Raw genomic sequence first — 144,179 nt, 5'->3', positions numbered from 1 at the left:
CTCCGCTGGTGGGGTACAGTGTTATTTACTTTAAAAAGTTTTGTGCCAGGCGTCTTTGTTGGTCGACTTTATTATCGTAATCGTTATCGTTGTTGTTCGTGCCGGCAGTGTAAGGCTAGTGTAAGGCCCTAATGCCTAATGCATGAAGGTGGCGGATGAGTAATATTTTGACAGAGTTATACCGATCATGTGGGGGTGAATTTAAATGTCAATGACAATGATGCACGGGCTTTCCGCATGGAAAGCAACCAATCGAAGGAAGCGTTGATAGAGTCCACCGTTGAATTGGAGGTAAGGAGTTTACACGGAGGAGTTTAAAGGAGTTTACATAATGCTAAAGACAAATCATAGGGTTCTTAAAATGGCAATTACAAGAGATGTAAACATTACGGAGTTATATTTGAATTTGACAGTTGTGCTGACAGTTGAAACGGAGCTTCTATTCGCTTAAAACGGTTGCAGCTGATCAGAACGGGCAAAATAACTTGTCTGAAACAGTTTCTGTAGTAGTTTGTAGTGTGAACGTCATAGTGGACATACTATCCGCTGATAAGGCCTAGACTTCCCCCGGTTGGCGGAAGGGAGCTTTGAACCCGCCGCGCGCTGCCAGCTCAACGAATGAGCTGGAGTCCCGGGATCGAGTTTTCGTGACGCCAGTCTTCGGCCTGTAACCGCATAATGCTAATTTATTGTCCAATCGATTTGAAACAGCAACTAAAAAGCTCACCGCCTCTGTCTCTGTATCTGGCTCTACCTCTACCCACGGCAAGCGTTGAAAGTGAGTCATAAAAGGCAGCACGAAAATACCAAATGTTTTACGCCCAATGAAATGTGTTGCGGTGTCAGTGCGATGTTTGACTTTAGCCTTTTTTTACTCATCATCATGCATTGGGAGGGAGTCTCGCTGCTGACGCTGCTTTTGCCTCCGTTTCTGATTTTCCGCTGTCATAGAGTTCATTCCCAGCCACGGACCGCTTTACGGATGAGCAATTTGCCATTTACCAATTGCAGCGCCAGATTAATAGCTCACCAATATTGATTTTGTCTGGCTGCCGGACTGCCCGCCAGTCAAGCGACTGTTGTGGGGCTGTAATGCCTGATAATTTGGAGGGGAACGCGCCGGACAGCGCGGAAAGGAGTGACTGAAAGGTGGACTTCGCGGCGGTTTTTATGTTTGCCGACCGAACGAAGTTTAAAAGTTTCACACATAACAAAGTGCGAAGGATGCAGCGGATCAGAGCCCCGAAAGAGCCAAACTTAATTAGCGCCCATTGCAAAAATATTTACGGCCAAACAAAATAACACCCATTAAGAGGAGACAGAGGAGAGCGCAAACGCGTGATGATCACTGGGTAACGCCCCTCGACAAAAAAGCCCCGAAAACGGAGAAGATGAATGCATGTGGAGCAAGCATCAAAGGAACAGCCACAAAAGGAAGCTGGAGTTGCAGCTGTAGTTTGAGTTGCCATGGGAGGTGCAAACGCCTCAACTTCAGCTCGATTCGATTCGATCCTCGGCCCTCCCAGCACAACACAGCCCATCCTATACCAGGCTATACCATCGCCATGCTCACGTTCTTGGCCATGGCCCGTCATTATAAGCCGTCACCTTGTTGTGTAGACATTGGCCATGGCCACCGCAAACACAGAGACGCAGACTCAGACAACCATTGGAGTGGAGGATGGATAGGGGTATACGATGCACACAACAAACTGCTAATCCGGTTCGCGTTTGAGGCCCGGCCTGGCAATCGCTGGAGTGAAATCAACTCGTTAACTCGTTACCAAAACTGATCCCATTTAGCGGCGCATCGTGATCCGGCGCCAGTCGCACAGCCCCAAGGAATGCTCTACACCGGCCGAGCAGGGGAGACTTTTCGAGTATTTTAATAAGTATTTATTCCCAATTCCCTCTCCCTTGGTATCTTTTGTACATACTTTGGCAGTAGCGGATTCGGTAGGCGCCTCAACCGGAATGGAGATTCAACAGGGGGTTTTGAGTAGAGGAGCAGGGTCTGAAGCTGGACCCGGGGAGGAGCAACAGCAGAGTTCGGCTTTGGTTCATTCGCGTCATCAGCATCATCATCGCCAACACCTTCATCATTATCGGCGGTGTCGGCGTCTGTGGCGTCCACAGACCCATCCTCAGCCCAGCATCGCCCCGAGGCGGCGGCGGCGGCAGTAGAAGACCGCCACCGCCTAACCCATTGGAAAGGCTCTAAAGGTGGGGATGGAACTGCATTTGAAGAAGCGGGAACTGAACCTCGAGCTGGAGCTGCAGATGGAAGGTGGTGATGATGATATACTTTGGCTGTTTGGTTTTGCTGCTGAAAAGGGGCTTCCGCTGAAGAAACCTTTTCGAACTTTAGAATTGTGGAGCTGTGAAGCAATATTGTTGCATTGTTATACCGAAGGGGCCGCGCCAGCACCAGCAGAAGCTTAAGGATATCAGACTCTACCTCTTTCGGCGTCATCCATGTTATTAACTTATTTTCAACCAATAAAACGGCAATGAAGCGCGAACAAGTCGCTGCCCATGCCGATACCGAAGTCGATGATGAGGAGGAACCACCGCCATCAACTTGCCAGTTCCCACAGTTATTACTTTTCATAGGCTCAGGGGGAAGGAGGTCCCAAGAGCTCAGTGTTAGCTTCAGAACCAGCACCAGAGCTCAACTATTTGGTGTGGAAGTAATGCGATGCCGGAGCTGATGTCGGGAGTCGGAGTTGAATACGGAGACAGAGGCGATGGCGCCTACATTTGATTGGACTTGACCGCAGAAAGTGTCGAATGACATCCATTTCTGAGGTGTTCAGCAAAAGTATTGGGCGGGGGCAAGGGCACAGGATGATGACGGGTAGGGCCACTCTGAATGGAACAAAAGGAAGCACTCTAAGTGTTGATGGCCCCCGTGCCGCTTCTTATTAATGTGTAACCATTAATTGTGCCCAGCAATGGCGTTGCCACTGCTTCTGCCACTTGCAGCTGCACTTTGGGGCAGAGAAAGTGACCGAGCTACGAGCCACAGTGAGGCAGAACGAGAAAGAGACCACACAATGTGAGACGACATTAACTGCAGCAGAAAGAACAAAACAGAAAAAACATGGACAGCAAACCCCAAGCCAGATGATAATTATGTAGAATGATAGTTCCTTTCTCGCCCGATCTTCCCAGATACGATGTGTTTTCGTTGTGAAGTGTACAATTTCACAACATTTAATTCAGAATTTGACGGGTGGCCAAACGGCGGCGCAGAGGGATCGGATCGGGCGAAGGGGAAGGCGATGGCGAACAGGTTCCTCCAAGGCTCGACAATTGAGCGACAGGTACACACACTCGTACTACTTTTGTGCATCTGTGTGCAAACATATACAAGTTTCTTACAAGACCTCCCGCGCATGTAAAACATGCCGATTCATAATTCTGCATTTTGCTACTTAAAGAGTGAAGAGGCGGAGTAGAGAGGATCTGCTGGACAGAGAGAGAGGATGCCTCACACAGAGGTTGAATGACAAACCGGGCCCGGGCCCGGGACCGGCACCGGCACCGGCACCGGCAGAAACATCAATGTAGGACGGGGACAAAAAAGAGGCTCAGAAACCAGAGACTTGACCAAGGCTATCGATAAATGCGGACCACCCGACTGATCATAGGTCTGTAGCCCCTTGTCATGTAGTGACGGACTGCACCCGAAATGCGAAAAAAATTAGAAAAGTATTTTGACTGAGTGATCCTTATGAGCTTATATGGGAACTTTTGCTGTGATTCTAAAGATTTTAGCCATGCTCTGTACCGCTCTATACACACACACTCAGAGATAGGTACGCACAAATACAGATGCATCTACATTTACAGATACAGCTACACACACGCTCTGAGATCCGAAGACACATGAAGCAGCAGTCAAAGCAGAAATACGATAATTGAGTGCTCATTTGTCTTACACGCAGGGAACAGAAAAACCGGGGGAGTGGAGAAGTACATGAGTGCAGGCGGAAGACTGGCAGGTATTGTATCTGAAGCTATGTCCATGCATCTGTATCTGTATCATGCTCCGCTGCTCACTGTACTCGTTTTAATACCCACATTGAAGTCTTTATGACAGCGCCTTCGACTGTCTTGGGGACTGGGATCGGAATTGGGATAGGGAACTGTTTAAGAAGCTTCCCTCAAGACTTCCCATGGCTATCCTGCATAACTATATCGAATATCCTGACAATTGGTTTGAGCATTGATTCACCCCCCCTTACCTTATTTATGGAACGAAAGAACGGCACTCGCAGATGCATTCCAACAAAACACGAGTATGTATCTGTATATGCGTTTCCTTCGGCGCTGTCTGATTTCTCGTAATTATACTCATGTCAGTTGTGTGGGCCATGTATCTCTCCACCTCCATCTGCATCTACAGTAGTATCTATTTCTGCATCTGTATCTGAATCTCTGCGGCTGCCTCTGCGTCCGAGTTTGATTGGATTTGATTTTCCTCAATCGCAATTGTTTTGTAATGGAACGGCAACTGAAGCTGGAGCTGGGGCTGGGGCTGTGGCTGTGGCTGGGGCAGCCGGCTGCCTGCCATGTCTCATGTCGAACGAGCTGGAAATTGATAACCAAGACTGATACTAACAGCAGCAATGCAACGTCAACTGCAGCTCCTGCCTCTGGCACTGGCACTCCGGCGGCAGCACCTCACTTGCAGCTCATTCGATGGCAAATTAATATAATTATCATTGCACGAACCGGAATTACACCGACCAGGCCGGGGCCGCACCATCACAATTGTATGACTACAACTGCAACAACGACTCCGACACTCAATACAAGTCCATGTCGAAGCCTGCAAACAAATAAACAATCAAAGAAACGGCTCAACCCATAATTAACGCCACAAACGCAAATATTAAGCCAGCATCGATAGCAGCAATCTGCTACAGCTGTCGGAATCTGTTTCTGCATCTGCATCTCTATAACCACAGCATACCCTGGACGGGGGTATTACGACTTTCTCCAAGAACGTGTCCCACACAGAGGCAATCACTTTCTGTCTTTAACAGTTGCATTAGTTTGTTTAGTGCATATTTAGTGCAGATCCAACCAAACTAATCTTTATTCACGGTATTTATCCTTTGAAATAAATAAGTATATAAAGAGTTATAGAACGCTTTATTTATTGCTTTGGAAATTTCCGTACGAGTAACTCCGCAAACTTTCCTTAAGATATCCACTGATACCCTGCAGTGTATTCGAGTCTTCGTCCTCCCTCTTTTGTTCAAGAACGCATTGAACAAGAAATACACACTAGGAACTGAGACTGGGGTGGGCCTGGATTGGCCTGGCCCGGCGCTAGCCCCCAACTCAAACGGATTGCTTGTCAGGGGGCGTGGCAGGGGATCTCAGATAGGGAGTGGATGGGTCGATGTCCATGGCCACGTCGAATCCATCAAGGTTGACTCCGATCGGAGCTGTTTAGATAATGGCCAGAGGCCAATGGCATGTCACTCTCAATTTCAGTCGCAGTTTCCGATTCAGATTCAGCCAGCATCTGCATTTCAATCACTTTTTGATGGACATGGACACTATGGATCGAATGCGCTGCTGCAATTGTGATAGCGCCTTGATTGAGTTGCCAAACTGTGGCGAAGTTTTCCGTTTGTTAGCAAAGGCAATTAAGTGTAATTAGCCGGCGAGAAAGAACAGTTCAATTAAAGCGGTGGCCTAGAGTGTGGTGGCACGGTAGAGGGGCGAACACCTGATACCCTCAGCGTTCTGCTTGTTAAGCCCCGTTCCGGGTCGGAGGCGACGGCGGCTTTACCTAGTTGTACTTAAGAATTGGCACTCTGCAGGATAATAGGCAGGAGGTACATATGTGCATCTGGGTACAAATGCCAAATTGCAACTGGGATTGGGAGTGGGAACTGGACCTGGACTCAGAAAAGTGCAACTGAAGCTTCTTGGCGGTAAAGTCGTGACTTACCCTCGCCGCAATCCGATAAACCACGCTGTGAAGAGGAAAGAAGGCGCAAAGCGCAGCAGAGAAAAATTTACCCACCAGCAGGATATATTTAAGACCACAAAAGACCTCAAATGTGTTGGGGCGAATGCAGACGACGACGACGGCGGCGGCGATGATGATGATGATGCACAAAAAAACCTTTGGGCAGGCTGATGTTCAGGCCGAAGATGAGGCTGAAGCCTGGGTTAAATCTCAGACTGAGACTGAGGTAGCCTTGCAGTTGATTAAGCGGAGGCAACAAATTTGCATATTTCATTGAGCAGTTCAATCAAATGGAGGACAGCAGAGGCTGAAACAAAACGTGGCCAGAGACACCGACGGAGTCCAACTTGGAGACGGAGTCAGAGTCAGAGTCAGAGGCAAAGCTGGAGTCACAGCCAGAGACCTGGCCAAAACGAAGAAGACGGCATTTTTGTCGTTGGCCAAGATGCAAACGGTGCGATTAAGTCCGAAATAACTCATTCATACGCAGAGGTCCAAAAGAAGTTGGCAGCCAGGATATATCCCTGCCCCTCTCTCGAGCAAGCTCTCTCTCTTTCTCTCTCTCTGACTGCCTAATCTGTGGAATGCCATCGGATGAGCCAGAGAGCAGAAACACAGAACAATGGCATCATGGCCATTCTCAAATGCTGCCAGACTACTGCTAGAGGAGGTGGTGATGGTGGAGGAGCGTCCAAGATGGCGCGAGATCAACCATCAGCCTGCCAAGATGGCGATGTCTCGGTCTTGGTCTCGGTTTTGGCCGCAGTCGGAGTCTTCTTAGGGGCATATTTGCATAACAGCCCACACTATCTCCATCTCCTTCCCACACTCCCTAGTTCGCAGTGTCTCTTGCTCCCCTCTCTCTCTTACTCTTACTCTTACTCTTTCTCTGTCTCTCTCTCTCTCTCTCTGTCTCTATATCTCTGTCGCTGCTTCCGTCTCTGTCTTTGGCTGTGGGTCGATGAAGCGTGCTTAATGCGGGCGGACACTAAGCCACGTGTGAAATTCAATCGGCAACTCAGGTTGAGAGTCCATTTCGCGGGGGAACAGCAGGCGCAGGAGCAGGAGCAGAAGAAGGAGTATCACCTTGTCTCACTCTCACTCATCACCTCTCCGCAGCGACAGAGAAAGTGTCTCGAATATCGTCATCGTCATCGACATCATTCCCTGGACACCTCGTTAGGTGAACAAAAGGGAGAGGACAGAGACAGGAGCCTCGGATCGGTGTGAGGTCCACCGATTCCGATTCAGGCTCGCTTCGGTTGTGGTTTCAGTTTCGGTGTCGGTTTCGGTTTTCATATTTTGAGGTTCGCCGAAGTGTTAACAGGCGGTGGCTGTCTCTTATTAGACGGCCCTTGGTCGAACTGACCACTAACCACTAACCGGCAACCACTTACCGACCAATGACCAATGTCAAGGCCCCACCATTCCACCCCTCAGGCACTGACGTGCTGAAGACTGAAGCTTGAAACTGAAGACTGAATAGCAAGTGTCACATCAAGCGTATAAATAGAACACACACAACGGAAGGAGCCAGGAACCTAACAGCACACTGAACGAGGGATGCCCTGACAGAAAGTTATCTGCCAGAGTTCCACCACTCGAACTCTCTCATGAGGCACGGCACCCGTCGGAGTCCCCTATCTGACCCTTTCCTGGGCCCCAAAACAAGAACATGAGCAGTCGATCGAAACGAGCACAAGACAAGATAAGCAGATAATCTTCTAGGCAGATCGGACCGAGCTCGACCGCCGCCACCAGCCACCAATAATATTGGGAATAGGGGGCAGCGGTCAGGGGACTGGGTCAAAAACTGACGCTACGGCTACTCCAAATTGGACCTTAGAGGCTGGCTCCTTCTCTGGGGCCCCCGTCTGACCCAGTGCCGGGTACTTTACCCTTAACAGCGACATGATGTTTTACTAACCAGCAAACGGCAACCGGGGACCGAACACCGACGACTGAGGACCAACTGCTAATAATTTTTATACGCGATGACGCCGATCCAGGGAAGGAAAGACTCCAGCCCCAGTCCCAGTCCTCGCCTGAGCCCCTTCTCGTTGACCGCTGACAATGGATCTGAGAATAAGGCCAGAATAAGGAAACCGGAGAGAAGAGAGAACGGAGACTGGAGAGTTCGAGCCATTGTCGTCCTTCGTTTCGTGCTAAACGTGTTGTTGCCAAATTGTGAACAAGATTCATTCATGTTTCAACACATTGAGCAACACGATGCCTCAGTCTCTGTCTTGGGATCGGACTCAGCTAAGGATGTTCTGCTCTCCATGCCAGGGCCACGACTATCAAACCGTTGTCAGCCTTCGCCTTCGTGTGAACAGACGCCGCCTGATCGTTCTGGGGCTCCTTCCTCTTGGCAGCCGTCCATTCCATGCCACATCCCCTCGCTCGACCCTTTTATTCAAATCTGTTGTCTGTACGGGGAAATATTTAGACAACTCTTCGCATGCGAAAACGAAGGGGACGGCGTCGGCATCGATCTATGTGGCATATGATGAATGAAATGAATCCGGGTAGACATTAATTAGGGAATTCGAAACGATGACGATTATTCAAATGATTATGATGATCATGGCGATAATGATAATGAAGAGGGACTATGCAAATGGTTAGACACAGATCCTCATCTGCGGGAGGGAGAACTGAGAGAACTGCTCTCCTCGGTTGATGATTTGTTTAGAATATATGTAATCCAACTGAGGCCCAGACCGAGCAACCTACCGCGCTGTTAAAGGAGCCAGCACACCTCTAACCGGAAACAGCCGACATTCCAACGAAATTCCATGGCAGTTAACTATAAAAAAAGACTAATAAAAAAAATAAATAAGAAATAAAATACCAAAAAAATATATAAGAAGTGCGCGCCATTGCCCATGGATGCTTTCATTTATTATGTGCCTGAAGATGTTTCTTATTATGAAATTAGACTGGACGGACGAACAGGGGTTGGACAGGAGACAGGGCAGACACAACGACGATCGGCGACACTTGGCCAAGCGCTCAATGAATGAAACCGAAATGAGAAATGAATGATATCATGGGCATTGTTAGCTCACACACAGGCACACGGCTGAGCTCGACACCGAAAACCCATCTTCTCGGTCTCGGTCTCTATCCCATTCTCTTTCCCTAACCCTAACATAATCCTGTGCCCAGAGCCTGCGGGTCGCTGTCGATCCCATGTACCGGCAAACGAGATCAAATGCGATAGCGCCACAAAACGAGCCACCAGCAGCCACAGAGCAGCAGAAACGACATCAGAAGAGGCAACCTCAGAAGACTGCCGTGCAACGTGTTGCTCATTTAGCAGGCAGGCCGAACGCGGCCATTATTCAAGGCTTTTGATAACTGCGTTAGGTTAGGCACCATCCCGACTCTGATCCGCTCCACTCCACTCCACGCTACACTGTTCGCCACCGATCTGATCATTCCAGATCCGTACGACTGCGGCCCAGGATCGGCGCGCGTCAGCACTTGGGCGACTGGGTACGAGGGACCCTGGCAACTCAGTCACAGTGGCTAAAAATATAGTTGCCAGAGAATTAATATGGATAAGCAATAGTATTCAATGGCTTGTAGTGAAAGAGTTTTTCTAAAATTCCCCGAATCCGATATATTTGTTGTAGATGCAATGCACTGTATTTTCTGTGTTTTCTTTTTCATTTCCGTAAAGTTGTTCTAAAATTGAATTGAGTTGGCAATGCACTGTCTTGTTTGCTTTTTAATTTCCGTAATGTTGTTCTAATATTAAATAGAGTTTCTATGGCAGTATTCTTATTGGTCTTGCCACACTGTATCTGGGTCTGTGCCTCGGCTCCCTTCATCGTTTGCTTTTGTCGTACAATTTGATTTTGGTGTTTGCCTGGCGATTTGTTGTGTTTGATTTGCTACCTCGTTGTCTTCCTCGTCCTCCGGCGTCCTCTACCTGCTGCCTATCTTTGGAACTCCAGCCGCAACTCCACCCGCACCTGCCCTCGTTGTCTCTCTCTCCCTATCTTTCGCATTCCAGCCATCCCCCATGCCCCAGGGCCACGCAGCTTATATTGTTCGCCTTGTTTTGGGCTCATTCAAATCCTTTCGGTTAAATTCTTTTGTTTGGTGTCAAGTTTAACAAATATTTGAACGGTCGCATCCCAGCGGCAGTGTCCGCGGCCTCTTGTCTTGTTTGCCCCATGTTTCTCGCGTGTTGCTGCCGCATGTCATTGTTGTATTACCGCTGTCCCTGCCACACAACCTGTCCCTTTTCTCCTTTCTAGAATGTTGGTGATGCCGCAGTGGCTGCTGCCTCATTGCATGACGACAATAGGGTGTATGACTAATCAGCTCCGCCTGCAATTAGTTTACCTTAGACAAGAAGAGCAAAGTGGAGGACGAGGGCATTCTTAGCCAAGAGCGATATGGCTCATATGATTGCCCCCAAAAGTAGCACTCGCTCTGCCTGTTGCAGCTAGACTCCACCATTGTTAAAACTTCTTATCATTGTGGTGCTTTTGTCGTGGGACATTTTTGACTCCCCGCTGGGTGCATCACGCAAAATGCCATAAAAATTGCTGCTGCTGCTGCAGCAACAACAGTCTGCGTACCCTGGCTGTGAAGGTGGAGGATGGAGGACTCGGATGGCTGACCAAGATGGGGACTTTCCACTGCAGCAGCATTCACAGCCTCGGCTCTCAGTGCAAGTCCGAGTATATGTCCGACACTGCATCGGTAATTGTTTGTTTATTGTGGATTTCTGGTCGGGAGTTGCTGTCTCTGTCTCGGTTTCGGTCCCTCTGACTGTGTCGGTTATCGCATGCTTATCGATTGTTATTGTTGTTGTTTTTATTGTTAAATGTTAAAAAACTATACAATATTTATATTGGCATTGTTTGCACAGCCACTGTCGCCACCAGAAACAGGGACTCCAACTGTAAGTCAAGATCGTACTTTGAATACCCTTTAATCGGAAGGAAGTTCGAAAAAGGGAATGTCCCATGAAGATGACTGCTTCTGAAGCTGATATCGCTGCAGTTGTCCATGAAGTATGAAGCACCGTCTGACATTATTTATGTAGGAACACCGTCAGAGATAGAATTTATGGATTCAAGCTATCATCCATTTTCGATTTCTTAAACGAATATAATAAATGGCGAAGTGAAGTCGCTATGGGGTAGAGTACGCCCAGACCGATAGCCATCAGAAACACCCTCAGGCCTGCGCTGACTGGGAGCGCAGCAATGTGTGGCACAGCTGACACTTCAATGGAGATTCTGCGAGGGGATCGTTGGAATGGTGCAGCCGCATGCTGTGGCGCTATGCCGCGATTATGGTCACGGATTAACTTCCTATTTTAACCAGTTCCATCGTGGCTCCTGTGGATGCCATGGTAGCTTCTTGTGGAAAGTTTGTGCGATTGGACGTAGACACGACACTTGGGCTTCATTACGAATGCGAGAGCGGCAAACCCTTGCCGCCTCTTAGGCGCGGTCGGCACCGCCTTCCGCTTATCGGGTGCGGGATTACTGATAAGGAAGCTCCGGCATCGGATATGTGATGCGGATCCACGGCATGCCTAGAACTATGCTACGCGGATCGGCGCTTCGCTCTGGCACTAGCGGCAACCAAAACGGATGTTGCTACCCACGAACAGATTTAACACACCACTTTATAACACCCGATAAATCAAAGCTTAAAATTTTTTTATGATTTTAATATCGCAAGGCAAAGAGACCTTTCGGCTTATAGCTTTTGGCTCTTGGTTTTTGGCTAATCTCTCCTTTGGTTGCCGATCCAACGACAAGGTTAGCCGTTCCAGAAACTGAATCTTGGGCTATTCCGCTGGCTCAGACTCAGAAACAGACCCAGCTCCAGTCCTTATCCCAATACCAAATCCTAACCCTCATGACATTGAGATATGTGGCAAGAGCGGGGGGTTTGACAGGAAATGCTTTCTGATCGCTTACTTGGCCGCCATTCAGCTGCACATCCTCTCATTCTCTCCATGCGATCGAGCCATGCCGACACTCGTGAGCGAAAGACACTTTTTTACTCTACTATTGGCGTCGGCGTTGACAGTCGAGCGAACTTCTTCCAGTGGCGGCAAGTATAAACAGATCTGAGAGAAGCCTAACCATGCCCCGGGTCCGTGTTAATAGAAACATTTCGAGATTCGACAGAATAGAACAAAACAGAACAGAACAGAACAGAAGAGAACGTAAGAGAATATGGTAGATGAGAACTCCAAGCTAAGGTTGAGCGATAATTCTATGGAACTCCATAAAAATAGCTAAACGTGCAGGGGCCGCCCAGAACCAAGACCAACACTCAGAGCGCCTCTCCCTAACTTCTCCGACTCTGCTGCTCATTTCATTTCAATTGACCGACTGCTGCTGCATTCTTTATGGCCAGTTGGGAGAAAAGTCACTTTCATCTTTTTGAATAGGGAGCCGAACCTCATAGCAACGATCGAGGGCTGGATTGGTAAACGGCGAACACCCAGGACCAGGACTGATCAGCTGTGTGTCCTTTAATGTCTAAATTCCTGATGTGTCATACCGCCCAAGCCTGCCTGTGTGTTCGCTCAGAGTGATCCCTTTAGCCCATTGTCTGCTTACCTTCTAACTGTTTTGACCTTTCGCTCCTCACCTGATCCTTTCATTCTTTGGTAACTCCGTCTGTCTCTGCTTTGTGTGCGTCGTGTAAATATTTTCCCAGCATCTTGCAAACGTTTTGACAGTTTTTATTAGATCAAAAACCGACTACAAGTGGCGTGTGATAAATTGCGGCCAAAACGGAGCTAAGCAGACATGGGCATACAGAGATAGAGATACTCGCACACACACGCACACAAATAAAGAGGGTCGGATAGAAATAGGAGAAAGATCAAGTGTCTTTCTCACTTAGCCTCCCATCCATTGTCTGGTAAGTCTCACACACACACACACACACACAAACACAATTTTCAGGGAGTGCTGGCAATTAGATGATCTATGATTCGATTCAATTCGACCCCGTTCTGAATTTGGATTTGCTCTCAAGCTAAATTAATAAGCTTACCAAAATTTTGAGTCGAGAAGCATCTGCTGGGAAGAATTTGAGCCCCGAAAAGCAGTATGTACATATGTATGTTTTATTATGGTTATTGGGTATTGTGCGATTATTTGGGAAGAAGAAGCGATAAGCAATAGGGACTTATCGGGATGAAAATACGATTAAAACGCGATTTAATCGCCCTCGCGTTTCAACCGATGGACTAATCCCATCAAAACTTATATCTGAGAGCCTCGCTTGTCCAATTGATTGATTAACTTGCAACTCCCCACACCACCGGCACACTCACGGCTCAAATATGCAGCATCCCCAATCACCAATCGACGATCTCTATCCCGTCCCGATTCAAATCCCCAAATTCCCAATCGCTCACAGCAGGTCGGTGGAGTGTAGTCAAACGAGAAGAGAATTATACATATACAACAGAACATACTGTTTTTGGCCCCCAAACAATTCGGTTCTATACGAGCGCAAACACAACAAATTTCAAGTGGAAAAGTTGCGCCTTTTTCAGGAGGACTATATGCTAAATTCAAGTGAAATGAAGAGGACGAAGGAGCACGTTAAGCGATGCCGGGAGTACCAGCGCAGCTTGCGCGAACAAATCGATGAGCTGGACCACTTAATGGACGACGACTTCTTTAAGAATCCCAGGCGCTGTTGGGCCCTGCTTCAGAAGGAGCATCAGGAGCAATACTCGCAAAACGGTGTGCCGGCGGTCCACTCTAGGAAACTGCTTCTACATGAAGGTGGCCTAGAAACGAGCCATGGGGTGGGTTCACTGTTGTATGAGCTTCATTGATCAATGATTTCCTTTCCACTCTGCAGAGGAGCCAGAAACTTACTGGGACCATTTGGCGACTGCTTCATCCCGATCGCCCTAGCAGAGAAAATGGAGTGAGTGACCTTTCCCAAATAGGGTGTCCTTCTAACTTCACTTCTTTTTTTCCCTAGAGTCGAGCCGCATCTCCGGTAGTTAAGCTTCGCCGTGAACTGCCTTCTAAAGGGTCAGACCCCCTTTCGGCTCTTACACCGCGTCCATCGCCAGTGAGTATGTTCTTTTAGCTCAGTCCCAGCTTAACTATGGCATTGCAGTTTCATCCAAAATGCGACTCTGACTGCGCCATCGCCATTGAGAGCGAAGATTGTGGATCGGTGTTAGAGGTGTATCCGCACCCTAAAAGGTCTTCTAGAAGGAAGAGGATCGCAATTTAGCGTAGAATCAGAGTCCAGTTCTCATTCTGCTCTCCTTATTATGTTATGTATAAGTTAATAATATGGCGGAAGGCTCTTTTGTCGTGGCCCAAACAAAGCACGGCCCAGGCCCAGGCTGACGCTTATTAAATGATTGAAGCCTTTGTGCCGCGGATAAAAGCGGGAGAAGGACGGTCAGGGTCTGGGGCTGGGTCCAAGCTCAAGCTGGGACACCCATAAAAAAGGTGGAAACCTTGTTCTTGCTTTGTGGTTTTTTTTTCTTTGCGCAGTGAGCCACCAGAGCAGGCCCATTGAGCGACGACCACCATCAATAACAGACCACAACGATCTTCAGCTCCGACTATATTTATGATTTGTTAAGCAACGCCGAACGTGCGAAAGGATAATCACAAGCGCCTGTTGGCACGCCCCCCAATCCCCTAGCTCCAAGCCACTGTCTTCGTCGTGTGTGAGACATTTCCAAAATTGAGTCAATGACTTTTATTTTTACGACTCTCCATGAAGCAGAGGTCCGCAGACTTCGATGAAATGGGATGTGATGAGAGTCGGTTCGGTATCCAAGTCATCGCGATGCAGTGGGAGCTGGGCATGGAGATGGTCTTGGAGCGGCTCTGAATTTTACGGCAATGCGAATTGAGCTATTAGAGGGGGAGCAGGTATCGCTGATTGGCGAGGCAATAAGTTATGGACATCAAATCGGGGATTATCCAAGGGAAGACCTGTTCTACAATGATCAACATGGATTTTACCGAGACACGGACACTCGACCCCGCTCTCCCTTGCTCACCAATGGCGTGCCACGCCCCATCCAGTGCCACCCAGATGGATTGACATCGCTGAGAGGTGATCGCCGATCCTCATCGTGTCCACTCATCGCGATCACTGCGCTGCATAATCGACATCAATTATGTACTACAAAATTGTACAAATCATTATCCCATCCTTCTTTGAGTGGTTGCTCCGTCTTTCGTTTCCCCCTTCCCCGGCAGCTGTAGAAGTCGGAGGGGTGGAAGGGTCAGAGGCAATGGCGGATGGGTTGAGTACCTTCGAGAATCGCACATTGTCCAGCTCCTGTCGAGGGGTCGAGGGCTCGAGAGCAGTTTGACGCGCTCGAAGGATAAGCAACTTAAGTCGAATATCCATTGGTGGGGGGGGAGAGCTCCTTATAGTAAAGATCTGCCAACATTCCTGGCCTGAAGCTTGAAGCCCTGCTCGGCTTCTATAATGAGCGCCGGCTTATCAATGCCTGAATGGGCCATGGAGCTGGAATGATTGTGACTAAATCCACATCCGCAGTTCCAGTCCCAGGCTCATGTCCAGTCTGATTGTTAACCTTTGAATCGGGGCATTAAAAAACGTTAACAAGCTGCGTAGCGCCGTCGGCGGCGTTAATGTCGAAATTGGCGCTGGATGTGGAATGACTGGTGGGGCAGTGAGCCGCGAGCCGCGAGTAGGAGGGTACTGCGACCGGGACGAACGTGTTTCTTAATGAAACAAAGCTTGAATTTTAAATGAGCATCATAAAGAACAATGAAAATGCAGAGAACAGCAACAACAAAGCAAAACTTGGCTGAAAGCCGGCGATCATTGGAGGACGGGTTGGACAGTGGTACAGTAGGACAGGGGATTGAGAATGCTAAAACAGACAGCGCGAAATAAAAGCGCAGAAATGTTAAATAAACAATAAAAAAACAGTCCGTACTCCCGCCCCAAGACCCTTACCCCATCTCCATCCCCCCTTCCGATTCCAATCCCTGTGACTGGAGTCTGTCAAATGCGCACGAAAGAAACTCTTGGAGCGGATTAACACTCTGCTCGCGAGACGCTCGTTGGATATGGATGGGACCCGATCTGATCCACAAGAATGCCCGAGCAGTTACCGACTTGACACGTCGACTAGGGTAATACCCTGCGAAAATCAACGCGGAATCTTGTGAAGAGATTAGGCCCCCATGCAGTGGACCCCAACCAAAGGCAGCACCAGAGGTGTAGGACTTTTGGCCGCCGCTGCTGCTTAAAGGATTCACAAATGATTTTTCGGTCAGAGATGAAATGAAACGGGATCCAAGCCTGAAGCCTGCGGGCTGGAGGGTATCAGTGTAGGTGGGCGATAGTTGATTCCCTGGTGCTGGCCATAATTGGTGCTCATCTTAATGGCATTAAAATTGCATTATCGCCGTATTTATTGAAACGGTTTGTTTTAACAAGATTAACTCGATGATACCGTCGACCGTTCACCGACAGCCGGCACGGCAACAACGAAGACAGACCACAAAATGATTAACAGCAAAAGCCGCCGCAAACGGAATACGAAAAGAAAGACAACAAAAAATCAAGGGGAACGTTGTGAGTCCCTGCTACGGCCGCGAATCTACATTTATACCCGATACTCAGTCAGTATTGCTCAATCTGCCAGATGGCGCACACATTGTACTAAGAAGAGTTTGTGAGAGAGAGAGAATGAGTAAACGAGAGGCTGGGCTTGCGTAGCAAATGCGAATTGATTTGTTCCTTCTTGCTTTAATAATAATCTGATCTGATTCAGATGCTGCAGTCTAAAAGATTTTGTGGTTCATAATTGCGGATGCCACAGAAAGGGGCGTGACAAAATTTTGAAACAAACTTGATTCATTGTGATACTACAGCAGTCTAAATGCAAAATTTCGTTTCTCTAGCTCTTATAGTCTCTGTGAACTAGACAGACGAACGGACAGACAGATAGCCGGACGGATAGGCATGGCTCTATCGATTCGGCTATTGATGCTAATCAAGAATATATATATTTAATGGCTGGGCGTTGCACACATCTATTTTCTCCAAAAGTCTAATATACCCCTATACTCTTTTTTAGTATCCGGTATAAAAATTAAAAACGAAAAAAATGTAAGGAGGAACACGATTCGAAAACAGCGCTGAGAGACGAGATATTTATTCCGCTGTTGTCGCTTGATTGGCCCTTTTCATTATTGTATCTCCTGTTGTTATTGTTGGTGCTGCAGGGGTCATCAAATATTTATAATATAATTTCAAATCATTCTTATATGTATGATTAGAATTAATATTTTTGCTTCCATGCACACAAGCAAGCACAGAAATAGGAACAGCCACAGCAGAAAGATACATTTGTGTTTTTAGGCTTTTCTGTGTATCTATTTGTCCGCACATTTATCACACCGCTTGTTGGCGGTAGCCGCTGCCATTGTTGGTTGGCCTTTTGTGCGGACAGAGATTTGAATGGTAATTTGACTGATTTTGGCTTGGACCTCCGATTGGAGAGACTCGATGGAAGGACACTTTAGGGTTGAGTCAGGGCTTCACGGGGGCATTCTGAGAACCTAGTCTGCTCCAATCAAAGACAATCGATCGATGATCCAATGCCTGCCACCCTTCCAAGCTTCCGAGAACACCACATAATTATTATTTATGCATACAAATTAAAAGCAGTGTGAAATATTGCGCAAATCCACTCAAAGCGTTTATTTGTGGCACCTTTTGAGTTCCCAAAAAGAGCCAGAGCCAAATTTCAGACCACTCTCTGCTTTCGGTATTTCATCAGGCTCCGCAATGCGGAATACGTCGGCGGCTCACAAATCGAGGGAAGCGACTATATTATGGAAAAGCGTTAATATTTGGGGGCTGGACCCAATCACTTTCCACTTCAGAGCTTCCAACTGCTGTTAGAACACTTAAATGTTTTTGGGGGATAATTCTTGAGCATTATCTTGCAAGTTGCAGAATTTTAACAGGCAGCTCATAGCTGAAGTTGCATCAGTGAAAGTGAAAAGTGTTACTTTTCCCACAATTTTTTCCATTAAGTGTGCGACAAGTAACATACGAGTAAGAAGTTGTTTAGCATTGCTGAATATATGTACTATCAGCCAGGCTCCTCAATATACCTATATTTGAGAGGAATTATCTGAAAGAATACTCATAGATATGGTAATATAGCCAAAGAGAACTTGTTTCATCATTCGGCTGTCTAATCGTAATCCAATTTGCTGGGTAAAAAAATATATATGACGAGGGGGAACGTTGCGAGTTGCTGCTGCGACCGCAACTCTACATTGATGCCCGATACTTAGTCAGTATGGCTCTCCTCCTGCAGACGGCGCTAGCATTGAACGAAAAAAGGTGGGCGCTGCATAGCGACCGAAAATTAATATGTTACTTTTGTCTATAATTATAATCGGATCTGATCATTTTGAAATACACTTGTAACAGTGATATATCACAGAAGTCTGTATACACAATATCGGTGCTCTAGTTCTTATAGTCTCTTAGCATTAGGCACTCATAGGGATGGACGGACAGACAGACAGACTTGGCTCTATCGACTCGGCTATTGATGCTGATAAAGAATATATACACTTATACACTCTAGAAGGAATTCTAGACGTTACACACATCCATTTTTATCAAAAATCGAATATACCCCTGTACTCATTTTGATTATCGGTCATACAAATTTAAAAACTTTTTAACAATTCAATTTACTAGATATAATATTAACCCAGGATTCTTGTATAGCCTATAGTAGGGGTATCTTAGATACCCAGAATATCATTGGGATCTAATGATGGCTGTTAGATTATCCCCTGACATCTCAACTGTCTTATCTGCTCCAGACCGACCTGCGTAATGTGTTGCCACCTGATCGTGCGTCAGAGTTGACAATTAAATAAATTGCATTCTAATGCGGGGCTCGAATTCTATGGGGGAATTGCGATTTATGACCGCCGGATGACCAGGAACTTGGCATTGCAATTGGTTGTCGTGTTATTGGTTGTGCCTTGCTCAATTAAAGTTATTGCCTCCCGAATAAATGTCATGACAAATAACTTAATTAAGCAAAGGCCCAGGCCTAACTGACGAGCCCTCTAGTCACCCATGTGGGCGCTAAGCGGATTCGATAAGCGGATCGGCAGTCGTTCGACCTTGTTGCATCAGCCACTACGAGTACGAGTCCAGGTATTTCTGTTAATCAGCAAAGGATTTACTGCACTTGGTAGCTGTTTTACTCGCCCTACTCTGCCCTGCCCTGCCCGCCTACAAATATAGCTGCTGGAACAGCGCTGACTCATCAGGTGGTTGTCCCGCATACCGACACAGTTTGATTGGCAATCTGATTTGTGGTTTCGGGTTCGGATCGGTTTCCCACCTGGAGCCCTGCGCCTGACAAATGCGAGTCGCGTGCCTTGACGTCATTCCCGCAAAGGTCGCCGTTCCGATGGAGGCGGGCGGCCTAGGGTTGCACTGTTTATATACACAGCCGTACGTATCACATGAGAGTTGGTGCGATTATTTTCTGCCCGCTACGTCAGCTTTAGTCTGATGGGTTTCAGGAAAACCTAGGGGATCTTGGGGGTTTTCATAGATAGTAGAGGCATGTGGTGAAATTCAATGGGTTTCGCGGGTGGAGGGCTAGTCTGAACAAACCTCGTTGTGAATTGAATTGCAATCTGTATTTGTCATGCCCCGACATGCCACTCGTGGTACTTTTTACCGGATTACCTTAGGTTAGGATTTTCCACCGAGAAACAGAACAGAACAGCACACACATACACACACAACCGTCTCCCACCCAACGGAGCCCACAAGCTTGGCACACTTTTTAGATTTGTGCAAGGTTATATTGTGAAATTATTGTCGATCGATCAGGTTGAGTTTGTCGGGTATAAATAGCTTAAAAGAGACTGAGAGAGATCGAGAGAGAATTGCTGATGGGTTGGATCTTTTCAGTGGAATCCCTGTGGCCTGGATAGCCGGTGCTTATCGGTCGTAAATTTGTACACTGTAGCATTTTTGCCGATCCTTTTTATTTCCCAAAACACTTGTACCTGTTCGAGATCTGTTGCCAGCCAATCGTTGCTCTTTAGCTAATTTCGGTCCATCAAGCCAATTATAGGCATTTGGGGGGGGCTTGTTGGTCATGACGAGGATGAAGGAGAAGACCTTGCGTTGGTGACGATATGAAAGATGTGGCGCGTGTTTGGAGCCGAAATTAGTCTGGATATTCAACTACCATCTCTTTTCCGACGCTCCGCTGTAGCGTAATCTACGTATGACGCATGCTTAAGACGGTGCACGGCGGTAGGGGCCAAGTACATTGCGTAGGTCGTGTGTGTGTGCCGGACTCTAATTGGGTTATTAGGAAACGGTTCGCACGCGGACTCCAAGTCGGATTTTAGTTTGCCACTGCCACTTCCATTTTTATTTTTAGCCCTTTGCCTTTGGCGTTCTTATAATTGGCTCTGCACTGCTACGCTTTCGAGATGTGGGAGTGTATCAGGCTGTCCGCTGTCCACTCTCGCGCACGGAAGCTGGATTTACAAGATAACTTAGTCCCGGGCATGGCTATGGTTTGCGTCTAGCTGTAGGCGCTATGGGTAGGGGTTTCGTGTTCTAATTAGCCCGAATATCTTCCCCATGCATAGCTGGCTATCTGCTGGTGATTAGCACGGCTGATTGCCCGTTTATTGATTTAAGAAAGTAAAGCGCCACCTACTTGGATACGGATACCGAAGCGATGCCGGTGACAGTGACAGTGGTGGAGGCGAAGACATCTGCCAGCGGCCTTCGCGGGCGTGGGCCTGTTTATTGCCGGCTGATTCATCCATAGGCCTCTTTACGATAAGATGCGGTACTCGTTGACTAATTGATTGATTGATAAGTTCCCATAGTTCTCATCACCTGTGCCAGGACCGTGGGCTGTTAGCCGTGAACCGTATTCTGCTACTCAGTTCCAACCCTATTCCACTTGTGGTGGGGTGGGGGGGGGGGGGGGGGGGGGGTCTACAATTATGCGCGGACACTCGCAGTCGCATTGGCCTGTCTCTGTTTCCTTTTCTATAGATGTATCTGGCCCTGGTGTCCGGGGCGGCAGCAGTTCAAAAACCTCGAAATAAAATGCTACAACAATAATACTCGCCGCAAAGCTTGAGTCCAGGTCTGAGTCCAAGTCGAGTTCTCAGTCGAAGTCTCAGCTCGTCTGTCTTTGTCCCATACCCATACCCATACTCCATGTCCCGTCCTACACTTTGCTGTATCAAATTTTGTTTAATTGTCGGCGTTTTCCTCGCTATGAGATCTCGACTCCCAATGTCCCCGTGTCCAGTATGTCCACTATGCAGTCGTCTTCCCAGACATGGATTCTTCAACATTGTAAGCGCTTTTGCTGCGTTGGCATCTTGTCCCCGGCTCTCTTTCAGAGGCAGCTTCTGTGGCAGTGGCAGTGGCAGTGCCAGTTGCATTCGCTTGTTAATGTCGCTGTTCCCGTTTCTGGTGCTTCTTCTTCGTGTGTGCTCCATTTCTTGGGCAAGTTGTTTGCGCTGTAAATCGATACATTTGCACTTGGCTACTTACGAATGTCCGTCTGTCTGGTTTTCGCCCAGTGGACGGACGAATGAACAACATCGACAACTAGCAGTAACAACAATGGCATCAACGACGACGTGATTTCTGTGCGGCTTTGATGGTGGTCATTGCATGCCACTAAAGCCGGCCTGGGGCCAGCCCCAAAGACCACAACAAGTTGATCAGTCCGATCGAAGAAGCAGGAGGATAAGAAGGAGGAGTAGTTGCAGAAGAAGAATGAGGAGATGCTGCAGGTGGAGGTGGAGAACAGTTTCTGCCACATCTAGGCCCGGGCTTAATGCAGCCCTGATCGGATCGCATTAAGGAACAGGACCAGGGCTGCCCTCTCGCCACCGATCCACCTTATTAGACTTATTACATTTGCCACATCAAATTAACAACGAGAATCAGCTCTTCATGTGGCAGTTGCAGCTTCAGCTGTGACAAGGAATCGGAGAATAACCAGGAATCAACTAGAAACAAGAAAGGAAGGCTAATTTAGATACAACAAGTAGATACCCTTTCAAAACGAGTATGTCATATGTCACTCATGTATATATAAGTATGCGATAATGATGCAATATATAAAGCAATAACGCAAACAATTTCAGTTCGTTGGTTTTTTGTTGCAATACGATTATATTGTGAAAGAAGTTTGATCAAAATCACAGCATCCTTTTGTGAGGGTATACAAAAAACTGTTGCAGCCAGACAAGGAGAGATAAAGTGCTCAACCGAACAGTTTCCCATAGAAAAGCATTTTCTCTGCTTTGTAATTTTGTATGAACGGTATCCGCCCTCTATCCACTCTACTGTCCCCAGTTTTCACTTCCTCTCCCAGATATCTCCTTATGGGACTCGTTTTAATTTGTGGGTCATATTTAGACTAACTTTGAGGGCCAATTGGCAGACTGCCCGAGTGACATTTGAAGCTGCCGCCAGTGCCAATAAAAAAAACGGGGAAAAAAAGGCTAACATGATTGGTGAAGAACGGAGAAAGGGTAAATGCGATAAAAGCCAACGAAAGGAAGGGCTCGACATGGTCAGGTTATTTTAACAGTCCCGCCCCAAGAGACGCCGCAGCACTTTTTATGAGTCCCGCAGTTGTGGCCTTAGCTCGTATGTAAATCAAGTGGTTGCGTTTCGGCTGACCCATGGGGCGAGGGCGAACGTGTACGTGTAGAATCTTGAATTGCAATTTCAATAACGAGACACGAAATACTTTCAAGTGAACAGCTATGCAAGCCGATGCCGCACTTGAAGTTGCTGTCGGGGCAACACCCAAAAGAAAGAGAGAGCAGGGGAGAATGGAGCCAGAAGAATATATATATGTACTGCCAATTATATCCACACATCCTTGAGCTATATATTTTTCCATATTAATTGATTATTAATTAATATATAATATTAATAATATTCTTATATCAGTCAAAATAAGTCCTTAATCAAATCGAAATGAGCAATACAAATATATTTAAAAAAAAAAAAAAGGAAGGAGCAGCATGAACCGAAAACCGATCTGCAGGAAAGCACAGCGAGAACGATTGGAATGCCGTTCCGGTTTGCCCACTCTCCAAAACGAAGCATTCGAAAATATGAAACAAAAAGCGAGAACAGAAACAAAAACATTAATTGCTCATCAATTGCTGGGAAACGCAGTCCCAGCTCCCATCACAACCGAAATGAAACGAAACGAACCATTCTAAACTGACCCACAGACCCACTGGTTGCCGGGTCTTGCTCTGGCCGGCACTTTTGCTGTGGAAATGGGGGTCTGGGGCTTGGTAATACGGCGTGAAGACTGGGACAAGGCCAAGGGGATGGCCGTTGCCAGCGCCTATGCAAATTTTGAGTTTATTTTCGGCAGCAATGATGCGGCATCGCCAATGTGTTTTTTTTTTTTTTTTTTGTCTGGTGAGACGCGAACTTGGAACGGAAGTGTTTTCGCGATGTGTAAGAGATCCATAGCTGGCTCCGAGGCTGAAATTGAAGCTGGAGCTGGAGCTGAAGCTGTGGCTGGAGTTTGCCAAGTGGCAAGAGGCAGTGAAATTCACACGCGATGAGTGTGCCCAGGAGGAAATTACGAGTCCGAGTACCGCTGATGCCCCTTGCCACCTGACTGGATCCCTTGACAAACGCATTGTCTCACGAGTGTTGAATCATCGTGTCTTAGATTTAAGATTAGTGCATGCCCCTGGCAATGTCTGGCCAGTGACTAAGTGCACCCTCCCCCTGCTACTCTGCTATTACTGCTGCTTGTGGTCTTGTCAATTTGCTAACCAGCAATGTGTCAATAATCTGTTGGAAGGGGAGTCGGGAGCTGGGAATATACCCAAGCGTTAAGAGTCGGACGTCGAGCGCCGCAAGCCGCACGCCGCACGCGACTCTTGTTGACACATTCGACGCGACGCGGACGGCGCTGAGACCGAGCAGTTGCCGCTGGCTCTGGCACGCGATAAAGCTGCGACTGCGAAGGGGTCTATTAATTAGTCATACCTGTAGCGGTACCCGGTAATGGGTCACGGGGCTACGGGTTGGCGTTGTCTCCCGCGCACCAAATACTAATTACCCCAAAACGACACTGCCATCGGAGACATTTCCAGCCATAAGTGATAAGCGCCCATTTCAATTATGTAGCGACGAATTATATTAATAATGGCGATAATGCTGGGCATTAGACGTGCGATTTGCTGGCATCAAAGTATCACCGGGCGACTTATCGATTGTTTGATTTGACTGATAATAACCGGCAATTACAGCGAAATTCGCAATTGGCGGGGGACCGGTGTGGACGTCACAGAACATGACACCTACGTCAGCCGGTGACCGTCGTTCAAATGTCAATTGCTAAATTTAGCGCCAGGTGGATCTAGGCCGAACCCAGCCTGGTCAAATATATGTGTAATTGGCTGTCTTGGATGGCATACATATGTATATACATATTTACTATGTATAGACCAGGACGATTCGCACTTCTCGCTCTACCATGGCCCCCCAATGGACGCGTCGTCCAGTGAGTCATCTGGCCTTCGAAGAGGAGCTACCCGCTAACCAAGTGCTTCAGTTGGGGCTTGAAGACTTGGAGTGTGCTCATATCCATCATATATCTAGGGGGGTGAATGGGGTGTGCTTATTCATTCTTGTCGAACCATTAGTCAACATCCACGAAGACAATTGGCTTGAATGCGAATGTGAATACCCCTGGCCGACGCTGCTTCAAAGTTCAATCCCAGCCACGACGAGGTCTCTGACGAAGACGACGCGTGGCGATAAGAGTTCAGTGGAAAAGTGGCCCGAATTATGGCTAACTGCTGCTGAATCAAAACTTTTATTGGACCCACACCACGCAGCATGTCAGCATGTAATTAGAGGGGCCAAAGAGCGAAAACCCCGTTAGCGCACAGTGGAAACAGTTCCGACCCTCCCATTCCCGACTCTTCTAGATTGATGGGGTCCCTGGCTCCACTGTGCGGAGATCTTCTTTGGCATACAAGTTTTCCAATCTACCTTATCGGTGCTTTCATTGCCGCCATCCGACAACAGCGCGTCATCTCTGCCACACGAGAGCCCGGGACGAAGCTTACCAACCCTTCTGTTGCAGGTGTCATCGACGCTCACACTTTGTAAGATACTCGTACCCCCGAGGCATGCCACAGGCCGTGCCATCACACGTTCGTTCTAATGTGATGAGTCTTGGGTGTTGAGGCAATGTTCCCTTGGCCCCAGGGGGCAAAGATCGACGATCGCTTCAAGCGGTGATCGCATTACCCCAACGCGGGAGTTGATAACGAAAACCAATTTTGCCTCAATTTCGGGATCATGATATCACGAGTAGACCAGAACCTTGGCTTGGGAGTGTACCCACACGGTGGGGCCGAAATGAAGGTGCAACCTTATCTAGCTGCAGCCCACTGTACAATTATTGCCACAAGGTATGATCGTAAATCAAAGTACCGATTAAGTCAAGATAAAAATTAGCGGCAGAACTATACAACTATAAAACTAACGATGCGATCGCACTCTACAGGCCATTCCCCCATCGATTCTTAACATTAACGAACAGAATTTTCGAATGTGAGTGTGCGTCAACTAGGTCTAGTTCGAGCACATGATACAATTTCAGAAGGAAATGAAATGAAATAATTTATAATACTTTTTATCAATTTGAGTGTGAATTGAATAGAATTTCCAAGCACAAATCCGAAAATGTCCGATAATGTCAAAAAATTTCCGGAAAAGCATGAACATGTCCGAATATGGCTCCATCCAATCCTAAAGAAGCCCATGTCCCAACCCAGACTTGGTTGGAGAACTTAGATGGCCAGATCGATTGCCAGTTGTCTCTATTGTTTCACCCCGATTTCCCATGGCCCATTGTCCATTGCCCATAGCCTCTGGGCCAAGCCGAAAAAATCCCCCCCTAATGCAATTAATTTCGCATTGAAGCTCAAAGCTCGCCATACCACGCCCACCTTGCCGCTGCCCTCCCCGTTGAGGCTGCAGGCGAAGATTTGGAATGGGGCATCATCAAGTGACGCAAACAAAAGCCTCAATGGTAGACAGCAAAATGAAGGTGTACATAATGAGACACATGTACACGTACATGTACATGTACTCGTTCGCTAAAGAAAAACCCCCCGTCGTAATATGAATGGAGAAGGGTGAAGCAGGGTACGGGTACGGGAGGGTTCTGGAGGGTATGGGACCTAACGGACCTTAGCCAACGGCAGAGCAGAGCAAAACAGAGCAGAGCAGAGCATAGCACGGTTTCCCTCCACTCCATAAGTAATTGATGAAAAATAAATATCATGGGTAAATATATTGTATAAATAAATGCGATGGGGAGGGCGTGAGTGTGTTTGAGGCTGCTGCTGGGGCATGGGGATGGGTCTGGGTGTGGGGCAATCATCGAATCAAATCCAATAATAATTATAAGCGTGGCGCGCACTTCTGACTCCGATTGCGATTCTTTCGCACGACGGCACTTCGCATTGACGTCGGCGACAACTGCTGACTGCGGACTGCGGACAGCGCACTCGAGGAGATAGCAGAGGCTCCAAATGTCAGAGACATACAGCGGCAACTATCGAACAGCGGCTGCGACTTCGACAGCGGCAGCGACTGCGACTGCGACTGCGGCGTCTCGGCCTGGGACTGCCTCACACGCAGTCGGACCGATTTTCGTATAAATATAAAATTATGCGACGGTCCGAGGCTATGAATCAGTTTCGCTTAGACACACGCCAATGCTAATTGTCTCGGCCTGTGGCTCCGTACTAGAGAAAGTGCCAAAGAACTCCATAAATCGAATTCGAATCGAACTCAAAACTTTTTTGATCCAAGGGATCATCGGTGCAGTGCGTGCATAGCCGACGTGCAGTATTAACCACAGTATTCGCCAGAACCAAAATACAGTATTTTAGCATACATACATATATGCATCGTAGCCAAATGGAGTGTGCCAAAATAGAAAGTGATCTGGCCACCAACATGTGCCATCAAAGTAAGTACGCAGCAGTAGAAGTGCGAGTCCAACGGTTTTCGGGATATTCCTATCTTTGTGCCCGTAATTAGATCACTGTCTTTCCGATAGATACCTTCCATCGCATTTCGCAATTGTTTAAAAAAAGATGATTGCTCGTGAAAAGTTTCCCCATGATTAATACAGCGAGCGCCTCCCTCCTCATCCGGCAGCTCTCTCTCTCTCTCTCTCTGCCTCTATCTCTACCTCTCTCTCTGCCTCTGTTTTTGCTTTGCTGGTGTGAATCCCCTCCTGGTCCGAAGCGCAATGCGCGAGGGCTCGATTGGACAGTTAACAATAGCAGAGTTTGATTTGCAAACAGTTTCCCAGGCAGATTCAAATCCAAATCCATTTTTTATGCACATCGTTCCGTATGCAACTCTGATTCGAGGAGTTATTAGGATCTATTTAGCCCCTCCTCCCTCACATGACTCGTGAAATATTTTTCGCGTGCTCTCCAGGCTTTAATATAATCTCTGATCTGCCAGCCATCACATGGTGTCGATTAGGGAGACCGCGCCGTGGGCCAATCAATATGCCGGAATGGAGATCGGATCCTCTTTCGTTTGATCGCACAGGCCATAAAACGGTTTACTACCGGCTGTATAAGGTGGAACTGTTCGATTAATCATCATCCAGGCATTCAGGGCACTCATCCAACCAGAACTTTCCTTCGCCCTCGATTACCGACCAATTATGGCTTTGGCCCGACTCCGCCCGGCCAGGTGATCTCAAGATTTGAAGCCCAGCCTACAGCGGCATGGGGTGGGCAGCAGCACGTGCCTTATCGCAGTCGACGTCGCTGGTAGCGTCAAGCAGCCGCTGGCGTTGACGCTGGCGTTATCAAGTCGCTGACCTACGGCAACAGCCGGCGCGGAGTGCCTAGGGGCCAGAGCGAGGCGACGAGACAGCAAAAAAGCGAAAAAGCGGTAGAGGGCGAGAGCGGGCGAGTGTGAAATACGAATTATTTAAAATCGAGCGGCGTGTTCTCCGTCCATCGATGACGATTTGCCGCGGAGGCGGGAAATGGATATGTTGAGCTCCGACTACGTCATCGTTGGACTGCGGCTGTTGCTCGCGAGTCTGGGCCACGTCTGGCATCGCATAAAAAACCCAAAATACTATGAGTAATCCGAATCTCTTGTGAAATTCTGCCGAATCGGGAGAGCAGTGGGAGTGAGAGAGAGGCAAGTTAAGAGCGCATGACAACGCTCAACAAACTGTTTCGAAAAATTACTCAATCTTAGCAAGTATTGCTCGCTTTCTGGCCTAAACCAACGCGCTGTGACTCTCTCTCTCTCTCTCTCTCTCTCTCTTCGGCCTGCAGATCGCACTGAGGTAGAAGCTGTAATTGCACTCACTCTCTCAGTGAGTGTGAGTGGGATCGAGTAGTGAGTGCCTGGCTGAGTGCGTGAGTCTGCTGCGACTCGATGTCTGATGAGCTGTGAGTGGTTGGCGGCGGCTTCAAATCTTCCAGTGCCGTTGCATCGTCCGTCATTTAGTCATCAACCGCCGAGTTGAAGAGAGTTCGCACCGATCTCGCGCTCGCCCGTGATTTTGTAGTGATTTGTGATATTCGTTAGTGTTAATCGTGCAGACCATGTTGCCCCTGCTAGCCTTTGCCTTAAACGGTACGAACCTGATTCCATCCGCCATTCCACAACCCGCTCTAATCAATCTCCTCTTTGGCCTTGCAGCGAAAATTTTCCCACAGAGTCACAGCGGCAGCAGGTCATATAACTGGAGCTGGAACTGCAGCAGCAGTAGGCGCCTTCTGCTCTTAATAATGACCCTGGCTGCCCTAATGCCGCTGCCACAGGCCCGCCACCTGCACGACCAGGTGGCTCTGGATTACGCCTATGACGAAGATGCCTCCGGCTTAGCCCGATCAGCGGCCGCCTCCATCACTTCCTCCTCCTCCTCGTCATCTTCAGCGGCAGAGAGTCTGCCGGCGTGGAATGTCAACCCCTTCCACGGACTGGAGGCCAGCTTCGGTGAGGGCAGCTACGATAATGATGTGAGCCTGAGCGAGAGCAGCTACGAGGAGATCGCCCAAGTGGCCATGAGGGCCGCCCGGCGGGAACTGCGCCGACAACGCACCCGCCACGCGCGCAGCCACAGCCTGCGTCTCTTCTCCAGCACCCCACAGGCGCCCGAATGGGAGAACCCTTGCGGGGGCATCTATCAGCCGGACGAGAGCCTGCCCGCCGAGGCGGACAGCTCCAGCCAGGGACGAGTGATAAAGAGAAAGGTAAGGAAAACTCCTTGGAATAGGTTCACCATTCACCACCACGACCTCTTCATTATTATGCATTGCAATTTCTTTTACTGATGGCCGCCGGCTCTTTCCCCTTGCAGCACCTGGTCGCCTTGCGGAACATCACCATGAGCGAGTACCAATTCATTCGCAGCAGCGCCAAACTGGAGTACGGCAACTACCAGCACTGGCAGCGCGAGTACAAGTTCCTGCCAAACATGACGCGGCCCACAAATGCGGTAAGTGGATTGAGCCCCGATCGAGTGTCGAGTGACGTGCGATGAACGATGAGCGATGGGCAATCGCGGATCGGTGTTCGGTGATGAGTGTGGACCGGCTCCGCCCTGGGCGGCTAAGACCAGTTTTCCTGCCGCTCATCGCATTGCTCTCAGTGCCTGGACTGCAAGTCTGATTTGCATGCCCTTCTTGCTTTGGCTCGACTAAAACTAACGCTCGCCCATTCCCTCCCTTCCAATTTGACCCACAGGTGAAGCTGAAGACCTGGTACCGCAACATGCAGACCTTCGTGGGCAGCTTTTCGTACCTGGGGCGGGCTCAGTACAAGTACCGCAAGGAGCATCAGCAGAACCTCAACGCCGTCACACACGAGCTGCATGATCTGCTGGTCAGCGCGCGCAGCATGCTCTGCGAGATCGAAACGACCATCAACGCCTCCTACCCGAACAGCAACGGGGCGAAACTGAGCCGCGTCAGCCGGGCGGCGATGCTGGAGCGATTGCGATTCCATACGCCCCCCGACGGGAGCCAGGAGGCGGACGAGAGAGACCTCAAGGTCAGCAAGGAGCTCTACATCCAGTACCTGGACAACGTATGGAAGACACTTCGCCGGGCCCTGCGAAAGCAGCACCGCAACAGCCAGGAGCGGCGCCAACAAGTGGGAGCTGGAGCGACGTCGGGTGTCGGAGCCGGACTTGGAGCAGGTTCTCTGCGGCATTCCAGTTCTGAAAGCATCGAGCTTGGTTCCTCCAATGCGGCCATGGTCAACGGATCTGACTGCGCCGGCAGTGGGTCGGTGGAATGCTGAGCCTGAACCCTAGTCACGCTTAATCCTGCTTCAGCCCCAACCCCAGCCCAAGTCCCAGTCCCGCCCTGTGCGCCTCCTCCAGTATTAGAGCCAAGCGAATGCTGTGCACAGTCTGTAGTTCGTAGTACCTCCTTTTGTTGTTCCAGCTGCAGCATTCCAAGCCGCTTCCAAGCCAAAAACACACAAAGAGAGACACCCAAACCGAAAGAGAAAGATAGTGAGAAAGAGATAGAGATATAAGTCGCTACGTATAGAAAAAGAATGACACAGGGAGAGAGAAGAATTTTGTCGAATGCCATTTTAGAATTTTACTTAGCATTTATTATAACTTATTTATTGAGCAAAATCCATGCCACGAGCTTTCCAAACTCGTATTCCTAGTATTATCATCTCCATTCCGCCTTTGCCTTCCCATCGAAAACCATTCGTCACTATTTATTTCCCATTGGAAGTACTCCTTAGTATTCTTGTATTCGTATTTTTTGTTCTATTTTTAATAATTTATTTATTTATTTATTATATTTATTATATTTATATTTATTAATGAGCCGCGAGTGCCCCTCGCCACTCCCCGTAACAAAGAAAACCAACAACAAACAAAAAAATGCTTAAATCTACTGTGATTTATTTTAAGTAATTTTTTTGAATAGTTCTTAGTGAATGATGAATATATCTTGTAAATGAAAATAAGAATCCTGCGACAGAGGTGATGTGCCGTTGTCCCTGGCTGGTTATTGAATCGCCATGAAATCTCTGTGAAATAAAAACTGAGCAAAGACATACAGGACTCTTATTAATTTTTGGTTTTTGCTGGGTTTAGCTCCACTATTCGGCCATTTCGTCGGGTACCAACTGACCCAGCTTATCACCGATACCACTGATAATTTCCGACAGTTATTGCAGTCGTCCAGGTTTTTGCAGTCGGCCTACCGCTTTTAACAGTTAATAGCGTCGTTCGCAGCGGACTATCGGCCGTACTTGAGGGGGTTCTAATACAGGAAGTAGGTCGAATTGGTTTCCGTTTCCACTCCACCGAGGTAGCAGAACATCCGCTAGTCGTATTCTTTATCCGTATCGCACATCTTATCAGCGCCCAGTGGTGCTCTCCGCTTGGTGAACTATTCGATGAATGCAGCGACCGACTTGCGACTAGTGCGCAAACTAAAATACATAGTTTTATAGCAGCTTAGTTTACATAGTTTTTAATTTTTGTTGTTGAACACTAGCTGTAGAATTGCCCGATATAAGGGCGAGCACAATTAAAGTAACATCGAATCGCTTTCAGGCCGTTTCGTTCTAGGAAAAGACAACAATATTTGATTTTATGTTATTGATCAGCATCAGCAGCAAAGTCAGTCCATTCGTCTGTCTGTTCAGATTTTAAGATATCTGGCTATTCTATACAGTCCATTATTTGTCAGGATGTTCACGAATCGGAAACATCTTTCCTAGTTTCTTAGCTTTTTAATATATACCCCATATACAATTTTTCTTTTTGTATGTGTCTACCATTTATTAAAAGTGAAATACGATTCGATTCCGCTGTTACTGCCAAAAATTACTCATACGACTCGCCTAACTCTTGCAGATAGGGGCGTGACTCTATAATTATACACATGCTGAAATGTATGAAAAAGGTCTAGTTCCTGACGCGACGTGTAGGGGCGCCATATAAGCGGTTGCAAAATCAGCTAAAAGCTTATGTAGCAAAAATGTAAGATGTATAATTCTGCCTTAAATTTGTCGAATGTTTTCGAATACAGCTTTTTGAATGTTGCACCGAATTTAGCAACTGCTGCGTAGCGCCACTGTGCAATTCGTTCGAACTAATGTTTCAGCTTGTTTCAACTTGTTTCAACTTGTTTCAACTTGTTTCAACTTGTTTCAACTTGTTTCAAACTGTCAGGAACGCATCTGCCCCATTTGCGCAGCTCTAATCGCCTTTGTTTTACACATATTCGCAAATATATCTGTCACTATATATGTATGTATATCTCTCGTATCTTATATAAATATCTCATTTATATCTCTCCCTTTACGTGGGTCTGAAATTACATTTGTTTCTAAGGCGCCTTGCTTTTTATTGCGCGATTTCTTTTGCTCACACTTTTGTTTTGCATTTAGTATTGTACTTTCTCCGTCCCTTAGTTTCCCATACTGTACACCGTATACCGTGCAGCGTATAGCTCCGATAACTGGCTACTTTCACTTGATAAGAATTTTAGAAGCAGTGGCGACACTTTCTTGCTTTTATTCTGCTGCTTTCTTTTTGCTTTCCTTTCGGCTCGAACGCAGTTTTTATAACAAGTATGTACATATACATATAGTTTCTGCGCCCAATTTTTAGTCTCCAATGGAAGACTCTTCATGTTTCTCGCCAAATATTTGCTGCCTTTTGATGTCAACAACAGCAACAACTTTGCGCGACGCTTTAACATATCGGATTTTTTGCTAGAGCTACAGAGATCCATCATTAGCAAAATCGATTCAATAGTATCGAAAGAAAATTATTATTAAATAATATATGCATACTAGGTGAACCGGCAAACGTTGTTTTGCTATGCGAAGAAATAAATTTGACGTAAATGCTCGATTAAATTGTTAGCGTTGTTGGTCAATTCCTCCACGTCTTTCGACTATGTATCTGCGCGATACTCTCCGTTCTAGTTGCCTTTGTGGATTTCGTTCATCTCGGGTCTCTTGCGATTGTGATTCCCGTAACTGCGCCATGCTCACACGCTTATCTGCATTGTTTTCTTGGATTTGGTCACCTGAAAATCATGTTCTTATATCTCGCATGGTTCTAGTCTTGATCGTTTGACGACTCAAATTTGCTCTCTGGGTGTTGCTCAAGTATATTAAAATCTCGGGTAACAATATTTGTTATTGAACTTTTTCGAAATGACTCGACCAATTTTCTTGAAATTTTATATTCTTTTGATTTTAAGTTTTTTTTTAGATGGGCTAGGGATGACTTCCAAGATGAAACGAATAATGATTTCATACACAATATTCAAGCCCCAGGACCGAATTTTTGTTTCGGGCTACTGGGATTTCATATGTGTGTGAAAAAGTTTTATTCAATTTAATATTTTTCATACCATTTTCTTTGAATTTTATGACGCCACATTTAGATTAAATGCTATTGGCTCCGATTGGCGAGATTACCCTGGTAATCGTAGTAACATTTTTCTGGGTTTTACAGGGATGCAGCTGCTGATGGCGATGGTCATAAGGTCGATCATACCACTCCTTCGGGTACCTCCCAAAAAAAAAAGAAAATAGGTGCTTGGGAGGTACCCGAAGGAGTGGTCTGATCGGGATGAAAAATAGATGTTGGCCGATGCGCAGATCTAACCGATAAGCACACAAAATTTCACGAAAATCGATTGAGCCATTTCGGAGGAGTTCAGCTACAAAATTTGTGACACGAGAATTTTATATATTAGATATGAATCGAACGATTGAACGCCTGCAGTAGCTGAAAATCATCTGCGCACATCCACACATTAGTTGATGCCATATATTTGTGTACATTTGCATTTAAGTTTTTGTAGTCGGCCAGTCAATGCCCCAGCGCACATACTCTCGTGTATGTATGTCTCATATGTATATGAGAACGTTCTTTGCCTCATCTTTATTTTTGACAATATTGTGTAGATATGGCTAGTGGCAATACGATGCACTTGAATACGTTCTATTCTCTTCTAGAATGTTGCACCCTTTCATACCTTAAGGAAAATTTCGAGAAAGCTGGACTCCATTCGGACTATTGAAGATTTAATTAAGTTAGAAGGAGGAAAAAAGGTGCGCGTTATAATCGTTATTGTCTTGTCATTTCATGTGGTGCGGTGAAATCACATTTTTATACCCGATACTCAAAATGAGTATTGGGGTATATTAGATTTGTGGTAAAAGTGGATGTGTGTAACGTCCAGAAAGAATCGTTTTAGACCCCATAAAGTATATATATTTCTTGATCAGCATCAATAGCCGAGTCGATTGAGCCCTGTCTGTCTGTCCGTCTGTCCGTCCGTCTGTCCGTCCCCTTCAGCGCCTAGTGCTCAAAGTCTATAAGAGCTAGAGCAACGATGTTTTGGATCCAGACTTCTGTGATATGTCACTGCTACAAAAATATTTCAAAACTTCGCCCCGCCCACTTCCGCCCCCACATAGGACGAAAATGGCATCCACATTTTTAAAGATACGATAAAACCAAAAACGCAGAATCTCAACCAGATCGTATAATTATTATAGCCAGAATCAAGAAAACAATTTCATTCTTTCTCGCTCTGTCTCTCTCTAACACACAGGCTTCATGGTCGGTTTTTCCTATTGCAAAATATGAGTTCAAGGATCTCAGAACCTATAAGAGCCAGAGCAACCAAATTTGGTAACCACACTCCTGTGATATCGGATATTGACCGTTTCGTGATCAAATTTCGCCACACACCCTTCCGCCCCCGCAAAGGACGAAAATCTAGGGCATCCACAAATCTCAGAGAATATTAAGGCTATAGAACCAAATTTGGTATCCGCATAAAACGTACATATATCTCAGAATTTCGCCCCACCCCCTTCCGCCCCCGCAAATGACAAAAATCTGTTGCATCCACAATATTGCAGATTCGAGAAAACTAAAAACGCACAATCATAGAGAATGACCATATCTATCGGGTTGCTAAATCTCGATCAGATCGGATAATTTGTAAAGCCAAAAGCAACAAATCGATTTGCAGTGGCTACGCAGCGCGTGACGTCACGCTCAGACTGATTTTCTGTCTCTCTCGCACGCACTCTTTATCGTGTCGTTCAATATTAGCGGCGGCTGCCGGAGGAGAGCCATACTGACTAAGTATCGGGTATAAATGTAGAGTTGCGGTGTCCGCAGCAACTCACAACGTTCCCCCTCGTTTATTGTATAATTATTATTATAATTATTATTCTTGATTTTTATTGTATAACTATTATTATAATTATTATTCTAGATTTTTATTGAATAATTCTTTTTTTTATTTGTATTGTTTTTGCTTAAAATTAGACTAAAAAAATTTAAAAAAAAGGGGGGAACGAAATTTTGAAATATACATACGATTAATAGTGGGATCTAACAGGAGTGTGGATACAAAATTTGGTTACTCTAGCCTTAACAGTCTCTGAGATTTGTAGATGCCCCAGATATTCGTCCTTTACGGGGGCGGAAGGGGTTGTGTTTTGAAACTAACTTCTCAAGATCCGATACCACAGGAGTGTGGATACCAAATTTGGTTGCTCTAGCTCTTATAGTTTCTGAGCCGGCAAAGCCGACCATGAAACTTGTGTATTAAAGAGAGACACAGCGAGAGAGAATGAAGTTGTTTTCTTGATTGTGGCTATAATAATTATACGATCTGGTTCAGATTTCGCGCTTCTGGACGTTACACACATCCATTTTAACCACAGAGACATGTTAAGTTAGCAGAGAGATAACAGCGAATGAAAGCGGAGTGAAAGAGGCCCTGACATTAACTCTGTGATCTACACAGCTCATGTTTATGCTCTTGTTAGGCCACACACTTTTGGTCTGGTTCTTATCAGTGAGGTAGGAAGAGATAAGATGATAGAAATGAAGGCCGATTCATAGGCGGAGCTTTGACTAGTAATATTCAACGCTACTCTATTGGATTATGGTAACAGGCGAGTCTTTCTGTACATACATATACATATGTACATATGTATTAATTTCCTCTTACATTTTTCTTAGTATTTTAATGTATTCCTTTCTATTTTCATGTATATTGTTCTTTGCCTCCTATTTCATTTAAATTGGGCTTTTGTTTTTGATTAGATATCGACGCTGCTATTGATGCTGAGCAAGAATATATATAATAAAACGGTCTGGAACGCTTCCTTCTGGGTGTTCAACACATCCATTTCAATTACTAATATAATATGTATACCCCTATTCCCATTGAGTATCGGGTATAAAAAACTCAAAAAAGAAAGAAAAGAAAAAAAACTGGAGAAATTGGAGGGAGACCCACACACACAAATAAACACATACTTACATACATAAACATCAAAAATTACACCTACACACGTAGACACAGAAAGAGAACGCATTAAATTCAATTAACAAGACATTGTAAATATTGTCACACCTTTCACAAAAGTCAACATTACACTCGAAAGTTGTCGTTGGTATACATATACTATACCGGTGCAGAGGGTCAAGCGATTTTGGCCATCTGTTTGCAACTGAGAGAAGCAATAATCATATCCCAACAAAATATTTCAAAGAATAGTTACATATGTACATATGTATATACATTTATTTTCGATCCGGCTCAACACCCGACTCGTCAAATTCGGCATGTCTGCATGTCTTATCGACCGCTTGACGATCTATATGTTTCAATGCCAAAATCCAGGGTATCAAAGGACTCGGCCCCTCTTTATTATTTCAGAATGCTGTGCTGTGCTAGTTGCTGTTGTAAATGTTATTAATGTTTGCATGTGGATAGAAAAAGCTAGAGACAGGGAAAAGGGATAAAGGGAGAGGGCAGATTTTGCTGGGTGGGAGAGTGGGGACTCGAGCAGGATATAGCCAGTCAACTAGGCAAGTAATGGATAAATTCAAGCCTGGGGAGCCCTTTCGATTCCACGCAAAGTAGCGCGCGCAAAATGAGTCTGTGAGGCCATCACAGGCTCTTCTTTTCTTGGTTGATCTATCTTTTACTGTCTTCAAGATCCAGACAAACCGAAAAATGCAGTAGCACGGATACATTATTATACATTGATATTGCAACAGTCCCAAAAGCAAATTCAGAAACAGGGTTCCCGGTGTTGACAGATTTCCCCCAGTGCACGACCATTTGCTTGCGAAAATTCGACGAAGCTAGAGCCAGAATTTTCTGGCATTCAGATCAGCGATAGATGCGCTGTGAGCCACTCGATTTCGGCGATTGTCCCGGCGAAGTAGGGCTGTTGTGCCATCCCTCAAACCAGTCTGCCAACTCATCCACACCCTATCAACGCTCCAACGGACAGCAGTCTCCAAGCATCTCCGTCTGTCTGAAGGTCTCTGTCTCTTAACTTTTCTCGTCGCTGTCTCTCTTTGCTTAAGTATAAGTGGGATATATGCTTGATGAAAATGGATAACAGCCCAGTTAGAGTGGAGCAGGCAGTGACTGTGGGACTGTGGAGCTCTGGGAGTGGCAGTATAAGTGTGAGCCATACAAAGCACACAGCTGCAGGAGCAGCAACCAAAGACTTAACCCTTACAAGAACTCGAGACGGAGCAGAGACGCATGCAGAGACGCATGCAGAGACGCAGAGTTAAAGCCAAACCCAGAGCCAGATCTATATTCAGGAGCATGGATGCTTGACCTACATAGCGGGGTACCATGCAACGTTTTCCATTTCGGCTGCAGTCTCCATAACCGTCTCCGGGCCAGCCCTTTGCTCACTATAATTACAGCGATGGGCAAACGATGGAAGCCGACTTGGGGGATGTTGGGGTGGTTTTGTCGGAGCATGCAGCACTGTACAGACCAGTGATGGGGAGCTGGAGCAGGGCACCACTGGCGCCATTAACCCTAACGAGGCGGTGTCATACTAATGAATATCGAGTTAATGAATATTTCATAGAAACATAATGCAATGTCCTAGGTTAGCTTTTTCATTGTCCTGGTATTGGCCTTGGCAGTATACCTGACCCGTATCCATCTCCATATGCTTGTCCCAGCTGAAGGAAGCTAACGGTCATTGAAAGTACGTCTTTATTTTCATTCTTTTCCTTGGATTTTTTTTCTGCAGCTTCCCTTAAAAAAATCCCACCCAAATCCCATCTCATCCCATCCTCCATCCATAAAAATTGCATCGCATCGCATCGCAAAACGGTCACGTACTTTAATTTTGCTTACTCCGTGAATGAGTGCAATGGAAATGAATAAAAATGTGCACACAGCTCCCACAAAATGGGAGGGGTAGCCTCAGCCACTTTCCCATCACATTTACCGAGCTGCCTTAGACTTCCCCTTTCTTTCACTCTCATCGAAAAGCCTTTGACCCTGCTACGTGGGAGCGACCAAAGCGACTCGATGAATGCCAATGTCTTCGGTAAATATTTCCAGAGTGACACACACCAAAAGTAGAGGGAAAAAGGAAATTGAAGTAGTGTCGCCCCCAATTTTGAGTGAAAGGAGTGCGCAGTATCCATTGACCTGCGTCTCTGAGCAGGCAATGTGCACGGAACCTTTCTAGAGACTGCTTTTTATACCCGATACTCAAAATGAGTATTGCGGTATATTAAATTTGTGGTAAAAGTGGATGTGTGTAACGTCCAGAGGGAATCGTTTCCGACCCCATAAAGTATATATATTTCTTGATCAGCATCAATAGCCGAGTCGATTGAGCCCTGTCTGTCTGTCCGTCTGTCCGTCCGTCTGTCCGTCCCCTTCAGCGCCTAGTGCTCAAAGTCTATAAGAGCTAGAGCAACGATGTTTTGGATCCAGACTTCTGTGATATGTCACTGCTACAAAAATATTTCAAAACTTCGCCCCGCCCACTTCCGCCCCCACATAGGACGAAAATGGCATCCACATTTTTAAAGATACGATAAAACCAAAAACGCAGAATCTCAACCAGATCGTATAATTATTATAGCCAGAATCAAGAAAACAATTTCATTCTTTCTCGCTCTGTCTCTCTCTAACACACAGGCTTCATGGTCGGTTTTTCCTATTGCAAAATATGAGTTCAAGGATCTCAGAACCTATAAGAGCCAGAGCAACCAAATTTGGTAACCACACTCCTGTGATATCGGATATTGACCGTTTCGTGATCAAATTTCGCCACACACCCTTCCGCCCCCGCAAAGGACGAAAATCTGGGGTATCCACGAATCTCAGAGACTATTAAGGCTAGAGTAACCAAATTTGGTATCCGCACTTCTGTTAGATCTCACTATAAAACGTATATCTCAGAATTTCGCCCCACCCCCTTCCGCCCACACAAATGACAAAAATCTGTTGCATCCACAATATTGCAGATTCGAGAAAACTAAAAACGCACAATCATAGAGAATGACCATATCTATCGGGTTGCTAAATCTGGATCAGATCGGATAATTTGTATAGCCAAAAGCAACAAATCGATTTGCAGTGGCTACGCAGCGCGTGACGTCACGCTCAGACTGATTTTCTGTCTCTCTCGCACGCACTCTTTGTCGTGTCGTTCAATATTAGCGGCATCTGCCGGAGGAGAGCCATACTGACTAAGTATCGGGTATAAATTTTTCATTTTTTTTCATATACAATTTTCATTGTGTTTTGGCCATTTTGGAGCCACACTGCTGGCCAATTAGCCGCGATACTTGTCCCCCTCACATCTGCTATTAGAGCTCTGCCTACTATTCGATAATAAATGAAGCCCCCACCACAGATTCAATTGGTTTTAAATTTAAAATTGCTTCCAGTCATTGTATCCAAAGGGGGTAAATGGAATGGAAGGCAATAACACCAATGGGCCTACCCTGGGGAGTGGGTATGGGTGGGATTGGGGGACTAATCCAATCGAGGGGCAATAATAATTTGAGCAATAATAATAATTCAGGTGCATCGAGAGAGCGCCTAGCATCATTCCCTTCGTTAAAAAAAATATTCAGAAAGAACTCACGGCTGGTGGCAGATTCATAGTGCCAAGTGGCAAGTAAAACGTTGTCGTGAATTTGCATTGGCGTTTAATGAATTCTTTACGCGGTGGGTTGGCCATGGATGGGGCGGATAGTCCTGAAAGGCGCTACTCGAAGTCAGTTCCTGGCCCCATCTTTGTGTATAACATAAGCCCCACTGTCAACCACTTGGCCTTCTATTGTCTGAGGCATATAAGAGTGCGTGCCCTCACTCAGAATACGCAGAATACACAAAAAGAAGAAATAAGGAAGAAGAAGAAGCACAAGGAAGTTTATAAGTTAGTCAAAGTCTTCTCACGCAGGTGAGCCATGAGCCGTGAGACAGAAGGCCAGACATTGCTGCTGACCGCCAGCAGACAGGTTCGTGCCACCTGGCACGCCTGTTCTGTAGCTAGATCCAGGGGAAGAGATTTCAAGGGAAGGGCATAAGGATTTTCTCCGCCATACGTTGGCCGAAACTGATTTATCTGGCAGCGAAGCCAGGGCGAGGTGCAATGCATTTTGATAAGGGAAACAAGGTTATTTAGATGCGATGCGATGCGAATTGGACTGGCCAGCTAAGAATAGTGACTGCCATTTATCCGAAGGTTAAACTGAAAGCAAATGCACACCTGACCATATAGTTCTAGACCATCCCCACAGTCTTGATGGACTCTTCTATTGCCATTGCTGAATTTCGGTTTCAATTCAAAAAAATTGCTGTCAACGACAAAAGAAGGCCATACACATAACGCAAATAAACAATTTCACATAAATACAAAACAGGAATAGCAGGAGAAGCGGGGGGTAGTAGAACAAACAGAGAAGAAGAGAAGGCAGGGGAAGAAATATGGAGACTTTACTCAGTCGATTCGCTTTGATGCTTGATCAATTGCAAATCAGAGACATGGACAATTAGCTTGTAAGCAAATTAGCCGAAACGCCAAAAGTTGGCTGCAGCAGGAGCTTGAAAGTATGGCGCTGGTACTTACCCCACCTTAAATTAAGTGACAATGGAAACCAAATACTTAATGAATTATTCCATAAGCAGCGAAACTAGGTCAACATTTCTTGTGTATTTGCAGGGTTGGTTACTAGAGCTCCGCGGATATACTAGGCTTCTACCTCCCACCTCATCTATGGCAATTGTGTGGAATATTTATCGTCCTTCAGAAACAACGGTAAGTACACTGAGAAATACAGCAGGGAAATAAAGTGCGCAGGCTAGGAGGGAACAAAAAGAATGTGAATGGGCTCAATAATGAACCATTGTCCAGCCTTATGGCTTTATGGCCCTTTGCTCGCAGCACTTGCCATTTTCCGCGGATTGGGATTCAGTTTCAGTTACTGTTTTAGTTCTGGTTTCGGCTTGCACTGCTTGCACCAGAAGGGAGCTGTCACGAGCCGAACGGAATAGCTGTTCACGACCTGGCCCTCAAGGCGTATGAGTGATAGGCCGCATGCAGAGCACGATCTTAGATAAATCATCATAATAATAGTTTATTGATTGGCCAGTTTCCCCAGATTAACCAAATGCAATTCCACTCCATTTTCCAGCATTCCGGATAGAGGTTGTTCCGAAATGAGCTTATAACTTGGATGGTTCGCTCCATTAGCGGTGTAACCATTCAAACCATAGCTTTGGCACGAACAACAAAATCAACAGGATTTCGCAAAGACCCGACCCGACAAACAACTCGTATGCAAGCCTGTTGGTGTCAGCTGTGTGCTTCTACATAGCTGCATTTTGAATCTCACACTAAAAGTGAAAACACAACAATGCATTGAAAAAAGGTTTGTTGTTTTTCAAAATATTAAAAATCTTTATGGTACGATTATCGATGCTGTTTTCTCCAATAACCTTATTATTCCTCTTCAGCGTTATATCCATGAAGCTGAATATTCATTTTGAAATATATAAATTTATGCTATATCTCACGAAAAAAATTCATCGACAAAAGTTAAACTAAGCTAATATATAATAGTTGTTGCATTGAAAACCCACATCAAAAATGATAGAAGACCATAACGCGGAACTAATTTTCATTAGATAATTTCATTATATTCCTGACATAAATTATTCGTTTTAACAAGCGATGAAACGATGTAAAACGCGACCGGACATAAACAAATTATAAGCATGATTTGTCAACAAAATTTTATTTGTTTTTTTAAATAAGAGCAGTACAAGAGAAATTTTGTTTGTCCTGTTTTTACATCTAACAATAAACAAGCCCCGATTTAGTTATCGGAACATCGGAAAAAATCACTGTTACACCTATATATGTAACAGAACTCAATTGTGCGCTGGGCAAAGCTAGTTTTAAGGGCTCAAGCAGCTCATACATACCCGTTTTATATATATGTAACAAACCTTGCCCGAATGTTTATTTGATGCGCGGCAAAAAGCCTGCTGAAACGAATGGGTTGCTCGAGCCAGGTCTATCAAGGTACTATTGCTCTTCTGCTGAATGTTCTTAGTAGGGGGCCACGCGGTTCCCGCGGTTAAAACATCTGACTATCCATCAATCTATCTGGAGCTCTGATATACGCGTAAAGGAGGTGTCCGATTGCTAGACAATTTCCGCTTAATTTCCGATGGGTGGCTTCCTTTAGAGAAAGCATCAACTCGTGTCAATGAACTTTGTAAACAATGTTTAATCACAGGCACAGGCACCCAATGCAGACCCCAAATAAATCGCAGAGTGCGCGTACACATTCAGAGAGTGGGGCAGACTCGTGTTGCGTTGGCGGCAAGGAACTTCCAACTGGCTGTGGCAGGAGTCGATCGCAAGTCCCACACACACAGGGGTTGCTGGCGTGGTGGGGGCTTCGTCCCATTGTGCTTGACTCGCAGCGTCGCAGCTTCCCTTCTGCCTGCGTGAAATATGTCAAAGGGAGGCGGACTAGTGGTGTAAGAGATTGGGGGGAACGAGGTCTTGCGACAGCACGCAATTGTTGACGGATTTCCAAAAGATTTGCTTTCCAGCTGTCGCTCCCCGTTCGAGAGCAGGAAGCAAGGAGCGAAACCCATACAAAGCAGAAGAGAGAAGCTGAAAGTCACCTGCGTGTCAGGCAAGTCTTCATTTGGGCATACTTCTTGAAAGGTCCAGCGGGTTCAATGAACGGGAAATGGGCGCTATCGCCACCGACAGCAACAAACCCAGCCCCGGTCCAGGACTCATCTTACCTCCAGTTATGTTGCTAGGTGTTGGATTTAATTGGGGAAACAAACGAAATTAAAACATTTAGCAACCTGATTGAATAATGAATCACCACCGCCAAAATCAGTATCACGGCCACAACTAGAACCGACACGTATCACAAGCGTTGGCAATCATATATGCACAACAATACAGTACAGGACGCCATTTTCCATAGTTGAGATTTGGCAATTAGTGGCCGGGGTAAGTTCTTCACTAGTTCCACGCCCACTCCCAGGCCCACGCTCACTCCGAGTAAAGGGTAAAGGATATAGTAAGTGGAATTGGGCGCCTAGGGGAAGAAATAAGGGAACGGCAGGCCACAACTGTCACAGGCACGTCTTTTTAGTTTCTGTTGAACTGCTTGAAAAATCAAATCAAGTTGGATGAAGCAGCAGTAAATATGTAAATGGACCTATGGTCCACAGTCAGCCATCTCTCTCTATCTCTCTACTCTTTTTATACCCGATACTCAAAATGAGTATTGGGGTATATTAGATTTGTGGTGAAAATGGATGTGTGTAACGTCCAGAAGGAATCGTTTCCGACCCCATAAAGTATATATTCTTGATCAGCATCAATAGCCGAGTCGATTGAGCCCTGTCTGTCTGTCCGTCTGTCCGTCCCTATTAGCGCCTAGTGCTCAAAGACTATAAGAGCTAGAGCAACGATGTTTTGGACCCAGACTTCTGTGATATGTCACTGCTACAAAAATATTTTAAAACGAAGTGGCTACGCAGCGCCCGACGCCACGCTCAGACTGATTTTCTGTTTGATTTGCGTGAACGTGGACATGGACGCATCTATGTCATTTGGTGCGGGGCGATGCCTAAAGCTGAAAAGTAGCATCGCAAATGGGGCATAAAGAGCGATAAAAGCAAAACTAGAAAAGCGGGAGTAGGCGGCATTAATTGGCGTAAGGTGGCACAGTCAAGGAGACGGACAGACAAACAGACACACTTGAGGCGGCTCTTTTAGCAGGCAGCGACAAGGATTGTGGCAGAGAGATGACAATCGACAAAAGGATATATAGAACAACAAAAAAAACCTCAGGAGGCTGCGACGCCAGCAGCAACACCGGCGTCAACTGCAACTACGAGTACAACCAACAACAAAATCAAAATGAGAATCGAAAAATGTAAAACGCCCCAAATTGCTAGTAGGCAACACAGACGACAGCGAACATGTTGGCGACGGGTGAGAAAATGGAAATAGAAGAAAATTGGCGAAAAAGAAAGTAGGACGAATACGAACTGGCAATGCCCTGCCCGGAAAAAGAAGCGTAGAAAAAGGTCCGAAAGATGTGTATACAACTACAAAAAGAGAAGATAAAACGCTTATTGAGAAATTGTTTTATTTGAAACTTGGTTTACAAAGAGCCTGGAGAGTGTACAAAAAATATCCAAGAAATATATAAAATCTAAAATGATTAGAACGAATACACACGCGTTATTAGCTAGAACGAGGGGGAACGTTGTGAGTTGCTGCGGACACCGCAACTCTACATTTATACCCGATACTAAGTCAGTATGGCTCTCCTCCGGCAGATGCCGCTAATATTGAACGACACGATAAAGAGTGCGTGCGAGAGAGACAGAAAATCAGTCTGAGCGTGACGTCGGGCGCTGCGTAGCCACTGCAAATTGATTTGTTCCTTTTGGCAATAAAAATTATCTGATCTGATCCAGATTCAGCAACCGCATAGATATGGTCATTATCTATGATTCTGCGTTTTTAGTTTTTTCGTATCTTCAATATTGTGGATGCAACAAATTTTCGTCCTTTGCGGGGGCGGAAGGGGGTGAGGCGAAATTTTGAGATATACGTTTTATAGTAAGATCTAACAGGAGTGTGGATACCAAATTTGGTTACTCTAGCCTTAATAGTATCTGAGATTTGTGAATATCCCCAGATTTTCGTCCTTTGCGCGGGCGGAAGGGGGTGTGACGAAATTTGAAAACAAACTCGTCTCGGTCCGATATCTTAGGAGTCTGGATACCAAATTTGGTTGCTCTAGCTTTGCTACGGATATGCTACGTGTGTTTTAGAGAGAGACAGGGCGAGAAAAAATGAAATTGTTTTTTTGAAGTGGGCGGGGCCCACTTCAGCCCCCCCAAAGAGCGAAAATCTGTGGCATTCACGATTTCGACGATACGAGAAAACTAAAAACGCAGAATCGTAGAAAATTACCATATCTTTTAGACTGCAGAATCTGAATTGGATTGTATTATTATTGCTGCCTGAATTAAGAAAACATTTTCAATTTCTCCAGCTAGTCTCTTTCTAACACATACTTTTCATGGTCGGCTTTGCCTATTTCTAAAAAAGCACACCTAGATCTCAGAGACTATAAGAGATAGAGAAACCAAATTTGGGGAGTGGATACCCTGTTAGATCTCACTGTTACAAGTTCATTTCAAAACTTCGCCCCGGGCGGAAGACGCCCCACAAATTAAAAACGCACATTCTTAGAAAATCACCATATCTACTTGATTGTTGAATCTAGATCAGATCGGATCATTATTATAGCCAAAAGGAAGAAATTAATTTTCAGTGGCTAAGCAGCGCCGTACACGTTCTGACTGATTTTCTGTCTCTCACACAATCTTTGTCGTTCAATGTTAGCGCCGCCGTTATGGCGGAGGGGTGCCATATTGACTAAGTATCGGGTATAAATATAGAGTTGCGGCCGTAGCAGCAACTCACAACGTTTCCCCTCATAATATTTTGGTTTAATATTGTTAAATGATTAAATAAATCATTTTCAATTTTAAGTGCCGAAAAGACAAAGAAAAGGATTCAGAAGGGCATCAGGAGAGGAGAGGGGTAGGGAGACCCTCAGGGTAGCAGAAATGCATACGATATTCGGTTTTCCTGTGGGCCGAGAGGATTTGAGAGTGCTTTTGGGAAAAAGCAGATTGTATAATAAATCCAAATAAATTATTATCAAAAGTTGTGTAAAGAAAGTATTCAGCCAGGCTTCGTCTTTCACATTTACCAAAATTTTTCGATTTACTTTTGAATACAGATAAATTGGGGCTCCTGTTTTCACATTCCGCAATATTTATTCGTTTTCAAAACGAAAACATTTTCGTTGACGAAATGAAAAGTAAACGGCTTTTGTACAACGAAACAAGGCTTAATTGCAAAAGGAAAATAATAGTTATATCAGGGTAATTTCACTTTTGATTTCTTTATAAATAATTTTATTTTTACCCAACCTCAAATTTGGCTCGAAAAAATTGGCCAGGGCAACAACAATTTTCGTTTTGGTGCAAACAGAAAAAATATGTGTAAACTGGAAAATCTTAAAACGAAAACGAAACGTTTTGGCTGAAAACGTAATCCGCAAAAATAAATGAAAAACTGAGCCTGCCTGATTATTTCAATTTAAACTGCCAGCAGTATTAAAATATTCAGATGGCATTCACGACTCAGGAAATGCAAAAGCAACATGTCATTTGTGCGTGTGTTTCAGGTGACGTTTCCATTCTAATTGACAAATGATTAATAAACGAGGAATTTCCCTTTTTTAGTTTTAGTTGCCGTAGAAATGGCCACAGAAAAACCCAGAATTGAACACATATAGAAGGTTGTTTGTAGCAGGTAAGGATTTCATAGGGCACCTGTAGATATGGCACACAAAAATGGCAGCAGGTGCTGATTTTATTTATTTATTTATTTGATTGAAAATATGAATAAAGAGGGGGAATTCCTAATCAGTGACAATTACCCAATTCGAGCAACAGCACCTGGATATCCGCAGAAACAAAATTTTACTGATCACTAAGGGCGTAAACGTAAGGGTGCTGGTGCCTGTCCCCCAAAGCCCTGCCGTTGTCAATCCCATCTGAAAATTGTAAATAAATTGAATCACAACGGTCGGGTTAAACAAGTAAAAGGAAATACTTATTCTAACATTCTTTCTGCGGGTAGGGCCCGTCAAAAATATTTAACCATATGGGTTCGATTTTTCAAGACATCTGATCTACCTTTAAATCAATGAAATGGGTGATATACCCCAAGTAAGGGATGCCAGTTGGAGGAAGGAAAAGTGCAAAGGAAAACTGCATCGCCGTGGCGCGAAATAATACACACACATACAAACTTGCACGCACCCATACACCCATTCACCCATACTCCCTTACACAGTGACAGTCGAGAAAAACAGGGTGAAGGACAATGCGTGCATAACGTTTATTAAAATAGTTCTCAAGTGAGTTCGACGCTGGCGTCGTTGACGACCTCATCCGCTTGCCAAATGGGCCTTCGAATGGGATGCGTCGGAAGAAGGGCCTGGAGAAGATGGGGTAGAGCGTGCAAATCTCAACAGCGTAGGCAGGCAGCATTCAGGCGGAGGCCATTCCCTGCTTTGGCAGCCATCACCAGATCTTAGGGAAGACCTCCATAGAGATAGAGAGGGGCATTTGTGCACGGGCTCTCGGATGCTTCGTCACTCGGCAGTCGATGAGCAATCCGTAATCCTGCAAGTGCTTAAGAAACCAGAAGAATAAGCCCCCATGAAGCTTGTGCACCAGATGGCACCGCACTGTGGAGCAGTGCAGTGGCAGATTCCCGAATCATGCCGATCGACCTGCACCAGAGCGAGACAGGGAAATTCCAGACAAAATGTTCCTACTTATTCGCTGGTTGAATGCGACATTCAACCCCGATTGAAAGCATCGTTCAACTGCTATAAAAGGGGCTGCGCCAGCCATTTCGGCTCAGTTACCCATCAGGACCCTAAGCACAAAGTCGTGCGCAATCAGCAAAACCAGCTAACGCAATAGCATAAGCAACAGGACCAGTAGCCAAGGCCAGAAATACTAAGCAAGACCCATCCACAGAATAAGTTCGACAAGCAGCAAACATCAAGTCTTAAGCCCTCACCCTGAAAAAAACGGCCTTTCTGGAATAACCAGCACAGTCACAGATTTCAGACACTAACCATCTAAGAACTTTTTTTTTTGTGAATTTAGCTGAAACATTTCCGTCAGTGCAAAGTGCAAAAGGCATACAGTTTTAAAAGTGTAGTTTCGTAACTTCTTCAAAAGTTTCTGCGTGTGGCGGAGCTCCCTCTGAACCATCAAAGTGCTTCCATTACTACCGTTTCTAAATTTTGGCGCCAGAAGTTAAAGACAGGATGATTTTGGTAATCATGGTCGTAAGCGCCAGCATTCTTATCTTCCTGGGAACTTGCATCTGCATGACGTGTACCGTATGCTGACTAGACGGATCACCCCCGGAGCGGCTTCGACCGAAAGCACGGCCAGAGTCTCCGCCAATACCAATACCACCACCACGGCCACGAAGCCCAATATCCATACCAGTAACACCACCATTACCATCGCCGATCCACGTTTAAGTGCAGATTTATGTTTTATTTATATCCTATCTTTTTTATGCCACTGATGCTGTCACTGAGTTCGCGGAACTCAGACGAAACAACCATCGAACCAATCGAAGAGTCACTGCCAAAAAGCGACGACGAAGAGCCAGCAGCCATTGACACTGCCCCAACATCAAAAGCCCCAGCAACAGCAACTGCCAAAGTAACAACTGATATACCGAACCGTTCAAAGAAAAACGGGGAAAAACTATAATAATTGGTTAAAATAAGTTATACTTTCTTCTTTCCAAGCACCAAAGAGCACACCACACCAGCACTTTCAACAATCAACAATCAAAAACTTCAACTATACATAACTAAAACTACAACGTGTTGCAAAATCCACAACACCAGTGAAGAAAAGCGCCAGAGCAGCGCAGCAGCCAACGTGAGCGTCATCATTGCCCTTCGCACGTCTCTGGGGGTAAGTTGACATTTGATTTTCATTTTGAGTGCATTCCGCTTTTTTGTTCCAACCCAACCCGTACTTCTCCCTGCTGAACCTCGTTCTACCCGCGGCAACAGTCTCGCCATTTTGTGCCACAAGTACCGCTTGTTTACTTGGTGGCATATGTATGTGAATAGGTGCTGCTGTGTTGGTGTCGGGGTCAGCACGTTATTACAATTTATCCCCGCGCTAGTCTCGAAAACAACAATAGCAACGCCAGCAACATCAACAGGAGGGGGAAAGAGAGGGGAGCCAGATTATGGGAATAAAGTCTTTTTTGAACTTCCTTTTCGACCGATCTTAATGCTATTAAATAATATATATTACAGATTAAAATAATAATATGATTCTAATAAAATGTGTTAAAACATACGAGTAATAATGTAGAATTCTAATAAATAGATTTTTGTCATATTTCCATGGCTTGATTAGAAGATATGCTATACATTATTAAAATTATTAGCATATTTGGTACGGTGGCTTCGATTCCTATTTAAACATCCTAACAACATTTTAATGTCTATGTCGTATGATATCCTTGCTATCGTTTTTGTCGGGACGAGCCCAGGATGAATTCCGTTTTTAAAATTTTATAATACTATAACGTTGCATATGTACTTTCAAATGATTTTGTTTTATATAATATGAGATGCAGTGTTCTCTTTCTAGTCAACTTGCAAAAAAACCTGATACTTAGATATTTTATAATATTAAGCGTCAGAAATATTTGTATTATAGGTACATATGTACATATATATACATAGATGTATATGCATATTTCAGAATACTTGTAATAATCAAACTTCGTATTATATTTGGAAAGACTTTACAAATTTCGTTATCTACAAAAATTAAAAGTTTTCCAGACTGAAAACTGTTTTAAGTCCGATTGCCCCTATCCCAGTTCAATATTATTATTATTAATGATTCGTAGTTGCAATTTTTAAAAAAAGGTTTGTTTGATCGAAAATGTATATTCATTACAACTAAAATTTGTCATGCTCTTCGGAAAAAAATATCGAATAATGCCAATGGGCACTATGTATACCCTTGGTCGTCTCCTTCCTTTTGACGGACTCTTATCTGCTGCTGCCCTGCTGCATTTCGTAGCAACACAAGTCAAATTTGTCGAGTAGCAACACGACATACGATTTGATTCGGATTCGGAGAATTCACAAATCGTGAAGTTAAACTTCAGCCACGACGGTGAACATCAGCTGCCAAAAGTTGGCGGCCCGCTGAAACGTATTTTATTTGACCCGCACGTCGCCTGTCCCCGACGGACAAGGGCACTAAGGACACATTGCATGTTTATCTCTGGCAGCGAGACGCCTAAAATAGTGTGGGCCAGTGGAGCAGTGAGAGAGCCAGTAAGTAATTTCGATTGCTTCCAAGCGCCAACGTCAACTGGTCATGACAATTTATGGTCAATCTTGATGCCGCTTCCGATGGTGCTTCTGCTGCTGTACATAAAAATGTAGCCAGTCGCAAGTTTTGCGATAAGTTTTCGATTAAAAGCTCGTTTTTAAATATAGCGTAAATATGGCAAAAAGAGAAGGACCTGCGGGCAGGCATGCAATAAACTTGTGCCGCCTTGGGGTTTTAATTAAAATCTTAATTGGAGGAGCGACAAAAATGAAATGAAACAATTGCGTAATTAAGAGAAAACAGTGCCGAAAAGAGTCCTTGAAGCTATTGCCAAAAGGTGGACCGCAAACAGCCTCGGCAGCCACCATTTTCTACTAGGAAATTAAAAAGTTAATGGTTGGAAACGACACATATGGTAGGCTGTCCTGTACCTAAATGACATCAGCCAGCAGACTTTAAAAAATCCACCATGTGTCTATGAGTATATTATGGGAGTAGAATAATCACATGAGACTAGATTCAGCCACAGTGGGTGGAACAGAAATCACAGTAAATCCAGAAAAGTTTCATATCGATATGTTATAAAGATTATTATATATTTATATTAATTACCAGCAGCAGAACTATGTCATACAAAATGTCGACTTCTCATTATTTGACACGTTTTAATCAAACGTCTTGTTGAATTTGCTGGCCTAAGTCTTTTTTTGTATGGTTAGCTTTTCTAAACATTATTCTTTAAATAAAAATATTTTAGATTGTAGAAGACCATTGGCCGCCTCACAGCATTCTGGGCAATCCACTTGAACTTTGTCTTGAGTTGATTTCCTTTAACAGTTGGGTTTTTTTTTCCAAAGCAAAACTTAATTTGCGAGCATGTATGTATGCGGCCTTCCAGAAGGGGGTTTGTGGGGCTGTGTGTGTCCTGGCTGTCATGGCCCTCTTTTCGGCCCTTCGGGGGGATGTCACTTGGCTTGATGTCATTTTGTGTGCGAATGGGAGGCTCGAGTCCAGTCCGTGTCGAAAGTCCGATTCCTTCCTATCAGTGGAAAAAACCTTGTATCACCCACACACATACCTTGAACAGCTGGTAACCAATACATAGATACTCTACCACCCACACAGATATTCATCTATGTAGCACATCGTTAAGCGCTGCCAGTTTGACTTAATTTGTGTTAAACTTTTTTGTTAAACATATCATTCGCTTGGCAGGCAGCCACCAGCCAGAAGGTAGGGTAAGAGCAGGGGCAGGGACAGAAATGCGGAAAGCGGGAAATGTAAACAAAGGCATTAATCATGCCGGAACGCATGCGGCAGCGAAAGCGGCAAAGATAGAGATAGATGGATCGCTGGCATACAGCTCAAAGCCCTGCCATAGAGCGAGACAGCCCAAGCCCTTCCTTCGATTAAGCCCTGCGTCGGGTGCTTCTGGTGCTTCGGGTTGCCGTACGTATTGAGTGGAAGATAAACAGCCAAAGCCAAAGTCAGTATGTAGCTCTCTCTCTTCTTCACCCATGTGAGGAGAGCATGTGTTTGTCTAAATGACAAACTGCTGTTTGTTAACCGAATAAAATGAAAAGCACAAGGCAGTTTGAGCAGAAGCAGCCGCCGCAGCAGAACCCAACTAAAAAACCAGCAAAATGTAAAACAAATCCAAAGCTCAGACAGCCCCAAAGAGGGGATGGCTGAACCACAACCGATCCGGGTCTCTATTCAGTTGCCGGGCGAACTAAACCGCAATAACTGTAAGTGCTCGGCAAACAGCAGCAGGACAGCAGCACAGGCAGATAAAAACACCAAAAAACTAACAAGCGAAAATTGACAGTTGACAGTCAACACCCTCACACAGTCAGCCCCACACTTTTAAATCCAGCTCCAGAGCAAGATAGCTCCAGAGCTGTCGTGTGTGTCGGACTGGTCTGGTTGGGTCTGGCAAATTATTATGATAATCGTAGGCATAAATTCTGCCCTTCCAAACTTCATCGCCATCTCCAGACGCAGAGTCAGAATGAGATCCAGACTCAGACTCAGAATCAAACCGAGCCTCAAATTGAGCGTCAGATTTAAAGGTTACACAAAGAGTTCTCTGCCGGTGTCTTCGCTGTGAAGGCACCGTTTGAAGAGCTCTCAGAAGTCCCACAGCCCATACAGATCCTATCCCAACCAGTCAGTCACGGATTCAGAGTGCTTGTATGTTCTACCTTGGGGAAATTAAGTTTGTGTCATATTTGTGTCACCGCACGAAGCACTCGGAAAGCGGTGCGTAAGTGTGTTATACAAATGGGTGCATGCGAAAATTGTTTTATACTTTCGGATGGCATGCCCATCAGTGCACCTTGTTGCCTTTTGCTGCTTTCGCTGACGCCAACCGGAAATTGGAGATGAGTCAATGAAATATTTTGTTTCGCTCTGCTTCGCGCAGGATAAGCTCTAGGAGGCACAATTTCATCAACAAGACTCGCAGGACTATCAGCGGTTGCCTTTTGTTCGGCGTTCGGGCCATTTATTAAAAAATTGTACATCTGCTTCTACTGCCTGTCAAAGTTGATTTTAACGCCTAGCGAAAGCCAACTGCGGGCAGTACTTGAACAGTGGGCCACGTGTTGAAAGAGGTGTGGCGGCCGCTTAACGCGTGAAAATAACATATGCAGACACACACATACATAATGACAGACAGCAAAGGCAGACGCAGTCTCCTGCTTTCACATAATAAAATATCCATGAGAAATTCCGTTACACACGCACTTTTCTCAGAACACGCTCTAGCCCATCTCTTTTTCCTTGTTTTTGATAATAGATACCACTAAGCGTTCCAAGTTCATTACAATCAAAAGCTGCAATCATAATTCGATGTATTTCGAGAAGAATTCAAAAAAAGTTTGCAAAGTTATTTGATTCACGATCGAACGATTTAATTTCGAGAATAATTCGATGAAGTTTACAGAGTAAAAGATTAGACCCCAAAAGAAAATATATATTGCAAAGAAGCAAAAGAGCTATAAATGAGAATAAAATTAATTAAAATTAAACGCTTAATAGTTACTAAGAAAGAAAGCAGTTACTACGAAGATTTTCCACCAACCAAGAGCAAATAAGTGAGTGGCACTCAGTCCATTAAGCCCGAACTATAAAATCCTTTAAGGAACGGGTACCGATTACAAGCTTTACGTTAAAGCTGGCGGTAGAGCAAGTGAAAAATGTACTAACCTTTAAAAATGTGTCCTTTATTTTCCTTTTCATTACCAACTTGCTTACTGGCCGCAATTATTTCCAGCATTTTACTTTTACGCTTTCATAGGCTGCTTTTCAATTTTTGTTGATTTGTTTGTGCGCGCGTTTGTCCTGCAATCAAAGCTCCGATTGTTACGCTATCTCTCTCTTCCACTTCTCTCTTCTTATTCCTCTCGCCCTTGTGTTTTTCTTTCTTTTGAGCTTTGTTTTAATCGCACTATAGTTCAAGTGAACGCTTCCGTTTCCGCTAGACGCGTCACAGTGTTTTTTCGTCTCCTTTTCATCGCTATATTTAAATTACTGGCATTGCAAAGGCATTCTATTTATTCGTGCGTCGCAGTACCAGTCCTTCTCCCAATCCTGGCTATTTTTACTTGCAATCTCTCTTTCTCTGGTCGGCGGTTGTGTTGTGTTGGGTTCGCTTCACTTACACAAATTAAACTCGATTCTCGATTTCTCAGCAAAACAACAACAATGATAACGAGGCTATACCACACCGAAGAGGATCCCGCCTACTGTTCGTTTATCTGGGGGTCTAATCTCAGCAGCTCCACTGATGTTCTGGACGCAGCTGCCAATGCCACGCCCGTCTTTGGCACCGACTTGCGCGATGACATCTACCGGGTAAGTCTCTCATCCATACAGGTGCAGGCCAAGTGCCGACTGTCCTTTGTCCACTCTGTCCTCTATTCGGTAAGTCTGTTCCTCAATCAACTGGCAATTGAGCTGAAGATATATTCGCTCGACATTACCACTGCCTTGGGTCAGCCTTGCATAACTCTTTTCCAAGGCACCAAGTCCCGCTATAGTTCGCCCTCTGGTTGCTCTGGTTGGGACTGCCAGCTGCGAGGGAAAACTGTTGCCTACTTTTAGGCGCCATGGGGTTCTCAACTGTTTTTTAGTTAAACAAAAGGCAGAATGAGGAGCAAAGACGGACAGGGTCCCGGAGGGGAAAGCTTATTTCATGGCACAGCACGCTCCATACTCCATTCTGAGTGCTGGTGGCAAAAGTTCCTACCCCGACTCTCGAAGAGATGTAGAAGCGGCTTTGTATACAACTTTGGTTCGAAGCGAACACAGAAACGGAAAAAGGAATGGAAACAGAGACGAAAAACAAAAGTCAAGTAATCAGGAATGGATGGGGTTTGGGTGTACATATGTGCATAAAAGACACAAGACTAAAAATGTCAAGTCGACTATTGAATTTGTATCTGTGGCAGCCCATCCAAGACACAAAAGGGGGAGCTATCTGCCACACAAATAACTACGAGTATGGACAAAGTGATAGATGATTTATGAGCTGCTCTCCTTTTTTTATAAACGATTTAAGTAAACATATATGTATAATTTTTTACCTTCTCACAGGATGTGGAGGATCCACGTACGCAGACTCTCCGTGAGTACTGCTATGGGATTTTGCTGCCCATCATCTGTGCAATGGGAATCATTGGCAATGTACTCAATTTAATTGTGCTTACCCGTCGCAACATGCGTGGCACCGCCTACATTTATATGCGGGGTAAGTAGCCATCAGAATCCGGAATCCACTAGGAGACACTCGTATGTCTTCGCATAGAAAAACATTGAATTTGACTAGCTCCATTGGCATTCTTTTGGAAAATGGATGACTGTTGACTTTTGACTGTTGGCTGATTGCCAAATTGAGTTTTTCCTTTGATAATGTGCCCTAATGTTTCCACGCTCCTGCCCTCCCTGCCCTGGCATCCCCTCCCCACTGCAAAAACATCCATTGTGTTGCAGAATTTGTTCATTAACCTAACCTCGCGACGATTTTTGATGAAATTCTCGGTGTAGGCATGAACCCACACAATGCCGATAATGTGTATGCGTGCGTCTCCCCCTCTCATCTCGCTATCTGTACCAGCTCTCTGTACCAGCTCTTTGTGTGTGTGTTTGTGTGCGTGTGTGTGTGTGCGCATATTAGTGTCTGTGTTGGCTCATTGGAAGTTATTTCATTAGATGAGACTGGTTAACCCCGTCGAAATTTATGCAAATCCACAAAGCTTTCCCGGGCAGCGCCTCATAGACATTGTCCTGTATTGCACAGGATGTCCTTAACTCTGTTAGACACTCGTTTGCTCCATGACAGTTTAATTGATTAATGAGCTAGCTCCTCACTCTTCCGAAACGGCAGAGAAACGGGAGAAACACAATTTTGTCAACTCCGGCTGTTAGCAATTTCTTAGCCTCGACTATAGCTCATAAATGCCGACGTCAAAACGAATATTGCAAGAAAACCAGATCAACATTAGCAGACAACTCACTTTACTAAGCAAACAATTCACAAAAAAAAAAAAAAAAAACAAAACAAAGAGATGACTATGGTCAAGCCGAAGCTCTAAAGACTCTGAGCAAATGCCATTATAAGAAATAGAGTATAAAATTGGCACAATCGCCACACTCAAATTTAGTGGCTTTTGAGGAGTCATTCCAAGACCAGAGTATGTCCAGAGTGTGTCCAAAGGTAGCTCCTGACCCAATAAAAAATGTGTAGGAAAAGAGAGGTTGACCGAAGTATCTAAGAAAACAATATTTAAAATGCTTTAAATGTAATTCGAATTCGATGGCAGCATAATTGATTGCCTTTCGATTGCCCCAGCCAAGAAAATGAACCTAAACAAGAACTCGGACTGATTCAACTAGAGTAGAGTGGAGTAAAGAGAGAACGAAGAGAAAGAGGCAAATGAAGAAACGGAGGAAGAGACAAATGTAGAAATGGAGACTGGCAAAGCGACAGACCCTTTTGCCTTCTGGCTGCTGAAATATGTATCACCATTGTTTCAGCTTTGCACAAGTGCCAGTAAATAAAAGTTGTGAAGAGATGTCTTATGGCAAGGGAGGGCCATACTTATGACCGAAATCAGAGCAAGCTCTCCGTTCCCTTATAAGGCCGACCAGATCATTTTATTAAAATAACAAAAGTATTTAGCTGTTAGCAGCCGTTTTACGAATCAAGCCGACTGTTTCACCATTTCGTTCTTTAGAGGTTATTGCCACCAAATGTTGGCTCTTCTCACTCCCCTTTCCTGATTGCTTTTATAAGAGTGGTTGAGCGGTGGCATGCTCGGTACAGCTTTGCAATTATGCACTTTGACAGGGAATAAAAATGTTTTAATATCCACTGGGAGAATGACATAGCGCCACAGAAAATTTCGATCTCTCTTTCATGGATCTGTGATCTTTACAGAACTAAATCATTGGGCCCCCAAGAATTCAAGCCACATGTCCCGCCAGAATAGAGTAGTCATGATGTTAACAGACAATCACCAGAAATTTGTATAGTTTCCCTGGGCTGGCAGGCGCTAGGACGCAGGATGTAGAAGGCTGAATCTGAAATGTGATGAGAAAATTATGTGATGATGGCAGCACACTTGTCAGGCTTGGCACAAACAAAACTGACATTTATTAATGTGTCCCTGTACCCAATTATATGGCCATCATTATGAGAGGACTATCTTCATCTTCCCCTATTGCCCCATTGTGCGCGTGTTTCCGTTTTTGGACCGGGATATCAAATAGCCAACAATTGCTCTGTGTACACATCCATACACATACCAGAATAGAGTCGATCTGAGCACAGAACAGACGCTCATTCATGAGATTACTGATAATATAATTATATGGCCATAAACAAAATAATAAATCAATAAAAAACATACATTCGTAGCCCTACACACAAACATTCGCACATCAAGAGGCAAAAGTTTACATCCAAAAAGCAGTCCTAGAAGAGGGAAAAAGTATGCCGAAAAAGGCAAACCGGAAAGGAAAGCCATTCAGTTCACTCGGCAGTTGAGTGTCGCTATTGTATATATGTACATATGTGTGTATATTTATGTACATACATTTGTATGAGTATATGTGCGAGTAGAAAAGTGTTTGGGTGCTGTTCGCGACTGCTTCCTGTTGCCATTCAGGGTGAAAACGGCGCCATAATTATGCCGCCATAGACTCAGCCATATAGGACATTTTTATAGATTTGAACCAAGCTAATCCCATTGGTTTTCCGCTCCTTTCCTCACCCTGTAGCATACTCCGCCGCAGCACTGCTTGCGATTCTATTCGCAATACCCTTCGGCATCCGTATGCAGGTCCACAAGGATCGGGGACAGTGGGAGGAGTTCGGTCCCGCCTTCTACACGGCTCACTTGGAACTCTACTTGGGCAACGGGTGCTTGGGTGAGTGCTCGCCTGACCAGCGCGCACTTCGATCCTCCAAGCACTAGCGGAACTAACGGAACTGCTTCCTCCCGCAGGTGTGGGCGTGATGATGCTTCTCGTACTGACACTCGAGCGCTATGTCTCGGTATGCCATCCTGGAGTCACGCGCCCCGTCATGGGACGGCCTGGGTGAGTAGAACGAAGATCTGGTGGCTAAGGGATATTTATCTATCTCTCGTCAATTATTATTTTATTTTAATATCATTTAAATTGTGCGGGTATAACCCGGTATTCTAAGAGTTTACGGATACACTAGTTCTGAGGTGGATGTGGATGTGTTTAACACCCAGAAGAAAGCGTTTCCGACACCATATAGTATATATATTCTTGATCTGCATCAGTAGTCGTCTGACCGTCTGTCTGGCTTGACGCCTAGTTTTCGGAAACTATACGAGAAACAAAATGTTGTATGTAGGACCTGTGACATCGCACTGAATCATGTTTTTCTTTTTACAATTTTTTAACCAAACCACAGGATCATAGAGAATGGCCATATTAACCAGATTGTCGAATTTTGACCAGATGGGATCATTATTATAGCCAGAAACAAATATATAAAAACAAATGAAATTTCAGTGTCATTCTCTCTCTCTCTGTCTCTCACCCACTATATCTCGTTCAATGTGCGCCTTCTGGCGGAGGAGAGCTCAACTGACTGAGTATCGCGCAGTAATTTTAGAACGTTTTCGTTCGATTTTGTTGTGGTACCCAAACTTTATTCACAATATAATTGCATTGTTAGATACTTTTTACAATAAAATGAAAAAAATGGTAAAATTTCCGTTATTATACGCGCACTTGATAGTTATATGTACATATATATCTTTTGTAGTACATTACGAAACTGAGCCTTTGATTTTTTTTTTGCATCTTTCCATTGTCCACTTTACCTTTGATCTATAGATTGGTGGTCTTTCTCACCTCTTTGGTTACCATCATCGCGTACTTGCCGAGCATCTTCCGGGGCGAGCTGATTAAGTGCATTCTCTCCTCTCCCGATGTCTATGTTTATCTACGACGCGATAACACTATCTACCAGCAAACCATGTTCTACAAGGTATACAAGATCATGCTGGAGATGGTCTTTAAGTTGATTCCGACAGTGGTGATCGGAGGCCTGAACTTGCAGATTATGATTGTATACCGACAAACTTGCGAACGCCGCCGCCAAATGGTTTTGACCCGGGCCAACTCGAACTTCCACAAGGACGATGACCCGAGGAAGTTTGCGGAGGAGCGTCGTTTATTTCTTCTGCTGGGTAGCACATCGATCCTATTCTTGGTCTGCGTTTCGCCGATGGCTATACTTCACATGACCATCGCCTCGGAAGTGTATCCGAGCTTCCCGTTTCAGGTCTTCCGTGCGAGTGCTAATCTTTTGGAACTGATCAACTATTCGCTTACCTTCTACATCTACTGCCTCTTCAGCGAGGACTTCCGCAATACCCTCTTCCGCACCTTCAAGTGGCCCTGGCTGAAGGGACAGTTGTGCCACCAGGTGGACCTGGAGGTGAGTGCTAGCCCCCCGGCGACTGCGGCCACAGCTGCAGCTACACCTCAAGCAGGCAATAGTTCTAATTATACCACTACTGTCACTATACCCAAATGCATGCCACGATTGCCAAACCCGACTCGCCACCCACATCAATTAGCCCGTCCAGACAGAAAGGGGCATGCCAATGGTGCACTTCGCGAAGGTGTCCAAGCATCCCCATTTCAACCGCAATAAAACAGATACCACCACATCGAGCCTTGATTTGGGACGCTCTACCAGCATCTAGCCTCGACAGTTTAACCCCCACATTACCACCACGACCGTTTAAGCACTCAAGCACATCCCATCTATCCTGCAGACACCACCTTTCCACACTCCAAGATCGAGCCCGAGTCTGAGACTTATCCTGTCAATATCAAGCATTAAGTTTGAACTATCAATAACGATAGCGCGTATTCATGACGACTAACGTACAAAATACATGTCTTTGTCTTTTGAATATCTAGATGTCCACTTATAAGTAACTTAATAATATTATTAACATATTTATATGTACACACTGATTGGTAGTTCTACGCTGAGTGATACCAAGTGTATTTGAAAGACAGATAAGAAATGTCAATACATAGATTTCAGTCCACACACACACAAAGAAAGTTGGGGAAGAGTTTAAACACCATCGTATGTTGTATGGTGTAGTATACGTTAACATATTCACTCATGTACGGTCTACGGTCTGAAACATGTAGAAGCTTGTTTCGGAATAGTTAGATAGAATACTCGAATACTATACGAGCTTAGCTACAGATAAACAGAAGGGCATGAAAAACAAAACTATAGTAAAATACATGAGAATACGTAAGTATACATAAGTTTAGTCGATACGATATTCGCGAAAGCTTAGCTGCAGACGAATATAAAGAAAAAAACAGAAGAATATGGGAGAAAAAAAGACAGATTGGGAGAAAGAGAGAGAGAGAGTTTTTTTTGGAGCTCCGATATTCCCTACGGTATGAACTTACTTTCTATCATCTCGATAAGATATACATATACATACATATATTGTAGAGTATACGCTACTCTGAACGTTATGTAACATCTTAGATAATGTGCTACGCCATACAATTCATAAAAAATGTTCTTTGGGAAAGACAGAAATTTCTCGAAACAGATTTCTCGAGCTTAAGTGCAAAAAAAAACTGATCGGTATTCAGGATTTAGTTAAGATCGATATTTGGCGTTATATTAAAAAAAAAAAATAAAGTGATAAGTGAAAATACGATTTTCGGAAAAAAAACGTTATCTAAAAGATAGTTTGCTTAGACGCCTGAAGCAAAATACATATGTGTGTGTGTGTGTCTGGTATAATTATACTTTTATGTAAAAAAAAAAATTAACAGATGCAGAGATACCGTACGAAATATTGACAGAGCGATCGACAAAACGACCGACAGAACAGAGAGACAAACACATGGAGAATCATGCGATGTAAACACAAACACACACATACAATGGGTACCACTATTCTATATATCGATCTATAAATTTATAAGTCAATATTATAAGTAATCGATATTTGTGTGAAACGCGTATTTATGTATACACTTGTCTATCTGTAAGTTGAGATTTATCTGTATATATATATATCTACATATACACTAACGTATCAATTGATTTTAGCATTTAAGTGGTGGGTGCAAGAGGGAGAGTCAAAATTTTCTCCGTAATTGATCGTACAGGTCCTGAGCACCTTTCGTCTAACGAATTTAATATTAAATTGTTGTGTAAATTGATTTGTTAAGTTAATTAATTGTAACCACTATAAACAATTGTACATTTAGTTCTAAATTTGGTCTAAGTTAGTTAGTTTAGTCACAAAAATCACGGAAGAACCTTCTTAGAGAATGTAGCACTCTTGTTTACGGGGGTTGAGCTAAGAGCCAGGCCTACTTCCCCTTTGAGGTTTCACATTTTCTTTTCTGCCAGTCTAATGGGAATGCGAGAAAATATTCTCAAATTCTCCATTCTGTGTACCACTAGTACCAAACTAAGTCTGTGTGTACCTCCGATCCACTTAGAGAAACCCTCCTTACAACTATAAAATATCTATTTACCGTAGCCCCAAACATTGAGAAGACCAGTAAAGGTGGCGCATGCGTACCAAAGTATTTTTGTCATGATATTCCACAAAATGAAAGCAACGATGTGCGGTGCAATTAAATCATTTGCCGCACCACATACTCGTATGTACTTTATCATGTACATATGTATATGGTGTAATACGCGTTAACATACATTAGTAAGTCGTGGTCACAATATATCGTATATGTGGTTCGATAAGCATAGCAGTGGTGACCATAGTCGCTGCGATTTCCGTAAAAACGTTGGTAGGGTATGAATTTCTGAAACGGTCACAATAATCGTTTCGGTATGTTTTACAAAACATTTGCTTTGATATTCGTTGTCCAATCATGTGGCATACGTGACGATAAACTTATTGAATATAAATATAAATGTAAGCAATATTTCAAAATTAAATATATCAGAAAGATCTTTAAAAAAATATTCAGTTCAAGATCAAATAATCAATCGGATTCATACATAACCATAACTATCCTCGGAATGGAATGCCAGCTATGGAATGTCAAATGCTAACTCATCTTTTTGCGTTTTGTGAAATCTCAGTTAATAGCCAAGAAAGATCGAATGTTAAGCAAAATCATCCAACGAAAATTCAACTGAGCTCGAATTTTGACCTCCAAAAATGTTGGTATTTAAGGGAAAGAACTAAAAATAATTCAAATAAATCAAGCAATTAAAAAAAAAAAACAAAATGTTTTTCTCATTGCTCTCATTAAACAATCAAAAAAATAAATATATAATAAAAGCATCATGGAGAGTACATAATATATGGCAACTCCTGCATCTTTCGCACACTTGGTCTATATATTTATGCTAAGGAAAATTCATTTTTAACTATGATTAACAGACCACAGAAAACTGGTGTTGTTGTACAATAGGGGCAAAATTTTGAATTTTTACCGCGAAATATTGAAATTTTGGAATTGGGAGAAAATTTGAAGGAATAAGTACGAGTACGAGTTGCTTAAAATATATAGAGATCATTCGGGAGAAAAATTAAGAATAATTACAATGAAATAATACAGTTTTATTCAAAAAATACATGGTGCACTCATTCCTCTTTAAAACAAAAAAAAAATATTACCATTCAGAATACATAATATATGGGAAGCTCTTTTACATACTCGTGCATCGACTTAAGCTAAGGAAAAATCATTACTATTAACTATAATTAACAGCAAAAAAAATAGAAAGGGAAAAATGGAAGAGAAGCGCGATCATCACTCTGCAGAAGGAATAAAACCTAAAGCATTCTTAAAACCTAACCCTAGACTAGTTTCAGTTTTCGAGTCTCTCTCGCTTATGGCTATGGCTATGGCCAGGACTGTACTTGCAGGAGAGCCCTACCACGGGCGCCACACCACCAGTCGCTGTTGCACTAGCTCTGCCAGCTGCCGCTGGCGCTGTCGCTTCCGCTCGAAGATCTGATGGCGTATCTTCAGCAGGATGCTGTCACGTGGCGCCGTGGACGCATTACTCCTGGCTGTGGCTGTGGAAGGTAAGTGGGCATGATGCAGCTGCTCGATTAGATCCATCTCTATGACTTGGCCTGGCGATGAGAGTTCCACCTGCTCCCGTTCCCCTTCTCGCTCTTGTTCGTGTTCCCGATCTTTCACATGATCCGCTGGTAGTTCGCTATCGTATTTCAGCTTGAAGCTTTGGCGCTGCACCAGAATAAGCCGTTTAGCACACAACCAGGTAAGTTTCTCGGGGGCTTCCTTACCTTTTTGCGTGCCGCATTCTCGGCCAGAAAGCGGCAGAGCTGCTGCAACTGCTGCTCGGAAAGCTCTTCCTTGTCGTGATCCCTCTCCTGGCTCCGAACTGGTTCTGGCTCTGGCTCCAGGTGGTTCTCAAGTTGGCGCTGCTGCTGGCGTTGCTTAATGGCCGCCTGCACCTTACACTTAGTGGCCGTGCTCAGGCTAAGGTCCATGGTAAGACCCCGGTGCTGCTGCTCACGTTGCTGCTTAAGAATCTTATAGATGACGCCCATTGAGGTTCCGGTGCGCCTGCACTGCTTTTGTTCTCAGGGTTCAAACGCGACGAGCTCCTGCACAAAGACTGTCCAAAAATACGCGCATACTCCTCGTCTTATATGAGTGCTCTCTCCCTCAATTGATCACTCGCACTCACTGCGTGCAGGCCAGAGAGTGAGAGGCCTTTTTTGAGAGAATGAATTCCAAAATCGAAAGATTAAAAATAAAACATAACAGGCATCCATATATTTGTGTGTGTCGCACATTGCGCGCCAAACTTCAAGTCTGCTTTATGAGACATTGCTCAAGTGGAGTTCTATTTCTGCTCTCATTACAATGCCTTTTAGCAACACATGTGGCAACCTCAACAGCAGCAGCACTACTGGCCCCAAAAATAGACTTCTTCTCTCACACAGCTGCAATACTTTCGTTGCACCGACTCCTCGCATGTGGCCGACTCTCAGTCAAAGTCCCATATCCATCTTTATCTCCATTTCCATGTGCATGTCCATTCCCAACTCTTAATACAAATTCTCGGCCCCAGCATTCAACATCCAGAAACCGTATGTTTTGGCGCCTGCTTCCCTTTTAAAGGGTAGGTCGGGCTCCTGACTAACTGAGCCTGTTTTTTTTTCTAAGATACATATTGCAGGAGCGTTTTGTAAATTGGAATGCTTGCATCTTGCTTCGGCTTCAAAGAAATTGGTCACAGGTATTCCTTTAGAAAGAAATCTTGTCTGTTTCCGAATGTCTACACATATATCTTTTATATTCCTACCTTCCATTTCTACAAGTACTTCATCTGCTCAGTAGAGTACCAAAGATTCGACTACCTAAATGACCAGATGAGGAACAAAAGCAGCGTCGCATCCAGCGTCATAATCATAGTGCCGAAAGATAGGACTGGGAACGAAATAGTTATAAATAGCTCCTGGGAAAAAACACTTTGCAGCACAGATACAGTATAGCAGAGTCTGTGTCATGGCATGCACTTGAACTCTGCATTCATATGTCGAATGTGCAACGCGACTCGTTTCATGTCCCTGCTTGCCCTTGCTGCGCTGCTGTCTCGTACTCGTATTATCACATGCCTCAAATGGCTGTTTTGTATTTCGTCTCCTCTGTGTTGTTGCTGTTTTTTTTTTTTTTTAATTTCAAGATGTTTCGGAGTGCACTTAAAGTGCGTTACAACTTGTGTCTATATTTGGCTGCTTGGGAATATCTCGCAGACTACACAAGAGAAGAGAAAGCATTTATGTAGAGAGCACCGGTTTTTATGATGTAAGTCATTGCCAGCAACCCCTTATCCTCAACTGATACATATACATACATATGTTTAATGAGCAATTTTATAGACGTTTCAGCCACAGTCAGTTTCCACAGAACTAGGGCCTGGAAATGGTCCATATCGCACAGCTTGAGGAACAGTGAAACCAAATTACATAAAAAAAGGCAAGTAAAAGGGAACATTTATGGAGACTACTCGTGAGAGTTATGTTGTAATGAGAATAAAAATGTTTCTTTAAAAATATAAAGTGATTTTTAGGACATTTTGACCTTCTTTTTTCTATATTTGATACAGGTTTTCGAATATGTACTTCGCAAAAGACAAAGCTGATTCTGGTGTTAGGTTTCTACAATTATCTGTAATAGATTTACTTTTTGGTTTGGCATTTTTGATTTCAGAGTTTTTACGCGAGATCTATACGATAACCAGCTCCAACTCCGCCGAAACAAAGGGAACCAAAAAATTGCAAGTCCCTGGGTCCCGATCCCTTTATAGGGTAATGACAAAATTTTCTTCTCCTTATCCCTATTCCGACTCCCACACCTCTTCTACTCCAGTTTTTCCTAGCAGCTAGTCGATACTAGATGATACTTCTCCATACTGCTTGCACCTCACTTCGACCCGTATTGTATGTATTATTAATCTATTTTGAGACGAGACCCGCACCTCATTCTTTACTTTCAGAAATAATACAACCTAAATCTGCCTATATTGCAGAGCTGTAGGTTCAATCTAGAGTCCTGGGGCAGAGCCATTGAGCCCTAGCTAGAGCGAACTGCTTCCTTATTTCGGCACCTGCAAATGTTACATACAACATAATGCATGGTACTCAACGCCCAACGCGTTGTTATGCGCGAAAAGCTGATTATTTCGCCCTGCTACTCGGTGGGAGAACCATTCCGCGTCGATGAACGCGTTATTTCTCACGCTCCCAGTCCACGGATCAGATTGAAAAAGTTTGAGGGGAGCCCTGACAAGTTGTCTGCATCATTGTTAATGAGCTTCGTGTGTTTTGGTGGAGACGTAATGACTCTATAGACCTTATAGAGATCTTCATGCTCATGGCGATCTGTATCTGTAGAGTGCTGACAGTTGCTGTTATTCTTACCCTCTATGAATAAAAATGGTATTCGGAATTGAAGCTCAATTAATATTTCGGGTTTTATCAACAGCTTTTTGTTTATTTTCCAAGCTCAAACTCTTTCTAAGAATCACATTCATTCAAGAATGAAGCACTCATCTGAACTGGTTGTCTCATCGAAAGTAGAATGTAGTAGATCGAATAGCATAAGCGAGAGACGAGACTGTTTTTTTCTATTCTTTCTTGATAGAGCGCAGCCTTGGCAACTCCATTCCCTCTAACGCATTTCTTATTCTTCAGCAATTTCAAAGTTCGCAGGGTCTGTCATCGAATGCTGAAGCTCCTTATTAGGGTATTTAGACATTATAATTTGCGCACGAGCAAAACTGCAATGTAAGGGGGGCTCACAACATGTGTTTTCCGCATTACCCATGCCGCATACCCCTGTTTCAGCCCCAGCCCATGTTCACAGTCATGTGTGGCGTTTAAAAGCCGCCACAAAGATCGGGCCGATCGATCGTGGGAAGCTCCCGGAAGGCTTGCCGCAATCTCGAAAAGCCATTTAAAAAATAAAGCCACTACTGAAAGATCAACAAAGACAGAATCCGAGACTCAGCGGCGCAGTTCCGATTCATTGGAGATTGACATCGCGGAAAATCCGGGAAATCCAAAAAAGGCGTTGTAGCTACATGGAGTGTTTCTTCAAATAACGTCTGTACCTACATACTTATCAAAAATTCTACGCAATTCTATAGTACGTAACAGAGTACCCTCTGTCAGGTGAGACCAGACCAGAGCCACATTCCCCGTTGTCGCCATTGGATAAACAGGATGGCGACAGTCATTTCGGTGGATTTTGACTTGGAAATGGAGAACCTTAGCCACCTGTTGCGAGGTGAGCTGTGTGCAGTTTCTAGTAGCATACAAAGCTAATGGTGAACGTGAAAAGATCGTGGCTCGACGGCGTATCAGCTAAGCCGGTCTCCGGGGGGATGGATAGGGTGACCCTTTCACCCCTTCCTTTTCGCCGCTCAACGAGCATAGAAAAAAATGACACGATCTGGACGGCCATCCATGTCTCTGCCACTTGAAAAAGCCCCAGGTCCCCTATCCCTTGTCCACTATCTCAAGTCTAATAAACAAAACTTTGCCTGGCATCGGCAGTTTTTACACACTTCCATAAGACAGTCTGTTTTTTCGATCATCTTTGCACAGACCTATATATTCTTTGCTTATTTTTATTGGAACAGTGTGTCATCCAGATATCATAGAATGATATTCTGAGTATAAGATACTGCTGACAATATTCCTATAGCTGAAAAAGGAATGGAACGATCAATCTGCAAGGGTATTAAAAGCTCCGGCCTCCGAGGCTAGCCTTCTTTTCTTGTTATTTTTGTCAATGGAGAATGCAGCCTCGTCTGCTGTCGGAGTGGCTATCAGAAATTGGAGCTGATTTAAGCGAAAAACGCTGCTCTGCTTCTGCTACTGCCAGTGCCACTGCTGCTACGGCGACCTGGGCTCTGACAGTCAGTCTGTGTAAAAACGGCGTGCAATTCGGAGCCAAGAGCACGGCAACCCTTGCGAAGTCCACGTATATTCCAAACGAGATGAAGCGCAACCAGATTTTTAGAGGTGGCTACGTAGAGCAGGGCTTGTCACGCTCCTCTGAGTACCGCAAAGTGATGAAGCCGCTGCTAGAGCGCAAGCGTCGTGCGCGCATCAACAACTGCCTGGACGAGCTAAAGATTATTATCGCGGATCTAGCTCACATGGTAGGTAGCCTTGGTTCTAGGTCCCAGCCTAGGTGTAGGGATCATAGTCTAGAACAGTCCCAGCTGACCATTCTCCATTCTTCAACTGCGTAGGAGACAACAGGGCTGAATAAGTTGGAGAAGGCTGACATCCTGGAGCTGGCCGTGCACCTTTTGCAGGAACAACGCGCATGCAGCTCCTCGCAACTTTCTGGCCCGGTGGCCCATCAGCAGCGACTGGAGGCGGAGTCGTACTGGGGTGGCTTCCGTCAGTGCGCCGTGCAGGTGTCCAGCTTCCTGCAGCACCACGACAAGGCACTCAGCGACCAGTTCAATGAGTTCCTGCAGCAGATCCTACCGGCCAAGCCAGCCCCTGAGCCGCCCCTCTGGAGACCATGGTAAAAGACAAGGTAGAATACCAAAAATTACAATAAAAACAAAAACAAAAAAAGGGAGCTCAGGTTGTGGATATCTGTTGTGAATTTCGGTATCTCCCCAATTTAAGCGCTAATATACTTAGGTTAGGCTAGGACTTTTTGTTCAAGGATGAATGATATTTCGATCCGATGGAGCAAACAAAACATACTCTAAAAATTTTGTTTGCTTTCGGTTTTTCTTATTTCAAAAATTCAAAAAACTTTTTTATATGTGTAAAATTGTGTGAGGAAACGTTTGTTGTATCAATGAGAATCCGAATGAATTGCTGGAAAACTTTTGTTGCTTCAATTAGTCTTTAATTAGAATTGATTTCATTGGTATTAAATATCTAACGCTTTTCGCATTTGCATGCTAAATTATGTATTTCTTATGGTGAATATAATGCACACAAAGTAAGGCTGCTTTTGCAGTTATAAATAATTCATAATCAGTAATTATAAGCGTTACCATTAACCGTTAACAGAATGTTGTATCGATAATGTTGATACACATCTACATATATATGTGTGCAAGTAGCTTACATATGTATACCCAAACAAAAATATATATATATATATGCAGTAATTAAAAAAAAAAAAACATTTTCTCGATTTTACTCTTTAGTTTTTGATTATACAGATTTCTTTTTGTGTTCCTAATGGAAGAGTTTCTTAGGTTCTAGATTTTTGATTTTTCCTATTTTGCTGGAGTTCTTAAACCCTCTATACATATCTTATACATATTTACAATTGTTCACAATAATTTCGAGTTCGAGTTTGAATTTCGAAGTCGAGTGTAAGAAGCGCGAAAATTGATTGTTGTTGCAGTTTGTTTTCATTTTTTTCTTCGTTTGTTTCTCCACGAAATTGATTTGTATATATTTGTCGTCAATATGTATAAGATTATAATTGTATATGTAAAGATATCGTTTTCTGCACTTTCTCCGATTCTCCTTTTGGAGATTTTTCAGTGTGTATAACATAGACCATAGAAAAACGCATGCAAACTTGTGTGTGAACTGCTCAGCATTTCATATTGAAATCTTTTTCAACAATAAATATAAAATAAAAAGAAACTACTTTGCAAATTTCACAAGTCAAATACAAATACATGATCAAAATTACCTATTTATATATGTAAATACATATGTATCAGTGTTGCGCTTATTTGTATGGGCGAAAAACAAATTATAAATGTATCAAAATCAAAGGTTTTAGAGCCAAAAAATTGTCCTTATGGCAGAAAACTATAAAATATAAAGAGCCCGATTCGACAACATTTAGAGGTGCCGACTTGAGGTCAAAGTGCAGAAATATCATAGTTGGCTAATGGTTCCTATGGCAGCTATACTATATATCGCTCTGATGGGATTGCATTTTTTGTGTGATTTAGAATATTAAAATATAATCAAGCTCGCAAAATTTCAGCTCGGTTTGTTAATATTTAAGCCAACAATAAAAAAGTAATATCCAGCTTTTGAGACTACACGTGTAGAGTATTACTATTAGTATTATTAGTATTGCCACCCTCGTCTATCCAAAATACTTTCGAAATAGGAATGAATGAAATGGGAAATAGTTTAAAAAAAATCAGAGATACAACTGTATCCAATTCTGGACGACTTAACGGCGGTACATTCCGCCTAAAGAAACTATAAGACAAAAAAATCTTGTACCTCCCGTGCAGAAATCACATCAGTGAAATATATTTACGGGCAGCATTTGAGTCCTGTGCCGAGACTACACCAGGTACATCAGGAGAACTATTGAAAAAATCAAGAGTTATCTCAAATTTGTTTGGGATCGGCTGAGAAAGGCCATTATTTCCGAATACCTGGACCAATGCACCACGCACGCTGGATGTCTAAGGCGATTTATACCTTTAAAATAAATATTTTTAGAGGCGAGCTTAAGTTGATAACTCGAGAAGGAAAATATTAGCGCGACATATCTCTTTTTAGTGACTTTTCATACACATTTTTGTTTTCAGTCAACATAAGCTGTTCAAGCTCCAAAACTGGAATTTCAATTTATATGCGAAATGTAAAACTAAAAGGATTTAGTCGGAAAATGGCAAACGTCGTTTTAAAAAAGACCTGCATCCATTTGTGGTATTTATCTGATGAAAATATCGCACTTGCATTGTTTGGCGATAAAGTTACATTCATGGAAAAACGAAAAATTATGAAGAAAATTGCTGACAATTTGTTTTGACGATGATAGTGTCAAAACTTCTGCGAAACTCCTAATTTTGAAAGAAAAACAAAGACTCTATCTGATTTTGTGACACCTAATTTTGTTAAATTTTTTGATCGGTTTAATATTTTGAAAGGTTTTTTTATTGTTAGCTGAAGATCATTCAGAATGGCATTGGAAGGAGGATTTAAAAAATATTAAAACACTTAAAAGTGCTGTTAAACATATGCAAGGCTATAGCCAAATACTAACCAAACGAGGAGGAACGTTGTGAGTTGCTGCTGCGCCCGCAACTCCACATTTATACGCAATACATAGTCAGTATATCTGCATTGAGCGACAAAGAGTGCGTGCGCGAGAAACAGAAAACGTGTCTGACCGTGTCGTCGGGCGCTGAGTAGCCACTGCATATTGATTTGTTCCTTTTGGCTATAAAAATAATCCGACTTTATCCAGATTCGGCAATCTGGTAGATATGGTCGTTCTTTCTGATTGTGCGCTTTTAGTCTTCTCGTATCTTAAATATTGTGGATGCCACAGGGGGTGGGGCGAAGTTTTGAAATACACTTGTTACAGTGAGATACAAAATTTGGCTGCTCTAGATTTTCGTCCTTTGCGGGGGCGGAGAGGGGTGGGGCGAAATTTTGAAATACACTTGTGCAGGTTCGATATCACAGGAGTGTGAATACCAAATTTGCTTGCTCTAGCTCTTATAGTCTCTGAGATCTAGGCACTCACATTTAGCAATTGGCAAAGCCAAGAGACAGAGCAAGAAAGAATGAAATTGTTCTCTCATTATGGGTATAACAATAAAAAATTAAAGTCATTCTCTACTATTTTACGTGTTTGGTTTTCTTGTATCTTTGAAATTGTGGATGCCACAGATTTTCGTCTTTTGTGGGGGGCGGGAGGAGGCGGGGCGATGTTTTGAAATACACTTGCAACAGTGACATTTTGCTAAAGTCTCGATACAAAATGTCCTTGCTCTAGCTCTTATAGTCTTTGAGCAATGGGCGCTCATAGGGACGGACAAAAGGACAAACAGACATGGCTCAATCGACTCGGCTATTGATGCTGATCACGATTATACATATATACTTCATGGGGTCAGAATCGCTTCTTTCTGGACGTTACATACATCCATTTTCACCAAAAATCTAATATATGTACCCCATTCTCATTTTGAGTATCGGGTATAAAAAGAAGATGAGTTTCAGAAGTTACTAAACGTCACAAAAGAATATGCTAGTCAATATTCATTGAATAATTTAATTTAATTTTAAAATTTTAAATCACAAAAAAAATTGAAAAATGCGATATATAGTATAGCTGCCATAGCTATCGGCCAAATATTTTATTTTTAAACTTTGATCGCAAGTCGGCACATCTAGACGTTATCGAATCGGACTAAAAATGTTTAATTTATTGTTTTATCCGAAAAGAAACCTTATTAGACCCTGAAACCTTTGAATATTACACTTTTGTAAAGAAGCGCAACCCTAATATATATGTATATATGTTTTTGTGTATATAGTTATAAATATTTGTTTGTTTGCATGTGTGTTAATATTGATATACATATTTATAAAGATATCTTTCCATAAACTCGTATTAAGTAAATTAAATTGGTTTTTATCTTGATATACATATTTATGTATAACAACTAATCTAGGTGCATAAGTTCTGTGGTTCAGGCAAACCAAAAGTATTCTGGTAGACTAACAAACATCAGAATCAGATTCGGAATTAGAGATGCGATGACATTGTCTAGTGACTGTTCAAATTTGAAACCTCGTTGGCAAAGAAAAGTCATGGTATTTCCACAAAAAAATCTGAAGTTTTTATCCAATTTAATCAGATTCCTACAAGCCAATAGTATTACATAGATAAATGCTGATGATACTATAGTTAGATAGAAAATTTTAGGAGGGAAATAATAAGAATTTAATAAATTTAGGGGAAGTTGCAGTATTAATCAAAGTACATTTTTTTTACATTTGTGGTTTTTATTACGATCTAGAGCTGAACCACATATAAAATATAAATTATTTTAGCATGGCGATTAGGGGCCCCATCTTAAGGCAGAAGGGGAAGCAGAATTAACTCCAACGGTAGATGGAATAATGACCAAAAATAAAAAAATGGAGCGATATATAAAAAGACACAGTTAGAGTGTCGATGATTCAGACGATAGTTTAGTTTATTGTTTATATTGTTTATCTTTTTAGGCATGCGGGAATACGTATGGAGAGCTACTCTTGTTAAAATTTTTGTTTCTACCCTGGTTATGGGGTGGGGGGCTGTGGCTGACCTAGTAATGATCATATATGAGATGCAATGGTGGAAAGGAAGCTGGATGAAGCTGGAATGGTGAGCAGACGCAGAACCACACCCACTTAAGATATGGCATACCGCATGCAGAAGCAAAAGTACGACTATTCCAATATCTTTTATATGTATATGATCTAGATCTTAATATAGCTTGTGTACTTGGTTTAAAAGAGAGTAATTAGGTATGCGTGTGGGTATTTATTTTTGATTATCAACACTTTCGATTATCAACAGTTAGTAGCTAGCTATGCTGAGCTCTGGCGCCACAAAAATGTGGAAAACACAACAAAAATAATAAAATATAAGAAACTGGAGCAAGAGAAAGAGCAAGCGTCTAGACCAGTAGCATGTGAGATACATATATTAGAGTATATGCATTGCGTCTAGGCCAGTAGCATATGAGTTACATATAGTCGAGTATATGCCTATGTATGTATTTGTATTTTTAGAACTATGTATAAGCATATAATAAATATATTGAGAAGCGTGTATTGATTGCATGTAAATCAGAAATAGCTGTCGTCAAAAGAGTTCTCTCTCTCGCTTTGATTCATAATTATTTTCAAATTACGATCCATCTTAACGATTAGATAGCCATCGGTTGGTTTTCGATACTTATGCGATAAATTACTAAATCAATTTGAAGAATTTTTCTTTGTTATTCGAATTTTTTTGGCAAGCATTTCAATAAAAATGACTTGGATAAGATTAAGAGCATATTTTTATACACACATATTTATCTATAGAAGGGTGAACTCGCTCTCAACCGCTATTTATTTTTACGTATGTATATGTATTTAATATCAATTATTTTTTTAAAAAGCGTTTCATTTGACATAAATTGGTGTTCTTTTGTTTCTAGTTTTTTCCTTGGTAAATTTTAAAATTTTGTTTTTTCTTAACAGTTTCTGGTTTTTGATGACTGCAATATTTATCCATACTATACATATTCATATATCCTTTCTCATGTTAATTAATATTCATATTCTATAAGTTGAAAGTCGAGATTTTTTAATATTTCTTCTGGATCTTTCTCGAGTGACTGTGTGGGTGGGCGGGTTTATGTGTGTGCGTGTGTGCGAGGGGAGAAGGAAAATTGGTAAAAAATATGAGGGTGTGTGAGTATTCTCAATCGACTCCAATCAAGGTCCAAACACATTGCTGTAGTTTTTGCTGTGGATCTGAGGGATTGCGTGGGGTTCGTTGTCTCAAATCATTGATCCTTGGAATCAGCTCCTTCCACTGCTCCCCACTGCGATTCCGCCTCAGCTTCCACTCTTACTCTGGACCACCCCAAAAAATCTCAAGGCAACTAAATTTCTTGCGGTTAATCACCACCTAAACTTAACGCCTGGACTATACGTGGATCAGCTTTACTTCCCTCTCGGAACTCTTCGAGAGTAAGGCGGTCGTCATGGTTCTTGTCCATCTGATCGAAGATCTTGTCCACCCGCTTCTGTGGCGTGTTCTCGTCCTCCGTCTGCGGCTGCTGGCCCTGCAATCAAGTGATTAATGTGGATTCAATTATCGGAGAGGAGAGTGCAAGCGAAAAAAACTTACGACCATCTGGTAGATGGCATCCACAATATTGTACATCTCCTCGCGCGTTATGTAACCATCGTTGTCAACATCATAGAGACGGAAGGCCCCTTTAAAGGGAAGTCATTATCATTATGGCAGAGTAAATGGGGTTTGAATGCAATCAAATGTACTTACAATGCAGCTTCTCATCTAAATTTCCGCGTGATGTTATGGACAAGGCCCGTATGAACTCCTCAAACTCGATGGCCCCATCCTGCAGATACAAATACAAGCACAAAATATAATTAAATGGCTCTGGATACGGCTACAGATTGTTGCTGAACGCTGAGATGACTGCAAATCTTTTGGTCCACAAAAAGGTCTTTATAGTTTGAAGCTATAAATTTAACTTCGCTGGATCAGTCTAGCTTAAACAATCATAATTTTGATAGGACATATATACATAGACAAAAGAAAAACAGTAGAATACACGACCATTGGTGCACGTTTAAGATATTTTAAGTGTATATCTCGGCAGTCCTAAGCTCAATACTTACGTTATTCTCATCGAATACCCGAAATACCAAAGAAGCAAATTTACTGGGGTCTCCATCGGGGAAAAACTGCTTATAGATTTTGATGAAGCCCTGAGGAAAATAACAACAGATACAGAAGAGAGAGAGACAGAAAAATGGTAGTACGTGTTAGATAAGGTAAATACATATTTGCTGCTGGCCCCATAGACAACTGCAGTCGAGTGGGTTCGGTAACACACATAAAATAGCACTATAGAAAATATTTCTAAAGTTCTTTAGCTAAGAAATGAATGATGGGTGTGTGGGTGACTGGTGGATAACTGAGTGACGGAATGGAAGAGCGAGTGCTCCTGAGAATGGATTTGTACCATGTAGGCGATGCAAACTGAAATGTATGTTCAGATGCTGACTCGTTGTGGTAATTCTGTTAGCGCACTGACACACACTGAAAATACAGGATAGTGAAAGACCGGAAAATAGTAAACTTTTACACGGGTGTCGCGCAGGTGTGCGGTGAAGTGGTGACATGCTTCAGATGGTCCAATAAAGTGTCTTACAGTTTTTGGTCACGTTTGGTCAGGAGTTGTCTGGCAATGGGAGTGTGTCGCAGAAGCAAAAATTTCAGATAAGGCGCGAAATTTTGTCCCTTTCCCACTCAATCTTGTAATAAAAGGTAAAAAGGAATGAGCGAAAGCGCCTATGCTGGTTGTAAACGATGCAGCGGCGGCATGGCATATCCATACGTGTGTATACGTGTATATGTATACATACACTCCCATGCTGCACAGATTATCAAAGTTAGTTAGATATTATAGTTTAGTCATAGCTTTTTCGTCCATAGCTCAATTTTTCTCAAGCGAGATAGCAAAATGGACAATCGAATGATGCTTAAAAATTCTGCGTGTAAAAACAGTAAATTTTCATATAGTTCTAGTTCGTTTGCTTGTTTGTGTAGTTTTGCGGTTTTAGTTCGTAAATATCGGAAAAATGGGAAAATAATCGCAGGAAAGGAAATTTAAAAAATGACCATATCTACCAGATTGCCGTATCTGGATCAGAGTGGATAATTTGTATAACCAAAAGAAACAAATCAACTTGCAGTGGCTATTCAGCGCCCGACAACACGGTCAGACACGTTTTCTGTCTCTCCCGCACGCATTGCACTCTCTGCCGCTCAATGTAGCCATACTGACGATGTATCGTGTATAAGTGTAGAGTTGCGATCGAAGCAGCAACTCACAACGTTCCCCCTCGTTATATATATGAGTCGGAATTGGTTTCGGGCCCGATATACTGCCGCATGCTCTCTCTCTCTCTCTCTGTATTTTAGTATCACTTTTCACAAAAGGGACGAATTGACTTGCAGGTTAATGCGGTGAGGGGATATCTCTCCGCGAACTCTTTAAATTCTGGTCGAACCTGTCATGAGAGATGAAAAACATAGAGAGGAACTATGACCTGGTTAGATTTAATTTTAAATTCGTGCATTATTTGAGAATATATATTTTATAAGTTTAAATTTTTCCTCTACTGTTTTTTATTTTGCTTCATCTGTCTCTCTTAATTATCACACGAAGCCACGTTGTTTAGACATGTCCCCTCAACATTATATAGACCGAACGGCCAAAAGCAAGTGTTCATACTGTTAGACGAAGGATCCGCCTGTACCCTGATCGATACGGATATAACGGAAAAACTAGGTATTGATGGCACATCAATACAAATGGATAATTTTATCGATCTCTCCAAGGGACAATATGGCGCGCAATTCACGCTTCAAAACGTGAGAACAGTAAAAGACCTGGATCTGCCGAAGCAGACGCTGGACGACTCAATCCTAAGATCTCATTCGTATGTGAATGTAATAACCATCCACATGCTGGACGCTCTTGTAAAAGAGAGTTTATCATTAGATACGGTAGGAATAATCATATCGAAAAGCCCACTCAGGTCAAAGGAGGTGAAAGAGCAAACTCAATTCAGGACAATTCTACAAGGTTTCGCAGCGAAATAAAGATTATCAGATCGGTGAAGTCCATACTAGCCGAAATATTAGAGGAAACACACGTACAAGAACCAGTGTTGAGAGCAGCACAGGCAAGGTTAGACGTGAAGAAAACGAATCCACCAATGGACCATGGCCAACCAGAAGCTCCGATAGACCATCACCAGCAAGTAAAGTTTAAGAAGTTGTCTGTTTGTATATTTGTAAATTTCAAACCCATTCATATATATTACTTGTATATATATATAAGCAGACTCAATAAAACATCGATAATATTAAATTATATTAAGTACATATACATGAGGTGGATCGAATGAAGAACTGCTCCAGTAATAGAATGATGTTTGTGGTTCGGTATGCGAGGATGATGATGGCTATGGGACGCGCGACAACGATGGTGATGAGGATGATAACTATGAGCTATGATGTAGGGATGGTTAAACGGTAGGATACTCACTTGTTCGGTCAGCAAACCGTTCGGACAGTCTTTCAAAAAACCTTTGTGCCTTTCGTTGGTGTCATAGATCATGATAGCGGATAGCATAGCCCACAGAGGTTACAGGGAGAGACAGCGGGAAAAAAAGCAGAACCAGGCACCAGAAGGAGAAAAAAAAATAAATTACCGTAAGAGAGAAAGAGACAGAGGGAGAAAGACAGAAATGGAAATGAACCGAAAAAATAAAGAATAAAATTAAATTTAATTAAAAACATATCATTTTTGAGCACAAGACAAATGAACGAGAAATTTTTACGAACGAAAAGCGCAAAATTTCGAGCAGATAAAGTATTTAAGTCTGAAATGCTTTTCCATTTGAAATTTATATAATTTTTCGTTCGTTTTCAAATTAAGTAAACAAAATATCGTCTAACTGAAGCAAAACAAAGATACAACCAAATTTGAAAACTTAAAAATTGTAAGCCAATATTGAATTGAAAGTGCAATCAGTGGAGACTACAAAAAAAAATAATAATAAAAAAAGGCGAAGTGGAATGATAGTAGGTATAGGAGAAATTTCAACCCTTAAAATTTGTTGTTTTCCTATAGCTTACCATTGACGAATTTCCTTTTCGGTGACTGTAAAATAAAGAGAAATTCAAGATTAGTTGTGTGATTTCTGAGATTCAACTGAGTTTCGCACTGGGTTGCGCCTCAAGGGTCTCCCCATGTAATTATTGTTAATATCAACTTCAGCTCTCTCAATTGGCCCTCTGCTTGGGCCAAGTGTCGTGGCTGAGCCGCTGAGTTATGGCAGCTTATTTAAGGTCTCAGCCTTGGATATTGACGGTGCTCACTTGAGAGGCTTAGTGGACACCTTTCCAGGACACATCCGCCCACCATTTCCGATTTTGCTGTTGTTAGTACCTGTGTACTGTATATGAGTAATGTATAGTCCAGCAACAAAGAAGTGCTATAATTATATTTTCCATTTTTATATTACGGTTCCGCTCTCGTTTCGCCTGCATGCGAGGCATTTAACCAGAATTATCGTCTACTTTGAAGCGCGTGCGGCACTCTCCTAGTTTAGATGTGAGACAGTTAAAAAGGCACAGTAAAAAGCACTTTGAAAATTAAAAAGAGTAAAGACGTTCTTAATGATCTACTCCTGGAAGTGCAACACGTTAACCCCTGCTCAGGGTGTTAGTTTACACTGAGAAAACTGGTTCTTTGACATTCGAGTCGATCGAGTCGTTTGTTAAGCTTTTCTACATGCTTAATTTCTGCATCTCCAATCAATTCTCGCAGTGTGTATTCTGCCACGCAATTGAAAGTAGCCCGGTCCCAGCCAAGCCGCAGACTGTATCTGAATAAACAGACATAACCAGTAATAAGCACAACCGCCCCCCCCACACACTCTATGACATCGCACCACGAAACCTTTTTAAAAGTCTGCGCACGCCAACGCGTTCCAGGGCTAAGTAAGCTCAAAGGACCGTTATCCTGCCGTTCGTCTGGGGCTGTCGATGGGGGCCCGACAACGACTTTTAATGCGGCTAGATGAATAATACATACATGTGTAGTTGGGTCCTTTCCTGCCGCAGCACCCCTTCACCCGCTTCACTGCCTTTACTATACGAGTATGAGTATATTTGTATACCGCTGGCAGCTGTAAAGCAAATACATAAGTTCATAGCCAGAAAGTCCCCCCCGCCCAGGCCCAGGCTTGCGCCGGCGCTCCTCCATCTCTCGCTCCATTTCTTCATTTCGCTCCTTGCAGTGTGGCTCCAGCAGACTCAAGAAAGTAAGGCTACTCTCCGTGCCGAAGCTTTTGATATTGTTTCCGATGCATCGATCCCTCTGAATTTAACATATATGTATGTGATGCATGATGATATTTCATGGCCATAATAAATATTACATACCTACATATGCTCTCGATGATGACGAACAAATATGATTTCTTTTCAATCCCAAGTGTCTACTCAATCCCAAAATATCCTTTTGCAAGGGTATGATTAAATCGATATAATTGTTCATTTCTTCAAAGCAGCATTTCTGCACTCTCTTGCCTTTCAGTTCCCGGAACCCTTTTCTCCCATCCCAGCTCTCGCCCTACACCAAAAGTTGTTTTTGGCCCGCATCGTTTATTTCATTTTGTTGTGCTACCTAAGTGGGAAGTCCTAGACAGAATTAGAGGGCGGCGCCACAAAAAAGAGGCAAAAATGCCGTATTTTTTGTTTTATTAATTGAATTTCATTTTAAACAGATTTAATCTCATCTTTTACACACATGCATGCACAGCGGGGGGACACAAGAAAAAATTTGTAGGAAAGCAAAAGCCTGCCGTTTGGTGTGGCTGTGCCCAAATGCTAATTAATGAATGGGGGACCCTGGAAAAAGAGCCACCCCGAACTTAAAATGAGCTGCGAACTGCATGAGGGCCACGTAGACACATGGGGGAGAGCGCAGACCAGTCCACCTGTTTGACTTAACTCGAAGCAGATGTGGGTTCGCCTGTCTTTAAGGCCTGGCACTCAACTGAAACATAAACGTGGCTACAGGAGTGCGTCTCAAAATAATGTTAATTTCAACCTCAGCTTCCTCCATTAATCCCCATAGCAATGCGTTCTGTTAGTAATAGACGAAAGAGTCATCACAGATGGTATGGCTCTATCGAATCAATATAACCATATACTTGAACACATATGTATGTAACTCGAAGCCAAATCGGATAACTGTGTCATTTATGTACGTAGCTGTCAAAGTATCGATGAATCTTACAGTGTCTGATTAGTCTGATTGGTCTCCACTCTACCGTATTCACCCTATTCCCTCTCAGTCACTCCCCTTCATCAATACCTGGTCGTGCTGGTTCCTGGCGATGCCTCACCTTTTCTTGTTGTTGTTCGTAAGGAACATAATAAGTGCAATAATAATTTCAACATACGAGTGAATTTTGAGTGCTAGCCACTGATAGAATGCCAATGCGTATGATACTGTATGGGAATGGGAGTAACAGTTGGGGTAGCATCCAAGCATTTAAGAATCTTTTTTCTAACCCTCTCTCACTTCCACTCAGCTTTCTGATTGCATAGTGGAATGCATGTCCCTGAGCCAAGTGAATGCGGCTCAAAATTGCAATATGACACTGCAACAGCGTGTTAATTGCCAAGAAATGTTAATATGGTATCCCTCGGCAGGGGTCGTTCATTTTAGTTTTATAAGCGATTTGCCTACCAGCCCCCACATGACACACTTGGGTTACAGCTACACCACCCAACTTTCAACTCTACAGCTGTTTTCAAAAGCGTAAAACAAAAATGAAAATCATGCATGCTGCCTGCCAAAGTGGTTCAAAGGTAAGGAAAAGTGAACGGGAATTAGGATGAGGGTAGGAATGGAGGGACCATGCTAAAACTAATCAAATGTTGCACACACTTCAACGTCTGATGGCCGTTATGGCCGGTACTCAAACAGTATAAGGGTATCTTAGATCGAATGATTATTATACCCAGAATAAGGAATTAACAATTTCCCGTGGCTGCGCAATGCGTCGTGCGCGTGCCTCGCGCACGCTCTATCCTCATACTCGTCAGTGTGCGCCTCCTGACCGAGTGACTGATACATAACGGCTAGATGATACTTCGTTAATAAGCTACAGAGACTTTGAAAACATTGATGATGAAATGCTGGCTGAAGAATTTCATAGACTAAATTGAACAATAATATATTCATTGCATAGAGTACGGGACAAACTTGACATCCCAGACATCGGTTCAAGCCAAAGCAACTTACGTGGCTTAGCCATGACATCCGGGGTTAAATATTGCTTGAATTAAAGCGTATGACAAGTGGAAGCGCTATAAGACCCAACATCACTATACAGAGTGCAAAATAATTTCTAGCAGACTTAATAACCCAATAATATTTGGAACGAGTGAAACGTTGTGAGTCGCAACGTTCAGCTACAACCGTGACTCTACGGTTATACCTGACACTCAGCCAGTCTGGCTCTTCTCCGCCAGAGGGCGTACACATTGTACGATGAAGAGTGTGTGAGAGGGACTGTAATAACTATCCGATCTGATCCACATCCGGCAATCTGGTAGAATTGGTAATTCTCTATGATTCTATGATTTTTTGGTTTCTCTCATCTTCAAAATTGTGGATGCCACAGATTTTCGTCCTTTGTGGGGGCGTTGCAAAATTATTGAAAAAAAAAACTTGATTCAGTTTAATATCACAGAAGTCTGGATACAAAATTTTTGTTGCTCTAGCTCTTGTAGTCTCTGAGAACAAGACGTCAGACAAGACGGACACAAGCTTAAATATATACTGACTAAGTGCCGGGTATAACGTTCCCGCTTATTATATATAGAGATTACAGAGACAATCCTTTACTCTTTGGGAATTCCTGAGGACTGCGAAAGCTTTTCTCTGATATGCGAGAGTTCAGAGGAGTTGGCACTTAGGGAGGGACTAAGACTCAGGAAACTTACAGTTACAGGTGCGAGCGAGAACGAAAGGAGCTGCTCGGAAGGTTATATTTCGCTTACGTTAAAAGCTGCCAAAAAGGCTCTTAAGTGCGGCCGAATATATACGACTATGTCCTGGAACCGGTTCGCAGCTCATGGACAGAGTTCAAGGCTGGGAACGCACCCAGAAATGATTTACTAAATGTAAGGGAAAAATGATACTCACAGTATGTGTCCGTTGTCAAGCGATCGATGGTGTCCTGCTTCAATTTCGAGTTTTTCTTGCCCATCTTACAGTTTCCTCCAGCTGGTTATCTTCTCTTGGCCTGCTGCCCTCTGGGTATGCTCCTATGTCAGCCTTGGTGTCAGGCTCGCGGTGGCGGTAGTAGCGTTGGCAGGTGATTGGAAACACGTGTCTTATCCTGATTTGGCCTCAGCTCGATCTGCAAATACAAGTGGCACCAGATTAAAAATCTCCATCATTCCCATCATCGCCATCGTCAGTAGCCCAAACGAGGCACTGCTGTACATTTTCAAGGCAAGACGTCATTTATCATGCTGCAGCTACACAGCCACACAGAGACTGTGTGCTGCACCAGCAGCATCATCACTTGCCACGGTCAGAGTTACCCTCGCCCTGTGGTCCTCAAGCCTCATACCCATGATAAATAGCCAAAGGTACTTTGATATTTAAGCACGTCGACGCGTCCACTTGTCGTCCACATGCCTTCGCGACCACCCGTGCAACCACCCATCCCACATCACCGAAATCAAGGCAAAGAAGAACTACAACGACAACAAAATAGCACTAGCAGCCCAGGTACTAGGCACAATGGACTAAAGAACCATACAGAGCTCCCATCCTGAGCGGAGGGAGTCTATCCATCAACTCAACCACATCTCAGATCGGGTGGAAAGAAGCGAGTCGTGAAGAATCCTTGAAAGTATTTGGCATTCGTCTTGAGCGGGGACGTCGTATTTTGTCTACCTTTTATGGTGACCCAACGATAGAGAGGACGACAATGGCAGCGATACTCTCTAGAATTTCCCTCTATATATGTACATGCGTAATTAAAATTTTAATAATTTCCCAGTCAATTTTTTTCCTTTTTTACTTCCCGTCTCCAGCACCTGCTTCCGTAAAGGAAAAGAAGAAAACTTTTTTAATTCCTTGTTGCCACCTGACAAGCAAATTGCGTGAGTCATTAATTGACTTTGGATTGCTGATGAAGGGCGAAGACAGAGATTCACATAACGAAGGCCTACAGCTACTTCTCTCAATTCCCCCACGTGGGTGGCAGCAATCATAATTTATTGCCACATAAAAGGTCCCAGCCATACTTAGACCCCAAGACTTCGGTTTGCCGTTTTACGAATTGCAGACTAATTTGGTGGCCCTGTCGGAAGCAAAGAAATGTCACAGAGACCGGAACTTCTGACGAAATTCCCAGCTCTCAGTTTTAGTTCAACTATAGCTCCATCTTCGGTACAAGTATGGACAGAAAACGATGACGACATAGACACGACTATAAACAGAGGCAAGAACACGAAGCTGTCACAAAGCTGCAGTCTATAAGATATGGCCATTTTCTACGATTCTGCGTTTTTTGTTTTCTCGTATATTTAAAATTGTGGATGCCACAGATTTTCGCCCTTTGTGGGGGCGGAAGGAGGCGGGGCGATGTTTTGAAATACACTTGTAACAGTGACATATTACAGAAGTCTGGATACAAAATGTCGTTGGTCTAAAAACGGACAGACATGGATCAATCGACTCGTCTATTGATGCTGATCAAGAATATATATACTTTATGGGGTCGAAAACGCTTCCTTTTGGACGTTACACACATTCATTTTCACCACAAATCTAATATACCCAAATACTCATTTCCTTTTCCATTTTCTATTTTCTATTCCAAAACAGGAAAAACCGACAGAAGTGCTGAAAACTATAGAAAAACTGTTTTAGAAGATATGCCTATAAAAATATAAGGCTGTGGCACTAGCCCCTATTGCGTATTAGTCTAATTAAGTGGAGCGAAAATTGCTTCCGCATCGCCAGAAAATAAATCTGGAATAAATTTGGTCGGCATTTACTGAACGAAAGCCCTAGAATCAGCTCCGGACCGGACCGGACGAAGCAATCGCATCAAAAAAGGTCAAAAGTTGCTGGGAAGCATCATGCACACCGAGGAATGGAAGACGGGGATGGGCTTGGAGGATAGCAGGCCAGGTTGTCGGTGATGCAACTGCTAACTAGCAGGGTCCCCAGACTCACCATCGCCCTGACCTGTCCTGTCCTTTCACCACGTCCACATTCTTGCCGCATCCATTTCCCAGCATCCCTGCAGTTGTCGGAAGTTGTTTGTACTAACTGCTTAAGGTGTCTGTCTGTGTCCATTTTCGTGTCAAAGTCAATGTCCATGTCCATGTCTGTATCTGTCAGGATCGGAAATTGAAAGGAAAGAAAATTGAGCATACTTTAAGACGCCGCAGTTCTCAGTCTTGTTCTCAGTGTAAGTTATGGCTGGTATGCTATCGCTGCCCGGGGGCATTTTGCGATTTCCGATTTATATAGACATATTTCTAATAGTGAATTATATACTCTAGCCATCGGCGCTGACGTTGAAGTGAATAATTGCCAAACGACTAGTGAACAAGTTTCTAAATACGTAAGACGTGTGGTGGGACATTAAGTATTTCATTAGTGAGGGCGGGGTTATTCGGAAGGGTAGGCAGGAGAAAAGCAATGGTATATTTTTCTCCGACGAGTTCCAATGCTATTTTTGTTTGAAGAAGCAGGGGAAGCCAGAGAAACTTTGGAACTGAGAGCGGCTACAGAACTTAACTTAACGTTACTTTCGTAACACCCTCCCCTTTATCGAACTTTATCGTTTTAATTGCTTACTAAAAGAGAGAGCGAAAATTGGGCGAGACAAACTCGATCAAACTTGGCATAAGTAAATTAGTTAATATATTGAATAGGCGGCCAGCCATAAAGGGCAACTTGTATGAATATGAGATTGGGAGCTGACAAAACAATAAAAAAAACTTAGAAACACTGCAATTAGGCATATCCACAGAATACGATGCGAAATGGAAGAACTCTGCACGAACGTACAGCAATCTAATCGATATGGTCATTATCTATGATTCTGCGTTTTTAGTTTTCTCAAATCTGCAATATTGTGGATGCAACAGATTTTCGTCTTTTGTGGGGGCGGATGGGGGTGGGGCGAAATTCTGAGATATACGTTTTATAGTGACATCTTAAAGGAGTGTGTGTACCAAATTTGGTTACTCTAGCCTTAATAGTCTCTGAGATTTGTGGTTGCCTCAGATTTTCGTCCTTTGCGGGGGCGGAAGGGGGTGTGGCGAAATTTGGACAGGAAACGGTCAAGGTCCGATATCACAGGAGTGTGGATACCAAATTTGGTTGCTCTGGCTTTTATAGGTTCTGAGATCCTTGAACTCATATTTTGCAATTGGTAAAACCGACCATGAAACCTGTGTGTTAGAGTGAGACAGAGCGAGAAAGAGTGAAATTGTTTTCGTGATTCTGGCTGTAATAATTATACGATCTGGTTCAGATTTTGCACTCTAGAAGATATAGTCATCTTCTACGATTCTGCGTTTTTAGTTTTCTCGTATCGTCGAAATTGTGGATGCCACAGATTTTCGCCCTTTGTGGGAGCGGAAGTGGGCGGGGCAAAATTTTGAAATATTTTTGGAGCAGTGACATATCACAGAAGTCTGGATCCAAAACATCGTTGCTCTAGCTCTTATAGTCTTTGAGCATTAGGCGCTGAAGGGGACGGACAGACGGACCTTCCTCACTATACAACGTATATCTCAAAAGTATCTGATATAAATGTAGAGTTGCGGTGTCCGCAGCAACTCACAACGTTCCCCCTCGTTTTATTTGTATTATTTATGCTCGCCTATTGTGATTGATTATGTGTGTGAGATTGAATTGTGATTGACTCATAGTTTTGATTGCTACTCCTAGTCTCTAATAAGTAATTTACACTACGGTTGAGTATTAAGTTTTGATCAAAACTGACTTTTTTTCATATGAAAATCTATAGGAAAAAAGTTGAGTTATGGTTGCCTTTCAGTTGCGTTTGTACAAATTTTCGAATACATATTTCAACCCTGGTCTGCCTATCTTGTGAATTATCACCACTACCAACAACAAAAAACAGCCATTATTGACAGTGAAAATTTTGCCATGATTAACCATGTACATGTGGATCCCCAGTCACAGTGCACAAAATAGCGCCGAGTCAATGGTATCGTTGTGCTTCTTGAAAAGATTGCGTCGAGTAAACAATGATAGACCATTGTGACATTAGAGGGCGCACACTGCTCGATGATAGTGTAAGTGAGAACGAGAGACACAGAGGATGGCTAAGCACGTGGAAGGCGTTTCGTAGCCACTGTAAATCAGATCTCATCTGATATGGTAGATATGGTCATTCTCTATAGTTCTACGTTTTTAGTTTTCTCGTATTTTTGAAATTGTGGATATCAATGATTTTCATCCTTTGTGAGTGCGGAAGGGGGCGTAGCGAAAATTTGAAATACACTTTTTTGGTTGGTCTAGCTCTTATAGTCTCTGAGAACTAGGTGTCAAACAAGGCGGACGGACAGACAGCAATGGCTATATCGACTCGGCTATTGTAGCTGATCAATTTTGGTGTAGGAAACGCTTCCGTCTGGTCGTTACACGCATCCATTTTCCCCACAAATCGAATACACCTGTATACTCTTCAAGTACCAGGTACAAGAATGGGCACTGATACAGAAAATGCCAGACGAATCAGCCGATTGTAACCGTCAAATGCTTTAGATGCTGATAAATAAATAATGATCATTTAAATAATTAAACTTGCTCTGAACTTTTTCTTTATACAGAACAGCAATTCATAAAATGTAGCCGATACAGCACTTACATTGGAATTAACCACACAAAGTTCATGCAAAGGTTGCACAGGTCCTGTTCCTTTTGTGGTCTGCTTCACGCTTCCATTTGTCACCACAAAATGAGATGCATATTTCTTACAAGTGTCCAAACGCTACAAGTTTTCGTTATATAATTTTCCCCTTTTCTACTATCATTGTCTCACTCCGACTAATACATATTTTGGGTAAGCTATGCAAATTAAAGAAACAAAAGCAAGTAGTGCTAGAAATTAGTACTCAAAGTTACCTTTTTATTGGTAGAGGGAAAGCAAAAGGAAAGGAAAATAACCGTAATAACGCACACGAGCACACACATGCCTAGAAAGAGTGAGAGGAGAAAATTCACACGTGAGCGAGATTTACATAACCTCTTTTATTTTGATTTAATTGTTTTCATTCAATTTCGTAGGGCACGCGAACAGCAGAGCATGCCAACTGCAATAAGGAAATAAAGAGCGAATAGGGTAACAAAATGTGCAGATGTGATGGAGGAGGGATTAGCCGAAGCAGCGGAGAAGCAAATTAGTAGCGTGAGTGGGAGAAAATGAATCTCTAGGATCGACCGGCGCGTCAAAGCGTAAAAGCAAAAAAAAGAAGCAGTTGGAATTAATTAATGCAGTGCATAATGGTCGTAACTACCTCTCTTATCTGAAAGACCGCGATAGCATGAGAGATGAGAGATATTTCCCAACACGCACAGCTTTGTCAACTTAAATCAAGGCCTAGTACAACAATAAATAATTTCTCCAGCTGCACTAAACCAGATCGAATAAAAATCCAAACTAAACTCTTGCTCTTGGACTGGAGGGGTTAATGGTAGTGTCGTAGGACTATAAGAAAAAGAAGCCAAAGTAAAGCAAAAGTAGGAGAAAGAAGCAATAAAAAAGCAAAGAACAAGAAGTTGTAGCTAGTTGTAGTAACATAGCTTATGTCATGAAGCAGAAGAAGAAGTGTGTCGATACGGAAGCTGACCATGGGAATCAGGAGCAGCAAAAAGTGGAAACAAAAAAAGCGACTAGGATGAGGAATAATCAGGAAAAGCAGGAAAACAAGAATTAGGTCAAAAAATTTAAAATCTGTGGAAGGAAGAGAAAGTGGGGAATCCAGAAAAATCGGCTGGCCAAACAAACAAAAAACACGCAGCCAAGAACAAAAACAGCCAAAATAGAATATTTTATCATCTAACGAGGTGGGCCGAGAGGGAAATAGGATGCCTACGTGTTTTACTATCGTTCACTATCTACAATTTGAGTTTAAAATCTTCCGTCTCAGTAGAGCCTAGAATTAAAAACTTCCAGGAGTCTGCACAGAAAATCCGGTTACTTCAGCTTGTTTAGTCACTGAGTATTAGGCGACAATCAGGACGGACAGGCAAACGGACGGACGGAGAGACATTACGTTTTCAAAAAAATTTGTAGGATCTGATTCGAGCCAGAATGAAGAAAACAGTTTCCCACGACTGACACTTCTCTCTTGCTCCCTCTCTTTCTCTCTGCCGCCAGGTTGTAGAGAGTAAAGAGAGACAGAGGTACATATGTAGCAGACAGTGTGGCATAGAAACAGCTATAGTATTTTTCATTAGCTGGAAAGAGAATATACGGAGTGCAGGAATATATTGTATCAGTTACACACATAGATCATAAGATTAAATATACTTATATATGAATCTGTATATATTAAATCTTAATACTGGTTCTTACAGTGCGACGGCTCAGGTACCGCGACTCCCCGACTTTTCGTTTCCTGTGGTTTGAACATATGCATACATATTTCATATACGTGTGTTCTTGTGTGTGTACGGAGCTCTCAGATATCCATTTATGGGTTGCTTGGGCAGTCTTTTACGCAGCGTCTAACATCTAACCAACACACATTTATTCCCCGCTCCTTTTATCTCCGGCCAAATTCCATTCAACATATATTGTTCAAACATGAACATATTATTGTACACTTTCACACATGTAACCAAAAAACCGATCTCTAAAGAAATCACATAAAGTAGACATGCTCGGGTATAATGAGAGATCTGTAACCCATTGAAATATACGACAACAAAACACAACTGGGGAAAAAACTTAACCAATGCAGTCCTAAAATAACACTAATGTAAGCATGCACTCAAATTGCCACCCGCAGTAAAAATGTATCCTTTGCGTGAGTCTAATGATAATAATAGCATATGAAATTGTATCTCATGCTTCATTGTCAATCACATATAAGGCTCTGATTTTAATAATAAAAGTTAGTTCGAATTTACAACTCAACTCGCAAATACCTAGACTTTTCTTTTAAGGTATTAACATATGTATACTTTGGGCAAATATGGAAGGAAGGATATCATGTTTATTTTTTGTGTCTTTGCACCTTTCCAAAATTTTTCTTACGCCTCTTTGAGAATATCGGCTTGTGTGTGTGGCCTTATCATTTCCCCATTTTTTCGGCTTGCACTTTTTTTCTTAGCACCAAAACAAAATACCATTAAAAGAACAACAGGACTATCTTACATTCCAGCTCAACCGCAATTGTTTGTTGCTCCGTTGTTGTTTCCTTGTCAAATATGAATTTTCATTTAGGTTTTTTACATTTGTTACAACAAAAAAAAAATCAAAAATAAGAACTACAGTAAGTTGGTGAGAGCGTGTGGAAGGTGGCACCAGCTTTGAGTGGGCGGAACCATTGACGAAACTCCGGACTCAAGGCTCGGTCTTTGGGCTCGGCTTCCTGTTCCGTTTAACGTTCCGTTCTGTACGTCACACGGTCTGAAAATAGACTGAATAGCTTCGGAGCGCAATCAACAGTATGTCGAATGTCCTTGTTGATACGACGCCGACGAGGACGAAGTTTAACCGAGAGACGAGAGCTGGGAGAGTCCTCAGTTCGCAGTCATCGTTGCTCCTCTGAGCCGCCGCATGGCCGGGGAGCTTGTTCCTTTCTGCTGGAGCGAGCTTTCTGCAGAAGGCAATCATTATCGCAGCAGCCAGAAGGCGGAGTGAGGTTTTTTGGGAGGAATATACTCGTGCGTGTAGGACGGAAACAGCAACTAAACCAACACAGATATACTCGTACATAGGTTAAATAGTATATATAAAAAAAAACCCGTGGAATATTTTAGTGGCATAATGTTGCACAGTCCTTCCCCACATTTATGGCTCAGCCTCCAGTCCTCCGATCACCCTAGAAACCGTCAGAAGTGGGTGGAATGCCAGATGGTAGGTGGCTCCACAATGTCAATGCTATGAAATTGTTCATCGACCTAAGGGAACGTCGAACGTCCGCTAACGGCCTCCGAAATCGAATCAGTGGGATAGCCACTGACCGAGGCATCTGAGCGCTAACTAACCGGAAAAGTCTGGGAATTCATATGGTAGTATGCATTTAAATTTTAATTTTTTGGGGAATCTGGGCAATGCAAATAAATAATATATGCTTCTCTTCAGCTGCGGTCCAGGCGGTCCAGGCGAACGACCCGTGAAAATTCTCTGACAGTTATATTTTCGCCCCCCCTGGAAAAGCCTTTAACCATTCTCTGCGGTCAGCACCAACCATTGGCAAATCCAGAGCCAACGTCCGAGCCATAGCTATAGCCGGAGCCAGAGTGGGAGTCACAGCCAGAAGTGTGGCATGGTAGCATTTCAAAGCATTTAATTAAGGGACATTCTTTAACTCTAATCCAATTAACCCCCTTTTTTCCCTCTCTCCGGGTTAAACTTTTTTTAAATTATGTAATGCAATTTATTTCCATTCCATTTTTATTTTTATTCATTTACGAGCACCTGTGTCGGGCACCCACTCTCCGAGAGGAGAACTGTTGGCATGGACAACGTGTCGTATACGCATCAATATATTGCTGCCTGCCGCCTAGCTCAGTGGGTGTGTGAGTGTTTGTATGTATGTGTGCGAGCATGCTCGTGCATGTTCGTCCGTGCGTGAGCCTGACATGAAAAGGCAGCTGCCTAAAGATATCCAGTACAGAGTTATAAAATTACACGGCTCGGACTCGGAACGCAAGTAATTCGACATTAGCTCCCACGCTAGCCCCAGCCAACCAGCCCGCCATTCAGCCACTCTCTCCTTTTTTTCTCAAAATAGTTCTCTCTTCTCTGAGTTCGTTCGCTTTTTCACCACAAAGCTTTTTGCTGCGTCAGAAATGCTCTCTGCTACGGAGCTTTCGGCGGCTGTCACAGCTGCCAAGTTTTTGGCGCCGGCATCAAGAGGAGTCACAGAAAAACAGTCAAAAACACAAATTATATCAGATACATATGTCCATATATGTAGGTACTATAAGCAGCTTTTATTATACCCGGTAATCAGACATCTCATTTGTCCATTATATAGAACCTTTTTTTACTGCAGTCTCCGCAACGAGAGAAAAATTGCAAAGATATCGAAGGACATGGGTTATAACAGAACGGAAAATGGTAGTCAAGACATCAAATAAGTCGGAAAACATGAGTAATAAATGAATAAATATAAAATATACATGAATTAAGAAATACAAATAAAATAGTTACTAACAAATGGATATATTTACTTAAATCGTAGATCTCCTGATTTCCTTATTTACAAAATATATATATACATATATATTTTTTGGTTAACTTTCACTTTTTTTAACGATGTCCCTGCATTCACGGATGCTTACAGCAATTTCGCTGCTTCTTTAATACGTTAAACGATGTTTCTAATCGTGAAGCGACTTCTACCCACCAACAACCAACGGTCAACTCAAGGGCAAATTTCTAAAAAAAATGTCAAAATCGAGGAAATTAAAAGAACATAGCTTATAAGAAAATTAATGTGCCAACACTTTTGTACAACAAATTTTATACCATTTTTTGTTTAAAAATGTTGAAAAAATAATGCAATAATGTCACGCTTATAAAAATTCGCCAATCTTATAGAAATTTTTTAATTTATCGGATAAAATTATTTTTCTTTTGAAATTCGCGATTTAAAACCTGTTAAAACAGCAGTAAACTGCAAATTTCTTTCTGTGGCAAAACATAAGTACGGCACTGCATATACATGTACACATTTACATATATGTACATATATACAATATGTACGCTTGTTCGTACGAATATGTATGTATGTATGTACGACATATATGAGTCGCAAGCTTTAAAATTGATGACATTACAGTGTTTTTTTAAGTGGCTCATCACAAAAGTCTACAAATTCCCTGTAAATCATCTGTAAATTTACACCTTAATATATACATTTATGTGTACATATATAAGGATTTTGGGGCTGTGTAAAAGCCTCTGCAGAAATACAATATAAAATTATGCTCCACGAGTAGCGGGTGTGAAAAACACAGCTAAATGGAAAATCTCATTTTATCTAATCGCATTAAATCAGTGTTGTTCACGCCCTCAGCCTGTAACCACCTGCGCAACCCGCTCAGGGTCCCTCGCCTCTGGCTTATCATCGCATCAACAAAAATATTTATTATTCGCTACGTGAGGAAGGCTATGGTAGAGGCTGGTAGAGAACCCTCCAGAGAAATCGACCATTCCAGTTGGCTTTGCTCCGTATTCTTCTTCCATTTTTGGGGCTCTCTTCGGCTCCGAGTCTGGGTCTGCTTTGGCTTTGTTCACTCTGGGTCTGTAGAGCGCCATATTTTTTTTACTGACTTAAAGCCATTGTTAGTTAGTGCACCGACCCTGTCTTAATTAGTCCGCACACTGCACATGACTGAGCCTCATACTGCGAAAGGGATGAAGAACAAGATGGAGGTGGTTGAGGCGGAGTCCCCGGACCAGGCTTGGAGTCTGCCCTAAGCCGACAAAAATTTTGTGGTGAGTTTTGGGCGAGTGCCACCGACAGCCTGAGGAGGAATGCAACCCACCGCATTGTGGATGGAGTGCGGTGGGTTGCAGGCTAGTGACGGTGTGTTGCAGGTGTGTGCTTGGGACTCGTCACGTAAGGCAGCAAAAGCTGATAATAAGTTTTGCATTAGCGAGAGAAAGAGAGAGGCAAATAAAATTGTTGATTAGAGAATAGCCCACAGGGCAGGTTGTCAGGGCGAGAGGTAAAAGGTATGTAGGAGCGGGTTGAAAATTGTGTGGTAATGCAAGGGAGTTTTGTTAAATAAGCTAATGAGCCAGATATTGACTGAAGATTACTCCACCATTTAGTGAAAGTTTCCGCAATGGAAATTCGCGGAGATGAAAAGATCTCAGCTTAATATTTGGAGAAAATGGTCAGTGGTCGGCAGAGACGGTTGAATGTTGAAAAAGGAAGAAATTCATTGAATTTCCAATGAAATGTGTGTAGCTTATGCTTATCAACAAAAAATATAGAAAATGGCGCGATGACAGAAAGAAAGACCATGAAACGTGTGTGTTAGAGAGAGACAGAGCAGGATAAATTTAAATGGTTTTCTTGATTCAGGCTGTAATAATAAGATCTGGTTCAGATTCTGCAATCTAGAAGACATAGCATAGTTACTGAATTTTTTGTGTGTAAAAGAGACGAGCCCTCACAGGCCAAATATAAAAGACAGACAAAGGTAAAGGAGATTTGGCAAGGAAATACGAAAAAAGGGAATTAAGTAGGCTTGATTGTTGAGGGGCCCAGTCACGACATAATTATTGAGAAATGCTTCCGATATGAAAATTAATAGACAATTTCGAAAGTTACAAAAACGGAACAAGTAAGGGGTGTCCCCAAGTGGGAGTGCTGGTGGATTTAGAGGGAAGTGTTGAAGTGTCCTGGGAACGGATGATTGACTGGGTCATTCACTGCCACCCACCTACCGTCCAATCCCAATCCCATTTTGCAGCCATGGGGCTCCAGCTTCCAGACACTTCACCGAACGCCGGCGCCAGCATTTAGACATAGACGAAGAAAAACACTGAAACTGAAACAGAGACACACTTTTGCCAACGGAGAAGGGGAATGAAAAGATATTGAGATAGAGAGAGCGACAGAGAGGGGGGAGATAGAAGTGAGAGCATAAGGAATCAAGTGCAAACTGAACCGAGTTCAGCGCCCAGCTTTATAGTTCATAGAGAAAGAGAGAGTAAAGTGTTCACCATGGCATATGCTTGATATTACCGGAGATGAAGAAAGAGCAGAGAAAATAGAAAGGGAGACAACTACCGATAGATACTTAATAAACTATTAAAAAAATCAATTTATAATAAAAAAAAAGCAGACTTTTGTAAACTAATCTAGACTATTTAAAAAATCAATTTATACTCAAAAAAAAAAAAGAAAAGTAGACTATTAAGACTAATAAGTAAAAGTATTCAAAGGATACACGGACTACAGTTAAAATGCAACTTCTTCCTTCACCTGCCGCATTTATTGTTATTATTAATTTTATGCGCCATATGACTCTTGGTACAACCATAAACAATCAGCAGTATCAAGTAAAAACGAGGGGGAACGTTGTGAGTTGCTGCGGACACCGCAACTCTACATTTATACCCGATACTAAGTCAGTATGGCTCTCCTCCGGCAGATGCCGCTAATATTGAACGACACGACAAAGAGGGCGTGCGAGAGAGACAGAAAATCAGTCTGAGCCTGACGTCGGGCGCTGCGTAGCCACTGCAAATTGATTTGTTCCTTTTGGCAATAAAAATTATCTGATCTGATCCAGATTCAGCAACCTGATAGATATGATCATTATCTATGATTCTGCGTTTTTAGTTTTCTCGTATCTTCAAAATTGTGGATGCCACAAATTTTCGTCCTTTGTGGGGGCGGAAGGGGGTGAGGCGAAATTTTGAGATATATGTTTTATAGTGAGATTTAACAGAAGTGCGGATATCAAATTTGCTTACTCTAGCATTAATAGTCTCTGAGATTTGTGAATATCCCCAGATTTTCGTCCTTTGCGGGGGCGGAAGGGGGTGTGGCGAAATTTTGAAACAAACTCGTCTCGGTCCGATATCTTAGGAGAGTGGATACCAAATTTGGTTGCTCTATAGTCTCTGAGATCTAGGCGCTAATGTTTTACTCTAAGCAAAGCCGCCTATGCTACGTGTGTGTTAGAGAGAGACAGGGAGAGAAAAAATGAACTTGTTTTCTTGATGCTGGCTATAATAATAATACGATCCAATTCAGATTCTGCAGTCTGCAGATTCATTCTCTACGATTCTGGTTTACGTTGTTGTCTACGATTTTTGGTTTTCTCGTATCTTTAAAAATGTGGATGCCACAGATTTTCGTCTTTTGTGGGGGCGGAAGTGGGCGGGGCGAAGTTTTGAAATATTTTTGTAGCAGTGACATATCACAGAAGTCTGGATCCAAAACATCGTTGCTCTAGCTTATAGTCTTTGAGCACTATGCGCTGAAGGGGACGGACAGACGGACGGACGGACAGACAGACTGGGCTCAATCGACTCGGCTATTGATGCTGAGTTATTTATACCCCAATACTCATTTTGAGTATCGGGTATAAAAAACACCTCAAACCTTACTCCATTGGCCACCACAAAAATAAATGGCAGTTCGAGTAAAAAAAAAATAACACAAAAAATTACTGCTGTAAGAGAAAAATACATTATAGAAGGACATCACACAAACGAGATTGAAATATAAATGAATTATTTGTACATTTTTTTCTAGCTGTAATAATAAATGATTGTTTAGTTGGTAGATATAAACTGATATATTTTTGAAGTAAATCTTAAACTACAGGTCACTTACTCAAAAGGTGACCTCAGTGATTCTCAGCAAGAATTTTCATATATTATCAATGCTCTACGAATAATATGCATAATAAATGGAATAGCACGACATCCAATAAAACGCTTTGATCACCTGTCAACTATTACACAAGTTTGGCCACCCATACGTACATATGTATGCCTTTGTGCTTCTACGGTCGTTGCCATTGTCACCAAGCCCATTGACATGGTCTTGGTCTTGGCCTGGGTTTTAGTCTTGGTCTCCGTCATATTGTACTTGGAAAATCGTCTGCGATACATAATATCTCTGTAGGCCATGATTGGAGTTTGGCCAGGGCAGGGGTCGGTACACATAAAAATGCTAAGCCAGCGCTATGCTGGCGCGACGCACACACAAATACCAATTTCTAACTCCCTGATCCCTACCCTCTATCGAACCACTCCACCACACCCTAACATTATTCCATTCTATATGTGGGTTTCGGGATAATGCGCGTTATCCTGATTGCCTGTCGCGATATTGGGCCATGGGCTAAGGGAAATGAACAGGCTGCAAACAAGCCACTTCAACTGTACGCCCCCTAAAGGTATCAAAGTTAAGAGGAGAAACTTGCAGAGACGTTGGATTGTCCTCGTTGGATTTTTGGACTGTTAATCCGTTTTGCAACTTGTCATCCAAAGCTTTTTACAAAAGAAGAGTACTCCCTGCTTCGGAGCTTTTGGAGAAGATTATTCCGTTGTCTGCTAAAATTTCTTTTTTTCTTGTCTTGATGCTTGCTTGCTCTGAGCCTATCAAAATTTGGCTCGTTTTTTCTCCGGGCTCGAGCTCGGCTCCTTCTGTCTTCTGATTCCTTCTGCTTGCTAGCTTATTTCCTTTGTGATTTATGCCCATCATCATTTGCTAAAGGACACACAGGACCGTGACCGGGACCGGGTCGAAGATAAGCGAAGCAGTCGCAACAGAATCTGATTGTTTCCCTCTTTTTCGCTGCGGCTAATTGGTTCCAAACACCCAACTATCAGATGATTATGGCCGAAAAGCTGAAGAATGGTTGAAACAGAAAAGGGGGTGATATTGGGGGGGCTGGAGCAACTAGCTAAACAACAATTTTAATTGCGACCAGGCAAAGTCATCGTATCATAGCACTACGTCTGGTCTGGGGCCTGGGCCAAAAGGCAAATGAGCGAACGCTCCAAGTAATATGAACGAGGTCAATGATTGTTTACACTACCCTCGAATGCTGTTTACCATAAGCCAGGCCAGGACTTGGGTGATGAGGGTGAGCTTAAGGGTGCGGCGTATGAGGTTGGGGCGATGGGTCGTTGATGGTACAGTGGCAAACAGCTACTAGACACCTAGAAGGGAGTTCCTCTCAACGAGCACTGAACGTGCTTGAGAACAGTGGATAGGCAGTAGTAGAATATCCTCTTCAAATTTGACGATTGGCCAGTAAATTAGGATGCCTCTGCTTCTGGTATCATCCAGCTACCAGCTACATATACGGATGATTTTTCTTCGAAAATGTAGTCTACGTCGACACACTGTGCGGAGGGTCGCGCATGCCGCTTGCCCATTATGCCTCTAGGCTCCATTGCGAGCGAGTGTGTGTAAAACATGTCTGTGTACTTAGGCACACACCCTCACATACTAGGAGAGTGAAAGAAAGAGTGAGGTAGTGAGACAAAGAGAGATGCATATATATGTCGGTGTTTTAACAAATTTTACTGTGCTTGCCTCATTTACACGCCACGTCACGTGACCTGATTCCAATGCGAATGGAAATGGCAAGTCAAATGGAAATGGAAATGAAAGTGGAGAGTGAAAGAAGAATACGAAAAGGATGCGGAAAAAGGGTGAACAGAGATCCAAAGCACTGATCAAAACACATCCAGTTTTTCTCCTTTCAAGAGACTTAAACGACATAAACATCAGAAACATGCTCATCTAATTATAAATACTGTCTCCAAAATTTAACGTCTCAATCACGCTACGGGTTAGCCCATAATCGGACGCCTCGGAGGGTATTGCTGGCTCAGCTCGAAACCTGGCTAATCCTGCTCTACAGCTAGAAATTCCAGAGGCAACTTCTATTCTATGTCGCGGTCACAGAGAGGAAGATGGAACGAACAATGACGGAGACGGAGAAGGGGACTACGACGAGGAGGGACCAATCCCTTGTTTGCTGGCGATCAGAGTTTCCGCGGCTTTCGCCTTTGAGCAACTTAGGCAGTTGCCTGGGCTCCATGAAAACAGAAAACATTTTTATAGAACCAAAATTGCAAATAATAATAATTAAAAAAATGATCTCCACTGAGAACTAATTAAAAAATACGAAATAATCAAGTAAACAAAGTGCGCCAATAATTTTCAAATTATGTAAACAACCAAAAATAAAAAAAAATACAAAAAAACGAGGGGGAACGTTGTGAATCCATCATTAGAAGCGAACTTGTAAAAAATGTATGTTTTGAAATACACTTGTAACAGTGGCATATTACAGAAGTCTGGATACAAAATTTCGTTGCTCTATCTTTCATAGTCGACAGACATGCCTCAATCGACTCGGCTATTGATGTTGGTCCAGAATAGATATACTTTATGGGGTCGGAAACGCTTCCTTCTGGACGTTACACACATCCATTTCCACCACAAATCTAATATACCCAAAATACTAATTTTGAGTATGTGGTATAAAAACCTTACGACGGAAATGTTCCAGATGGCATATTCACCTCGCGATAAATTGGGGAAAAGAGGTTTTCTGGTAATCATCGATAATCTTTACACTGAAATTAAATGCCGGGCGCAAGTTTATATGGAAATTTCGGAAAGATTCGCATTTCTAATTAACTTTTCTTTAAGCGGTAAAGACCTTCACAAAGCTAAATATATATAGCTTAATTAGTTTGTATTCTAGAGATTTGGATGAATTGTTCATTGAACTGGAAAAGTTCAAAACCTACGTGAACTCCAGATCCACCGGTGTAGAAAAAAAGTCATAGACATATGTATAAGGTTCTAGTGAAATAAATTGCACTTTGAATTTTTTTAACTTTAATGATAACAAATTGTTCTGCCGAACGATCGAATAAAAACAATTGTTAATCAAATTGGAGTCTACGTCCCAGTTGAATCTGAAACCTTCAACCTTCCAAACTGCGAGGACGGACCGCTCCATAATTTTCATTGTTAAGGATAGAACGATAGAATGATAGGATGATGAGTGGATACACATACACATGCACATAAAAATGGGAATACACACCTGACACGCCTTTGCCTGGTTTGGAGTTGCCGAAATCCAAATTGAAACAGAACTATACTCGTACTGAGCGGTTTCATGGAACTCATTCGCTTTAGGGAACAGTATACAACTGATTAGCTGTAATAATAAACGATATTTGCATAAACGCAACGAACCGCACTCAATCGCAGATAAAAAAAAAAATTCGACACAAGTACACAATGACCGCTTTTGTATCTGTGAGGTACTGGAGTTATTTAAAATGTGCACAAATATAAATTCAAAGGGTATTGGGGAACATAATAATGCGTTTAGTTGCGTTCCGTTTGGGGCAAGCTGAGGAGAACATGCAACTTGTGCGAAAGACAATCGAATGGCAGAGGCAACTGCCCCACCAGGAAGTGGCCTGGGGCCTCGGCCGCTGCCAGTTGCCAGCAGCGCAGTCAGCGCAGACAGCTGGCAGCGGGCGATAATAAAAGAATCGAGCAATCGAAGAATTTAAGAACTAGAGAATTGAACAAGTAGCAAGGCAACAGATCGATACGATCCGATGCGACTATGAGATACCTGTTTCGTTTATACAAAAAATACTGCTCGTCCTTGTTCACTCTGGAACTTCACATGGTCAACATATCTTCCCTCTGCAATATACCCTGATACTCTCCCAGCCCCAGGTATCACAGGAAATTGTTGAGAAACTTAGGAATTTACTTAGCTTTCTTGCAAGTGCCGTTCAATCTACCCCAATGGTCTTCGCTTGTAACTAATTATTGTCAGGGGGTCCCACCCGTAAACAGTAGACAATAGTCTTCTCTGTCCCATGCACCTCACACCGCACACCCACGGGGCTCCACTTGTTACGCGCTCTGCCTAAATATAGTAAATGATAAAAATTCAGACAAGGCATACAGAGAAAAAAGGGAAAGAGCAGATAGCAAAGAAATAAACAATAAACAATAAATCGGCAACAACAACAGCAACAGATACAGATACGGACAACAGGAAAATCAAACGAACCGTTTATTGGGGTATTAATATGTGCACATATGCGGATCAAACCAAGCCAAACAGAACTCTGCACACACTACCCTGGCACCTGCGAAGTGCAAGTAAAAGTCTGTGAAAATGGGAAATTTTGGAGAATCTTTGTGTAACATTGTCTTTTTTTACACCTGTTGAACATCTTTTGCAACTAAAAAATCTCAATATGTCCCCTTATGGAAATTTGTTTTCGCTCTGCTTTGATAAATGGAAATGTTTCTTTAAAAGATATTGAAATATCAATCATTTCTTTATAAATCATTTCTCTATCAATCTAGCAGATTCCCGTCAAATACTTCAAATAATGATAATTTCCTGTCTCTCCCCACTGCGGATCTCAATTCGGATGAATTCAGCATACCAATTAAGTAGATCCCCACATCATTTCGTACGAGTACGAGTATTTTCCATTTGAATTTGCCGTTCTTCAAAGTCGCTATCGAACGCGCAACGAATAAATTCGTAATTGCGTACATAAGATAGGCATTTAATAGGTATACCATCTGTAGACTTAGAAGGGAAGAGTGGACTGGATATGGTAAGGGGAAATACCACGTCATTGGCGTCGACTGAGGCAGCAGCAGAGATATTAACGCTTTGTAGCGTACTCACGCGAGGCCAAAGAATTGAGTTCGAATGCCGATGCGAATACGAATCGGGCCAAATATAATTACTGTTTATTTATTCTAGGTAAATCGGTTGCTGTATAAGGAGGGATGGGTGGATGAGTACGGTTTTCAGTGCGGGTGTTTTAATGTAAAAATATGAATTCCAAAATTTCTTGCTTTTGCGCATGCCGTATACCGTTCAGACGGTTTCACCATTTTTAAAACATGTTGAAATTCCCAAAACTGGCTAACTTGTTTGGACGCTAAGTGTAGAAGGTCATCAAGATCATCAAGGCTATGAGTCTTCTAGGGTACCAAAAGTTTCGATCTCAAAGTAAACCTTCCATTCTTGTTATTTTGCTGTTGTTTGTCTGTCTTTCGGCTTGTATTTGGCCCAGCAGATATGCATATATGTAGATTTACTCTCACAGATACAGCTGCATATACAGAATCAGATTCGGATTCGGAATCTATTTAGATTTTTATCTGGCTGCCTTTCATTATAAATAGTTTTGTTGCCCAGATAAATATTCAGCGCTGCTTCTGCCTCTGGCTCTGGCATAGCCACTTCCTCTGCGGACTTTCCATTTGCTAGTATATCGATACCCTGCAACTACAATAGGATAGCAAGGCCCACGCCGAAACCGACTTATCACGTCCGGTTTTATTATTTTTATTATATAAAAAATAATATATGAAAACTATTAAATGTCACAACACAGAGGGAGAATAAGCGACCAAGTATAGAAAAAAGCACGAGAATAATTAAAGTGGAAATTAAACATTTAATCAGCAGAAATGTATCAAAGGAAAAAGAAGGGCATGAGACCCTGTCATGTCTGGAAAACCGAATTGAGTGAAAATTAACTTTTTCAATTGCGATTAGGTGAGATTAGCCACTGCAAACCTTCCCTCTGTACTGTTGATACTCATAATTATTTACAATTACGCCTGCAAACGAATAAAACGCATTCGGGTGGTCATGCATAATGTATAAGGTATAAGAAGTATGGTCAATGGTTTTGGTTCTTGATATGATGATATTTCATTTCTGCCAAATGTCCACTATGTAAATATATATCTATGTATATCAGATCGGATTATTATTATAGCCAGGAGGAGCAAATCAATTTTTATTTGCTATGCAAACCCCTTCACGCACATACTCATTCTCACTGTCTCTCTCTGAATGTAAAACGAATTATGAAATAGTTGTTCTTTAGAAAAGTAAAGTTTTTTAGATATTTCCTCAGATTCAACATAATGATTATTTAAAAACATATAAAATAGCATAAATAATTAAATGATCTGTTATAATAAAAAATGTGTACAATTTAATTGTTTTAAAATTAAATATATAACCATTTTGTATAATTAAATTACACATTGAACATTGTTTAAGCCTTTATCGATCTAAAAAAAAAATAAAAATTGAGCACTTTACAAGCCGAATATGCACCGACAACAAAGTGCAACTTTCACAACGTATTTAGAAGCTTCTAGTAATCGGACCATGCACACGCGCTGACTTAAACTTCGAAAAAAAAAAAAAATAATTTTAGAGGTTATTAATTCTTCAAGCTGAAATGCGCCACATTGCGACGGGTCGTCTGATAATTTTTACAGAAAAGTTAAACAGAGTTTTACGTAAATATGTATAGTCGTTATCGGCACACAATAAATGGGTATTTATTTGCATTCACAATGGCATACATGCACTAAATCACACACCGACACACGCGCAGACACATACAAATATAGTCCGATATAAATAAGTACATAAATTAATTATTGAGTGGGACATGACACCAATATAGCAAGTTGAGCGAACTTGTTACATTCTGTTAGCATGTCAACATGTGACCATCTTGGCACTTAAAAAATGTTTCTCTGGCCACACATCGCTCAAACATCCTTGTCTCCCCTCCTCACAGCCCTAAAACACACACACAAGCAGAAAGATTTGCTGTTGAAGCATTATACATTTATAAACGAAGCGTATACATTTCAACCAAATCAAATCCATGCTATATTCATGTACATGTCTCTGCTGATTGCAGATACTCCACGTGTGCCACCGTGACATTAAATGCCCATTCTATGAACTCATTTAAGGAGTTCCAGTCGCTTCAGACCAGTTCCTTAGTTTCAAGGATGTCGCAGGGCATTGAATAACTTACCTGGAGCGTACTCAAAAAACTCTTTGCCTTCTAACGAAAGCTAACACAGTTAAGTATTGTCCAAAATATTATATCTTTTAAGTATGGATATGTTGTCAAACCAAGGTCAAGCACATCGTCCTCTCAAAAAAACTTTAAAAAAACGCTCCTTGCATCGCTTTAAAATTTTTATTTGACGTAAGTAATATTTTCTGACAGTAACAAGATAAATTTTCCATTCCCCCCTTCTGCGATTATTTAAAAAAAGTTGTTTTCCTTGGTAAAAGAATTTGATTTTCACTTCATTTCTTGTTTTATAATTTTCTTTCTTACTATTTTTTTCTAGTGTGCATGCGTAGTAATCACCGGCGTTGCAGTAATCATAATATTAATCGGAATAATAGTCGAGGTGACAAATACAATGATGATTGATAACGGATAAATATAGAGATAAAAAACTAACCGAAATCGATTCAAGAAAAATGGGACAACAAAATTTGATTGTTTTTAAATTGTTTAATAGATTTCATATATTTTTTTGTTAAATATACGAATTTTTCCTAAGCTTGTTTGTTTCTGCTGCAGTTATTTCCTTTCTGAATTATTCTCTTGACTTTTTACGTTTTATGTTGTTCTTCGAAAGGCAAAAAAGTTTCAAATTCTGCTAAAAATTATCACTAAAAACGTTTTCCTACTTTTCAGTTAAGTTGTATTAATTTTTTTTCCTTTAGTTTTCTTTCCCGCGTACATATGTATTTCCCATATCCACGTGGATAACACTATGCAACAGCCAATAAAACTCTGGCATCAAACCCACTTTTTCTACTAAGCTTGGGGCTGAAAAAATTTATAATGAATTATGCTTTTTTTTCGACTTTGCATTGGAAAGCTTCCCCGACGATAAGCTTAACATACAAAGTTTTAAAGGCCGAACGGTAGCTCCATAAAACCATGTTTAACATACTCAAATTATGTGAAACAAGCAAGTTTACCTTTAAAAAAATACAATTTTTCAAACATTTTTCAATCTATAAAAAAATCCGTAAGTCATACTTTTTCTTAACCTCAAGATAAAAAAATAGGTCGATTTTGTTGCATAGTGTATTTTGGGTATTATTAGTTTTTAGTTGCTTTTTGACTCGTTATGGCGGAGTGTGTATATAATATAGTTATTATCGTATATTTACTCATATATATATATATATATATATATATATATATATATATAATTCATGTATATAAGTATGTAAAATATTGCTTGTGAAACGTTTAACTTGACATTCATGTATTTTGTCAACGGCGGTGGAAAGTATATCATCTGCATCTGGATGAGTATCTGTAGATCTGGATCTGTTGCTGAGGATCCACCTCCCTTTTCCACGCCTTTCGATTTGTAAATAATTATAAATATTCCCATAGCCGGTATTACAATTGACTTGATTCGTTCCAATCGCAAAAAAATACCTTACTCTTGCAGGTTTACTTTTTGTCAATTATCTTTTTCTTTTTGTTTCTTATATTTGTGTTCAAAAACTTATGCGGTATAATTCTTCTGGTATTGGTGTTTGACTATGCATCTATGGATGTACATATGTTTAATTTTTTGTCAGCGTCTGTGTGTGTGTTTTATTGGTGGTGCGCGTGATTCACTCAGTGGTATTTACAGATGTATTTTGCTTTTATTTTCTTTCGAGTTTCTTTACCTTACAAAAAAAAAATACAACGTGAAAACTGCCTTTCCTAGTCATACTCATAGTATATTCCATTGTCATATCATAGTATTCGTTATTTTTTGTATATTTTTTTGTGTTTTTTTTTTGTCAATTTGGTTTTAACTACTAGACTACAGACATATTTGTTTTGTCAGCTATATCACTTTCAAATTATTTAATTATTGATTAGAGTTTTCGGATTTCCATTTTTTTGTCATTGTGTTTTAATATACTCGTGGTATACTCGTTTAAGTGTGTGTTTGGATAAGTGTATTTTTTTAGTATTTTTATCGAAGAATTTCAGTGAGGTTTATAGAAGCGTTTTGTATTGGCGTTTTTCTTTAGTTTTTTGTTATACATAGGTATTTAAGTGCTTAATGTTTAGAGTATAATTAAGTTTTAGGCATAAATATTTACACATACATGTCTGTATATGTGTGTGCGTGCATGCGTGGGTAGGTAGGTGTGTGTGTGTGCGTGTTTGTATGTGTGTGTGTGTTGGGTTGGGGGGGAGGATTTTTGGGTTAGTTCAATTTATATATTTTTTTTATTGAATTCCATTTTATCTCCGAATAAGTAGAGCTCGAAGATTAGTTGCAGAAAGATAGGCAAATTGTTGGGAAAAAATATAATAAGTAATGTTAAACATTTTATAGATTCAAAAAAGCAATGCAAAGCGGACAGAATTAAAGAATCGAAGCGAACTGAATGAAAAGAGGAAAAAGGAAAAAGTCTTGCGTAGAGAGAGAAGTGTGTGGTAGCTAGAACTAATGTATGAGTATTAAGAGTGGGATTATCCTACTCGAGTGCGTAAGTAAGCAGATGTGATCGGCAGGCCCCGTCTGTATAGATAGTTATCGGAATAGATAGAAGGGGTTAACTGGTTTATCAAAATCAATGCAATAATAAAGCTGAACCGCATATAGAATAGAAATTAAATCGTATGATGGATTTTTTTTTCGATTTCTTTCGCTATATTTTGCTCCCCACTCTTCTGTTCTTTGGTATTTTTCTGATGACTGCCGCTCGTTCTTGTAGAGTGTAGAGTATATACATATACATATATAGATATGATGGATACATATTTTATATCAAGCTTTTGTTGTTGCTAGCTGAGACTGTGCGTTGTTTGCTTTAATTATCATTTATTGATAGCCGCAGTTCTCAGATGTTTTCATCGGCCGATGGCTCTATTGTCAATGTGGTTTTGTGTTTTTTTTTGTAACTGTTGTGGCTGTGGTTGTTATTGTTGTTCACGGAAATCAAGGCAAAGCAGGTAATATAGAGAGTGACAGATAGAGAGAGAGGAAGAGAGAGAGAGATAGAGAAATAGAGAGAGTGAGCAAATAAAAGCAATTATTTTTCTGCGCCTTTGGGTATGCAACACTTCTTGCACTTCCCGAATCTCAAAATCGGGCATGGAGTAACTAGGACCCCTAACACAGGCTCGAAGTTTACTTGCGCTAAGCATGAAAAGCATTGCATCTCTCTGAAGGAAGTCTTTGTCAAAGAGAGAGACGAGTCGATAGGTTGAGAGTAAGAGGGAGTGAGGTTGTAGAGTAGCAGCTTGTCGTACTGTTCACCTATCTGTTTCTGTATCTATTTTTTTTCTGTATGTCCTTATTTAATACGCCTTTTAATGATTCGATTTGATTTGATTCTATTATGTTTTTTCCTCCCCCCATCTGTCTATCTGTCTCTGTTCAAACTGTCCTCTCATACATGTACTCGTATATGTATTATTGGAGCGTATACAGTCGCTGCTGCTTAGGTTTAAGATACTTGACGGCTGTTCCACTTACTGTCTGCATTAGTTGAGTTAATTTAGTTTTAGTTAAGATAGTATCTTTTGTGTATTTATCTCGAAGGCTGCACTCGCTAAAATACTCGCAATTGATTCGTAGGCGTAGCTCGGATACAATTATAGATAGTATATTAATGCTGATTTATTCGTATTCGTAGTTTAATTACTCGTAATTGGTATGTATTCTTCGAAAAAAGATTTGCGCTTCTTCCGCATTCAAAGTTAAAAATATTTTATTTTTATTTTTTACTGTAGGCTATGAACTGCGCTTGGACTACGCCACGATTTCCTATAGTTTTGTATTCCGGTGTATATTTAAAAATGAAATTTCATTATTTTTTTTCACTTTTTTGCTTCTTGCTTCTGATTTTTATGTTTTTCAGACATCCCCTTTTCGGTATGCATTTATACAAAAATTATTATCATTTTCAATGTCTCGATTGACGCGTGGTATCGAGAATCGGGAAACAAGAATCAGTAGTCGGTAATCGTGAATCGGCAATCGAGAAAAGCGTAGAAAAAACATTGTGGAGAAGCAATTTCAGATAAAGGAAGAGTCGAGTCTCCTCCGGCTATAGCTTTCTGGTTTTGGTCTGAACGTTGGTTGAATGCGCTTTTTTTGTTAGTTGTTTGGTTGAAATCGGTTGTTTTTGTGGGTCACGGTTATTGGCTTAGCCACCACCTAAACTTAACGCCTGAACTATACGTGGATCAGCTTTACTACCCTCACGAAATTCTTCTAATGTTAATTTTCCATCATGATTCTTATCCATCTGATCGAAGATCTTGTCAACACGCTTCTGCGGCGTGTTCTCATCCTCCGACTGCGGCTGCTGGCCCTGTGGATAGATGGATATACATATGTACATATATAGATGGTCTGTCCCCTGACTTATTTGTTCAAGCCGTGTCCACTTACCACCATCTGGTAGATTGCATCCACAATGTTGTACATCTCTTCTCGCGTTATATACCCATCGTTGTCAACGTCGTAAAGACGGAAGGCCCCTATTTAAAAAGCAGAAGATGCACCAAAATATTTAGGCATTTATCGGAGGAAAGGCCGGTTAAGGGATCATACAGTGATTAAGTTGTCTTGATTCAACTTACACTGCAGTTTTTCGTCCAGATTTCCCTTCGATGTGACGGAAAGGGCGCGTATAAACTCCTCAAACTCAATGGAGCCATCCTGAAGTATATAGATTAACAACAAAAAAATTAAAATATAATATTAAAAAATGTATATATACATATATTAAAAATAAAATAAGAAGTAGAGTAGAGAGGGAGAGAGAGAGAGAGATTCGGACAAACAAAACAGCGAAGCAAAGAAAAAAATCAGGGTGGCTGTCTCAGTTTTTTGGCCAAGTAAGCTAATAAAAAGAAACAAAAAAGTGGCTTGTATGGTTTGTAGAGTTGCTTGAACTGGGCGTGGCCAGATGGCCAGAGACGAAACGAGGACCGAGAGACCCCTCTATACGGCATGACATACTCACATTGTTTTCATCGAAGACCCGAAAGACGAGCGAGGCAAATTTACTCGGATCGCCTTGTGGGAAAAACTGTTTGTAGATTTTTATAAAGCCCTGAAAATGGAAAAAGTTGGGTAAAAAGAGAAGCCGGGAGAGAGAAATTTAAGCACATATGTAAATATTTACATAAATCAATTAGAGGCATGGCATTGGAACATGTGTGTTTGTTTTGGATTTAGTAATGCTAGCATTAATAAATTTCATTATCAAAAACAGTAAACAACGTCGCGACAAAAGCTTTTTTCGAAACGCTCCGATTAGGCTTGAATGAATTGGCGGAGGTGACACTCCATTTTCACTCCACCTGAGGGTGGAGAAGACACATGTCGGATATATGTAGATAATTTATAGAGTACGCCACATGACATTTTTTACGTATAAAGGATGCGCCCCAGGCATCCTAAGTTACTTACCTGCTCCGTTAAAAGTCCATTGGGACAGTCTTTTAGAAATCCTTTGTGCCTGGTAGCGTAAGAATGCCAAAAAATGGAAAATGGGATTTGGAAATTATCATAAATTGGCATATTCGAACTATATTTCCCCTCATGCAAATTTTCCGCACTCACCATTGACGTATTTCTTTTTCTGTGACTGCAAAAAAAAAAAAAACAATCAGAAAAATCGAAATGAATTCAAATTTTATAGAGCATTTGATATAATTGCAATATATGGATGAGGATGGATTTTCGGGTGGGGGTTCAGTTGAATTAACACCTACATACGATAGCTACATCAGGTTTTGATCACTGCGATACCTGGAAACAATTGATGACTAGGTCAGACGATAAGATTTCCTAAATAATCGTATTCTATTTTCAGTAGAAACCATTTTGTTGCCCTGTTATTCCCAATAATAGAAATTCATTAACATCAGACGATTTGAACTGACCTAGCACACCCGAGACGTACTGTTTTCCCATTGCTGTCTATTTAATTTTCTCTCAATTCAAAAAGCAATGATATTATCGATAGTATATTGGCCATTCTTTATGGATTTTTTGTTCAATATGTCGAGGAAATGATACGATGTGACCACTTTATCGGTCTTACCTTCTGCCGTATGCAAATGCTGATTTCATTTAGGTTGGAGTACTAGATTATCCTTCATTATCTTTTGGCCAAGCTCAATAACCTATATATCCCTCCAGATTCCTGTATCCTCACCATTTCCTTTACTTCTTCAGCTCCATTTATGCATACAAATTGTTTTGTTTTCTTGCTGTTGGTATTATTCTTCTTCATTTTGTTTGGCCCCCGCCGACGGCCATGGCCATTGCCACCCATTGCTACTCTGGCCAGGCCAGGACAGACCTAATGGCCGCTTACAAAACGCTTAAACGCTTCTCCCCCAGGATACCTCAATGGCCCTGGGAATGGCACACATGTTGTGGCCGGACACCAGAAGAAGGTGGGAATACCACTCCTACATCCTCAACATACAGAGAACAAAACAAAACACACAAAAACATAAATTCACGCAAAATTACACACATTGGAATTGCTTTTATGGAGAGGAGAGCATTCATATGGGGGCGCGACGAGCACTGGTCAATGGCAAGAACTCTCTGGTGTGGTATTAAAGGATACCCCAAGGGATCTGGAGTTGTAGATGGATATTGCTCTGAAAAAGGAAAATGAGCATGAGATGAAACTGGAACTTGGCTATTGACTCAATACCTACAGATTATTTGCAACGGACTCTCGCATTATTATAAATATTATTCATATATCTTCTGAGCCCTCCAGTCTCCTTTTTTTATTTTTCTCTCTCTCTCTCATTAATTTTAACTTCTTACTGTTAGCTGTTTACGTATTATTTTTCATTTTGATGAGTCCCTGCCAAAACGCTTGAAGAAATCGCAGCACTTTTCTATTTTAATAAGCTTTGCCCACTGTGCTCTATCCACATATTCCGCTCATTCTACCCTATCGCTGCTCCATATTTCACTCTCGCCTTTCCCTTCCCTAAGGGACTGTCGATTCAATGAAGTCAACAATTGCCAAGGCCAAATTAACCAGAATTGATTGGTAATCGATAGCCTGTGTAACAGACATACAGATAGACTCTCCCTTTTCAAACGACTGATGTGTGGCATGTAAAAATATAAAGGCATATAATGAACCTACAACCCATTGTGTGGGCGTTCCTTACCATCTTTAGCATTGACTGTTAATAAAGCGCATTTTGCACATACGACTTGTTGCCATCACTGTCAGACAACACAACAAGAAAGAGGAGCGCACCGGTTCGTGGTTTCAGGCTGCCACTTTGTTGCACCCTACGCAAAAGAAGCCATCCCCATACCCAGAGACATTCTGACGCGTTCCACACGAGGCGGAAGCTGGCTTAAGAATTAATACGCAGTTTGACTGAAGGCTCTCTAAATCACGAAAGTGAAATTGATAGCCTTGGAGTCGTGAAAAATATAGGGGATAGTCAGGATGGCATAGCAGGTTACGCTCCACTGCTGCCTGCACCCCTCAAGCCTTGGCCATGTACATAAAACGTATTCATATTCATTCCGTGGTTCGCCTAACTATTCCTGGCCTGCTTTGGCTTCTGGGCTCCCTTGTATTCATAAATAATCTGGACAGTAACAGGGTCATGTAAATAACTTACTCAATAGCTGCATTTCACATAATTCCATGTTTCCAGCGCCCCTTTAAGTACATTCTGTCTGGCCAATCTCAGCCGAATCGATGCAAATCGTAATCGGAATGAATGGATATAATTGAAGACTGACCGATCCGATGCGCTTTTTTTGGCCAAAACATTTCTTATAGAATATAATTCCTAATTCTGCTAATTCCTGATTTCCTGATCACAGAGTTCAGAGCAAGCATACAAAACATCTGGTCAAACACCTGTTCAAAGTTGACTCGGGGACTCGCATTTGCTATTTGACCTGGTTTTATCTGTCATTTCACCCGAACTAATCAAATTTCTGGCTTATTTATTTCATTGGCAGTACAGAGAGAGGTTAGTTTAATGTCCAATTGATTGGCATGTCAATGGAAAGGACAAATATTGACCAAAGTCTGCAGCGAACGGAGAACGGACAAAAGTCTTCCTCCTTGAGCACGGTTATAAATTGAGTCCTTTGCTGATTCATTTGTTTTGTCTAGCCAAACAAAAGCTGGTCAACCGGCAGCTGTTGCTGCTATCAGCCAAGGCACACACACGCAGCATTCAAAACAAGTTGGAGCTCAATACTCGGTACTCTCATAGATCTCCCAGATAAGTCAACAGGGAATGAGACGGAGAGATGCCCTCTGAAAGAGAGGGTGTTTGTTGAATTTAATCTTTATCCAATCAAGGCGATGTTTAGCACATGGCTGGATAATACATATATAATTATGCGAATATATGAAGGGGAATTTTCGAAACTTGTTTTCTCCAGCCTTTTCTCCACGATTACTGAGTACTGGGTACTGAAAACCCCAACTTACGAGTCGAAACGGATGGGAGAGATGAAGGAAAGTTAAGCTGCAGCGGATTACAGCATTTTGGATTTGTGGGAGCAAAGAGGATTACAATTATTGGGTTTTATGTTTAAGCAGGAAGCACAATAAATTCTATTCCAGCTTAGCCATTAGACCGTTCTTTATTCCTGCATCCCACATCTCAAAAGCCATTTAAAAATGGTGAAAACTTTGGCAGAAATCTGTCAACACTTTTCCACAGCACCAGAAAGTCTTCCCCGGCCCTCTTTACGGCCAGGTGCCCGCAAATGCCCAACGGTAATTATATACATATGTGACCCCCGCAGGTGGACCATACCAAAGAATACTTTGAGAGAAGAATGGAAATGGGGAAAAACGAAAGCAATTAGTCACAAACTTTTGGGCCTCTAAAAGTTTATGACTTGCATTTTTATGGAGAAAAAAATGGTCAAAATAGAGCAGGGATCTCTAACCAAAAAGCAGAACTGTTAAAAAGTAACCGTACATTTTCTGCTTAGAAAAATTAGCAAATGAAGATAAAGATCAAATGGAAGTCATAGAGGAAGTGATTTGTAAGTTAGTAAAATAAGTTTTTCCATTTATATTTCCAGTAATATTACCAGTAATATTTCGCAAAATCAGCAGCAACAAGGCCAACTAGTTAAAGAAGTAATGGAAAATCGTATTCTCTCAGAGCATTGCCTAACCATGATAAAAGAAAGGCTTTTCCCGCTGGAAAAGCGGGAAGCAGATTGAGCTCAAGAGTGAAGCGAATGAAAAGCGAGTGAAAACACAAAAATGTGTTTGTGTGCCGAGTGAGTACAGATTGAAAAATTTTGGAATGTCAAAACGATGCTAATACATTCAAGCTAGCAAAACAGGATGAGGTATAGAAAACAGGCAAAACGGCCCAGAAAATGAAACACATGCAAGGTTAAGTCCACCCCTTTTTGCCTAATACACCTTTTGATCCTCTTTGACCGAGTCGTCTTTCACCATACGTACTCTCTTGCTAACACCTAAACAACAATGGGACAGACGGTAAATGAGAATAAGCATGCACAGCAATGCAATTGAACAGACAGTGGAAAATAACAAACGGTAATTCTTAAAGAAGGAAACGGAAGATAACACTGAGAACAATCTCGTAGTGAATTCTTTTACAGCAAACAGACCAAATACACTGAGAATAATATTAGGAACCGACATACATGTACTTTCGAGGTTTTAATATTATTCTCAGAGTATTTTGGTTAATTGGCTGTATGAACTGACTAGCAGATTTTGTTCACTGTGTTCTCTCCTGCTATCTCAGTGGTAGGTACATCCTTAACTTGATTCTCCTTTATTCTTGTATATTATTTGAAAGTTATATTTTATATTTTGTTAAATATTGTTTTTATCAATATTCAGGCAGGCTCCGTTCTTCACTTACTTTTTCGGATTACGTTTTCAGACACAAAGTTTCGTTTTCGTTGTAAGGTGTTGTTGTTGTTGCCCTGGCCAATTTTTTCCGACGCAAATTTGAGGTTGGGTTAAAATAAAATTATTTATAAAGAAAACAAAAGTAAAACGAGGGGAACGTTTTGAGTTGCAGCGACGACCGGAACTCTACACTTATAACCGATACATAGTCAGTATGGCTACATTGAGCGACAATGTGTACATGCGGGAGAGACAGAAAACGTGTCTGAACATACCGTCGGGCGCTTCGTAGCCACTGAAATTAAAATGTTCCTTTTGGCAATAAAAATGATCTGATCTGATGCATATTCAGCAATCTCATAGATACGGTCATTCTCTATGATTGTGGATCATGGATGTGGATGTGGATGCCACAGATGTTCGTCCTTTGTGGGAGCGGAAGGGGGTTGGTCTCTGAGATCTAGGCGCTAATGTTTTACGCTAAGCAAAGCCGGCTATGATACGCGTTTGTTAGAGAGAGAGAGGGCGAGAAAAAATGAAATTGTTTTCTTGATTCTGGCTATAATAATAATATGATCCAGATAATATGATAATATGATTCAGATTCTGCAGTCTAAAAGATATGGTCATTTTCTACGATTCTACGATTCTCTTGGTTTTCTCGTATCTTTAAAATTTTGGATGCCACAGATTTTGTTCCTTTGTGGGGACGGAAGTGGGCGGGGCGAAGTTTTGCGTGTAAGTTGAGTGTAAAATCTGAACCAGATCGTATAATTATTATAGCCAGAATCAAGAAAACAATTAAATTCTTTCTCGCTCTGTCTCTCTCTAACACACAGGTTTCATGGTCGATTTTGCCAATTGTAAAATATGAGTTAAAGGATCTCAGAACCTATAAGAGCCAGAGCAACCAAATTTGGTATCCACACTCCTGTGATATCGGACCTTGACCGTTTTGTGTCAAAATTTCGCCACACCCCCCTCCACCCCCGCAAAGGACGAAAATCTAGGGCATCCACAAATCTCAGAGACTATTAAGGCTAGAGTAACCAAATTTGGTATCCGCACTTCTGTTAGATCTCACTATAAAACGTATATTTCAAAATTTCGCCCCACCCCTTCCGCCCCACAAAAGGCGAAAATCTGTTGCATCCACAATATTGCAGATTCGAGAAAACTAAAAACGCAGAATCATAGACAATGACCATATCTATCAGATTGCTGAATCTGAATCAGATCAGATTATAGCCAAAAGTAAGAAATCAATTTTCAGTCGCTACGCAGCGCCCGACACGCTTAGACTGATTTTCTGTCTCTCTCGCACGCACTCTTCGTCGTATCGTTTAATATTAGCGGCGTCTGCTAGGTATCGACTAAGTATCGGGTATACATACATGTACAGCAACTTACAACGTTCCCCCTCGTTTTCGTTTGATATTTATCCCGCCAAAATATCGATATTAAATTATACTTTACTCTAACTCTAACTCGGTGCGCTCTCTCAAATCTGTCACATTTCCATTTGAAGTAGGCCATAGAGTGAAGGTAATTCCATATTCAGGAGCCGACTCTTTCAGACATAAATTTGACTTTTTGGATAAGGATAAGTATCTCATGAAGGAATTATTAATAATTTTAAATTTTTCTGTATTTGGCAAAACAAAAAAAATATCACCTACAAATATGTGTGCATGTATGTATGTATTCTTAAAAAAAAGTATATATACTAATATTTGAAAAATCAATATTGACTCAACATCCCTAGAAGACAGTACTTTTAAGATTCAAGAGTAACAAAACAACAAGCATCAAGGAACTCATCGTTTTAGTGGCTCAGTAAAACAAAGCTGATGACAATGGCTGATGAAACTACTGAAACCAGCGCGAGCTGAAGAACTTACATATCTATGTACATGTATGTTTCTGCATTACGAATATATTCAACTCCTTTTCCTGCATATAGCAGTTGCTGAAGTTGAACTCACGCAGTTAGAAGTACATAGTAACGAATGAGAGCGGAACCGAAGTGCATACATGCACTATTCCATAGTTTATCGATTGTGTGTCGCTCATTGCCGATTGCCATTTCACTGTGAATGATGAGTGAGTTTAAGCAGGAAGGCAGAGGTCCAAACCCTCTTTGATGAACTGCTTCAAGGAAAAAAACTTTTGAATTATGCCTGTATCTGGCGTATACAAAGATAATTTTCTGAACCTCTCGGTTTTTTGATTGATATCCAAACGCGGACCAGTGGACTCCATTTCCGGTGAATACGAAAACAATAACAAATCAAAATGAGGACAGCCAGTCGGGGAAATGCGAAAATGAGGAAATCGGAATAGGGACGGAGAATTTCTTAAAAATAAATAAGTATGAAATCGGAATTATATCAAGACGAAACACAGCGCAGATGGGATGGATGTGGGTTTGATATCAAGTGATTAAGCTAGCTCTGAGGTAGAAGTACAGTGCGTTTTAAAGCAAATCAAATCGAGAAGGCAAAGCAAACTTTTCTTAAATATGACGCAAAAGCGAGGAGAGCTTGCAATTAAGGTATATACATAAATATAATGGAAAAAGCGAGCACATATCTTTTCCCGATTACTTATCGGTACATAAATAAACTGATACTTATATATATATGTATATATATATATAAGATATAACTGCATTCATCAAATCTATCTTATAGGTAAAAAACACTCTGTATGAACTAATCAAAGCGTGGGCTGATGATTTCCCCTTCAAGTACTTACAATATGTGTCCGTTGTTAAGCGATCGATGGTATCCTGTTTCAACTTGGAGCTCTTTTTTCCCATGTTGTATTTTTTTCAGCACTCTTTGCTTTTGTTGTTGCTGTTTCACTTGGCTGCTATTGCTTTTTATTGGAAAACTAAAAGTTTCTATTATACAAGCTTTTCTTACTTTCGTTGTATATTTATTATTTTCTCTTTTTTAAATTCAAAAGTTTTTCATAAGTATTTTAATATTGAATTCTTCTATACAAATAAAATATACACAGGCATGAAAAAATTAGAGACTCAGAGAAAAGTTCATGGCACATTTGATGTTAATAAAACTATAGTGAAATGCAGGAGCATAATCTGTATCGATACAGTCTGTCAGAGATAGTTTGGAGATTCAAGAAAAGTTTCGCTCCGTTTTTCTAGCTCGAAAGTCCTGTGAAGAGGAAAGTTATGAAGTGATTTTAAAGAAGTGTTCATTCCAATCCAACTTTGAGGCTCGAGGGTCCTTTTCATGATTTTTTGTTTCCCCTCAATAGAATATAAAAAAGTATTTGCTATTTTTCGCATCCCAGATTCTTTACCCGATGTGAAATTAGTGTGCAAGACCAGATACTCTTTGTGTCAGATGGCTTGCTCCCATATACATCTTCCCCCTATATCCGTCGACATCTATCTATCTCGGAAGAGAACAAAGTGCAAAGAGGCAGCTGAGTTTGCAAGACAGGAGGCAATGCCTACAAATACACAGAGCGGCACTTTTCATGTCAACTCATGACAGCTACCAATAAAACTACAAAATCCGATATTTTGTTATCACTGTTCGAAAAAAGGACAGATTGATTAGTTTCTAAATGTTGGGAGGGATCTCTCTCAACTTTGCGGACAGACAGACATGGCTATATCGACTCTGCTATTGATGCTAATTAGGAATATATATATACTGTACGGAGTCACAAACTCTTGCTGGCTGTTAGACACATCTACACAAAACTAGTATATATCCCTTTCTTTGACAGTACCGGATAAAAAAAGAAGGACCAAAAAAGACGTACGGGGCAGAGCTTTGTGGTAGGGTTCAGAAGCTGCAAAAAAAAAGCGCAAAAAAACGTAACCCATCTTGTTAGGAGAATGAGTCATAAAGAAGGGCACCCATGTGGACGTTCACTAGTGGGCAAAGAGGCAAAGGAGGCCACACTGCCTTCTGCGGTTGACGCGAATGGCATGAAAATAAGCTGCCATTGTTTTTCTGCACTGGCATCCTGCCCCTCCAGGGGTACGGTGCGGAAATGCCGGAATGTGATGAGTTATAGAGGCCGAGGAGCATGAAACGAAATAATTTCTGTTAATTTCAGATGCAGACCCGCAGAGATGTCACATGCAAAATAACGTTTGTATCAAGTGTAGTAAACGCAGATACAAAATCAGACAAAAAACGAGGGGGAACGTTGTGAGTTGCTGCTGCGACCGCACCTCTATATTTATGCCCGATGATAAGTCAGTATGGCTCTCCTCCGACAGACGGCGCTAACATTGAACGACAAAGAGATAGCAAGAGAGAGATAGAAAATCAGTCAGAACGTATCGTCGTGCGCTGCGTACCCACTGCAAATTGATTTTTTCATCTGTAATAATAATCCGATCTGATCCAGATTCGGCAATCTAGTCATTCTCTATAATTGTGCGTTTTTAATTTTCTCGTATCTTCAAAATTGTGGATGCTACAGATTTTCATTTTTTGTGGGGCGGAAGGGGCTGTGGCGAAATATTGAAATAAATTGGTAACAGAGAGATCTAAGAAGATACCAAATACCAAATTTGGTTGCTCTAGTTTTAATAGTCTCTGAAATCTGTGGATGCCACAGATTTTCGTCCTTTGCAGAGCAGAAGGAAGTGGGGCGAAGTTTTGGAATACACTTGTGCGGGTTCGATATCACAGGAGTGTGAATACCAAATTTGGTTGTTCTAGCTTTTATAGTCTCTGAGATCTAGGCGGTAATTTTTAGCGATAGGCAAAGCCGACCATGACACTTGTGTGTTAAAGAGAGACAGGGCCGGAAGGGCGCGGGCCGGAATTTTGAAATACACATCGAACAGTGACGTATTACAGAAGTCTGGATACAAAATGTCGTTGCTCTAGCTCTAATAGTCTCTGAGCAATACGCGCTCATAGGGACGAGCAAATGGACAGACAGACATGGCTCTATCAACTCGGCTATTGATGCTGATTAATAATATATACTCATGTTGTGAATCGGGTATAATAATACGTAACGTACGCTCCTAAGGGGAGTGTGAGATTGTTATATCATATAGCTCTGAAAAGAGGGCGCCAAGGAACGAATAAGTCTTTTTATCAGTCCCAATTCTAACTAAATTTTAAGTTATTTAATTTACTTGATATCGGTTGAGAATCCTGTCAGGAACTGAAAGTTTCGAAGAGATTTCTACAGAAATATTTTCACCTTAATGATTCCTAGAAATAAAGAAAACGTTAAATCCCTTATGAATGCATGTATGTACATATGTATGTATCCCTTTATAAAAGTACTAAAAGGGCCTAAGGAGCGACCTTCTCCGATTTTGTAAGGGTGAATATTTCTGATGGTTGTGGCATTGTTTGTCTACAAAAGTGTCAGACACACACGTTAAACCTACATCCATTGCTCCTACCACCTCCACCACCCCCTATTTTTTCTTGTGTCTCTCGCTCTCTCTGTTCCTCTGCCTGGCATTGGCATTTACTAACTAAACACTGTTTGGCTTTGCGTGTGTGTGTTTGTCTGTATCTATGTGTTTTTTTTGTGTATTTTATCATGTCAGGTGCGCTCTTCTGTGTATGCGTATGTGTTTTTTCGTAGTCTGTTTCAGGTTCAGTTCTGCGCTTTCTTCTTGTTTCGCTTTTTACAACGAGCCACGTGCGGAAATTTGTTCACACTAAAAATATTTTTATGTTTATTTCGTTCATAGCTGGCTGCTAATGCAGTGCCAAAGAAAGGAAGGGACGATGTGGATACAGGGACGGCCCACTTCTTTCTTACCCACTTACCTTCTTAGAGCCCTCTCCCAGCCTCACTCTTGGCCCAGCTTCTCGCTATAACTCGACTCTTTTTATATGTCTGAATGTTTCTTCCACCCTCTTTTCCTTCTCCTCTCGTCGTACCCCGCAGTGTGCTTTATTTTTATACTGCAGTCTCTCTCTCCCTCATCTTCAAGTCCTTGCCGCGCTTAGCCCATGAGCATGCAACACTTGCCTCGAACACATGAAACACACTCGCAAACAAATTTCTGAATTCCAACCGTAAGGTATACATATGTGCAGGCAGTTTTAGTTTAGGAGCCGGCCTTACCTTCTGTGTAATGAACGCTTTCCGCACAGAACGGATTTGGAGCAGGGCGCAGAATTTATTCGAATGAAATGGATTGTAAACGATTCCCAGATTCCTAGAATGAGGGAGCGGGCTATACCGGTGCTGCGAGTGGGCCTGCGACTTATATTAGATGAGGAAGATACCCATTGCATCTTAATATCTAGGAGCTCAAGAATCGTAGGTGGCATATTAATTATTCCCGATACTCCAAAAAATTATAGGGGTATATTCGGTTTCTGCACAAAATAGATGTGTGTAGCGCACGGAAGGAAGTCATAATATCACATTGAATCACGCTTGTTTCAAAATTTCGCCCGGCTCGCTCCCACCCCCGCAAAGGACGACAATCTGTGTCATCCACAATTTTGAAGATATGTAAAAAACGAAAACGCAGAGTCGTAGAGAATGTTTATCAAAATTTTGCTCCGGCGGAAGAGAGCCATACTGCCTGAGTATCGGGTATAAATGTAGAGTCGCGGCCGTAGCAGCGGCTCACAACGTTCCCCCTTGTTATTTCCACTATCACGAGAATCGCAGCGGAAAACCTGAGAGTAGAGGGGAAACGGACGGAACGAAAAGAAAATCACCCAATGCGATAAATGGAAAATGGTTCGAATATGAAATGAAAGACTCGATGCAAAAAAGAATGACGACTTCAAGTCTTTGAAAGCTAAGACTAAAGAGGAGGATAAGAATATGCGGAGCGGGTGGGTACCGAGGAAACCGGGGGAGATTGCAATCAACTTTGCGAAGGATTGTCTGAATGTCAATCTCTACCGCGAGGCGATTTGATCAGAGCCAGCATCAGAGCGGACGAATGGGGAAAACCCTATCGAAAAAGACAATAAGACTTGTATTTTATCGTTGTGGGAATCAAATTTATCGTTGAAATGCTCCAACTATTTTTAACTTTAATATAATGGTTTTTTTTTTATTTTTCCATTCATTTAAACTTAAATTCGTAATTTCTCTTCAGTCGAAAATCCCACTTTCTGCTCCATCAATGATAACCTTTTCTTATGCAGGAGCTACGGATAATTGTTAGTCACTAGCCATCACAAATCGTTCAATTTGGTTGCAAATTAGAGATTCTATCTATAGATGGCCACTCGGCGGCAATTGGTCTGTGTACGTGTCCGTTCCTTTGTCCGTGGAACGTATCCGTGTTTTGGCGTCCGTATGACTGTATTTCTGCGTCTATTTCTACGTCTGTGCTAATGATGGTATTTTTTGCTGTTGTTGGCTTGCCTTTTTGCCTGATGACCAGTGCCAATTATCAAATAATTGATGTAAATTAAAATGCATTTTGTCGCCATGTTTTGTTGTCACTCGAATGAGGGTAATGGAACATCTGCTTTGGAGGAAAGCCCGTTGAGTAAAATGGCGAAATAGCACACAAGGCTGTAGCCTGGCTTAGGGCTGATGGTATTTATATATATTAAAGACTTGAGAGTATATGATTGCGACCATTGATGGCTCAAGAGGGTTATGACTAGGTGTAGGCATAGAAGGGAATCCTCGTCCAGCGAGGCTGAGATACGACATATGAACATATATACACTCAATACCACTTGGGGTGTTATGAGATTGACTAGATTTTTGTAAACAAATAACACAATATAATATTCGCTTTGATATATCACTATACATATATATCACTATATCAAAAATCATGTCTTTATTATGTCTTTTCCCTGTTTAAAGATTCTCATGGCAAACGTTCGATGAATATGCAAGGGCATCAAAATGTAGGGCCCCCGAATCTACCTTTTCCTTCTTGTTGTTTATATAATCCTCCTACGTTGTCTCGCTGTCTGTCTGGCTGTCCCGCCCACCCCTATCCATCCATCTCTAACGGTAGCTCTGTCCCTGTCGAGCTTCTTATAGTACCAGCTGCTGGACCGCAATACGTAAATTTGGGTCAAGTTTTTGCAAGCATTACGGAAACCAAACGCCAAACCATAACCCAAAACCCAGAAAACCCAAAAAACCCAGATAGAACCAGACCCAGAGACCAGAGCTATCCCATATGTATGCAACTTTATGGCTGTCTCTCAATGTTATTTGGTGTGGTTTTGTATTTCATTCTCTTATCTCCGTGTTTGTTTGCTTTCTCCTTTTTGTATAATTTAATCTTTTGACTGTCGCACAAAAGTATTCTACACAAATATAAGAAAACACTTAATTTCTCTTTCTGTTTCTCTCTTCATTCCTCTTATACATTCCTCTGTATATTTTTATCATTAGTTTTTCTCTTTTTTTGTTATTTGTGTCCAAAATGTTTTTATTAAAATTATTGGTTTGGGAATTTCTCACTTTTCCATACTTTTTTGTTTTGTTTTTGTTTTGTAACCAAAAAAAATTCAAAAAATTACCAAAAAAAATTGTTTTATATCATTGAAGTATTATTAATTTTGTTGCTATTGGTTGATTATTGTTTTAGTTTTTTGTTTTGCTGTTCCTGCATGTGGACCGAACGCGTTTTTGGATTGAATTATTGGATTCACTGTCCGCTAATGTCCGTTCCACGTTCCGTATGTTTGGCGGTCAAATCAACGACTGAAAACGTTCTGCACGCTCCACGGTGCACAGAACTATACGGCGCACACGGACAACGGACGGAGTCCCCCCATGCCTTTGTGTGTGTTTGGGTCTCGGTCTCGCAAGCCATCAACAAATGGAGAACTTTTCTGCTGATATTCTCCTCAATGGGGGCCCCGAGGTGGGTTTCTTGGTCACTGTTGAAAGGGAAAGACAGAGTGGAAGAGTGAAAAAGTGGCGGAGGACGGCAGCCTGGGAGTGAGACGAAACAGCGAGTCATAACCGACTTATGTAACGCATACAAATGCAGGCAGAGACCGTCCCAAAACGACAAAACCCAACACACACTAAGAGAGCTTTTCACCACACACAAATACCTTGGCGTTGGTATATTGGTGTGCGTGTTAGAAGCGCACCGGTATGCGTGTTAAAAGCTGCAAGAACTTACAACGAAAATATCAGAGCACGAAAAGTCAAAAAACCGAAAAAAGAGAACACCAAGAAGCGAAAACCAAAAGGGGGAGTAGGAAAACAAAGAAGATGAGGACAGGAGTAGGAGAACAGAAATACGTAAGTATTCGAAAAGAAGGACGTTGTTGGAGCACAGAGAAATTTAAACTTAAAAAAAAGAATGGACAAAAGTTTAACACGAGGAGGAAAGGGACGCAATCCCAATGCAAACCCCCAACCTAACAAAAATAACAACACATTACCACAAAAACCTTAAAAACTACATAAGATAAGAGCTAACCGATAGAAACAAAAAAAAAAGGGCAATTGGCATGGCCAGCAGTTAGCGATAAATCCCCCCCCATTACCCAAAACTTTATAGCCCGAAAAGGATACGCCCGACGCGACGCCTTAGACCAGGACGCACCTCGGACGGACTCCTCACGATTCCTCCCCCAATGTCTCCATTTCAATGATGCCTGCCTGCTTGCCATGACGTAGCTGGGAAATAATCCAGCAATCCCACAAAGAAAACAACAAAACAAATACATAGAGCATAACGCGATAATAATAAAAATACAAACATTTGGTATTGCGTGTCCCTACCAATGACGTAACCCCCTGCTAGAATACACACACACATAAGGAGAGAGTGGGAGAGACAACTTTGGAACGGGGTGGCGGGTAAGAAAGAGGACTACAGAAGCAGGGGCTACTGAAACCACTTCGTACTGCGTAGACGTCAGCGCAAGCGGTTTCAGCTTCTGGCTGAAACTGTACATTTATTTATCGGGTACAGTGCAGTGCGTTCTATAAGGCTGTTGATGCCTAGAACTATGGTCGATACTCATCGATCATTTCTCCATTCAATCGAATTTTCAATCACTGTTTGTACATATGTTCATATATTTATTCAACTCTAAAATCCTATTGCACAATATATGCACACCGTTAATACCTGACACTGGGTGATTCAATGATACTCCATCATATTACAGTCTCTATTTTCCCCAATGAAACCAATCGCCCACCTTTCACCAATCTTACACCGCCGTAACGCACTGTAAAATCTCTTAACACACACATAATATCGATACCCTTGTAGGAGCCAGTGCGGTGCTATGCTCGTTAATTGCCTTCAGTGGCCGCATCGGCATCGATCTAACCATAGGTGTCTTTCCGTCTTGTGTGACGTCTGGCTCTCAGAGACTATGGGAGCTAAAGCATCGAAACTGTGATATCACAAGAATAAAGTTTGTTTCAACATTATGCCATGCCCCCTTTCGCCTCCACAAAGGACATAAATCTGTGGCACCCCCATTTTTCAAGATACGAGAAAACCAAAATGCGCAGAATCATAGAGAATCTAGTAGATTGCCGAATTTGGATCAGATCGGATTATTATAATGGCCAAAAGAAACAATTTAATTTGCAGTGGCTAGGCAACGCCGTCCGAGCGCATTTTTACTTTCTGTCTCTCTTTCACACACTCTATGTCGGGAATGTGTTCGCACTGTGGCGGATAAAAACCACACTGACTGAATGTCGTGTATAAATGTAGAGTCGCGGCCTCGTTTTAAATTTAAAATGGAAATTGTACTCCTGCCCGGTATATATGTCCAAAAACAGTGCAGTGCTTTTGTGACACTAACAGCAATAGAAAGGAAAAGACTATTTCCCATCAATCAAATTTTATTTTTTTTTTAAACAATTTGCAGTTTTGCTAGATGGCGTCCCTCCAAGCTCCAACAGCCCCCTAAAAAAAAAACAGGCCTTGAAAATTTCCACAAAAATAAAAACACGGAAAAGCAGGAAAAACAGGACAAGCAGGAAAAACAGCAAACGAAAAGAAGACACACACAGTGCTGTGCTGTCGTAAGCGCTGACTAATCAGCGTCATTATCAAAAAAGCCACAGAAAGGTACCATAAGAGTGACGGAGCGAGTTAGAGAGAGAGAGATAGAGGCAACATTTTTTGATTATCATTGGTGGCGAAAGTGCTTTTTAATGTCGGCGAGCATTTTAAATAATTAGCTTATTAAGGGAGGGGCCTCGGTAATGTTGCTTTCCCGATGACTGTCCCTCTTCTATTGTATCCCTTCTCTAACATCTTTGCTAAGCACCAACATACCTCTCTTCACTTTGTTTTCGGCTAAAAAAAGAGAGACATGTTCCTTGATTTTTCCTCTCTTTTACAAAAAGATTTATCGATAAGCCTGCCTTGATAGAGAGTATAACCTGTGAGCTATTGCTTAAGGGCCACAGGCCATTTTATACCCGATACTCAAAATGAGTATTGGTATATTGGTATATTAGATTTGTGGTAAAAGTGGATGTGTGTAACGTCCAGAAGGAATCGTTTCCGACCCCATAAAGTATATATATTCTTGATCAGCATCAATAGCCGAGTCGATTGAGCCATGTCTGTCTGTCCGTCCGTCCCTATTAGCGCCCAGTGCTCAAAGACTATAAGAGTTAGAGCAACGATGTGTTGGATCCAGAATTCTGTGATATGTCGCTGCTACAGGAATATTTTAAAACTTTGCCCCGCTCACTTCCGCCCCCACAAAGGGCGAAAATCTGTGGCATCCACAATTTCGACGATACGAGAAAACTAAAAATCGCAGAATCGTAGAAGATGACTATATCTTCTAGAGTGCAAAATTTGAACCAGATCGTATAATTATTATAGCCAGAATCAAGAAAACAATTTCATTCTTTCTCGCTCTGTCTCTCTCTAACACACAGGTTTCATGGTCGGTTTTGCCAATCGCAAAATATGAGTTCAAGGATCTCAGAAACCATAAGAGCTAGAACAACCAAATTTGGTATCCACACTCCTGTGATATTGGACCTTGGCCGTTTTGTGTCAAAATTTCAAAACACCCCCTTCCGCCCCCGCAAAGGACGAAAATCTGGGGTATCCACAAATCTCAGAGACTATTAAGGCTAGAGTAACCAAATTTGGTATCCGCACTTCTGTTAGATCTCACTATAAAACGTATATCTCAGAATTTCGCCCCACCCCCTTCCGCCCCCACAAAGAACGAAAATCTGTTGCATCCACAATACTGCAGACTCAAGGAAACTAAAAACGCAGAATCATAGATAACGACTATATCTATCAGTTTGCTAAATTTAAATCAGATCAGATAATTTTTATAGCCAAAAGGAACAAATCAATTTGCAGTGGCTACGCAGCGCCCGACGTCGCGCTCAGACTGATTTTGTGTCCCTCTCGCACGCACTCTTTGTCGTGTCGTTTAATATTAGCGACGTCTGCCGGAGGAGAACCATACTGACTAAGTATCGGGTATAACTGTAGAGTTGCGGTGTCCGCAGCAACTTACAACGTTCCCCCTCGTTTTCTTTTATAGAGAGTGTAAACCCTCTGAGCTGCTGCTGCGACCGCAACTTTATATTTATACCCGAAACATAATCATTATGGCTCTCTCACCAGACGGCGCTAATAATGAACGTAGATACTGCAAATTAATTTGTTCCTTTTTATAATAATAGTTCGATCTGATCCAGATTCGACAATCTGGTAGATATGATCATCCCTAGATTAAGAGTTTTTATACCCGATTTTCAAAAGGAGTATAGGGGTATATTAGATTTTTGCTGAAATTGGCTGTGTGCAACGTCCAGGAGGAAGCGTTTCCGATCCCTCGTTGCTGTAGCTCTTATAGTCTACAAGCACTAGGCGCTCATAAGGGCGGACAGACAAACATGGCTCAATCGACTGTTGATGATGATCAAGAATATATATACTTTATAGGGTCGGAAACGCCCAAACGGTTTGGACGTTACACACATCCACTTTCACCACAAATCTAATATATCCCTATACTCATTTTGAGTATCGTGTATAAAAGTGAAATAATAATAAATAAATTCATTAACATAAAACAGCAGAGAGGGGTTTTTGAGAGAGGAATATGCGTAAAGTGGGTGGGAGAATGGGGTTCCAAACAAAACGCGGGAGGAGGTGCGTGGCCACAGACAGGAAGCCAAAACCGGCATCGTTACCTGCGTCAAAAGATTATTATCAACGACTTGTTATTGTTTCGAGCATTTTTATTGTGTTTTTCCTCTTTTCTTCATTTACCGTGGATAGCATCGTAAGCAGTTCCGTTCATCCCCTCTGCTTCGATGGAGCCATTCATTTGCGTTATGTGAGAGGTGTGGGTGAGGTGGAGAAGTCGGCAGAGTGATGCTTCTCCTTACTACAGAGACGGAAGCCCATCGAGGGCGACAATGTTATCAAATATTTTGTGGACTTTTCATCCCCCGACTTTTTTGATATGGGGTCCGTGGTGGGGTCCGTCAGTGGGGTCCGGGAAATGTGGGCGACTTTTATGCCTAATCAAAAACGCACCTTTACATGCGAAATGCGACCTTTACTTTTTTTACTCGATACTCAAAAAGAGTACAGGGGTATATTAGACTTATAGGGAAAATGGATGTGTGTAACGCGCAGAAGGAAGCGTTTCCGACCCCATAAAGTATATCTATTCGTGATCAGCTCAATAGTCGATTCGATTGAGCCATGTCTGTCTGTCCGTCCCTATGAGCGCCTAGTGCTCAGAGACTATAAGAGGTAGAGCACCTACATTTTGTATCCATACTTCTTTGATATGTTATGTCACTGCTACAAGTGCTTCTCAAAACATCGCGTGACCACCTTCCGCACCCACAAAGAACGATAATCTGTGAAATCCACATTTTTTAAGTCCGGAGAAAATCAAAAACACAGAATTATAGAGAATAACTATATCATCTGGACTGCAGAATCTGAACCAGATCGAATTATTATTTTACTCAGAATGAAGAAAAAAAATTCTAATCTCCCTCGCTCTGGCTCTCTCTTACACACACGTTTCCTGGTCGACTTTGCCTGTCGCTTAAAATAAGATCTCAAAGACTATAAGAGTTGGATGTTAATCTGTCCCGCTCTGTCTGGCTGCAGAATCTGAGCCAGATCATATTATTATTTTACTCAGAATGAAGAAAAAAATTCTAATCTCCCTCGCTCTGGCTCTCTCTTACACACACGTTTCCTGGTCGACTTTGCCTGTCGCTTAAAATAATATCTCAAAGACTATAAGAGTTGGAGTACCCAATTTTGGTATCTACTCTCCTGTGATATCGTACCTGCACAAGTCTATTTCAAAATTTCGCCCAAAAAAAAAACCAAAATCTGTGACATTCACAATTTTGAAAATACGAGAAAATTGAAAACGCACAATCACACTCGGTCATAATTATAACTAAAGGGAGCAAATCAATTTGCAGTGGCTACGCAGCCACTACACTTTATGACTGATTTTCTATCTCTCTCGCACATACTCTTTGAAGGACATAGTCCATTTCATCATGCGAGTAGAGTATTCTGGGGGAATGGTTTCTGGCCATGATGAGAGAGGAGAAAGGGCTAGAGGGATGTCGCTATAGATGTGAGTTGGCTTGGGATGGATTGAAAGCCTAAATACTTTATCAGATTGGAATTCCAACACTACCTAGTAGCGGCACTAAAGGTAATGTCCCCATCTCCTTTACAAGGCATACAACACAAGTGCTGAGGCATATACATATATGTCAGGGGGTGGACAGCCATAGAAACTTTCGTCAAAACACAGCACACGGCGAAGGCGACGACGACTATTCATCAATGCCCATGAAAGAATATTACGAAATTCAGCCTAGTTCTCCTCTCTCTCTCTACCTGAATTCATAATTTTCTGTCTCTCTCTCAAACACTTTTTGTCGTGCATTATGTGCGTCCTCTGGCGAGCCATAATGACTGAGTATCGGGTATAAATGTAGAGCCGCGGCCGTATCAGCGACTCGCAACTTTCCCCCTCGTTATTTTTGTTCTAGTGGTTTTATTTTCCAACCAACAGAAGCTCCACTGCCCAAACTTGTTTTCTATCTTTGATTAGCGAAAGATCTTGATAGCGCGGGGCATTAAGTCGTATGAGCAATCGCTGTATTTTCACCGATATCAAATCCCATTTTCTACCAAGCCGATAAGATCTCACATAATTGGAATTACCACTCTTTTGGAGAAGAAAAAGAGCTATTTTTTGAGAAAATTCCCTAATGTCTTTGGAATTGTTATTCCTTTTGAGATGACACCATCTTTTACGAGGAAGAAATAGGCAGTAGATTTTGGAAGAAGGTTCTTTTTCTTTGAAAAAGTCAGCAGACTTTGGGAAGGAATCTGTACAGCGAGTTTTCCTTTGCACAGATCAATTCTCTTTTCTTCTGTATTTTAGTGAATTCCTGTTCTTGGCGCAAACTATGAGCAGGTCAATATACACCTCCGTGCAGTCATCTCTTTAATGCCACACTTTATGTAGCAGCACTAATGGCTTTTTATTATTGGCAAGGTTACCCGGACCCGGTGCCCCAAAAAGTTTTGGTAGAAGAGAGTAGAGATAGGAAGGATCTAGAACCAAAGGAGAAAGAGGAGGAGCCCGCACAGGAGCGGAAGCAAGCATTGGATGCTTCTGGTTGAGCGGCAGCCAATTTATATGGAAATAGATGCACGGCACATTTTCAATGCGGATTTTCCCAACCCTCCCCAAGCCCGCCTCGCCTGCTTCTCATAGTAGCAAGCGAAAATCGATGGCCCTGGAAATGAGGTATAAAAATGAGAATCTCAATCGGAGTCTTAGCCAGCGCTCAGACGAAGAAGGAGACAGAGACATAAGAATACTATTTTCGATAGAAACCCTCTTTTCTGTACCCTGACCCTACCTCTTTTTTTTTTTGACGGGGTCATATTTTAAACAAAATACGTAGCGAAAGGTCGCTGCTGCAGTGGCCCTGGGTCTGTGTCCGGGTCAAATGCTCTATCGGTAAAATGGTCATTTGTTCGTGACACCGAACCAGTTCCATGGTCCCCTTCTTCTTAAATTAGAAATACAAAAATTTAGAAAATGAACCTTCAAGAAACAGCTTGGGCCTCGAAAACTACAATGAAGAGTCTGAGAAGATAGTATTTTTTCCATGTCGGAACGTTTTAAGTCGGTGCTACGGCCGCGACCCTAAATATATCACCTCCGACAAAGGGCGCATATAAGGCACGAGAAAGTGTATGAGATAGAGACAGAAAATGAGTAAGCGGCGTGGCCACGCTACGTAGACACAGAAAATTCATTTGTTCCGTCTGCCTACAATAATGATCCGATCATCTTAAAAAGAGCATAAGGGTATATTAGATTTGTGGGGAAACTGGAAGCGTTTCCGTCCCCATAAAGTACATACATACATGTATATTAATCAGCATGAATAGCCGAGTCCATTGAGTCATGTCTGTCTGTCTGTTTCACTCCCTATGAGCGCCTAGTACTACTATAAGAGCTAGAGCAACGACACTTTGTATCCTGACTTCTGTGATATGTTACTGTTACAAGTGTATTTGCATTCGCCCCGCCTCCTTCCGTACCTACAAAAAGACGAAAATCTGTGGCATCTACAATTTTAAAGATATGAGAAAACCAAAAACGCCAAATCTGAACCAGATCGTATCATTATTATAGCCAGAATGAAGAGAACAATATCATTCTCACTCGCTCTGTCTCTCTTTAACACACAAGTTTCATGGTCGGCTTTGCTTATCGCTAAAAATTACCGCCTAGATCTCAGAGACTATAGCTAGAGCAACCAAATTTAGTATCCACACTCCTGTGATATCGAACCGGCACAAATATATTCCAAAATTTCGCCCACCCCCTTCCGCCCCCGCAAAAGACGAAAATCTGTGGCATCCACAAATCCCAGAGACTATTAAAGTAGAGCAACAAAATTTGGGATTCACTTTCCTCTTAGATCTCACTGCTACAAATTTATTTAAAAATTTCGCAACAACCCCTTTCGCCCCACAAAAAACGAAAATCTGTGGCATCCACAATTTTAAAGATACGACAAAATTTAAGACGCTTGATTATAGAGAATGGCCATATCGACTAGATTGCCGAATCGGGATCAGATCGGATCATTATTATAAATTAAACGAGGGCGAACGTTGTGAGTTGCTGCAGAGACCGCAACTCTACATTTATACCCGATACTTAGTCAGTATGACAGGGCTCAATCGACTCAAAATGAGTATTGGGGTATATTAGATTTGTGGTAAAAGTGGATGTGTGTAACGTCCAGAAGGAATCGTTTCCGACCCCATTAAGTATATATATTCTTGATCAGCATCAATAGCCGAGTCGATTGAGCCATGTCTGTCTGTCCGTCTGTCCGTCCCCATCAGCGCCTAGTGCTCAAAGACCAAAATTCTGTGATATGTCACTGCTACAAAAATATTTCAAAACTTCGCCCCGCCCACTTCCGCCCCCACAAAGGACGAAAATCTGTGGCATCCACATTTTTAAAGTTTTCTCGCCCTGTCTCTCTCTAACACACGTAGCATAGCCGGCTTTGCTTAGAGTAAAACATTAGCGCCTAGATCTATAAAAGCTAGAGCAACCAAATTTGGTATGCACACTCCTAATATATTGGACCGAGACGAGTTTGTCTCTAAATTTCGCCACACCCCTTTCCGCCCCCGCAAAGGATGCAAATCTGGGGATATTCACAAATCTCAGAGACTATTAAGGCTAGAGTAACCAAATTTAGTATCCGCACTCCTGTTAGATCCCACTATAAAACGTATATCTCTAAATTTCCCACACCCCCTTCCGCTCCCACAAAGGACGAAAATTTGTTGCATCCACAATATTGAAGATACGAAAAAACTAAAAACGCAGAATCATAGATAATGACCATATCTATGCAGTTGCTGAATCTGGATCAGATCAGATCATTTTTATAGCCAAAAGCAACAAATCGATTTGCAGTGGTTACGCAGCGCCCGACGTCAGGCTCAGACTGATTTTCTGTCTCTCTCGCACGCCCTCTTTGTCGTGTCGTTTAATATTAGCGGCATCAGCCGGATGAGAGTCATACTGACTAAGTATCGGGTTTAACTGTAGAGTTGCGGCGTCCGCCTCAACTCATAACGTTCATCCTCGTTAATTGACCAAATCAATTACACAATCATATGTCAAGCTCAGCGGCACGCCATGTTCTCCTCCATGCTATAGACTCGGCCGCAGACCCCGACGTACTGCCTCCCCTATCCGAGTGCCGTACTTCCTTCCCTTCCATTCTGACACTTGCCACACTTCTTTCAATCAAATCAACCGCGCCAAGAATTACCCATACACAAGACCGCAGCGACGCCCACACCTATCGCCCACATAAGTCCGTAATAGCGCGTTTAGCCAAAGAAACTGAAGGTTAAAACTGGCCGCCAGGGCTGCAGGAGCCTCTGAGGAAAGAGGGGCTGATGTTCGCCTCGGAACAGAAATCGGATCTGTTGAGGGGATATCATCCTGACAGGGCAAAATCTATTAATTTGAAATCTCCTTCTTTTACTCTCATACAGGGAACATTCAACATTATTAACTTTGGTATGTTTACTAAAAATATATAGATTTTTTGTGAAATGGTTCTTTAGTACAATCTTTGCTTTGCAATCGAAATCGGATTTCATTCAATCGGAATTATCCAATCCAATGATATATGAACTTGCTACGAATTCCCATTGTTAATTGACTTCAGGCCTGTATCGAAGCACAAAATCATTGATGAACATCCCTCGTTCTCCCATTTTTTGTCAAATTTTCAATTGTTTTTTGGACGGTGAGAGTATGGTAGAGGTGGAGCGCAGCCATGGGTGCCAACATTTTAAATGAATTTTCCGCTTGATTTTAGTTTCAATTTCGAGTCCGAAAGCTGTCGACGCTTGATTCTGGTTCATTTTCATTTCGAGGACCAGCTGAATAGGAAAGAGAGATAGGGACAGAGAAAGAGAGAGAACATTTCAATGGGTTCCAAAAAAAAGTTTCAGCAAATAAAACTTCCAAGTGTCTGCCAGGAAAGCAGTCCGAGCCCGCTCAACGCTCTAAGCAGTTTGGGGAGGGCATCCAGAAGTCAGGTGGCAGGTAGGCAAAGGCAGTCTGAGGCAAAGTCAGTTAGTCGCAAGTTTAAATTGAGTGACCTTTTGCCGCAATTGACTGTGCCGAAAGTTTTGCGGCTCGGTCAGGATTCCAGCAGCCATGCATCCTTCCCCATTGTTCAGGGGGTTCTGAGACTATCCATCAAAGCTGCAATTTGTGAGGTGGATTGGACAGTGCAGATAAGGCCTGGACTTATGGTGGGAAAAAATGACACAAAGTGACTGGTAAAACGAGCCCTGTTGCATATTAAAATTGAAACTTGTTATCCACTAGAGAATGTTGCACATGATGGCAAAGCATTCTGAGAATGAAAAAACAGCTGGCTGGATATCTATTACACCAATCCCCTCCGTACCCCTCTTCAAGTGTACATATGTATGTACATATGTATCTCCCCTTTGCCATACATCCTCGCCTTTTTATGGGCCATTGTCTAAGGTTTCATGTGTCCCCGAAAAAAACTGCATATTGCTTCAGAAGTTTCCCAAAAACTGAGACTAGTCAGATGATGAAAAGTTAAGGGCAGACAAAATAGATGCCGGACTGGACCTGAAATGAACGCGGAAAATAATTTTTCTAGACGGAATGTTATCTCTCAATTCTTTGTAGTCAGTTTCTACGTCTGAGTCTGTCCCGTTTCCGTTAATTTCCATGGTTATGTGTACTTTGGATTCCAATAAAGTGACAGCCTGTAATAAACAAAATATACTCACTAAATGAGCTATTTTTCAATATAACTTTCTACCTAGTCGAAGTTCTTATAAGCTCTAGCTAGCTGTTTAGTTTTTAGTTCAGTTTCGAATAAAAGCGATGAAATCGGAACATTTTGAGTACATAAAGATTTACTAACTTATGCACAACGTTTTTTAGCAAAGAATTAAATTATCGTCTATCTTTGGTCTGAGCCTACTTCTACCTACCCATTGGTGAATTTTCAGGAATTTCGCTTGATTCGCCACATTTGCAGGATTACGGAAAATGTCCAAGGTATTATCCATCCTCAATGCTTGACGCTACCCGTAGGTCCGCGCACGTCCTTGTTAATAGCAAAGCATTCACTTTTGCTGCTCCATTTTCCCTGAAATATTTTCAGTCATTCACATTTATTGATTGGTTTTATTCTCGTTTTCGGAGGGACCACCTCACTATTTTTTATTGGTTTCAGGTCGGCTGAGTTCAGTTGTATTTGTTTCAGTTTGGTGGAGCTTGGATTCTTTTTGGGTGTCCTTGACTTTTGCCAGGCTCGCACTTTGTGAACACTTTTTGGCAGTCTCATCGCCATCGCCAAACCATAGCCGTCGACAGAGTGAACTCCCTTCCCCCTGTCCTAACCCTGTTATTATTGGCTGACCAAGTTGTGTAAGAGTTTCAAAATAGTTTTCATTCTTTTAGATGTTTTTTTACCGGGTACTTAAAGAGTATGGTGTATATTAGACCCAGAAGGGAGCGTTTCCGACCTTAAAAGACCGCCCCAACAAAGGACGAAAATCTGGTAGCATTCACAATTTTGAAAATTTAAATTATTAACAGCATTATAGAGAAAGAACATATCTATCGGATTGACGAATCTGGATCAGATCGGAATTTTAATACAACCAGAAGGAACAAATCAATCAAGGAGTAAATGAGCAAATGGCTATGCAACGCCGTCCACACGCTTACCTGTCTCTCTATCACACACTCTTCGTCGTGAATGTGTGCGCTCTCTGGCGGAGGGAAGGCATACTGACAGAGTATCGGTCATAAATGTACAGTCGCGGCGCTAACCACGGCTCGCGGTTTTTCCTCTCGTTTGTACTACGGTTTTGTCGAGCGTCTTTTCTTCGTGTGTCTGCCTCTGCCGTTACATGCGGTCTGGGAAATAAGTAAATTTTTCGGCTTTTTTTCCTACATATATTAGTGCCTTGGCAATGTTGCAGCAAACATTTCATGTTTTTGTTGATTGCTTGAAAGGCGAAGTTGGTTTTAAATAAGGAATGGGCATAGTTGTCTATCATGGAAAGTCTGGGGGCGAACTCTAAAAGATCCAGGGCGAAAAACTGTTCCTTTTGGATATAATAACGTTATGATCTAAGCCGTAGGTTTCACCACAACTCTAATGTACCTCTATATACTCTTTTTGAGTATCGGGTACACAAAAAAACACAAAAGGCAAACGGTGTAAAACTTAACGTGTTATAGCAGCATCTTTAATGTGTGCGCAGATCCTCCCCTCCACTGTTTGTTACATTCCATCCCATTCCAAACATAACAGCCCTAATGCTCCCTTATTATTATTTCAACATATATTTTCACATTCTGTGTGATTGTATACTCTTTATCTACCTCGCTCTCTTCCTAGCTTATGCCTTTTGCTAATTATTTAGCTCAATTCTCTGCCTTTCAAAATGCATTTTCATACCGGATACTTAAAATAAGTATTGGGGTATATACGATTTGTGGTGAAAATGGATGTGTGTAACGTCCAGAAGGAATCGTTTCCGACCCCATAAAGTATATATATTCTTCATCAGCATCAATAGCCGAGTCGATTGAGCCCTGTCTGTCTGTCCGTCCCTATTAGCGCCTATTGCTCAAAGACTATAAGAGCTAGAGCAACGACATTTTATATCCGGACACACGTTTCTTGGATATGTCACTGTTACAAGTATATTTCAAAACTTCGCCCACTTCCGCCCCCACAAAGGTCGAAAATCTGTGGCATCCACAATTTCAAAGATACGGAAAAACCAAAAACGCAGAATCGTATAAAATAAGCATGTCTTCTAGACTGCAGAATCTGAATTGGATCGTATCATTATTATAGCCAGAATCAAGAAAAGAATTTAATTTCTTCTCGCCCTGTCTCTCTCTTACACACACGTATCATAACCGGATTTGCTTAGCGCCTAGATCTTAGACACTATAAAAGCTAGCGCAACCAAGTTTTCCATTCACACTCCTGTGATATCGGACCTCGACGAGTTTGTTACAAAATTTGGCCACACCCCCTTCCGCCCCCGCAAACGACGAAAATCTGGGGCGTCCAAAAATCTATTAGAAAAGACTATTAGAACTGACTGTAGAGCTCTCAGTGTTACAAAACTATTTGTAATTTTTCACTGCAGAACTCACTGTTACAAGTGTATTACTTTTTGCTCACTGTAGAGAGCTCACTGCTGCAAGTGTGTTTAAAAATTTCGCCCCACCCCCCTTCCGACACCGTTAAAGACGAAAATCTGTGGCAACTACAATTTTGAAGATAGCAGAAAATTAAAAACGCACAATCATAGAGAATAGCCATATCTACCAGATTGCCAAATCTTGCCGAATCCGAATCAGATCGGATTATGATTATACCCAAAAGTAACAAATCAATTTGCAGTGGCTACGCAGCGCCCGTCGACACGAGCTGACTGATTTTCTGTCTCTCTCGCACTCACTCTTTGTCGTTGAATGTAGCCATACTGACTATGTATCGGGTATAAATGTGGAGTTGCGGTCTCCGCAGCAACTCACAACGTTCCCCCTCGTTATATATGTATGTACATATGTGTGTGCGGCTCATGAATGAATCACAGAGATTCAGCGCCAGCTGACGTTCAATAAATCTGCCTGACCGGTATTTCGGTTTATGTATTACATAATTGCTTATTTACATTTTGTACGGGAGCGACAGGTAGAAGAAGAGAGAGTGAATTTCCAGCACTTTCCCGTTGGTATTATCTTTCTTAGGGCAGGAGTGAAGTATTTGATACCCTTGCAGGCCAATGGTAGCATTTTAAAATAATCAGCCCATCTTGGCGAGTCCGACTAATTAAGATATGTATGTATGTATGTAGTGTCTTATAAAGTTAGTATCAAAACTTTCCAGCCCCATATGTAAATTAAAAACTGAGGCAGCAGTGTCCATATACATACATATGTACTCGTAAACAGCCAGGGGGACATTTCTTTATCGAACTGTTCGCACATGCTGAGAGTTAATATTTCTATGTACATATCTACATTTGTGCATCTGTGGTGCTTCCCCATTTCAGTTAAAACAGTTAAATACAGCTGGTGAAACTTATTATACCCACTATTGTAATGCGGTAGAAAAACGGGATCCTGCCCGACGCAGACACGCGAAAACTTTTAGTTAGTTTAGTCTACCTAGTTTTTGTGACAACATAGGTAGACGATAAGACTGTCTAGTCGCGGGCATTTTTAGTGGCCTATAGTTATACATATGATGGTTTAATAGTAGAGACGTCAATAAGTAAAAAAAAAGCGTGTAAGCATAAGGAAGAAGCATAAAGCGACGCCAAAAAGAGCAGACAAAGATTGGCCGTTCCCTGAAGAGAGTGAAAGCAATGAGGGTAAATTTGTCGTTTTAATGTTTCGTAAAGAGTAGGAAGGAGGTGTTGTGGCTGACTGATTAATGGGCGACGGGTGATTTATTTATATATATGTGAGAGCAGGCCATGGAGAAAAACAGAATACAGTAAGTCGAGAGCGAAGAGCATCTAAGCAAATACACCGGAGGAAAACGACGATGATTGACTTGGAGCAGACCAATTGAATGTTGATCAAATGTATCCCATTCGGCATTTTGTCTTGATACATTTGAAGTAACAACTTCGTTATGAGTGAAGAACCAAACAGAGCATCGAAATCAATACGTGCGTAAAAACGTATTAAGATTCTCTCACTGCTACTGCTCTCCTTAGGATCCCATTAGTAGGTGCGTGCATTACTAAGAAAAATATTGTTCGAGCCAAATGCTTTAGAGATATATGGTGTCAGTGTCACCATGTCTAGCTCACACACTTTGTATTTTAATTTTTTTCATATTTTCTAGTATTTTCCAGTATTTTTTAGGACGCGTTATGGACTCACCCTCTTGTCGAATTCACCAATGTAGAAATCGTGTAGAAACGCTACTTCGAACTATGTCCCAGGCCACTTTGAATACTAATTCGTAATCGGCATAGAATTCCTGGTCGTTTGCCATCAAAATCCAAATTTTTTAAAAAGGCATGTCCAAAAAGTGGATGTCGGAGGTTTTTCACACTGGCGCTTATATGCGGCTTATATGAAAAAAACGGGCAAACATTTTTGAAGCGTACACATTTCCCCTTCAGGTGTCGCTTTTTGTGATGTGTCCGACTGTTCGAACAAAACTGAGAAAGTTGCTTTTATTGTGTTTGTAGTTTTAAACAGTACATTATACAAAAGGGGGGGAGAGAGGCCGTCAAGAAGAAAGAACCGTTTTATTTGCATTTATACTCTTAAATTATCATATTTAACAACATTTATTGGCGCCACCTGCTTATTTTACATCTTACATGTAGTTGTAATGTTTTTAGCTAAACATGTGTTGCCGTACAGACCATAGTTTTATCTTTAACAGTTTTTACATTATACATTTTAGATTTCATGGAAGTTAAGGTAACATTAATATACAAAAATACTGGAAAAAATATGTTGCTGAAGCTTTATTTACAAACAGGAATTGACTTATTTGTATATGTAATAAATTCAAATAATACATGCCATATTTTACATTTTACATGTAGTTGCAATGTTTTTAGCTTAGCAATTGGAAGGTAACACTAGTTGTAGGTATTCGGTATTTTTTTCATTCAAGTATTTTGAGTGAAGAAAGTTAAGGTAACACTAGACCTTATATTAACATGTGTGTTCTTCTACAATGAATTGCGTCTTCTCAGTCCGCTCCCGTCCTCGGAGCGGGCTGCATCTGATCCTCATGTCAGCATCACGTTGGCTGGTTGCGAACCGCCGCAACTTTAGCATTTACCTAGGTGCGGTGGACGAAACCAGCGCACCTTACACAGACGAAGCCTCGTTGACAGAAGTTGTTAAACCGCCGCCATTTTCTTTTTTCCAATATATACCCGCTTTGGGTTGAGGGCTCTCAGTGCTCCAACTGGGGAGGGGCTGAGAGGCTGGGGTGTGAGCCGTCAGCAACCAAGCGCGTTGCTTTATTAATTTCACTTTGTGGGCGTATATGTCTTAATTTAATATATGTACATTTTTTGTTTGTTTTTACAATTCAACTTTTAAACGACACTCAAACACACTTCTGGTTGTGTGTCGACGGCGCGAGCACAATAGGACTGATTGGCCACAGTGACCCTCAGCTAAGTTTATTTGTTTCGCAGTTTTACATTTAAACGCATTTACAAATATTTTTAAAGGCTGTTATTTTAACAGCTGAACCACTAATTATACATGGTTGGGTTATTTTACATAATGTTACATAGAAATGGATAAGGAACTTTACATTACAAGAAATCAAGACTCTCTGGCAACAACGTGCGTTTGTTTACATTTGGAAATTGCATTGTAAGTAATAAAAATTGTAAATTTAACAAATATAAGCTATATTAATTATAATTTCTTTGCCCATTTAATTACACCGGATGTATATATAGGTATGAACCTCTATCATCAGCTAACTGGATGGTATTTTTTTGCGTTCAGCCTCTCTCTTGTCCATTTTATCCTTTTCTATTCTTTCCTGTTCCTCGTTTTCTAGCCTCAACAGAGTAGGAAGTCCTTTCCTCAGGATGGGTACATACTTCTCTACTATTACTTTACGCTCAGCTTCGGAATAGTATCGAGTCGGATCCAGATCTGGATTTGGTTGTTCCTGAGGTTGTCCATTACTACGCGGGAGGATGAACTTCCGGAGCTGATTGTCATATCTGTGGCGGTTAGGCTTCAGTCTGTCAGGAATATAGGGGTTTCTCAACAGTCTGGCCACTTCTGAGTTGGGATGATCTATGAGTGAGTCGGCGAAACGGCCACTAGCCTTTTCATAAACCTCTTCGATCGTTTTCACATTATATATGCTTCTAATATTGTCATTTCTTGTGTATCTCGTGGCCCTAACTGACCTTCACACTAATTTGTTTTGGAGTGTTTGAATCTTTTTTATTAGTGAGTCAGAAGCTAGAGCCCCCCCAGACTGGAATAGCATAGTACCAAATTGGCATAATTAATTGTTTTAGGATGGTCACTTTGCAGTCCCTAGCAAGATGGCTTTTGTTTCCAATAATCCAGTCGAGTTTTATTGACGTAGATATTGTCTTGTTTATGATGGTTTTGACATGAGGGCTAAGGCTTAGTTTCCGATCAAGGACAACCCCCAGATACGTTTGTTTAAATTTGTTAGGAATTCTTTGACCATTTATTCTAGGCGTGCTATCTTGCTGGGTTCTACTGAGATTATTTAATGTGAAAAATACGTGGGCTGTTTTCTTTTTATTAATGCCCATTACCCATTTTTTTGCCCAAGCACTAAACTTATTTAGGTATTGTTCGTTCATTTTCGCCGCAACCGAGGGGAAGTCCGCTATGCTCATGATAATTGTGTCATCTGCATACGTAGCCAACATTCTGTTTTTTTCTCTCAGCACCGGTATCTCAGTGGGGTGATAGCTTCTCATGCAGTTTGGGAGAGGACTATCCGATGAGTATATGCTGTATAATAGAGGACCCAAATTGCTGCCCTGAGGAACTCCGGCTCTTATTTTTCCAGTTCTCGATGTTGTGCCATTGTTGGTAATCACTTCGAAAGTCCTATCATTTAAGTAGCTTTCCAGCAGCCTGAAGGCCTGTAGGGACACCAGTTTTGATAGCTTGTATAACAGTCCCGGATGCCATACTCTGTTGAACGCTTCTGATATGTCTATAAATACAGCTGAACAGTATTTCTTTTCTTCGTAGGCCCCCATAATGAACTGTGTAACTCTTGCTAACTGTTGTTCAGTGGCATGTTCTTTTCGAAACCCGAATTGGTGTGTGGGAAGGGCTCTAGAGAAGTCATCAAAATCGAAAAGTCGTTTGATGAAGAGTTTTTCGAAGGTTTTAGCCAAACCCGATAGGAGGCTTATTGGCCGATAGGATGCTACTGACTGAGCAGGCTTGTTTGGTTTAAGAATTAGAGCAATTGTGGCATGTTTCCAAGCTTGCGGGAAATGTCCTAGTCTCATAATTGAGTTAAAGATTAAAAGGATCTATAATAATGCTTTCTTTGGAAGTGCCTTATCCTTACCCGGAGCTTTGTTCAATATTAAGTTTTTAATTTCGATGGTCAGTTCTGGGAGTGTAAATGGTCTGAGAGGACGTGTTTGTGCTGTGTTTGTTGCTGCATCCGTCAGCTTCTGTTTTTCCAAGTCTAGGTCATTTTGTGTAGATTCACGTTCTTTTTCTGATCTTGTATGTCTGGGTTTGAAACGTTCTTCTAAGTGTGAGACAAAGACCTCGGCTTTTTCTTCATTGCTTTTAGTCCATACAGGTCGCTGACTAGCATTTCCCGTTTGGGTGCAAATGGGCCAGTTTGGTTGTGGCTCTCTTTATTGTATTGGTTATTCTCCAAAGTTTCTTCATTTTGTATCTGTCTTGTGTGTTTATTCCTTCGAATTGTTGATTAATGTTGTTTGTTTTTAATCTTTTTAGTTTTTTTTTAAGGCTATTCTGAGCGGCTTTATACAAAGTTTTGGCCTCTTCCGTGCGGAATAACTTGAGTCTAAGATTTAATTGATTTTTCAGTTGGAGAAGATCTCTAGTTTCTTCGTCTAGTTTGTAGCGTGCTTTGTCTGTCCTTCGTTGACTGTTCAAGCTCCCAGGTCTTTGTCCTTGATTAGAGTTTTGATTTTTAGTAGCTAGTTTTACGGCGTCTTGTATGTTCCTCATCAGTATATTAACTGCATCTTCAATATCCAGACCCGAGTGAATTTCCGTGTTTAAGTTAATGGTCCGTTCCAGGTGTTCCTTTAGTATATTGATGTTTGTCTTTTTTGTAATTAGCCGTCTGCTTATGGTGCTTTGGGTAAACATATCTGCCCTATTTTTTCCATTTCGATGGTTATTGGCAGGTGATCTGAGCATAGACTAGTACAGGATTGGATTTTCAGCCTATGTCTTGTCAAGCCACCACAAACTGCAAAGTCAATGGCCGAGGGTCTTTTTCTGCTGTATGGGTAGTGAGTGGCACCTCCTGTGGCCAAGATATTGTATCTGGCTCCCAAGTTGACGGCTTCCATTAGGGCACGGCCTCTTTTGCAGGATCTGGCGTTCCCCCACCATGGGTGCTTTGCATTCCAGTCCCCGCAGCAAAGGAAGCCAGAGGTAACCCCTATTATGTTGTCGAAATGCTGTAGTAGCGACCTAAAATTACTTTTTGACCAATTGAAGCTGGGTGGACAATATGTTGATGCAACTACAGTCATGTCTTTTCTATTGTTTGTGTTGGGGATAATTACTATTGGTGCACTTTGAAGAAATTCGGTCTGTATTGGCTCAAGCGCGGCATGTCTAATGTTGTCTTTTACATAAGTGACGACTCCTCCTTTTTGTCATGAGTCATTTTAGTTGTCTTCTTCCATTTGGCTGTTGTTATCTCTGTCTGCCCTGAGAGGCACGGACTTGCCGTTGGAGGGAAGGCTCTGCACTAGACTGCCTAGTTGACTGATGGCAGCCAGGATGTCACTTATGCTGGCTTCGATCTTGTTCAGCCTTTCTTCAAATCGCTTGCTTTCAGGTTCGGCCGGACCCACTGCCATTGTTTTAGAGGACTGTGAGAGTGCAATCTGCTCCTCTCGCAGTCTATTCTGGAATTTCTCCAGATGGCTGGCGGCTGGGTTGGGATTCATGTCCACGGCTATAGGAGCTATCCGTCCTTTCCCTACTTTATCCTTTTTTTGGCTGGTTGTTTGTTTTCTCTTTTCTCTGTTCTTAATCTTGGTAAGCCTTCTCTTGATTTCGGTACTATGGTGGCTGGGCTTGGGTTGGACATTTCTGCCAGAGAAAGGGTTTGTGAAGCCCCTCACTGGTCCACTTCGGCCCTCGTCACAGCCACTCACATCCCTGCGATGGCTACCTGCTGGAAAGGGGGCCACTCGGAATGTTTGAGGACGTTTGGATATCTGCTCCCATGCGCTGGGCCTCCCTAAAGCTTGCTTTGTGAGTCTATCATCGTTGATCAGTTTGTTCACCTTGAGCCTGCTTCTGGCCGCTTTAAAGGCTGGACAGCCCTTAAAGCAGCTGACATGTTCCCCGTCGCAGTTTGCGCACTTGGCTGGGGTGTGCCTGGGCTTCGTGCATTCGGTTGAGAGGTGGCCTCTGGCACACTTCATGCATTTGGGCTCGTTCCGGCAATAGTTTCTGGTGTGACCATAGGCCCTGGCACCTGTGGCATTGCAGGGGATTCCTGGGTGGTAGCTTTTTTTCAAATGCCACTGACTGTCCTCCTAATACATTTATCTTTAGAATTTCGTCATGCGAGCCATCCCTTTTCTGCTCAATCTCTAGATCGAACATGTTTATTGGCCTTCCTGTAGCTACATGCTTCATATTGGCGCAGAATCTTACGACGAAGGCCCTTTTTTTTAATTCAGCAGAAATCCACTCATTCGTCGTCGAGTAGTGCAGGTGTCTCAGAATATAACGTGCACCACGCTGACCGTTTGGCTGGTGCGTATGCATTAGCAACTTTTGGTCGTGGAGGAGTTGTGTTATTTTCCTATGGGCGTTCATATCAACGCATTGGATTCTGATACCGTTCCCTGGGGTGCTTTTCGTTTTGAAGCTGTCCACACCCGCTGTATAATTTAGTTGTTCTAGTAGGGGAACTATAGCTTTGACACCAGCTATGTGAATAGAAGGCACTCTCTTGCTCGATGGCACTACCTGCCATGGAAGGAGCTCAGGCTGTTCGATATGGTTACTTTCGCTGTCATTGAGATCTTTGCTATGCCTACTCATTTTGGGGAGTGGGCAAGGCTGAGCATTTTCGTTTGGCACAGGGACGACGTGTGACACCCCAGTGTCATTACCTTTCTTCTTGGGAGGTGACGTTGATAGCCTGTTTGCCTCAGTGGAGTTGTGCTTTTTTACCTTCTTGAACTCGGAGGCAAACTTTTTGGCGGCGATGCTTTGGAATTTTGGGGTGTTAAGGTCAAGATCAAGGTCCATTCTCGGTGTGCCAACGGGGGATTTGTCCTCGTCAGTGCTGTCCATGTCCCTATTCAATCTTTTACCGGGGGTAATAACGGGGGCAGGGATGACTGCCGTGTTGAGGGTCCTAGTCATTGGCATATCCTTTGTGTGTCGTATGCAGCGGAGGCGATACGTAACTATCATAACGTAACGTAACCCAGCTCGAGCCTTGGCCTGATCCAGCAGGTTAGGGGAGCCAGGGCTACGTTTTTGATGTGTCGTATGCAGCGGAGGCGATACGTAACTAACATAACGTAGCGTAACCCGGCTCGAGCCTTGGCCTGACCAGCAGGTTAGGGGAGCCAGGGCTACGTTACGTTATGTGGACTTTATTGTACAGATACTTTTAAAATAGCATTTAAGGTACAATCTATTGGGGCTGTTAATATATAAATGTTTGTATACAGCTGTCTACAGGCTGCTGTTAGCAGCCGTAGGCAGCAAATACAATGCTTTTTTTTTCCAGCATTTTCCAAATTATATACCCGCTTTGGGTTGAGGGCTCAACAGTGCTCAGACTCCAGACTCCTGACCCTTCCACGATCGGGGCAAAAGGCTCCAAAAGAGGGAATCGTCAAGAGGGTGTCAAGTGTGTGTGTGTGCGGTGTGAAAGTCAAGAAAGATAAGTGGGGCCACGCTCAAAAGTATGCTGTCTCTCCTCTGTAATTCTCCCTAACTTAAAATTTGATTTGTAATCCCCTGTGAGTTTGTCAACTTGATGTTTTGTTGGCTGTTATGCGGTATGTGGTCTTCAGTCCCCTCTACTACCCTTGCCGCCTGCTGAGGGCAGACGACTAGGAATGTATCATGTACATGTGGGCGGGCAGTTTATAGGGAACGTAGTGGAATTATGCGAAGACTAGCAAATTTGGCTCAATTTAGGCCGTAGTGGTGGGGTGTGGCGGCAACTGATGCTGATTTGAAAATCGATTACGAAACCGATAATCAATTGTTAGCACCGTTGCCGCCGAAGATTTATCACAGATTGTAATAATTTTTTAGTGGGGTGTCGGAGAACCGACTAATTACGATAATAATAATGGGGGGGGAAGAAAGGGTTAAAGAAATGATATCGAAAATTCAGAAAGTGCAGTGTTGCAACACGTAGTCAATTGAGGAATAGATTGAGAGAAAAGGTAAACAATGCATGTGCTTTGCGTGGAAAATAAAAGGAAATACACTAAATAAAAAGAGACAAGCACTTGCAGTAATAACAATACAGGTAAGTAGTAGACTGGAGTGGAGACGACGGAAAAACAGGTAATAAAAGAGATACTACACTGGAACAAAGACGAGACAATACAGGTACAATTGATTTACGTTTACAATATTACAATAAACATAACAATTTAAAATAATGTCTATATCTTTTTTTTTTTCTATAGCTACAGGGAAGACTAGAAGCATCGGCCGGCATAGCAAAACACAATGCTTGTAAAGACATTGCGTTGCATACCGGCCGACCCCGTCGTCCCCCCTGGTCGTCGAAATTGGCGTCATCCAGAGTCGTCAGAGGTAGCTGCAATTAGCACCTCGTCGTCGTTGTGGCTGTGGCTGCCCGCTTGGGGAACCAGTGGCACTGGTCCGGCCACCAGCTGGGAGCCAGGAGTAGACGGCACACATATTACTGTGGCGACACGGGTCCGGCCGCCAAAGTGAAATGGATGTGAGTGTGTGTGTGCGTCGGCAATTGTGGCCCTAATGTAGAGCAAGTGGCACTGTTCCGGCCACCAGCTGTGGGCAATGGTGGACAATGACACACATAACTCGAACGGCACAGGTCCGGCCGCCCAAGTGTAATGGATGTTTGTGTGTGTGTGTGTCTGAATGGCTGGCGTTATGTATTTTGAGCGCCCTTTTTA

The 144,179-nt window shown here is 42.3% G+C and overlaps 7 protein-coding genes and 2 long non-coding RNA genes across 19 annotated transcripts; 6 read left to right on the top strand and 3 right to left on the bottom strand.

The window, feature by feature from the left end:
* Positions 1-13,437: 13,437 nt before the first annotated feature.
* LOC6901016 (uncharacterized) lies at positions 13,438-14,397 on the top strand. The gene is made up of 4 exons (XM_002134464.3): positions 13,438-13,811; positions 13,868-13,936; positions 13,994-14,086; positions 14,135-14,397. Exons 1-4 carry the CDS (start codon positions 13,563-13,565, stop codon positions 14,252-14,254), a joined length of 531 nt encoding a protein of 176 aa, XP_002134500.2. The 5' UTR covers positions 13,438-13,562; the 3' UTR covers positions 14,255-14,397.
* Positions 14,398-28,601: 14,204 nt separating this feature from the next.
* On the top strand, positions 28,602-31,210 carry upd2 (unpaired 2). The gene is made up of 4 exons (XM_001354310.4): positions 28,602-28,759; positions 28,826-29,379; positions 29,487-29,624; positions 29,873-31,210. The coding sequence occupies exons 1-4, from the start codon at positions 28,729-28,731 to the stop codon at positions 30,428-30,430; spliced, it is 1,281 nt and encodes a 426-aa protein (XP_001354346.3). The 5' UTR covers positions 28,602-28,728; the 3' UTR covers positions 30,431-31,210.
* A 16,799-nt stretch (positions 31,211-48,009) lies between these two features.
* LOC6901015 (probable G-protein coupled receptor B0563.6) lies at positions 48,010-60,720 on the top strand. 4 transcript variants are annotated; one of them, XM_033382483.1, is made up of 7 exons: positions 48,010-48,837; positions 48,927-49,098; positions 54,186-54,348; positions 55,090-55,243; positions 57,775-57,924; positions 58,002-58,095; positions 58,870-60,720. In XM_033382483.1, the coding sequence occupies exons 3-7, from the start codon at positions 54,199-54,201 to the stop codon at positions 59,693-59,695; spliced, it is 1,374 nt and encodes a 457-aa protein (XP_033238374.1). In that variant the 5' UTR covers positions 48,010-48,837; positions 48,927-49,098; positions 54,186-54,198; the 3' UTR covers positions 59,696-60,720. The 4 variants fall into 4 exon arrangements, with proteins under 4 accessions (XP_033238374.1, XP_033238375.1, XP_002134499.2 ...); XM_033382484.1 differs by having other exon boundaries at positions 48,906-49,098; XM_002134463.3 differs by having other exon boundaries at positions 48,010-49,098; positions 58,870-59,476; positions 59,619-60,720.
* Positions 60,721-62,731: 2,011 nt separating this feature from the next.
* Positions 62,732-63,697, bottom strand: Him (Holes in muscle). Of its 2 annotated transcripts, XM_033382487.1 has the most exons (3): positions 63,464-63,697; positions 63,327-63,418; positions 62,732-63,267 (listed from the first exon to the last, which is right to left on the bottom strand). In XM_033382487.1, exons 1-3 carry the CDS (start codon positions 63,591-63,593, stop codon positions 62,947-62,949), a joined length of 543 nt encoding a protein of 180 aa, XP_033238378.1. In that variant the 5' UTR covers positions 63,594-63,697; the 3' UTR covers positions 62,732-62,946. The 2 variants fall into 2 exon arrangements, with proteins under 2 accessions (XP_033238378.1, XP_001354343.2); XM_001354307.4 differs by having other exon boundaries at positions 63,327-63,697.
* A 640-nt stretch (positions 63,698-64,337) lies between these two features.
* Hesr (HES-related) lies at positions 64,338-69,861 on the top strand. 2 transcript variants are annotated; one of them, XM_033382486.1, is made up of 3 exons: positions 64,338-64,857; positions 64,932-67,720; positions 67,814-69,861. In XM_033382486.1, the coding sequence occupies exons 2-3, from the start codon at positions 67,355-67,357 to the stop codon at positions 68,099-68,101; spliced, it is 654 nt and encodes a 217-aa protein (XP_033238377.1). In that variant the 5' UTR covers positions 64,338-64,857; positions 64,932-67,354; the 3' UTR covers positions 68,102-69,861. The 2 variants fall into 2 exon arrangements, with proteins under 2 accessions (XP_033238377.1, XP_033238376.1); XM_033382485.1 differs by having other exon boundaries at positions 64,338-67,720.
* Positions 69,862-71,630: 1,769 nt separating this feature from the next.
* LOC4814229 (frequenin-1-like) lies at positions 71,631-98,865 on the bottom strand. Of its 5 annotated transcripts, XM_033382488.1 has the most exons (9): positions 98,495-98,865; positions 86,831-86,901; positions 81,845-82,061; positions 77,755-77,779; positions 77,162-77,210; positions 74,721-74,810; positions 74,359-74,437; positions 74,203-74,291; positions 71,631-74,137 (listed from the first exon to the last, which is right to left on the bottom strand). In XM_033382488.1, the coding sequence occupies exons 3-9, from the start codon at positions 81,906-81,908 to the stop codon at positions 73,970-73,972; spliced, it is 564 nt and encodes a 187-aa protein (XP_033238379.1). In that variant the 5' UTR covers positions 81,909-82,061; positions 86,831-86,901; positions 98,495-98,865; the 3' UTR covers positions 71,631-73,969. The 5 variants fall into 5 exon arrangements, with proteins under 5 accessions (XP_033238379.1, XP_001354341.1, XP_033238380.1 ...); XM_001354305.4 differs by lacking the exon at positions 86,831-86,901; XM_033382489.1 differs by lacking the exons at positions 86,831-86,901; positions 98,495-98,865 and adding an exon at positions 89,088-89,348.
* Positions 98,866-100,633: 1,768 nt separating this feature from the next.
* On the top strand, positions 100,634-102,845 carry LOC117184601 (uncharacterized). The gene is made up of 3 exons (XR_004470005.1): positions 100,634-100,978; positions 102,183-102,350; positions 102,628-102,845. It is a non-coding gene; the product is annotated as an uncharacterized lncRNA (long non-coding RNA).
* Positions 102,456-115,199, bottom strand: LOC6901152 (frequenin-1). Its single transcript, XM_033382970.1, has 7 exons — positions 114,956-115,199; positions 107,896-107,920; positions 107,743-107,791; positions 107,294-107,383; positions 106,908-106,986; positions 106,717-106,805; positions 102,456-106,636 (listed from the first exon to the last, which is right to left on the bottom strand). The coding sequence occupies exons 1-7, from the start codon at positions 115,017-115,019 to the stop codon at positions 106,469-106,471; spliced, it is 564 nt and encodes a 187-aa protein (XP_033238861.1). The 5' UTR covers positions 115,020-115,199; the 3' UTR covers positions 102,456-106,468.
* On the top strand, positions 113,611-115,079 carry LOC26533238 (uncharacterized). Of its 2 annotated transcripts, XR_004470007.1 has the most exons (3): positions 113,625-113,891; positions 113,964-114,752; positions 114,892-115,079. It is a non-coding gene; the product is annotated as an uncharacterized lncRNA (long non-coding RNA). The 2 variants fall into 2 exon arrangements; XR_004470006.1 differs by lacking the exon at positions 114,892-115,079 and having other exon boundaries at positions 113,611-113,891; positions 113,964-114,755.
* Positions 115,200-144,179: the final 28,980 nt, after the last annotated feature.

Source organism: Drosophila pseudoobscura, chromosome X (assembly GCF_009870125.1).
Source record: "Drosophila pseudoobscura strain MV-25-SWS-2005 chromosome X, UCI_Dpse_MV25, whole genome shotgun sequence".
NCBI lineage: Eukaryota > Metazoa > Arthropoda > Insecta > Diptera > Drosophilidae > Drosophila > Drosophila pseudoobscura.
The sequence above is the reverse complement of the archived record's forward strand: the minus strand, read 5'-3'. Positions and strand labels throughout refer to the sequence as shown.

Coding starts and splice junctions, on each gene's coding strand:
- Him (XM_001354307.4), bottom strand. CDS start 63,593: ATGGGCGTCATCTATAAGATTCTTAAGCAGCAACGTGAGCAGCAGCAC. Junction 63,268..63,326: donor AGAATGCGGCACGCAAAAAG/GTAAGGAAGCCC, acceptor ATTCTGGTGCAG/CGCCAAAGCTTCAAGCTGAA.
- Hesr (XM_033382486.1), top strand. CDS start 67,355: ATGCAGCCTCGTCTGCTGTCGGAGTGGCTATCAGAAATTGGAGCTGAT. Junction 67,721..67,813: donor TCGCGGATCTAGCTCACATG/GTAGGTAGCCTT, acceptor TCAACTGCGTAG/GAGACAACAGGGCTGAATAA.
- LOC6901152 (XM_033382970.1), bottom strand. CDS start 115,019: ATGGGAAAAAAGAGCTCCAAGTTGAAACAGGATACCATCGATCGCTTA. Junction 107,792..107,895: donor GAAAAAGAAATACGTCAATG/GTGAGTGCGGAA, acceptor TTACGCTACCAG/GCACAAAGGATTTCTAAAAG. Junction 106,637..106,716: donor ATGCAATCTACCAGATGGTG/GTAAGTGGACAC, acceptor ATCTATCCACAG/GGCCAGCAGCCGCAGTCGGA.
- LOC4814229 (XM_033382488.1), bottom strand. CDS start 81,908: ATGGGCAAGAAAAACTCGAAATTGAAGCAGGACACCATCGATCGCTTG. Junction 74,438..74,720: donor GGGTATTCGATGAGAATAAC/GTAAGTATTGAG, acceptor TTGTATCTGCAG/GATGGGGCCATCGAGTTTGA. Junction 74,292..74,358: donor TTTAGATGAGAAGCTGCATT/GTAAGTACATTT, acceptor TTCCCTTTAAAG/GGGCCTTCCGTCTCTATGAT.
- upd2 (XM_001354310.4), top strand. CDS start 28,729: ATGTTGCCCCTGCTAGCCTTTGCCTTAAACG. Junction 29,380..29,486: donor GACGAGTGATAAAGAGAAAG/GTAAGGAAAACT, acceptor TTCCCCTTGCAG/CACCTGGTCGCCTTGCGGAA. Junction 29,625..29,872: donor TGACGCGGCCCACAAATGCG/GTAAGTGGATTG, acceptor TTTGACCCACAG/GTGAAGCTGAAGACCTGGTA.
- LOC6901016 (XM_002134464.3), top strand. CDS start 13,563: ATGCTAAATTCAAGTGAAATGAAGAGGACGAAGGAGCACGTTAAGCGA. Junction 13,937..13,993: donor GCCCTAGCAGAGAAAATGGA/GTGAGTGACCTT, acceptor TTTTTTCCCTAG/AGTCGAGCCGCATCTCCGGT. Junction 14,087..14,134: donor TTACACCGCGTCCATCGCCA/GTGAGTATGTTC, acceptor ATGGCATTGCAG/TTTCATCCAAAATGCGACTC.
- LOC6901015 (XM_033382483.1), top strand. CDS start 54,199: ATGATAACGAGGCTATACCACACCGAAGAGGATCCCGCCTACTGTTCG. Junction 54,349..55,089: donor TGCGCGATGACATCTACCGG/GTAAGTCTCTCA, acceptor ACCTTCTCACAG/GATGTGGAGGATCCACGTAC. Junction 55,244..57,774: donor CGCCTACATTTATATGCGGG/GTAAGTAGCCAT, acceptor CTCACCCTGTAG/CATACTCCGCCGCAGCACTG.